Consider the following 110,369-nt stretch of genomic DNA (forward strand, 5'->3'; position numbering starts at 1 on the left):
TTAACAATGCCACATATTCTTTTTCACGTTTCATTGGACTCCTTTACGTGTGAAATTGCGAAGGTCTGCGCTAGCCTGAGCAAACGCGGCGCAGCAGAGGCAGGGGTCATACCGAAGCGCCAGATGTGGGAGGGAGAGCGAGATTAATTGCTACACATTGTTCAATGGGTGTGTACCCACCTTCAGTGAATTAACCGCGCTCAGGGTGTGACTGTTTGAATAACGGGAATTAGGTATGAGGCCTCTCACTCACAGCTGAAGCCAACTGCGGCCATTGCATCCAATTAGCTTATCTGGCCCCCCAAATTCACATGCTTAACTTGCCGTTTGTTAGTGCATGAAGAAAGAAAACAGATTTGTGAAAAAAAAACACACCGTATATAGTTGTTGTTCTCTGGTTTGCTGTGCTGTTCTTATGCAAGCAATAGACCTCTCTAAACTTTTTTTTCCAAATCTAATAGCAAATCTTTTTTCAATTTGATTCTGTAAATGAATCATTGAGGGCCAGCCACTTAGGTTGTAAGTGACATATTCAGATAGACAGTTTTAATGGTGATGACCTGAAAGGTATGCATTAGGTGAAAATGGCAAACCAATTAGAGAGGCCATCAGCGTGAGCCCAGCGTGAATCTAAATGTTGTCCGTCCTGTCTTGTAATACTATCAGATGAGCCTTCACAATGTGGCTGAGAGCAGAGGTAATGCACATTAATGACAGTCGGATGGCAGACATCAGGAGCATATGGTGCTATCTCCTACGGCCATTACCAAGTTCCTACCGTCCCTTCAACCAGATGGAAGGTGACAAAATGATTCAATTCATTTTAAGACAGATAAGGCAATCAATCCTATACTGGGGTAGGTATGATACTGTTTTTACAAATAATGATACTTTATAATGTTTTAACAATTGGTTTAAAGCTATATCGCATAACTTCTGTTGTGTAATTAAAACAACACTGTCGGAGTATCTACATGAGGTAAGCCCTCGGTAATCGCACATGGATCTCATTCCTTCTGCTGACCGTCCAACTTTTTTCTTGGCAGAAGAATCAAAAACAGAAACATTTCTTGGGGCACTTCTTGGAATATTTTTTCCGCCATTGCGCCAGTGTCGGGGGGGCTAACACCGGTTTGTGAACGCGGTCATACTGAGGAATACAGTGAGTGTTTTGTGGAGCTGATAGGCATAATCTACTTGGTGTCAACTCGTTTGGTCGATGGCTTGAAGGTAACCAACATTCATTTATATGAAAACGTTACGCACTATGCCTTTAAATGTAGCGGTATTGTACGACAGTAGTGTATGACAACTTGTTTTTCATTGTATTCCACTCTAGACCTACGGTATCAAGAGTGCCCATGAAGCATCATATTCCTCAGAGGTCTATGATTACTATATCTAAGCAGCTCACAATGACCCTAACCCACGGTGCCAGCATCTTCTGTATCAGAGGAAATAGTAGTGGCACTAGTTTGACATTGGTGCTACCCTAATCACTGGTAAAGTAGTCTCCTGTGTTGAGAAAGCTTCTCCCTGGCCCAGCCCAACTACAGAGCACCTCTTCCCCTCCACCTGCCCCCCTCTCTTGTCTCTCCATTTTTTTGTCCTGGGCAACGGAGGGATGGATGGAGGGATGGAAGGATTGAGGGGGGGTTGACTTGATGGAGAGATGGTGTATGTGTGTGTGTGGAGGGGGGGCACTCTGCTTCCCCTGGGGCTGCCTGCTGGAGCGAGGTGACCCAGCTTGTCGCTCGCTGACCTGTGAGAGGGACATTATGAAGTGTGAGTGGCTGTCATCGCTAACCGCTTGTGACAGCACGGCTCCCGGCGCAGCTGTGCCAGCCTGCCCCAGCCCAGAGAACCCAGGGCCCATGGAGAAAGAGAGAGAGAGAGGGAGGGAGGGAGGGGAGAGGAGGATAGAGAGAGGGCCCAGCTTTGGAGAAAGGCGCTATGGGGGCTGTAAGGGTGGGGTGTTTTCGGAAAAGTGTCTGTGGTGGGAGCAGGGAGGGCAGGGAGCATAGGGGAGAGAAGGGGTGAGGGTGTTTCAGGGCCTTCTATCTTATACCTAGGTGTATTGACTTCTCTATTGATTCCTTAAGGGACACTGGCCCACCGTGTCAAAGTCATCTGCGTTTGGCTCTGAGCTGCACAGTGGGGATGTGAAGGTAGAGGTAAGAGGACCAGCTGTTATCCTCTAAGCCAGCAAGGTTACATACGTATACTGTATGTACTGTATTTGGCACCTATAGGTTGCCAGAAATACCCTTCTAACTTTTTCCCCTCTCAGTCGGGGGTCAGTTTCCTCCTCTTCAAGCATGGGAAAGACACTGTTTCAGACCTTCCTCATGTCCTCACTGGAAGCATTTGACACAATAATACTTGTCAGTCTTTGGCCCTCTCCAACTGTCTCTGATTGAGGCTCTAGAGAAAGGGTCAGAGACCTTTGACAAGCCTTGGCTGGTGTTTTTCACCTTGTTAAACGAATAAGCTTGAACAATGACAAGAGGGAAAATCAAACTGTGTCCATTTTTTAATTTTTTTGTGGCATTTTTATGCTTTATTGATAGTGTAGGGACAGAGGTGAAATGGGGCAGAGAGGGGAGTGACATGCAGAGAACGACCGCGGGCTGGAATCGAACCCGGGTCCGCTGCTGGCCGAGGCCCATGGGGGGGACGCCCTACCAACTGAGCTAAGGGCGCCCCCCCTCTTCTTCCATTTTTAAATGTCTTTCTTTACTTGACCCTTGGAACATCCCTGTAGATCGCGTCTCTGTGGCTGTTGCTGAAGGAGGTAAGCAGCGGAACTGTATTAAAAATATTACCCAAGTAGTATAATTGAAAAGGTGGAGCGTCCATTCCAACATACAAAGGGTAACATTTAGTTTTTCACTTGTAAGTAAAGTCTATCCTAAAAAATAAAGGATTAATTAGAAACTAGTTTTATATCCAAAGATGCAAATAACGTTTATTTGCAACTTCAAAAGTACAATCAAACAAAGTTTGAAATGGTTTAGAATGTTGTGTCTGCTTTAGGCAGACATTGGCTGTGGGGAACCACACGTGATTGGATTCAGACAGACTACACTGATTTTAGAAGACAAGAGGTTATAAAATATTAATGTTCTGTATTGGCTGAGCTATCAGGGATTGAAACAACTGTAAAACAACACACAGCATCTGAACATAAAGGGTATGCCATCCTCACTTAAAGTTAGTTTGAATTACTATGTTCAAAGCAAAGAAAAAAATTAGGCCTTCGAGGTAATTTGTGAGGAAAAAGTTTCACAGCCACAGATGTCTTACATTGTAAATTGCAACAACTCTACTGTATTTCCTGGTGGAATAGCACACACTGTGGTTTCCTTAAACAGGTCTCTCATTCACCTTATCACTGTACAGTGCAATACGAATTTACACATGACCAAACAAAGGTTCGCAGAGCCTGACTCTTTCTTGAAGTGTTCCCAAGCCCCAAATGAGCTCATGTGTCTCGCTTTACTTCCTTTTTGTTTTAATTCTTTGAAACTGCCAGAATGGAAAGATTTGGAGGTCTCATTTATCCATACAATTGAAATCTTGGCATCCTTGGTAACCCCTTTAAGTCCTTTTTACAACTGGTAGTTCACATAAGCTGTTGCTAACCTCTCAATTGTTCCACCTATAGCTGCAGGCTGCAAAGAGGCGACACATATGCAAACAGCAGAGGTGACGTGAAATTGGCCTGGTCGAATAATAGAAGTGGAATAAACTTGTTAGAGGGAGCAAATTATTTTCCCACGACACAAGACATCTTTATCAGGGGGCCAAATTCAGCTCACGTAATAATTCTTATTCACCCAGCCCTGATAGTCTAACTACCAAACTGACAATCCATGTACAGAAGGGTTGGGCAGACGGGTGTGTCCACAACAACTTTTGATAACAAGTGTTGGCTTACTTTGAATAAACAAAGGTAACTTCAAACAATAAAACAAAATGCTGCTCTTTCAACATGAGTTAATATTCATGATTTTAAAATGTCAGGGGTGAAGCTGCAGTGGCCAATCAACTCATTCACACTTTCTTCCTATATTAAAAGTGTGCAAGGGTGTGTGCAACACATCAGGGCAATGCTTCTAAGTACCTGTGACAAAATTGAATTGAATTCACTTATACCCAGGGGGCAAAACCTACTTCTTTTGGAAAACAGACATCAGCTGTTGTAAAAGGTTGTTCACCAGAAATGATATCTAGGACCTTCAAGGATCACAACCTGTGTGGACAACCTGGTCAACTGCCTGCCTTTTTAACGTAAAGGTATCATCATGAAACTTGAAACATGAAACTCAAATTAAAACAATGATTTTTTTGTATTTAAGTTTTTTTCTCCAAAGTGTTTGAATATGCAAATTGAGCATATTTCACAAATTATGCACACATTTGCATATTTTCAAAAACCAAAAATCTACATATTGGATAAAGCCAGAGTTAAAATCTTTGTTATGCTTAAAAACATTGTGAAAAAAATGACCAGAGAAAATCTAGTGTTGCAGGTGCAGAAAAACTAACTTGTACCCCTCCATTTGTAAAAGATTTCTCTCTTTTTTCACTTTCACACCATCTTTGTGTCCTTTGCATTCAACCCCTCCTTTCCTCTCCCAGTATGTTTGTATCAAGGCTTAAATCCTATTGCCACTTTACTGTGCACCTCTCTCTCTCTATCTCTCTCCTGCTCTCTCTCTATCTCTCTCTCTCTCTGCTGTATATCCCTCTATCACGGCTGACCTGTGTCCTCTCTCTGCAGGGCCTCTCCTGGTAGCGCCCAGCTGGCGCACTGCGACTGGGCTGGGCAGAGGCAGGAGGCAGTGCCAGCTCTACTGGTGCAGAAAGGGGCACACCAGGCACACAGGCCCAGTGTCAGCGGCAGCAGCAGCAGCAGCATGCTATCCCCCCGGCTTCACGACACACACACACACACACACACACACACACACACACACACACACACACACACACACACACACACACACACACACACACACACACACACACACACACACACACATATGTCCTCGTATAACCATGCTGTAACCCCTACGCATGCACACACCAGCATCAGCGGACCAATGCCAAATAGGTTTGGTCCGACTGGGACCTAGTTAACTGGGACAAAACATTTGTATACACACCACTAGACTAGTGCAAACAGGTGAGTCACACACACATTTGCGTGGCGGGAGATGTAGAGACAGTACCATATTCACATAAGCATAACTTGTCTTTGGTGCTGTTTTGACTGCAGAAGTGATTAGTTTGACCATCCTGATCTGATTTGAGGCCTGTTATCCCCTGAAGGAGTCTGGACCAAGCATGTAATAGAGCACGTATTGAATGGCACGCATGTTATTGGCTCATATTTTGTCCTAGGGGTGGACCAGTGTTGGGAATAACGCCGTTTAAAATAACGGCGTTAGGTAACGCCGTTCTTTTTTCAGTAACGGGGTAATCTAACTAATTACTTTTTCCGTCGTTACAACGCCGTTATCGTTACTGAACGTTAAATGCGGTGCGTTACTATGAATTGATTGAATAAACTGTGTAATCCGAACGCACCCCTGGCTCCATACTACACAAACTGCTAGTGAGGAGACCGGTGTGTTTTATTCAGTGTGGATGACATTATAACTGTCAGTTAGCGCCGTCACGTCAGTCAGCCGGAGCGCCTGTTAAGTGAAGTTTCTTTTTCTTTCTCTCTCTGTTGTGTGAGCTTGCACGTTGCCGCACTAACCACCTATCAATCCACGGTTGAAACGTGCTCTCCCTGAGTTTGTTTGCATCGCCCTTGTGAGTAAGTGCATGGAGTTTCCCGATCTCTATAAATTGTAATTTATGCACGTTATTAAACGGCCGCGATTCGCCGGTTGCATCAGCTGTTTAGCGTGTCATCACGAGCCGAATATTGCTATTGTTCTTTTCCTGGGATCTGTATGCTGCTGTGCATGTTAAAGAAGGAAATAAACAGGATAAATCCTCTCCTCCTCTCATCGTCTCATGCTTCATAGTCTGACGTTTTTGGCTGTTTTAGCCGACACCCCTGAAGTGAATCCAGTGATATTAGCAGATCAGCACGGTACATACAGCAGTTTCCTCTACTACTTTTGTTGAGAACAAAATAGGCCTACTTGAAGTGCAGGATAGGCCTAAACCTCTTGCTGTCTGTTGATGTGCAATACATATTGAAGGTTATGTAGCCTACAAGTAGGCCTACCTGTCTGTTCTACTCATTTCAACTGACTTGTGAAAACTGCTCAGAAAAATCCAAATTGACAACTTTTTTTTTTTTTTTTTTTACACTAGGCTAACGCAAATAGTTACTTTCCCTGGTAACTAATTACTTCTATTGTAAAGTAATTCAGTTACTAACTCAGTTACTTTTTGGAACAAGTAGTGAGTAACTATAACTAATTACTTTTTCAAAGTAACGTTCCCAACACTGGGGTGGACACACTTGAAGGTCGTTGTAATTAAGAAGAGGGAGACAGGGCCTCTTAGATGCCTGTAGTTACCCCTTCATGTCTTCTGCCCTGGGTATTTCTGTGCGTTCTCTGCCTACTAACTTGCCCTTCCTTTAGCAGTGACTTTATTAATCCAAGTAAAACCCCTGATGCCCCAAGATCAGGCCTACCGTAATTAAGAACAGCAGGGCATGTTGCACTCTGACTTGCTTCATTTTGAAACTGGCCAACTCAGGTGGCCGGGATTGAAATGTCAAGAGAATATGTATGAACTAATGCAACGATATTGTGATACCTACGTGACATCAAGTTCAATTGCATTCATGGTGTAACTTATTCTAACTCAGACTTCTCACATGGGAATTGTTTTGTCCCTGAACAGAAAAAAGACACTGGCTGATTTGCATACTCTTTGATGATCAGAGTCTTGAGTATTCAGCCACACTTCCTTATACGTACGTGTTTGTGTCACTGTGTGTGTGTTTGTGTGCATGTGTGTGTTTTCTGACCTCTTTCACACAGAGAGGCCCCCAATTGTGCTCCAGTAGCCAGCCGAGCTCAGTGAAGCAGAGCCTATATGCTCACTGGCATTTCACACACCCAAACAAGTGCATGTAAACACACATGAATATCATTTATCCAGCTGGGGTCCCAATGCGACACACACACACACACACATATACACACACACACACACACACACACACACACACACACACACACACACACACACACACACACACACACACACACACACACACACACACACACACACACACACACACACTTATGCACACAGTCGTCAGCTTCGATATGGAAATAATGGCTAGGGTCTTATCCCCTAATGCACACCTCTGAGAACCCCTCAGCCATATCTCCCCTGTGTTACCAGTCCCATGCAACTCTTGCTCACCCTATTGCCATCGCCCGTGATTTGAGGCACACTTCCGCCCTTAAAAGTTGTACGCCACTATACCTTCGATAATCAAGATAGCAACTAATTGAGCTCACCCAAGCAGAAGATGCTCTCGCCTTTTCTTCGCACACACACACACACACACACACACACACACACGCACACACACACCCCCCCCCCACACACACACACACACACACACACACACACACACACACACACACGCACACACACACACACCCTTTTTTTTCAGGAGATGGGGACCTATACTGTTTCAGCTCATCCATCTGTGAGATTCTCCTCTCCCCTTCTCCAGTCCTGCCATCATCTCACTAATGGTGTTTCTATCTCTTCTCCATAGGAGGTAAATGAAGCTTTTAAGCAGGGCGGAGAGGAGAGAGAGAGGGGGGGGCACTGAAAAGATTAATTGACTTTCCGCAGAGATTCACTTATCCTCCCCACGGCACCTTTTGACTCATGAGTGTATTTGTGTTTGGATTACTTGATTATATCACCATTATTGAGGCAATTTGCGAGTTTGCTGTAAAACTGTGTCAGGGAAAAATCAAACTGTGTCCCATCAACCATTTCATTCACGGTGGCCTGCTTGGTACCTTTGTGCAATTAGAGCTAATCTGGGTGGCCTTATTTATAAATAAAAATAAAATAGAATTTGTGATTATACAATTATAAGTGTAACAAAGGTAATTCAGAACTCATATGTTTTTGTAGATGTATACGTTAGTTTTGTCAAAGTGAAACATACATACAGAATGCATTATGTAACTGGCATTCATCTTCTCTTTACCTTTTTTTTGTCCGTCCCATCTTTGATTTCATCTCATTCTAATGAACAAAAGAAAAAATGCACAAAAACATTGTATATGTATACGGTGACTTAGAGAGAGTTTGATGTAAAGCAGAAGAAAGACAAATCACAGAGTCTAGCACTGCAAATCCAGAAAGCACAAGCAGATACAGAAACATTGCATGTCATCTTTTTTTTCAGTTGCACAATTCTGATGTTACCAAAGATATTTGCCAAACTCCTAGCCACAGCCATTTACTAATGCCTTGTTTCTTCATCAGGTTTTAGTCAACCCCACCAAACTTCCATTGTGTGGTGGTGGACTTCACCTGAACATCTGTATCTTTATAAATTCCATGTTGATAACAATTAGCTGAAAGGGTTGCATAGTTGCCAAACAACAAGGTAACTTTGTGTTGCTAATGAGGTCCAGTGAAAAGCGTATTGTTTTCTCAACAACATGCTCTATATACTGTATACATTACTGGTTATATTGTAAGGTAGGCCTACAGTTTGGGGTACAACATTATACTTACAGGGTTAATGTATCAGCCTACGGTGGTACAGGTTTATGTGGATTAACAGTGGTGTCACACAGTGTGAAATACAGGAAGATGCTTTTTTAAACAACATTTCTTTCTACATTAGTGTGTGAATGCCTAAGACAGTTGTACGAGATGATTGATTGTATGTGCTGTCAGAGTGTCACCGTCATGAACAGTAAAATACATCAACACTTCACAGTCATATTAAAACTTCTCAATAAATTCAAATTGGTTCAAAGACTACTGCTAAGGGTCTGTTTTGTCAGACAGTGAATAAGAATAATCTTAGACCAAACTCCAATAAACGTTCAATCTAATGCAGGAAAATTAATTTGATCATGTCTCAAATGTCTTATGCCGATCTCACTACATCCTTTGGTTACATAAGTTCCTCACGGTTTATGCCCTATCAATGTCTCTTAACTTACACCACACCTCACAGTCTAGTTTTGTTTCATACACCTTTCCTTCTAGAGTAAAAATCACCCTTTGGCATGATCCACGGTGAAATACATGACATTATGTGAAGATGTTTGTCTCTCATTGCCCTCTCAGACACACACATACACACACACACATACACATGATGGACAGTCAGTATAGCCTACACACACAGTCCTATCTTGTAGGGAGACTGGGAGTAAGTTTGACTTTGCCTGTGAACGCGGGCATGGTGAGAGGGCAGAGCCAAATGTGTGAATGTACCGAGAGTGCTGCTGCCTGCCCCCCTCCCCCCTTCCCCCCTCCCCCGCTATAAACTCCACACCACCCACAGCTGCACACACTTCTCCTGTCACGGTGATAATCTCTTTGTCAGGAGCCGTCTGTTGGAGATTTGTCCGTCTGATTCGGTGAACGTCCGAGTGGCAGGTCTGGCTGGAGTGCCACAGGGTGTCCGGGCGGGTCTGAATGTGTGTGTGTGTGTGTGTGTGTGTGTGTGTGTGTGTGTGTGTGTGTGTGTGTGTGTGTGTGTGTGTGTGTGTGTGTGTGTGTGTGTGTGTGTGTGTGCGCCTGTGTGCCATAGGTGGTGGGATCTCCGGCCCTGTCACAGCATGTACAGTCGCTTGTCTTCCCCACTGTGTTTGGTGACGGACGGGGAATGTTGAGCAGAAGAGGAACAGATACAGATACATAAGGGAGTGTGTTAGCATTTAACTTTTTTTTTAAAGCCAATTCAGCACCACCTGCTCGTCACGGTTTATTTTGCGTTCATCTTTTTATGTCCTTGATTTCTTAACCAATATGAGTGAAGGTATCAGCACTCTGTCTGACTAAATATGATTTATAAAAATATTATTCCTTTAACAAAAAGCGTAAAATCATCTAATGACTTTTCAACACTGAAAATCATTTCATGTGTGTTTTCATCATTTAGTTAAGTGATATTTACTGCAATATTTGTTCAATGTGCAAATGCAAAATCAGCGCTTTGTAGTCTGTAGGTCTCAAAGGAAGTCTTTAAACCAAAATAGAACGTGATGAATGCAATCTTTGTATTAACCTCAAGGACATGTTTTCTTGTAAATACTCTAATACAGTATATGGTTACCCTTTCTCCTGTATGTTGCATGCATTATTTAGTAATCCATACTTTATACAGAATTTAAATAAATATTCTACATATCCTATTGTACAGTGAAGAGCGTACAATATCTCTAATGCAGTATTTGAATATTTGAAGGTGGAGTCAGCTATTCTGGAGAATGCTTATTGTCAAAATAACTTTTTGTCAAACTCAGTGAATAGACATGTGTGTGCACGTGAAAACAAGCTGGTGTTGATACACAACCCAGGCTCTGTAAACTGGTGTGTAAATAAAAGGTTTGTAAACAAAGGTGCCCAGCGTAGTTAGCAACATGCCTGTTCACAGAGCCTAGGCTGTGTATTAACACTGGATTTTTTTTCTCCAGAGTAAAGTGCAGGTTAGTGGATTTTAAGGAATAATTTAGTCAAAAATTTATTTTGGACAAACATTCTCAAGAATCACTGACTACCTTTCAATAAGTTGAAATGGTATGTTGAGGCTTGATAGTTATGGAGTGGGCACATTTACTCTGTGTAGAACCTCTCCTACTCACAGTCAGCAGACCTCTGGGTTAACTGCGTTCATTAAGTAGGCTACAGACTTTGGGCACACATTTATTCTCTTGATCTGATTATGTTTTGTCTTTTCTTCTTGAATAATTGAGCAGCACTGTCACCTTTTCTGCAGAAGAGTACCTTTCAAATGCTGTAAACCCCAGGACGTTCAGAGGTCAGGCCCTGCTACAAAACAGCTCTTCCAGAGTTGTTAGTTTTGTTCAGTAACTTGCTGAAGGACACTGCAGGCTTACAGTACAACGACCTGAACAATGGCCGTCTGCTTAAAGGACAGTCAGGTCCAAAAGTTCCTTCTCATGATTTCAATTCATTTCACTTTTATGTGCTCACTTGAATGTGCAAAATAAAACCTGACCCTACACAACTATACAACTGCATGTCAAAGTAAGATTGAAAGATTTGTTATCTATTTCCACGGCATGTAAATAATCATACAATGAGTTGTAATTTCAATTGAGATTTTTTAAAATTTCTCCCCTTTATGAGATATAAGATCATCTAAATTCTGACAAAGCTGTAATTGCTGGGTTAAGTTATTGTTTCTCAAAGCTCTTTTTTTATTTTCTTTCTTCTGCCTTTCATCTCTTCCCCTTCTCCCAACACCTTCTCCTCTCTCCTCTAGCTGTTGTTTGGTCTCCTCTTGTCACTCCACTGCAATCATCTTGGCAGGGGGCCTTGTCATCTGTATCTACTCATATCCTGCAATCCCCTTTTGCTCTGAGCACTACTGCACTTAAATGTCAGGCCTGATGAGCCCGCCACACCCACCTGACACATCAGCTCAGCGCCTGCTAAAAGCTTTTATGGAACAAGAGTGTGTGAGCCTGGCGGTTGATATAAATTAAAGTCTTCTTTTTTCCCATCTTCTTCTTTTCTTTTTTTTAGGGGTTTTGGATGTAAAGGGACAACTTCTGGAAAAAATGGAAAGAGAGAGAGAGAGAGACAGAGAGAGAGAGAGAAAGAGAGAGAAAGATAGAGAGAGCAAAGGCTATGATTGGTTGCCATCTAGTGGCACTGACGGGGCCTGCTGCCAACATTATCACAGAGAGAGCAAAAGATATACCGTGACTGTCTCCGCTCTCATTGACTAAAACTATAGGCCTATTGCATTTCATACTCTTTAGAATTTGAATTTGAATTTGAATTTTTTATTTTATTTCAGACATATCAAAAACAACACAAAACTAAATGAAAAGCATAAAAATACAATAAACAAAATGTATGTTTAAATGACTTCACAAAAAGAAAAGAAAAGAAAACAAATGATCTGTATGGATGTGATATGCCTGAAAAGGAGCAGGAAGAAGTATACATTTATTTAATCCTACCCCTTTTCCATAGTAAAAAAATAAAAATATGTATTATATTCGCTTCTTGTATTCCATATAATCTCTATACAATCTATCTATACAATTGGCGATACTATATTTGACATTTGCGATCTATACATACATACAACTTAATATACTATAAAATATGATTTTTTATATTTTATATATTTATACAATTCATATTCATATATCTATATTTATAAACAATCAATATATCCATATCTACATACATATCTATACAATCAGTATATATATATATCCATACATATCAATACAACCCATATATATATATATATATACACCCCCCTCTCAGTCAATAAAAAGTTTTTGAATGTTACCTGGTAGCAGTTTATTTCTAGCTTTGAACATGATTTCTGCAACTTGATATTCAACCAGGTCATTGAACTTTATGATCCGGGAATGTAAAAACAGGAGGTTGGTGTGATCATAATATCCAGCTTTATTGATTATTCTTTTGGCTTGTTTTTGTATTGTGACTAATGGTAGCAGTGAGCTTTTGTAAGTGGTCCCCCAGACCTCCACACAGTAATTTAAATAAGGTAAGATGATCATCATGGAGACGAGAAAAATAATGATTTGCTTATAATCCTCTTGTGTTGATGTAAATGCATGCTCAAAAAACTGTTAAAATAAATAAAAAAATTCCCTCGAATGAATATCTGAAAAATAAATAGTTTTATACCGTTCTATACATTTCCTCATATTCTGACGCTAAGGCAGTGGATTCTTTTAAACGTTTCACAGTTGTTTGATTAGCATGCAAGTTTCATTACACAGTATTTCATGTTTATATATAAAGTAGAGTTGATTGGTTAAGATGAAGTACAATGCATAGTTTGGTTTTACATAGTTAGACAAGTAATGTGTGCCTGGCTGGAGCTTTAGTTATGTTGCCTCATCATTTATCTTTCACCAGGCTCAAACTGCCTTGATTACATCGTAAAGCTCAGTTCTTACACTGTACTAGTACATTTTCTCCCCATTTTGACAGGTCAGAGTAGGAAAAGAATAGGCGTAAGTTAAAAAAAATCACGTATTAAGAAAAAGAAATGGCTCGTGTACATTAAATAGCATGTCAAATCATTTCTAAAATTAATTTTGTGATCATAATTTTTTCCATTTTTAAAAGAAAATCCACTTTCACTACAATCTAAGGTTAGATTAATATGTGAAATCCTATTTCTTTTTTTGTCATGTGTAGCCACATCTTGACATTTTCCACAGCACATTTTGTGATTCCATCTTTTAACAGAAGAAGACTTCTGCAGGGCTTTTCCTTAACAAACTATAACGTTAAATTATGATTCAATGCTTAAAATACATTAACACATGGCGGTATGTAAGTATGATTAAAAAAACACTCACTCATTTCACAGCTGCTTCCATTCTTTTTCTTTATTTGTAAAACTTTGGCATTACAGCCAATGACTTCAGTTATTGGCAAGGTATAGACATAATGTACAGTCTGAGGCAATGGATGCACAACACAATATATACAATCTAATCATATCTGCAAACCCAATATATACAGTCTAAATGCCTGCTGACTGTTGCACACCATCATTAATATACACAATCTAACCCCTTTACTATTGGTTTTGCATGATTTACAATCTAAATTAGTCAACAATATTTACAGCTTTACCTCACACAAGGAAATATCTACAACCTCATTTGCATACTCACAGTTGCATTAGTCCCGGCTAAACCTCAAACAGTTGTTCAATGCATCACAACACATACAGTCCGTGTATGGGAAAATATTATATGTACAGAAATCCTGGATGTTTGCTTCACTGCTTATTAGTAGCACATCACACTATTATTATTATTAGTTGTACCTCTGACCAGCAAGTATGTGCATATATTGTGAAGCATCAAAACCTACATCCCTACTATTAAATTATACAACACAAAGTGTGCTACTCACTGAAGCTCTTATATATGCAACTCGCCCTGTTGAGTCTTACCTCATATTTGTGATTGTACAAATTATTTTCGATACAACCTGGGCAGCAGCAATAGACAATATATACACTTCTCTAACACAGTGTTTCTTCAACAATTTGGCTTTCAGACAATGACAGCACACAGGAGTCTACTGGCGGCAACTTGACACACTTGAGCACACACACACAGAGCTATCACTCTGACTGTGGAGTTAAGAATACAAACTAGAATAAGCCGCACAAGTTTTGCTATAAGTGTGACATTTACCAAAGAGGCATACAGTACAATGCTCTCCAGGTTTCCCTGCCTCTATATGACTACTCTTTAGACAAATAACACCTTGAACCTGTTATGAAAGAACACAACAAAACTACAATCATCGACATACAGTAAGCACCCTCATTGCTAGTTGTTCCATAGGTTCTGGAAAAGTGCGGCGGTGATACATTTAACACTAAAGTTTAAAGAGTCAAAAGGCTTCATTTATGGAAGACAGCAATACATACAGTGAAAATATTGAGCATATTATGAATAATAAGACTTCAATGGCATTGCTAACTTAAGTTATAGTAACCTTTGGTAAACTATGTACATTTTTAACATGCATAACGCTAAATAATTAAGAAGATTGATTAGAGGAAACCTTATAATCTGAATGGCATTATCGCATTCAAATCAATGCATGTTATTCTAACATACATGTAATGTTAAATATACAGTATGTTAGTGTAATTATTGTTGAAGATGGCATTAATTGCTTGCTGTCCATGAACTCCCGGTGGCATAAATATACAGTATATGATGAAAATGAAAACCTAAGTTAACTGACTACTGGCATGTTGCTTGTGGCACTGAAGAGGGGTTTGTCTGACTTTGGTGAGGACACTAAATTGTTCCACTTTCAGCTGCTGGAGCTACAAGAGTCATAGATCAAGGCGGGTCACATTTTGTTGATCAATATTGCACTGCACCTTGAATTGTGTTATATGGCATATGTATGAAAATAATAAATATATAATAAATAAATGCCTTTGTGTCTGAACATCAGATCAGTCTGATTCATTGTGATAATAAAGCCATGATCGAATTATAAGACATAATGTCTAAAAAACAAGCGCACAATTAAAGTGAAAATGAAACTTTGAAAATACACTTTTTCATTTCAACCAATCAAAATCAAGAACAACTTTCAAACTGAGTTTGTAATGCCCACAGGTCAATTGAATGGCATCCATATGATTGTAAAACCCATTGTGTTCACTTAAGGATGGTTCATTCTAGAGTAGTTATGTTGACTTCTTCAACACATGGGGTTTCGACCACCAGTTTTTAGAGTCACATGCACATGATGAATTCAAACGTTAACAAGGTGTAAAATGGACTGCTTAAAATCAAGTGAACTGAACCTAATCCTGATATACCAGTGCCAGACTGGATTGCTTTATTGTTATAGGTTAGTTATAGTTAGGAAGATTTGGATCTGATCTGCTACATTCAGTTTAGAGGCATACAAGCACTTTGTATCATCCTTTGTGCTTTTCACAGAGACTACATAGTCCTCAGTTATTCCTTAGGGTCTATATTTAATTTATTCTGAGTGTTATTGAAGCTACTCCTTTTCTATGGGATCTGAATGAACTAAAGGACTTTCCAGGTTCTTCTTCCCTCGCCGCTGAGCCAGACTGGAGGACTGAACGGGCTCCAGCACAGGAGCAGGAGTACAGCGCCTCAGAGCACAGTAGGTGGCAGACAGGGCCCTCTGGTGGACAAAAAGGAGAACACGTTATTTCATATTAACACTGGCCTTATCTCCCACACAAATAAGTGAAAAAATAAAACAAGTGACATACAGCATCCCTTGGACAGACAGAGGAACAAGGAGAGTTTTTTTCTGCATTTATACTATATTGTATTAATGCTGAAATGAACTCTGTATTCAACGCAATATATATTAAGTCAAGGCAAAATAAATTATGACGTATACAACACTCACAGACTGTGACAGAACATTTAGATTTTTCTAGCTGTTGTTTTCATAACCTCTATTAATCACTTTAAGTATTTTTGTTTTACTATAAGAAGCATGTAACATGGACACACACAGAAACAGTGTACATCGGAGAATAACAAGTATATGTTCTGCTATCGTGATGATAAGTGCTTTATAATACACACATGCACACAGGTCTGACCTTGACAGTAAATGCATCTTGTCTGGTGAGAGCGCTGTCAGAAAGCTGGTCTCTGTCAACAATCCAAGGGTGACGAAGAACCTGAAGGACATCAAAGTGAAAACTATTAGCTCAAGTACCTTTCAAAAACGGCTAAGGAGAGCTAACATATCGTATATACTGCACATCCCTCTGACTACAACTCCAAGTTTATGGGAACATTTAGGAAAAGGTGCAAATGGTTTCATTACTCTTAATATACATACATCATATACCTAATATATTCAATAATGTTTTCCAGTAAACAGAGTTTAAATGGTGAATACAACAGTAAGAACTATTCACACACAAAAATGGAAGGTATGTCCCCCACCCATAGCCCAATAATGCATAATCTAGTCCTATTATGGACTAATAGTACCTGTGGAGCTGTCAGGCGCTGGTGAGGGTCCACATGGAGCATCTTGATCACAATGTCCTGTTAAACATATGCAAATAAACACACACACACACACACACACACACACACACACACACACACACACACACACACACACACACACACACACACACACACACACAAACACACGTGATGTTAATATATTCAGAGACATGACATGATGTCAGCAACATGAACATTTCCATTTGCATTTATCTCCCCGCAGAATCATTTTTGCTCTCACCTTGGCAGAGTCTGACACCAGATCCCAGTTCCCTCCCGTGATATTGAATTTCCCGCTGCCGATCCGAGCCAGGATTTCCTCTGCTGTGTCCTCGAAACTGCTGGCAAATGGGCTGAAACTGGCCAATAAAGATTGCAATATACAATAAGCAATTCAAAAGGTTGGGTGCATTTCAATAACATAGACATCAGTCAGACCATAGAAAAGCCTTTGAAATGTTTTACAACCATGGAAAGCATAACGCTTGAGCAATTGAAACCTCTGCTACTGTTACATCTAGGGACAATAAAACCTACTGTAGAGAAGGTAAAAAAAGCAATAACCTTTCATTTGACAAGGGTAACAAATACAATAGTCTCTTTTTTATTTTATTTATTTATCCTTTATTTAACCAGGTTAGTCTCATTGAGATTAAAATCTCTTTTACAAGAGAGACCTGGCCAAGATGGACAGCAGAACACAGTTACACATAAAACACAATATATCTTATTGTTATTTCACGGGGGAGTTTATTTAGATCGCATCCCGTTTACGGCCGCTGGGGAAGCGTTTGCAGAAAACAGCAACATTACATTATGTCAATGTTGTCAGTTTGATATGCCTTTAAACTTTAAACTGACCCAGCTATCATGGTGTAGAGCAGGATCCCCAGGCTCCAGATGTCACAGGCTGCATCGAAACCCTGCTTTTTCAGTACCTGCGCACACGCACACACAGACACACACACACACACACACAGTCATTTCAATAGAGTGCATTAGTTTTGCAATAGTTTCTATGATTTATATATTTTTAAAAGCTGTTCCATAATTTGTGTCTTCTCTATTTGATTATTAATGTTGTAGTGTACCTCAGGAGCCATGAACGTAGCTGTGTAACAGGGGGTCATCAGTAAGCCATTTTCAGCCCGGAGCTGTTTGGCAGAACCAAAATCACATATCCTGATGCATTCTGGGAGTCCGCTGTCATCAGAATAGCGAATGTTACTCGGCTTCAGGTCTCGATGCACCACCTGAAAAAAAGGACAACCACACACTCGCACGATTAGAAGCCAGGTAACACAAAATAAATTCTAATGTTGCTCACACTGCTACTGAATCTTCTAAACCATAAAGTACATTGCATGATATTATGATAATTCAATAGGTCTACTTAAAGGTGGAGTCAGCGCCGGGAGAATGCTTGTTGTCAAAATCAGTGAATATCTTCTCACGATCCACTACCTGCCCGTGATGTGTATACGTTGAAAACAAATTCAGTGTTAATACACAGCCTAGGCTCTGTAAATGGGCATGTTGCTAGCCATGGAGGGCCCCCGTGACAAAAAGTGATTTAGAAAACAAGCGTTCTCCAGAATCGCTGATCCACCTTCAACAGGTAGGCTATATGTTTTGCCTAACGCCCCTCTGTCTTACCCCCTGTGAGTGTAAATATTCCACAGTCTTGGTCAGTGTGCAGATGATGTCTGATGCATCTCTCTCTGTAAAATTTGGCAACTTCAAAACTCTGTCCAGCAGGTGGTCTCCTCTCAGTAAATCCTGGACCAGGTACACACACTGGCCGTCGTCAAACACCTAACGGTTATAACACACACAAACAAACACACACACACACACACACACACACACACACACACACACACACACACACACACACACACACACACACACACACACACACACACACACACACACACACACACACACACACACACACACACACACACACACACACACACACACACACACACACACACACACACACACACACACACAAACACACACACACACACATTATTAAAAACTTTAAAAAAATCATGAAGAAGTTGGCCTTGATTTCCTTTTGCGTGTGTGCGTTATACTCACATCCTTCAGGTTTGAAATATTTGAATGCTGTCCGTATCTTAACAGGATCTCGATCTCTTCCGATGGATCTTTCCTCGCTCTTTCAATAATCTGCCACAAAAAACAGAAACAGAATGAATGTGCTTTGAAGAAAAACAGCACCCTAAAGCTATGAAATACATTGACAAAAAACTATGGACACTTCATAGGTATGTTTAAAAATACTTAGTACACATTGTGATGTTTGTATGAAAATATTGTTTAATGGCTGACAAACTTACCTTCACCGAATACTCCACAGCAGTAATTCTGTGCAGACATCTTCTGCAGACAGACGTGGCTGTCTGACCAACTTCCTCTTTAAGCTCATAAATATCAGTGAAGGCCACATCAGCACGGACATGCTGCATTGGAACACAGACATCAGACAGACACACTCTTGGGTTATATTTCATGTCTGGACACATCTGTCATAGTCAAATGTGTCAGGAGTCTTATATTAGGTAAGAGAGTTTTTGCTTTGTTCAACAGCCAGTTGCTGCAGTAATATAGTTGACCATGATTTATTAGGGCAATGTTTTCCAAAGGTCAGCATCATTAAATAGCCCATCTCTTAATTTTACCATCCGTTCATCCATCAGTTTACTCATAAAACGTTGATCGACTCAGAGCCATTTATGTATAATGAATTTGTGATGCGATCAGTGGGAGGGTGTGTGTCACTTTAAGGAGATGTGCAGTCAGGACGTGAGCTCGTATACAGTACCTCTGCTATGGGGTTGATGCTGATGGCCTCCTGGCGTGAAGTCGCTACCGTGGCAACAATAGGCTCCTGAATTGGATTAGTTGCAACAAAACTGAAACCACGAAACAGCTGGTGCGTATTTGCGCTGGGAGGGATTCCGGGAGAATCTGGATAGGCAAAGACATATAGACACAAACATGTGATCACAATACTTTTTACAGGGACTTGTAATGCAAATTTAAATGGTACTTGTATTTTTTATTGACTCTAAATGCATTTTTAGCTATAAAAACCTCTAGATACATTTGACCAGTCAAGCCATTCATCTTATTTCATGTAAGCACAAGTGAAAGTATCATGCATGTTGTGTTTACCAGTGGGTGTTCTGGAGGTGAACTCTGGGTCAAAATGGAAAGTGTCTTCAGGTCTTCCAGCTGTTGGTTTGAATGGAGGCCTCAATTCCCTCTTGTACAACCTCTACAAAAAACAACAACATCGATCATAATTCGGCACTTATCAGCCCATTATATCAGTAGTATGCTCATATTGTATTTTAATTATTTAAGTGTATTACTGAGAATGGCCTGCAGGTGTCACCATTGTAATTTCAATGGATGCCTGTTGTAGCAGTGTGGTGGGGTTGTTTTCAGCTATGATAAGACTTATAGCAGTAATACTCTGTATCTCTTGCAATTGACATTCTATGTGATGCAGGGTCGTTGTGAAGGTGGGGATGCAGATTGTGTGGGCTTTGTGAGGGAAACTCCTCAAAGACGGAGACTTTAATGAAATATCCTGATGATCACAGAGTAAAAAGTCAAACAAACGGACAAAGCTTTCTGACTGATACAAAACAGAGATTTAATTAGCCTAGCGTGGAGGCGAAACGTAAGCCGCTTATTGATTGCCTGTCAAGTCAAGCCAGCAACACCATCTGTAAATGGGAAAATGTGGTGTTTTTGGCAGGGGCGACTAGGTAGGGATGTTGTGAGGAGTAACAGTGACAGCTTTTGGTTACGGCAGGGATTAGTGGGCATGCAATGCAGATAAAAGTAGTGTTTTTTAAATGAGAGCATCACTACTCACAACAGCAGATAAACAATGTCACAAGCCTTCCAAACATCTCTGACAAGAAAGGAATGGGTGCAACAGTGTGACCACGAGCTCTTCAAGATTTGGTTGTTTGGATCAATAACATGTACTTTAAGACCAATTGTACAAGGTTACAGTCTGCCTTCAAGGACAAGAAGCTAGTTACTAAAGATGGCATCATCCACCACTGCCTCAGGTGAAAATGTATTTAGTGATTTATTCAGTGTATCTTCTTCTTCTTGCAACATGGTGGCTGTCCTTGCGCCTATGTAGATTTATTCTGAGGTAATACAAAAAAAAGTTTTATTTTCAAGTGATTATACACAAATTAAAACCTATGCATATTATATTCAATTTCTAACAAGCATGTTCTGAAAAATGCCAATACATTGTACACACTGTACCGTTAAGGCGAAACAACATACGTTGTAAATAATTAGGATAAGGGAAAATTTCGCCAAACTCTTTATTGTAGAATAAAATAAAAGTTAGATTGTCTAGTTCAAAAGTTAAAATAGAAATATATATATAGGCCTATAAATTTTTTTTAAATATTTTAAACAAACTAATATTTAAATCCTTATGTGCCACTCAAATCATCCGGAGGCCCCGATGTCTCAATGTGAGCAATTTGGATCGTGTCATGCCTTTAATTTTTTTATTTTACATTGCCAATAATAATGAGATTTTAAATTGCAACCTCAGAAGAACAAATCCTTTGTTGAGGTCAGTGGTAAAGGACTTGTGCAGTGTGACTGTTACGTATTATGTCACCCAGAGGCTTCAACAATTGCTTTCAAGATATGCCAGAAGAGCTTCAGAGTTTCAGAGCATGATCCAGTGATGTTCAATGCTACATAAGCTTATAGAAGCCAAGAGTGCTTCCAGTTAAAATAATGATCCATGTCAAGCAGCGCACGTCCAAGCATTGAATTTCAAGGTTAGGTTATGATAGTACAGGTAATGTGTGAAGCCAGAACATTTGCACATGAGCAAACGTTCTCTGAAAAGGCATACAATGATTTATTTCAATAAGGCCACGCAAGACAGGCAGGCAGAAAGGGAAGTTAAGGATTTTGCCTCTAAGCAAAGTCTCATACCAAGGATGCTTAGTGAATCATGATTGTGGCCAACCAATTGAGGAAGTGGATGGATTGTATGATATGAGAAGTTGCACGGTTTCGATGACATGATACAGCAACTATATACCTCACATGTTTTATTTAATCCAGCCAGGCCTCTATATATACTATGCGTCTTTGTGTGTTTTTCAGTATACTAAATGCAGTATGTGTATAATGCAAGTGAGTATATGAATGTATAATACATTTTCATATTACTTTTCTAAATAGTGTCGTTCCTGGTAGAAAACAACAAATTGCCAACAAATACAAATTGTACTTACATTCCAATCTATCGATGCAAAGAAGCGATGTCTTTGTATTTCTTCCACTCCATCTGGTCCTGCACCTATCAGACAAATAGATTGAGACAAATTGAGAGAATGGTCCTCTGTGATAGTTTGGCTGCTTGGACACTTGTGACATACTGTAAATGGTATAGCTTAACATTATTGTCAAAGGAACCACATATAAGACATTTAACCATGAATGGCCTTTTTACCATCTCAAGAACATTGCCTAATCACAACCATGCATTTAAAGCTGGTACAGAGTACAGAGTCCAATGCATGATTTTACCACCTGCAGAATTGACTACTGTAATGCTCTACTTTCTGGTCTCCCTAAAAAGAATAGCCCCGTACTACAATTAGTGCTGAATTCAGCTGCACGGGTAAGAATGAGGACCAGCAAGAGAGCACACATCACACCAACGTCTCTGCTCTGCCTCCCTGTCTGCTTCGCAACAGATTTAAAAATACTTGTATTGGTCTTTAAAGCTGTTAATGGCTGTTGATCCTAGCTATTTATTGGATTTGCTTTTAGCCTATAAGCCCTGTAGAACGCCTCAGGTCCACTGGTAGTGTCCGTATAACTATCAAAGCTTTTAACTAACTATCTAACCCACAGAGAAGTATTTTTCATATTTACAGCACTCTAATGTGGAACAGTCTCACAGAGGAACCGAGGGTGAAAGAGAGTGTTCATAATTTCAGAGGCAAACTCATGACTTACCTTTTAAGGTTGGCTTTTAAATGAATTCAATTCAATTCATTCAACTTGATATTTGATTTGATTTTCTTCAGTTTTTGATTGGACTTTTTCATTTTTTTCTCAAGGTAAAAAACTGACCCCATCAATTGACAATCCTAAACTGCAAAACAATTTTCATGTACAACCATTATTCTGAACATATATTTGCCTCTCAATGTTTAAGATGGATATGTAAACAGTACCTAGTCGATTGGTAGGGTTCCTCTTGAAGAGTGCTCTTAATAAACTCTGCACTTCAGGACTGAGGAACTGTGGCATTCCCAGCTTAGCCCTGTACAAGCAAGAAAAGCACCAGGTTTATGCACAGGCAGATGTTTGTTAATGCTGTGATTTACAGTATTAACATTGTTTTAAGTATCGGATGTATATATATATACAGGTCCTTCTCATATAATTAGCATATTAGCATATGTATACTATATACGGTATATATGTATGTATAGTAGTGGAATATTCTGAGAATGCTAATTGAAGGTTTCTATGAACAGCTTATCTTGAATAAACCACATCTGAATTTATTATTGAGTTTTATGGGCAGAGAAGGAGTTGGTCACAGAGTTAAGGAAAATCAACAAAAAATTAAAAATAAATAAATTGGTCTTACTTCAAAATAAGCGCCATTGTTTCCTTCCGATCTTTTCCTTGGAATGGTAATGATCCTGTTAGCATCTCAAACTGGAAAACAGATCATTACAGTTGTCAGGACACATAGCAGTTGAACCAATGCATGGCAATGTAGAGGTGAGTTTTTGGAACTTTTTATGCTTGATGCACATTTAATCAGTAATTTGTTTTCTCCTGCATGTGGACCAGACCTTCTATGAATTGGTAATGCTGATATTGGAAACCTGAACAAATGTAAAGCTGTGCTTTAATAAGTGCACCTAGAAATGAGCCTGATCACACCCTCAGCCTCTAGAAATAATAGTAGATCAAGTAGTAGCTCATAATACATGGACAAACAAATAACCTAATAATATTATTTTTTTCAAACTGTGTATAGGGGATAGTGGCCTAAGTTGTGCAGGTGGGGAAGTTGTGCCACCCCTTGTTTCTAGAAAACCGTGGAAGAAATTGAAAATGTGACCACATATTTAAAAAGAGCCATCCATTTGACTCATCCTGTTAAGAAGGGAGACACAAGGAATAAGATTAAAGCACATTTAAGCTAAAAAAAACGTTTTTTGCCTTTCAAAGTAAAATTTCCATGATCAAGGTTTTTTGATTATTGTGTCCGAACAAGTATAGACAAGTTTGAAAACATTTGACACATGTTTTAGTGCTTTAGTATGCTACACTTTGAGTCTATACAGTTAGCACGATGTCAGCCCTAAACTGCTGCATCATGCCTATTATCCAACATTCTGGGGTTGGAGTGATTTGTGCCAAAGGGCCTAGGTGAGTTATAAGTAAGTAAGTAAAATGTATTTATAAAAGCACATTTATGACAGTTTGCACTGTCCAAAGTGCTGTACATAGTGCATTCAGTAGGTAAACAATGAAGGTAAAATAACAATAACAAAAATAAAAGACATAAAGCCCATACATCCACAAATATAAACAAAGATAGTAGTGCAGAGGTAAGATAGTTAATGGGGAGGAAAAACCAGGGTGTACAGAAGGGTTTTGAGCCTTGATTTAAAGGCAGAAATGGAGGGGGAATCACATTTGTCAGGTGGCAGTCACAAGCACGGAGCAACTAGTGCGAAGTACATTTCTGAGAGTTGTGCCAGTGGCATGGCTGTATACGCTGGTCACCAAAAAGAAAGTGATTGTCTACAGTAGCTCAGAAGAGACTGACATTTCCATTCCACTTAACGACACCACTGATGAGAGTTTAGATGGCCAGAAAGATGATAATGGTGACTTTGTCATTGTGAGCTTTGCAGGCAAAACCACCTAGATCTGCTAGGCCTTGTTTAAGAAAATTGACCTTCAATCTTTGTAAAATATTTACTTTAAATAAACCTTAAATAAGTACTTGTCTTATGGATTTGTCTTGCATCACAGTTTATGAGATATATATCAATGGCACAATTTACCCCATGGTATTCTCTCTTGTTGCACAACTTACACCACACCGGGGGCAAGTTGTGCAACAAGACAACTTTTTTTCCGAAAGCTATATTTCTTCAACAGTTTATTCCAGATCCAAAGTTTTTATTGCCAGGGATGCACAACACCCTGAAATATATATACATATTTGAGTTGGAGACTTTACTGTCAAGGCCTCACTTTAAAATCACCCTGAGTAAAAAGTGGCACAACTTAGGCCACTCTCCCCTACATGTGTGAAGTACTAGCAGACAACCAGTGTCCAACTATCCAAATGCAAAATAAAATGGAATGTACACTGATACCTGTTGTGATAACTTACATTTGTTAGATCGGATTCCTATATCATTTAAAAATGCATAATATTAGAATAGCAGAAAGTAGAAATTAAATCAAAATGCAGAAAAAGGGATAACTGGTCCTGGTAAAAATCAAAGGAGCGTGACCCTTTGGCAACACATCTGCCACTGCTGTTGACATGAGCCTGCTCTCCCGCACCATGATTGCATTCATCCATCTCAAAGATTAAATTACAATGTTTTAAATAAAATATTATCACAATCATGGATTTCTCTACAAATATGTTTTTAATATGTAAAATAAGCTATAAGTCTTTACTTTTTTAAATGATGTGTAGTGCAGAAAGAGGTTTTTGAAACGCCTGTTTTTATTTATTTGTTGGCTTGTTTAATTTAATGCTTTTATATTCGGAAATAGCAGCCAAGGGTAAACAAGGGTGACACCTTTCCCTGTTGCTCTGTCTGGCTTCCAGCTGACAGCATTGACATGGAGTGTTAACCTTCTTTACCGTATTAAGCCACCAGTCTGACAAAACAGGAAGGACCAACAGATGCACGATTACTGAAAGTGACAGACCCTAATCTGCCCGGATATGGTAGTGAAGCTGCTTTATTGCTAGCCTGGTCCAACCAGACCATCCTACTTCATTTCATTTGTACAGAAGGTCTGGAAGTGCTGTAATTGGCAAACGTTCACTCACTTGGAGGCGGGTGTCTGTTGAAGTTTAAAACTATTGGATCTGCCCAGTGCCACTCTGGATTAGCCAACCAATCGCATCACGTTTGGTCGTCACGTGTGTCATGAGCCGGCTTTTGACGGTGCGTTCCAGTTAGACAGGGAACTCGGAAATTTCCGACTTCACTACATATTGTAGTCTATGAATCTACCGGTACCTGGCAACAGTAACTTGTTTGAGCCTAACGTTTAGTTATTTGGACGAGAAAGGTTTTAGGCGTCCATACTTTCGCGAGCAGATGCACTGGAACACAGACAGGTCGGAACTCGGAACTACCAAGTCGGAAATCTCCTTCTTCCGAGTATAAAGGAACGCAGCATTCAACTGAAACTGGAGCGCGACTTCGACGTCATCGTTCTCAGCCACTCGCTCTGTTCGCTGATTGGACGGCTGTAGATTCTCCGGAGAATCTGGGAAATGCGCTGTACACCCAGACTGACTACTGAAGGGAAAATTAAATTTGGCCGGAAGTAGGCGGGCGGGCGGAGCCAGGCTACTTTATTGCCAAAAAGAAAGTCGAATTGAACAAAGGCCGTACGCTGTCACATTATCTAAGAATCTTTTCTGGTCGTAAGATACAGTACATCCATGCCCGCTGTTTCTGACAGCATGATATAACACAATTTGCAAGTCACTAGAGAGGGCAACTTTCTATTCATAGTAAAGATCGAGATGTCAAGGACAGTTTAAGATGAAACCATTCTTACCATCAGTACGCCAAATGACCACCAGTCAGCACTTTGTGTATGCCCTCTCCTGTTAACGACCTCTGGAGCCATGTACTCTATTGTTCCACAGAAGGAATATGCTCTTTTATCATGGTCGATGGCCTCCTTACTCAGTCCAAAGTCTGACACAGAGAGGCAAAGAGGAACAAGGTAAGCATAGGTCGATATTAAAATAAAAAATGGATAGAAAGACAGTGAAATTGAAAGGCAGTATAATGTATGCTCTGACCAGTTATCTTAATGTGTCCTTCTTCATCCAGAAGAATACTGTTGGGTAAAAGCAGAATTTCAATCTGTTTGACAAATAAGTTTGTGAATTATATGGATACAAAAAAGAGCCTTTGTGACATAGTGCAATACTTTTCAGGTTTGAGGTCCCTGTAGATGATCCCCAGACTGTGTAGATGGTCCAAAGCCAGTGCCAACTCTGCAAGGTAAAACTTCACATCCTCTTCTGTAAACATTACCTATAAAAATAAATAAAGACATGTGGATGTACTAAGCAATACATAGAAATACATTAGGATAGCACAATTTAAATTATAACTGGATGAAAATATAATATGGTACAAGAATGATCATAAAAACGCAATAATATTTAAAAAAAAAAAAAAAAAAAAAAAAAACTTTAAAAGCAGAAGCATGGCTCAATGTGTCAAGCCCCCTTGTGTCACAGTTACATTACATTGTGTTCCATCTCCAGCCACAGTGCCAGGTCTTCAGGCCCTTTCTCTGTGCCATTTCCCATCCAGCCACCAGATGCCCTGAGACTTTCAGACCTGCCTATCTCCCCCACAGATGAGGAGACTGAGTCTAAAAAATAATGGGTAACAAATGGGTGGTAGGATGGACTAGAGGAAAGGAGGGTGTTATTTGTAAAAACTGGTGGTGGCTGGTATTACATGTACGGTGCCCAAGGCACTTTACCCCAAAACTGCTCCAGGGGCGCTGTCCTATGGCTGACCCTGTGCTGTGACCCCCTCCTCCGGTGTATGGTAACTTGAGAGGGGATTTGCAAAAAAGACCAATTTCAATGTAACCATTGACTAACAAAGTAACTTAAACTGCACTCATCCTTAAAATCTTTTAATCTGGTCTTTGTTTACTGATGATGCAACAGCGAGAAAGTAACCGAGGCAAAGGTCACTTCGACACAGCGTTCACAAGGACAATGATGTGTGAGGCGTTATACAGCCCATAATAACCTCGAAAAGTAAATACCTTTAATTGTTTTTATTGCAGAATAAATTGGGTGCAAACCTACCTCCTTTGACAGACGAGTGAACAGGTCTCCACCTCGGAGGAAGTCTAGGATCAGATAGAGCTTTCCTTCTGTCTGGAAGGCTGCAAACACACACACACACACACCCACACACACCCCCCCCCCCCCCCCCCACACACACACACACACACACACACACACACACACACACATGCAAACACATATTGTGGCTATATTATTGTATTGTATTCTGTTCATTTCACGGTGTATTTTAGGTTAAAAACAAGGTGTGTATTGTGTATGTCACACCTAATTTAAAAAATTAGTAAATGTAGTATCTGGTTTTCTCCTGTCAAATAAAAAGGGGATATGCATTGTTATATATGGGAAAAAACTGTGTGTTTTCAGTTCAAATCAACTCCTACACATGGACCATCAGACAGTCAGACTTACCATAGTGCAGTTTAACTATAAATGGATGGTTCACTTCTGCCAGAATGTCTCTTTCCATCTTAGACCGCACGCGATCCCGAACTGAAAGGGAGATAGTGGGGCAATAAGAATGTGTTTAATAACTACATTTATTCAGTTATTTCTTAATATGTCAATTTAATAGAGCCACCCCGAGTGCTGCTGGTCTTTGGTGCACTGGAATCTACCATACCATTGTTATTGCAGCATCTGTCACCTTGAAAGGATGAGACCATTACTATTTAAATTCCAGCAGTGCAGGTTAGGAGGATTAAGGCCAGGACAAAAGACACTGCAACAGTACATGGCACCTCAACCTGCGTACAGTGCATCCTTGTTTACAATAATCCCATTTGATGCGAAACAGCTGACCTGTATTAAAAGTACAAACTGCTCTCTTTTACCCCAAATCCTCCTGAATGTACTCTGGGAACTGGAACAATCACATTTGTAGTATCTGTTCTTAAATAATATTAACCTTGACACTGCATGAAGAACAAAGCTGTTATTGCAGCAAAATGTGTCTGTCGAGGTTTAGAATATTATTAATTATGTTTCCCTTCTGTGATGAATTATGTAGGCTATCTATCTATCTATCTATCTATCTATCTATCTATCTATCTATCTATCTATCTATCTATCTATCTATAAACCATATAGTATTGGCAAGATGCACTTCAACCTGGATTTTTGACGAGAAAAAAACACCTTCTACAAACACAACATTTTGTTTTGTGATTGTTTTTAATGTTTAAACGTTGCCTTCTTACATTATATATACTGGATTTTTTAAAGCAAAGTTATCTTGATTTTTCTTAATTTTTCAGAATTACTTCTCAGGTGTCCAAAAATGACTGCATTAGAAAATTGGATAGATAGAATACAAGTTTAACTTACTTAACAGCTTTAATTTTTACCTTTCAGTGTGGCTTTCTTCAGGACCTTCATGGCATACAGGTGTCCTCTGTCCGCTCCTTTGATCTTTCTCACCAGAAGCACCTGGAATAATAATCATCAAGCTTTTTGGATAAACTATTTTGTAACAGTTTGTAACACACGTTTTAACATTTCAAAAGACCCCTTGTAGCAGTGTAAGTTGAAAATGAAAACATGGATAGGAAGTAAAATAGGCTATATATTAATATAGGCTACAACCATGCAGGTGTTGCTCATATAATAAATTGGCCTACTGCAGAACACAGCAGTGCAAGAATGAAGCCTAAATAATTAGGTTAAGTGCTCTATTTATGTACAAAGTATACCTGTACATGTAGCCTACCTAACTTGTTTTCTATCTCATGTTACTTTTGACTTCTACTCCAATAAGCCCTCACCTAAGCAGGAAATATATGAATAGCTAGCTAGCTTATTTTTAACTCTACAACATTAGTTAGGCCTGGGTACTTTTCAGTTAGCAATTATTTTTACCCTTTATGTCCAAATTTGGTGATTTAGAATTAAATGTATCTGATTAACAGATTTAGCCTAGGCTTCCACCAAACCGTATACATTAAATAATTTAAAATTAGCTAAACCTTAAACATTTAAAGCTGTAAAATGCAACAAACACTCATTGGTGCAGCAGCAATATTACAACAACATCAAAACTTTGGCCTACTCCTCCCGCCACTGCACTAAAAAGCCCCACGCACCTGTTTTTTTCTTTTCTTTAAAGGTCCATGGTTTTTAATAGCGCGCGCGCACCTGCCGTCTCTCCTTCCTGCCTCACGTTCTACACCCCATGGCTACGGGCTACACCCAGCAGCGTCACCTACAGTCAGTCGGCCTCTTGAAGTAAGTGCTAGCTACCATCAAGTTTCACCAACTACTCGAAGAAACATTGTTTCACGTTGAGACAACAGCTATGGCGTCTAAGATAACACTAGGAATTATCTCACTTCATTAGGCTACACTACAGCTGCTAATGTAGAACTAATTGAAAGTTGATGGCATTTCTGTCATTAGCAAACCACCACTTACCAAACGATGATAATAGGCTATACACACACACACACACACACACACACACACACGCGCGCGCACACACACACGCGCGCGCGCACACACACACACACACACACACACACACACACACACACACACACACACACACACACACACACACACACACACACACACACTCGCTCTATAAAGCCAAAAGTAAGTGGACACACCCCTTTTTACATAGACTACTAGGCTACCGTGTACCCTCGGTCCAAATATGTTGGTTAAACATTTAAAAAGGAATCAAAGCCGTTTTAATTCTGTAAAAATGTGGTACAGGCTATACCTACAGCTAAAGAAGAGCTGCCCCCACTATACTAGGCCTACAGCAGTTTGGCCCGCTGTGCACACTGCAGGTAGTAAGCACTGGGCTGCCTGGTTTCATGGGTAATCCTTTGGCTCCTAGAATCAGCCAAAGTCAACACTGATCTCATAGCTTTATCTCTAGTGTGTGTTTGAAGTCCAGGTATTGCAGTAGTGAAACGTCTTATTGAGAATCCAGGTGGTGTTAACACTGTAAAATGTGATAAAGATGACAAAGTGCTCCCTTGTCAGCAGCTGACCTTCTGTAAGTAAAATGACCTGCTGGGTCAGCCGTGGAAGCAGAGAAACCCTGCAGTTAGAAGTAAGCATTGAGCCTGCATGGTGCCATGGGTAATCCATTGGCTGCTAGTGTAAACACTGATCTACTTTCTGTCTCTAAAGAGCCCTAACCTAGTACCCTGAGTCTTATCCAATGGATTTGAGGGGAAGCCTGCTTTCTCTGAAAATGTTTTCCCATGCGCTGTAATTTGAGATATTCACATCTCTCAGTGTGGTTATGGTTTCAAATTGTATCCTTTGTATACCTTTCCATAGGAGCCCTGCCCGAGGACTTTAAGCAGCTGGAACTGAGAGGGGTCCGCCTTCTCACAACCCTCTTTAACATGGTGGCTGATGTCAATCTCCTTGAGAATGCTATCATCCTGAGGAAAGACACACACAAGTAGTGATTAGTATGATAATGACAGTCACAGGAAAAGCAGAGAAGCTCAGACAAACAGAGGTGATAGGGTAGAATCAGAGACATAAACAAGATGAGATGAATTGCAACAAGAAGGTTATGAATTACAAAACATCACAGCCAGCAATTATATGTTATATCCATTCTAAATTAAACAAAGCTGTGTCATTTAGAAGTTAGTAGCTTTAAACTCTACTTTCAATCAATATGAGGCGCTAACATGGGTTAGTAAATATAGAGAAGGTCATTGCTGTAGGCCTACTGCACATTTATGGCTGATAGCTTCCATGCTAAATCTTTCACATAATATATTGTGAGAGTTACCTTAATGCTGTAAAAGCATATTTCTCTTAATTGACAGTCTATTTTGGTTTGCAGAATTGACATAGATACAAGCCACTGCCGGAAAGTTTTGAGGTTATGTCATGGTTATATCAATAAAACATGTAAAGTTTTTGTAATCGCATGAGAACTATCTCGCAATTTGGAAGTAGAGTACATTTGAGGTGCAAAGTCCATTTAAAGCTAAAACTGCCTCGCATCCCTTCAATCTTTATCTGCCAAGACAGCAAATTCTTTGTTGCTATCTTTGCAGTGCCTGTTATTGAGTCTGTGGATAACACAGAACATTTGTTTTCGTGTTACAATTTACCCTAATCGAAAGCATGCAGCAACGCAATTAATACAGTCTAAAATTCAGCCTTTAAGATTTATTTTTATTACAACAAGAACAAAATGTGCCTGAGGGAGCGCTATCCAGAGCAGTTTTATAGACTATCTAGATTGATTGCACTTATATACATCGATCTCATAATTGATACAAGTGACATTATCTTCCCCCTCTTGGCAATTCCTTTTTCTACTCAATAATAGAGATCATTTCAAATGGAGAATTTCTTTTGCAGTTTAGATCCTAAAGGAAGTGTAGAACCAGGCCAAGCCGCCTGTTCATTCTCTGTGAAACAAGGGAGGGAACAAAGCTGACAGCATATCAACTGCTGACATGACAGCATAGCAACAGTGCAGATCCACGCCCCACACTCAGTGATGTCAAGGGATTTTCCATCACTCCTTTGACTAAATTTTCACAGTAGAATGTAAAAAAAAAAGAAAAAAAGTGAGGCTTAAATTTTAGTGTTTGAGACTGTAACAAATTGTAGCGAACACATAATGTAAATTAGGTGACACATCATAAATTACATTGGATACATGGCATTTGAACAGTTTGTTAATGTCAGATGGCTATATTCTAACCACTCAGAATGTGAGCTAGTTATTACACTTTGTGCCTGACACATTATTTGGGGTATGAGGTAATAAAAGGTGGAGTCAGCCATTATGGAGAACTCTTGTTCTCAAAATCACTTTTTGTCAAAATCAGTGAATTTTCCTCATGATCCATAACCTGTTTGTAGCCTACTGTGTGTGCGATGAAAACAAATCTGGTGTTAATAACACAGACTATAGGCTCTGTAAACTGGTATCTAAACAAAGGGTATGTAAACAAAGGGGGCCCACGGTAGCTAGCACCCTAGCTTTCTTTCAGTGCACACAACATACACTCAGGTAGCTTATCGTGACATATTTACTGATTTTGACAAAAAGTGATTTTGACAACACGCATTCTGCAGAATTGCTGACTCCACCTTTAATCTCTTGCTAAAAGCTAAGCTAAAAGCTAAGCTAACTTATATAGTTTTCAACAACAATCACCTGGTGTGATGGAACGTTTTAGCTCAGAACAAGTGCAGTAGCAGTTTGCCTTATGTGATTTTCTGTTTGTTTGTTTGTTTTTTAAAGAGTACTGCAGTAGTGACGTCCATCAACAGTACCAGCTTCTGGGATGCTGATGCTGAACTCTGACATTCCCATGAAGGGGAGGGAAGTGAAAAGAGAAGTCCCTCATCCCTACACCAAGCATCAAGGCATGACAATACAGATAAGGATAGTCAGCTGTAAGGACAAACAAAAACAAGCAGGCTGACATTTGCCAGCCAGAGACACTAACAGTCACACAGACAGGTAGATAGCCTGTCAGGTTGATTCACCAGCAGTCACGACCGCAACAACCAGAGGAGGGGAAGGGAGTTTTTTTTTTCTTTTTTCTATTTATATCTTAGACACACAGGTGAATGTGCTGCAAACAGCATAATACCTCCTTCTCATCCCCGCTGGTTTGTTTGGGCTATATATAACCTAGACCACCACTGCTGTGGCCACTGAATCAATCTGTCTCTATCCATTAATCTATCAACCTGCCTGCCGGCTTGTTTGCCTGTTAGCGTTTCTGTCTGTCAGACTATTTCCATGCAGCCTGCCTGTATGTATGTATCATTCTCTCTCTCTTAGTCAAAACACAACATCTCTCTGTCTGTCTTTTTTTATGGATTCTTGATTGACAGGCAGAGCAACAGCTGTAACAGTGCTGCAATGACTCCTGGAGCATTCCAAATAACACGCATAGTTCCCACACACATGCCCATCTATCACAGACTTCTCACACAGTACTGCTGTTTTATTTTTGTTTCTTTCTTTGGCCTTAATATTCACACTAACACACACATGGCGCAACTGTGATGCAATCCCTCTACCGGCGGATACAGATCCACCCACGCGTCAGGTACTAATCTCTAGTTGATAGAAGTTTGCACTGCCTCTGCATGGGTGTCCAAACAGCTCCACTCACCTCTAGTTGACAGAAGCCGGTGCTGTGCTTGTTTCTCGCCGCCTTGTTCTTCAGGTAGATAGAAAACCATCTCCGCACTGTGAATTTTCGGGTGCTGGTTTCCATGGCAATAGGCAAAACCTATCCCATAATGAGGAACATCTCCTTGCCAGGAGGTCCTACGATAGAGATGCAATAACAGAGCTCCCTGTCCTGTCCTTTCTTTTCTTTTTTTAGTTGTTAACTATTTCTCCCCCAGCTTATCCATTGGCCCATCGTCATTGCAGTCGCGGCGTTTTAGTTTCCCCATCGTTTCGCCTTCGCCTCTCGTATATGTCTGGTTGGGTTTTTAGAAGCCTGTTGTTTGCCCTCCCTCCTTGCGTCCCTCCCTCAGCTGCAGTGGACGTCGGTAAGCACGCAGTCTCTGAGTTGTAGGCGAGCCGTTAATCTACGTAGGCAGACAGACAGGCGGGATGACAGACGCGGCAGGTGCACCCGGCCGGGTTTGGGGATTGTCTTGTTTTGCAGCAAGGGAGAAGGTGACGAATAAATCCCTTCCACTGAATCAGGAGGAGAGGTGTGTGGGTGTGGGAGCTCCCTCTTCACATCTCTGCCTGTGCATGTTTGTGTGTGTTCATCCCCTGCTGCCTCTCTCTCTCACTATATCTCTCTCTCTTTCTCACACACACACACACACACACACACACACACACACACACACACACACACACACACTCTCTGCAGAACAAGGGATTGTCACCAGTCACATTGTTTTTTTTTATGTGTGTGTGAGTGTGTGTGTGTGTGTGTGTGTGAGTGTGTGTGTGTGTGCCCGCGAGCTCCCAACCCCTCCCGCCGTCCCTCTCTCTCTCTCTCTCCTTTTCTCCCCTGTTCCTGCCCTACACCTCCCTATCTGTTTCTCCCACCAGCATACAGCAACAGCTGGCGAGGTCACATGGTTGAAACACAGCTACCTCCCCGTCCTCTGTGCCTTTCTCTTTTGCTCCTGCACGACATTCAATAACACACACATGGCAATGCAGACAGAATAGAAAATGATGCCAATATATAGTGAGTGTATAAGCAACTTAACAGCGGAGTCATTTGTAAAATACCAGGGGGCTCGGACTCAGTGACATTGCATCAGAATTCCATTAAATCTGAGGACAGCAATCAATGTTGCAGTCAATACTGATGAAAGAAGCAAGGGCAGCAATCACAGAGAGTACAGCATGGTCCAGTGGATCACCGGGCACGGCTGTGTGAGTGTGTTCGGATCTGTCATATCAGCAGCTTTGCAGACCTGCAGTGTTACATAACCAGAGAGAGAGAAAGAGGGGAAGAGAGATGGATAGACGGTGGGTGGCTCTATTAGATGGAAGCAGGGGCTAATTTAGGACTACTTCTCTGACCTAGGCTTATTCTTTTTCTAACATGAGGTTTCAAATTCCTTAGTCAGGGTAATTCAACTCAATTGCTTAAACTGTGATCCCTAAACTCGGAACATCACTGAAAAGCAGAGTTTTTAAATAGCATTGTTGCCATGGGGTTGACAGGATTTAAACCACATTTAGAAAAAATCTGACATAGTTAACTTTCAGAGCACTTTAGCATTATGGAAAATGTAATCACATATCTTCAGTCAATCTGCAGCGCTGTATTGTGGGAGGAGATTTGGGATTATGGACTGGTGTGTTTGTCCCGGTGGGATTATGTCTCTGTAAGGAGATCACGACATTAATATTCATACACACCAAGTGGATTTGGACAGACAGGAGAGACCACTCAGAAACAGAGTGCCATTACTATATTATACTACAGAAAACAGTTAACATAAACCTTAAAAATATCCTGAAGTCACCGTTTTAAGACAGATGGTCCTATGCTTATTCACTCAACTCCATTTATAGGTTAAATTGTTTCAATTTCATTCATTAAAAATACAAAAAGATAGATGTTAAATACACAGTACACTGATGACTAATAGGTAGATTAATTTGATATTTTATTCAATTAAACATTTAAGAACAGCATTACAAATATTCATTTCACACCATATGATTAGACCACTGTAGCTGCTGTTATTACAATTATCATTTACTTTTCATTTTACACTGAGTTGAAATAGTGATGCACAAAAACAGCCAAAGCCAGAGGTCACCAATAAAACAAGTCATTGTACAAATCAGTAGGGAATACAAAGTGTCTCTCATCCGTCTGTAAACACTTAGGGCCACAACAATAGTGCATGATAAACTTGTGAGACAGCTCGTACAATTGTGTTTTGAGTCGGTCATTGTTTTGGACTCAGATCAACTAAAAATGATGTAATGTAATTTTGAAAAAACTGAGGCATTTTCTGTAAACAAAACAATAATATATTTACTGTCTAAGCTATACATAATGTATAGCTACTAGTTTTAAGCTCATAAATATGACTTGGTCACATTGTCTGCAACAACAAAAGACAAAGACCACCTAACCAGGCCAACAGCAAAACATTGAATAATGGCTAATGTACTTGGCAATCATCAGAAGGTAGCTAATAACTACCACTAGTTTAATGTGCATTTTAGCCATTATCACCCAATATAATTCACTTAGTGATTTAACAATAGAGACCACTGGTAATTCTGATGTATTGATGTCATTTGAATTAGCATTATGTTGAAAAAGTATTCATTTAATAAGTATACATCCAATCACCCCCTCACAAATAAAGAGATTGCACTTAACTGGTGATACATAATGTTACATAAGCACACACATGGCCAGCAGAGTTACAGAGATATGCACTAGGGTTTGTCATCCACACAACAAGTAACATAAAGTAAGATTAGGCACAGAGAGAATTTGACAACAAGCTCCACATACGTGCTGAAAAAACAAACTAAAGAAATACACAGTAAACAGCCCTTGTGTCCACCTGTCTGACCTGAAGTCAACATGAGCTTACCCTGTTGAGCCATGGAAGAAAACATCTACTAGTAAGGGTCAAGAGGGGACATGATTTTATTAAAGTAATGGATAGTAGTAAAGGAAGTGGTTGTCCTTGTTCGTATAGGATTTAAAAAAATAACAATGCTCTTAAAATGTGATATTTGGTTTCCAAGTACCTGTCAAAGCTATCAATGTTATGCAACTCAAAAATGTTTGACTGCACTGGCTGTATGAGGCTATTTATCACCTACTCATTAAAGCTATGATGATCATTTTGAAGCCTGATAATAAAATGATAGTCAGTAGGAGAATGCTAAATCAAAGCACAGGCAACTAGTGGGTGTTTGCATGTTTTTGTGTCTGTTGTGTGTGAGTGTCTGTGTTGCATTTCAGTTTGTGTATGGAGGTGGATAGTAAACTGGCGTATCTTGGTCACACACATTGAACCCAGTAACCTTGTTAACGGCCATCGGCTTGTCCCTGTGTCCAGTATATTGTTTCTCACAGTCCAGAAGGGTGAAGTCAGTGTTGAAACAGATCTCAATCTGCCCCAAAGTCTGTACATCAGCATTCTGTTAAAACACAACACCAAACAAGTTAACAAATGCACAAAATGCCAGCCCACATTTGAAAAAGGTTACATACAGCCACACCTGAGCTGAATAATGCACCTTATCATTCCTGAAAATTAGGACCATGCAAAAGACAAAGAACAAATTATTTATATATTTTTAATGAAATGAGGTGTTTATACCTTTGACGGGTGAGCACATTGGATCTTAGGTGTGACGCCGTAGAAGTTCTCTATGACTCCTTCAATTTGTGACAACTGCACACAGACATTAGGAGAGAGTAAAGGTGAAAGGCAATAGTTGTCATGCGACAAGTTATTCATTTCATAATTCTAACGTTTCAAATTTAAATACACCACAAGTTGACGTTCAAATATAAATGTGCTTACTTTGTAGTATGTTTCAGAAGGGATGATGTCAAACTTCGTCAGAATGCTACATTAACAGAAACACACATTTATTTTAGAGGCTTGAGACATTGTGACTTGGTATACAACAGTAGTCTGTCTTTGTGACAACACCAACAACTAAACAAAATAATATTCTTTTTCTGGGGAAATGTGTGTATATGTGCATGTGTGAGAGTGTGAATGTGAACATGAGCTGTCGTACCTGTTCAAATCCACTTTATGGTACAGTTCCAGGGCTTTGCTGAAGTATTTGTGTTGACTATTCAGAGACTCCGCTTTGGCTGCACATGTGCCATGTTTGTGCCACTCATACTTCCTGTTGAAATGGACAAACAAGTAGCAATAGGTTTTACTATTATCCTGTACAAATGGAACCCAGAAATGCACCACATGATAATGATAACTTCAATTTGCCAAATGATTGACTGACCTCATGACCGTGTGTATGTGTATGTGTGTGTGTATAAAGTTAATTGGCATTTCGAAAGTGTATAAAGCATAGTATTGTAGAAAATAATATTAATGTCCACTACTACCAACAGCATTATTATACAGAAACAATCATTATTATCACTTGCAAATGTGATTACAATTGAGGATGCCTTTGCAAAGACAACCACAATTTGTTTAGGATAATACTGATGTTAGGAAACTAGAACTAACCCCACTAAAAATAGACAAATTGACAGACAGGATTGATTGATACCGTACCAGAATCCAGAAGATGTGGGGTTAAGCAAGTCAGGCCAACTCTTCTTCATTTCTGGAAGCAGGTCCTGAAAACAGATTTATTGTATCTTTCAGTATAAAAAACTGGAGAAAAGTAGGAGAAATTCATTCATACATCACTCCCAAATTTAATATGTTGGCCAATGTCTGTCTCAGTTTTGTGTGTAGCTATTCTAAAGATTGAAGTATTCTCCTGTTTCTTCTTTGAACTGCCAATTGTCTTTGTTATCAGGTGTGTGATGTTGTGTATGTTCCTTTTCCATAAAGCAAAATGGCTTTGTATCTACAGTACAGATTTAACACATTGCTGGAAGAAGATGACTGAAATACCTCTATTTCGGAAGCGTTGAAATGCCATGATGAATTGCAGTCAATCCCTTTATCTGGCCTGGGAAACAGAAAGATTCACAGTATAAGATATCTCACTTCCCCCTTCTTACTCACTCACAGACAGAGAAAAAAAGAGGTCGAAAAACAGGTATCTTTTCCCAAGCAATGGACAACTAGATACTATAACACAATGTATTCTGATTAAAAAACAAACACACACACCAGAGTCCATGTAGTGTCCAGTAGGTAAGGTTGGGATGACAGTGTTCCATCTGAAAGGCATAAAAAAAATTGTATTATTATTCCATCTGAACACATAAGCCTAAAACTTAATTCTGTTATAAGTAAATAAAACCACTAATGCTCAGCTGGCAGTGTTTCAAAGAGCTTAATACAAACATCTATTACAACCTCAATGATGGTGCAAGAATAAAAGAGGTTGAAAAAATGTAGCTACTAGCACTGCAACTGATATTTTTTATATTTTTTTTTATTATTGGTTAATTTTGATTTTTCTTGGATTAACATTTAAGTCTATAAAACATAAACAATATGACCGTTTTCAGCTGGCCCAAAAAGAGGTCTTAAGGACAGCCGTGTACTTGATAAAAGACTACTTAGCAATAAAAAAAGGATGTGTGTCTTTTGTTGGGATCTACATAATGGTTAAAACGGCATCCTCATGGGTTTTAAACGGTGCTGTTTGATCAATTCTGTGTGTTGACTCACAGTCAGTCTCATGACTCAGAAATCACATGATTAAATGAATTAATGTTGACTCAGTACTACAGTATAGTTATCATTAAATGACAATTCAGGAGGGCAACATTGTCTTAAGATGGGAAAACCTTTCCCATGGCCCATAACACAATTTATCATAATGGTATGGTTGTATAAACACATCTTTACATACTATAAATACTGTATACACACACTTGCTGACTCTGCTGCTGACATCACATCATGTCATTGTTACTTTTGCTTTATAATTTCATTTTCAATTACTCTTGTATGGTTACTATCTTAATTTTCTACAACATATACCAAAAACAATACGTGATTCCATTTTTCAAATGTTAGACAGAACCCATTTTAATCCATGGCCAGCTTTATTTTGTGCAGGCCGGGTTATATTCATCCTTGCTGGGGCAGGAATGGATCTTACCAGACACTGACATACTATTTTGACTAGGCCCACAGATAAATTCACAATGAACTGAAATGAAATCTCAAATTGTGTTCTGTGAAAATGTTCTAAACCATCTTTAAATGGGTTCAAATGTTAGTGAAAAAATAAATTCAATAAAATGCAAGAAGAAACTTACACTACAGAAGGTGCGTGGCCAGTGGTGGGTCAGGATCAGTTTGGTCCACATGTGTCTGAAATAGACACATTCCTTAGTATCCTGTATGCTCATTGCTTATGACGATAACAGTAGCATGTTATTGAATTAACTATGTTAATCATATACAAATGGAGAAGCAGTAAATAGCATGGTTAATTTGATCATATACGTTTATACATGAATCTATATGCCCAGTAGGCCTATATCATTTTGCTTTATACTTACGGAGGTGAAATGACAAAGGCAGAGGACAGGGCTGCTACTGCCAGGCAGAGCAGTAGAGCAGAAAAGGTCTTCATGTCTGACCTAAAAGAATAGAACATATTTGTCAATTTAACAGCTGCCCTTATCTCAAGCTAGTTTTGAACATTAAAATAACCCCAGGTTCGTAAAAAAAAACACACATTACAACAACGTTAGTGTAAGTGCAGTGTAGAATATGTTGGCTGTTAAATCCATGCATTTCCATCAACGTTCAGTTCTATAATAATGGCTTTTTGATTAAATCATGCATTGAAGAAATTGTGCATGTCAGTCAGTCAGAACCGGCACATGCGCACTGCGGTTGACCAAAGACGAAAAACAGGTAGTGGCTTTGACTGGGGGAAGTGGCTAGCAATGAACACATATGACTATTTAATTGGGCAATCACCAAAACCTTTAAGCCAGAAATCTCTCTCAAATACATAAAAAATACCATCAACAGTAGGCTGTATACAGAAATAGCTCAAACTGAGTTAAAATGTGAATCTCTTTATGGCTATCATAACTCGGACTTTATTTCCCACTCATGATAGAATGGTCCAGTTTGTAGCAACCCTCCTACAAACAACAAAGTCAGCAACAATTCCACTTCCTGGGAATACTGCTCTCTATCTATGATAGGCTAACATAGCAGTGCAGCGAAGACTAAATGGTATGTAGGCTATAAACAGAACAAGTTAGTGTCTCTTTGTAAACATTTACTCAATGACAGTCTACAGTAGGCTAAATTAGGCTACCTTCATATGTGAAAACGGTAAACTAGCCTACTAATTATTCTGTGAGAGCAAACTGCTTTATCACAAAGAAAGACAGCTTGAAAAGTAAACTTCAGTTAGGCTATAACCGCTGGTTTAAACAATGTAATGTTTTAATGGGTCTCACGTTGTTCCGGATGTGTTGCAAAGATGTGTGGAGGTTATCCGAGCGCCGAGCAGTATTTCATTAATACAACTTAATATGTAAGCGCAATAGACAGGACTCCTTACTAGGGAACAGTCTGTTGTTTATGTCCCACGGCAGCATCAGTACTAGTCTGTCTGTTTAGCCAATCACGAGCCCAGTAGACCTCATGCGTCGTCACGTGGTAGGATGGGTGGTTCGATTTTTTGCCCCGATCCGACCGGCTGCGTTCGCTTTTATTAAGCAATGTAGCCTACTGTATTCCCTTTCTAGTAGCCTAAGCGTGCAATGCTACAATGTACTATGCAATCTCAATAAGTGTGAATGAAGGATAGATATTGTCACATTTCATGCTACATAATTATTGTATACAAATGTTTCAACTTCATGACCTTGGGATTGGGAAGCAGCCTAGTAGGCCTACTACTGACATATTGAACTCAATTAAATAAAGAACACTCAGACAATTATGGGTGAGAATGTTTTTGTTGTTGTAATAAAAACAAACATTTGACTCAAATGTCAGTTCCCTTTCAACAAATCTGCATTCAGCTGTAGTGCTTACACAGGCATTTATAAAGATGTTTGATGTTGTTGGCCTATGTCTTAACTAAGAATGTTTGATGTGTCCACCAAAAATTATTTGTGGCCAGTTATAGTACAATGTGTTTTTAACAAGCAAACAAAACAAAAAAAGTTATTTAAAGTTTTGAATGAATATATGTTTGCAGGGTGTTTAAAAAATAAATGTAAAGCTCAGATAGAAGGGATCTGAACAGTTGGACTATGCACTTAATGAAATAGGACAGTTGATATACATATTCTGTCAACATGCTTCAGATCCTGGTCAATGTAAAGCTTATAGTTTAAAATAATGCTCATGTGTAGTTAATGAGTAACGTTTATAATGCATTTTTTCTTTTTCATAAATCTGTGTATACTAAATTGTCTAAACAGAGAAACAGTTCAAATGTATTGCATGCCTACTTCATAATTAAAGTTAATCTATTATTGTACAATGCTATTTCTACCTCCATCATCACACTGGAAATTGAATCACCACCTCATTACCCTGGAGCCCTGGTTTACCAATGTGTCAGTGCCAGCCGGAAACATTATGCACCTAAATTATCCCTGGGCTGGGTGACTGACTGTACCACAATATAACCAACAGAGGGCTCTTTTCAACCTGTTTTTAACACGCGCGCACACACACACACACACACACACACACACCTACACTCACCCACACACACACACACACAATGTGGAAAAGAGAAAACAAATATTACAATTACACACAGAAATGCAATGGATGTCTTGTATTACATTCAAGATCTATTACATAAGGTAAAATTAACCAATAATGTCATATGTCTCTAGTCAGTATAGTTTTCAATGCTGGGTCCTATTGACTTCTGGTGACTTACCTCTCACAGTTTAACCTCCAAACAAAATGCTTACCTCATTCTTTTCATATCCTAATATAGCCTATTACATTATATGGAAATTCATATAATATATAATCATACCTTTTTTAATTTTCCACAATTATTATTGCAGAGGTGATGGGAATGGCAGGACCCAGGTTGTGTCAACCTCATATATATCTAGATTTCTATTCTGTTAAAGTATTACTGATCTTGAATGTGACAACATAAATACCAATACCTACATTTCACCTTTAGCAAAACAGTGCCACTCTTTGTTGCCCAAATAGCCTTCTCCCCTTGCTATTGTTGATCCCCCATTCACGTCCTACCCAGACTTAATGGGGTTCTTATTCAATGGTGCTCTTACTGGAGAAAGCCACATGTTGCTGACAATGTTCAGCTAGTTACACATTTTTAGCTTTAAATAATGACCTCCTTCTTTTGTCTTATCGGTTGCTTTCACACTTTTCTATCTATCTACATCACTCACACATCACACACTCCTCCCTGTTCCCCACCCTACCACACCCTCTCTCTTTCTATCTCTCAAAGCTAACGCCATGTTGTCCCATCCCATGATTTTGCCTGCATGTGAAATGAGTTTCCCAGCCCATCCACCGTGTCAAGAATAGTTTAGCTGTAACTGTAGCTACTTTTATAAATAGGCCTTGGCCAGAGTTCAGCATGCGACAGTATCTCAAGACGTTTTCAGAGTGTATATGGAGAAAGACCTCAGAGAGGCGCTTCACTAAGTTTCTAAAGTGCACAGAGATTCTTTTTAATGTACCTTATATGTGAAACAGACGGAGAGTCATAAATACTGCTTGTAAGTGTGTGGCCCTGCTCCCCACTAAAATCACCATGGTCAGATTCTCTGCATTGTCTAGATCAGCTGGTGTTCTTGAATAACCAGTTGTAAAGCACCAGTTGTTGAGCTCACATACCATAATCCAGAAATTGGGCTACCATGGCCTCTACTAAAGAAAGTGCAATGGGAAAACTCTGTTAATCAATAGTATATCAATAGTAGACTGGTTCTAGTGGCCCTGAGTCTTGAAGGATCCTGGTTATATATAGGCAGCCCCTCTCTCCTTATAAGGCCTCAGGGAGAGGCAGGTGGGGGTCGGTTGGAGACGGCTGGTGGTTTCGTTGGCCTGGTACTTGGTTTAGGCTGACTCCTTGCGGATTCAGGCTGACCGGAGTTGCAGCAAGGGAAATCTCAAAAGGGTAAGAAAACATAGACCTTTAATCTCTTGCTATTCCCTCTGTATAAACAGAATTTCCAATCTACCTTTGTTTCAACCTCAAGTGGAAGCAGAAGGATGATGAATTGAGGGCTGATTAGGGCTCGACCAAGAGATGTTGCATGGCCCCTAACCTAGAGGAACTAATACTTAAAGTGATGGGATATTGGAATTATGACAGGTGTGCGGCAATACAGTTGGAATGTAACAGGTTACCCACTGTTTTGCGGATAGTTGCCTTAAATGCCTTGTTTGAGACAGGGCCGATAGACAGCAGGTGCCTCTGTGTTTATCATTGTAAGACTCTAATTGGGTAGAATGGGCTCCCACTGCACAGTCAAATTTGGTAGGGACACTCGGGACTGTTGCGTCAATGGAACACATTGCTGGTTTGCAGTTCTGGGACTCATATTGGGTTATGACTCCATTTAGTCTTAACATTTTAAATGAAGACATTAACAATACAAATCACAAATAATTATTTAAATTTTTTCTTTTGTAAATAGTAGTACTAATAGAAATTATAATTATTGATAATATTATTAATAATAATACCATTGATATTTTAAACATTTAGTAGCATCTTAATAGCAAGTGTTTGTTAACCAAAGAAGAACTGTTCTTGATCAAGCTGCATAATTTCAGATGTTTGTGCGGTTATGGTTGAGAGTCTTAGTGGTTTAGCGTTTCAGAAGGAGAGGCTCAGGTGTCATTTGGCAGGCATTTAGGCTGCTACAGTATCGGTCCGACTGACAGAGGCAGAGGACAGCCACTGGGGTGTACGGAAGATGGGACATTAATATGACATGCCTACAGTGACTGCTTGCCTCATATTCATTTTCTCAGCAGGCACAATGTATTCCTATTGTTTTGATTTTGTGACATCTGATGTAGACTGTACTATTGAAACTGTATTTACTCACATGAAAGAATTTTGGCTTTGAGAGGTAGCATGTGTGAAACCACTGAATGTTTTTTTATGGAAGATTACTTTTTTGGGAGGCTTTTTTAAAGCACAAACACAACCATGAATTTAACAGTTGACATCCCTCAGGGGGTTAGAGGTCAGGGGTTAGGGCATTATGGTGGCATCTATCTGATTGACTGGCAGTTTTGGGGCATTAGAAGGCAGTTAAACATGACTACACATCACCATAACTGTCACCAGAGATATGTGGAACAGACTGTCTTTGCCAGTGGGGCATGTCTCAGTAGCTTTTCAGAGTGAGGTTGGGGAGGAAGGGTGGCTTTATGTTTCATCTGACCTTATTTCTGGACTCTGAGGACTTGGGTGATGTAAGGCCATTATGTTCCTACACCGCTACGCATGCGTGATGTAAGACAAACACATGCTCTTGCTTTGTTGTGTGTACATAAAACAGACTGACTTTAATTGAGACACATATAGCTGGCGAGAAAAAGAGCAAAAATCATTTGGAAACTAAATGCTGTCATTACCTGGCAGTAAAAGAAGGTCAAGTTGTAGTTTTTTGTATATATATATATTGGACATTTTCATTACACTTACGGCAAACAGCAGTGAGCTTGCCAAATGTTTTCATCAACACAATTGAGGAAGCTTCACTGGCAGTGTTCCCTTGCTTTCTCTCATTTGTTGGACCTGTGTTTCATCATCATTGTTGGATTCAACTCTTTGTTATGTCTCCTGAGAATAATATAGACTTGTTATGATAAGAGCTGTCATTTTACAGAGCGCATATTAACTAGTCACAATCCATTCATGTTTAAATGAATTCCCTTGTCTTGACTGTAAAGAAGATAAATAATGGTATTCACAGCCCACCGCATGCTGCATTTGGAGCTGTAAGACTGATGGACAATCTTAGGTGCACCTGCGCCGTCAGTTGCTGTTCACACACATTGCTGGTCCAACAATAGTCGTCGTCCATGCCTTTTGTTTTTGTGTGTACATGTGTGTCTTGACATGTCACATGTGTTGCTTATGTCTTTAAATCCAAATAGTGTCACCTTGTCATTCCTCAGGCTGCTGTGTGTGTGTGTGTGTGTGTGTGTGTGTGTGTGTGTGTGTGTGTGTGTGTGTGTGTGTGTGTGTGTGTGTGTGTGTGTGTGTGTGTGTGTGTGTGTGTGTGTGTGTGTGTGTGTCTGTCTGTCTGTCTGTGACAGCCAGGGATGCAAACTCCATGTGTCTGAATTCCAGGAAGGCTTTTCATTTTGCAGGAGGTGATGCAGTACACACAAATATATCGTCCAGTATTCTTACTGCATTGTTGCAAGGCACCAGTTCAGTAATAGAAAGAAAGACAGGACTTTGTCTCTAGAAGCCCAAAGTGCTCCTCGGATTATTCCATTATCTTTTCTTCTATGCGTTTGTCTTCATTAAACTTCCTAAAGTTTTTCAACTCAGTTGGGTCGGTGGTCAAAGTGTTTTTGTATGTCAGTGTCACTGTATTGCTGGTTATAAGAGAGCATCTATTGTACTTTGTTACCATGTCAGTCTGTGTGTGTGTGTCTCTGTGTGTTTTGCTGGTCCAACAGGTCAGTATCAACAGTGTCAACATGTCGTCGTTGATCAAACGTGGGAGTTACAACCATGAGTACCACCACAAACAATGCAAATATGTGGTAAAAGAATACAGCAGGTATATGGTACACTCTAATGCTACAGTACTTACCACTAAGCTAACGGTAATGGTAGCAGTTGTAAGCTTTGGCTTTGCTAAACCTGCAACATCAGCCATAAAAGCTGAAAAAAAAAGTTTAACATTCCAGCCAAGGTTAACATAGAAATGCTAACTTAGTTAGATTAAGCTAACATCGAGACCAAACTAACCCTGAGCTCACACTTGAAATCCACATTAGTGTTGTTCAAAGCAGTTATTAAACTAATTGTTATTGGCTATATTGAACCTAATCTAACTTCAGTCCACAGTATCTTAGTAATTGCTTTCTAATTTTTGCACTGTTAAAAAACTGCAACCTATTTAAAATGCACAATATTGAGAGCATATTTCAGTGATACGGTTGGAAAAAAAACTGCTCTGAATTTGAACTTGGGTTTTTTAAGTATTTTTTCTAATGCTTAAGACAGGCTGTCCAATCTGTCAAGCAGCTAACATCTTGTGCTGATGCCGTTCGAGCGGCTGTAAAACACCAGAGAAGAGCTTTTATGCAAGCTGACAAGTATAGCTTGCCTAAAATGGATTAGCTAATTATAACATAGACCTCTCTGGGAAGATGTTATATGAAAGAAACAACAGCAACCCATACATTCCCAATTGTCACCGTAACAAACGGACTGCTGTCAAATCTAGATATTCCAATTTCGCTCACATAATCTATGTAACTATATGTAGTGTCTATGTGTTTGTTTGTGTGTGTGTGATCTAACAGGAATATTGTGTATCGTATATCATGTCTTTGCTAACCACTTTAAAAAATCTTCTTCTCTCTGCTGCTTCTTTTTGCTTCTTTTTTAATTTTGCTAATAAGCAGCTAACAAACACACAAGTCTTACCTTTGTTAAACGAGGACAACTTAATAAGTCTAACAAAGTGTGCAATGACAAGTGTTGAATCCTTTCCACTCATGTTGTGGTAACGATTCTGCTTGTTTTGAGTTCCTTAACAGATTCCCTTATTTTTTTATTTCAAACTCAAGTAAGTATGAAGTTTGTGTGTGTAAAGTGACCTTATTGATGTCTGATTGCTGATCAAATTGAAGTTAACTATTTGAATTCTATGTTTATCTGCTTAGACAAAATACCCTTTGCAGTGGTTTCCTGCAGCAAACTTAGAATGGTCATAATGGTACATTGATGCAGACAGATCTTTTCTTTCTACTTCACTGCTTATCACTTCAAGGCTGGAACAGGTTGTTCATGCCAACAATGGAAACCAAGCTTCCAAATGATACTCCTTATAAGTGGAGTATCATTTATATGTAGATGCTCAAACTATTCTTTCCATTAAATATAAAAAGACACATTCATATTCGAACCACTTTATTGACTCCCACCCCAACCTGGCAACCGCTTGCATCACAACAACTAAGAAATGACTTTGTGGTGGTGTGACTTGAGGCCTGAAGGCTTTATGAACAGCAGTGATGAGATAAACAGAGTCAGATATTCCCACTGATGGCTGTATGTCTCTCTTGCTGATAGTCAGCCCTCGGACAACAGCACAGTTTGAGCCTCCAGGGGCAAAATATGCTGAATATGGGACTTGGCTATGCGGAAAAAAAGATTGCATATAGCAGCATAAAAACAAAACAAAACAGGGTGGTGTTGTGATTCATCACTGTCCTCGTATACATTGTCTCCTTCCTTGAAACAGCTGTGTCAGTCACAGCTGTTGATTATAAAAATGGCTCTCCAGAAGGACAACTGTTTTGTTTGTCTAGGATATCTACAACCTACAAGTTTAATATTTATTCTTAGAGATACGGCCAGCCTGATGACTATGCCCAATGGTTCGCATGCAGACAATAATAATCACATCTAAAGCGTATGACTCTGCTGCACAAAAGAGTCGGGCTAAATCTCAGACTACCATGTCTTGAGTACAGATGTTGGACAGTTAGGTCAAATGATGATATGCATCTTCTTGAAAAAGGCTTGTTGTTGTGGTGCTCAAGTCAAGACTGTAATCTGTCCACCCTGTGAATCCACATATGAAATGGTGTCCTCCCACCTTTAAAGAGGGGACATAGGTGATTAGTGTGTGTAGATTAGCAGGCTTTACTTTCCGGTTACCCACAATGGAAAGGTCTTGGCTAGTGTCCTGCATTCTGTGCAGGTCCAAAACGTTCTAGTGTTATGTTGGTGTGTCACTGAGGGGATTACAATCATGGGGCTTTGGAAGTCTAATAAAGTTACCACAGGCACGACCTCACAGTACCACTCCTTCATAAATGATTGGTTGGGGTATTATAGCGGACTGTTTCAGCATGTTCCATTATGTGGGATCAGTGGATCAGTACTGATTGACTTTACAGATCATTCTAAATTTCAGTGCACTGCTCGGCAGAGAAGTGAGTTGGCCTGAACTGTTTTCTAGAGGCCCCCAGACTTTGCTCATAGAACTGGGGTTGTAATGGATTACCTTCATCTGTTTTACTACTTGTAAAAGTATTTTCATAGTTTTAAAAATGGCAAGGAACTATGTGGAATAACATGACAAGCCCCGATGCAAATCAACTTTGGCGGCTTGTTTTGGGGCCACCCACCTGAATAGTCTGAACAGTCAATTAAATAAGTAACTTATTAATATTTTTAACAGTTGTAACATTGCGTTACATTTACATATTAAGAAGGTACATGTTCCAATTTTTTTTCTTTAAGAATTTACTCAATTCCCAGCTGTGCACAAGGAAAACTAATTATTGTCCTGAATCTTTGAGCAAAAACCGACTGACTGTTTGTCTTTAGCTCTCAGGCGATGGAGGAAAGATACGAGCACAAAACACAAGCTCGCATCCAGGAAGTGGTAAGAAGACTATACGCATTCCGTCTCCAGACATGCTTATAAACACTGGATATAATGTGTGTGTGATTATCTGTACCTAAGCTCATATTGATACAAAGGCAGGTTAACCAATACAGAGACAATAAAGGAGACATGTTAAAAAAGTGTATATTATTTGCTGTTCAAATATTTATGGTATTCTTGTTTGCCTGTCTAGGTGAGGACAAAGATGGGAGACAAATATGTGCGGGAGGAGCCCATGATCAGGGGACCTCAGTTCATGACAAGACTCAGATCCCACACCGTGTATGAACACACTTCAGTCAAACTCTTCTGTAGCGTCGAGGGCTTCCCCATGCCTGATGTTAAATGGTAAGTAACATCTAAAGCTGACAAATAGACTTTACTCAACCACGTTATTTTGCATGAAGTTATGTTTGCCTATAATTTCTCTTTATTTTCTTATAATCGATCTTAGAAGTGATGTTAAGAAGGTTACTACTATTTTTTTTAAATGTTCCTCTATTGTAGGTATAAAGATGATGTGATCCTGAGCATGTCCACTGGAAATTACCTGGTAGGAGCCAAAGGTGGAGTCCATACTCTTGAGATCCCAAAGTAAGTTTTAAAAAAAAACCCCACAATGATATATAGGTGACATGAGGAATTTCATATTAAAGGGGCACTCCACTAATTCACATCATAAAGTTCAGTTTACTTATCATGGTTTTAGTACTAGTCAGCCTTTAAAAAAACACACGTATGACATCTTCTGTGGCTCTTGATGGGTGCTTTTTAAAGTCACATTTCAAATATTTTACAGCATAAATGTATTATCTGGAAACTGAGTTTGAAAGATGAGAGATGCTGTTGACTTGCATTATGTAAAATTGCAGGATCTATAGTTTTTGAAACCTCAGCACATCTTAGCATTTGCTGCACCGCTATTGTCTTCATCTCCAACTTTGCTTGCATGCTGTACCAATTCATGGAATGACACATTGCACACAAAACAAAGGCTACAGACAAATGTGTAGACAATGTGTTCATAATAAATTAAATATGTTTATTTGGCTTTAATACAGTGGATTTGTGTGACCTTGGACCTTTTGGCAGACTTGAATTAGCCTTGTCCATATTGCACTTGAATCACTGATATGGATATGCCAATATGCCATTCATGACACCTGCCCACTTGGTCCACTGACTTGCAAATCATAAACCTCAAGTCTATACGTCTTATTTTTCTTGTCAGTTTCATCGGGATCGTCACACACATTCAGACTACAGTAGTGACGTCAGAGTCAGCTGACTGACTGACTGACTGACTGACAGTGTGGTTACAGATATGGGGGAGAAAGCATAGCCCAGCTCTCCCCTCCAGTCTTAGGAAGCTCAGCTGTTCCAGTGCTGACCTCAGTGCTACGTGACACTCCAGGATTCTTTAAGTCATCACTCTCTCTCCTTGGAACCAGTCACCTTTTAGCTCCTTCTCTCTGTTACTTTTACACACAGATCAGCCCACACAGCTCTTACCACTTGTAGAAATGGTCTCCTTAACCCTTAGCACCCTTCTAAGAGGTGCATAACTTGCAAGGCTGTGCCATTTTCACTGAGTGCTGTGTGGTTGAACTGAAAAGAAATGGCAGAATGCTCTAAAAAAATTAGTGATGCCTACCATTAATGGCTGGGGATAAAATCCAACATTTAAAAATAGACTGGAAGGCTCTGGATGAAAAAAAAAATTAAAATGACAAAATACCAGTGGCTCTTGTAATTTGAAGTGAAGTTCATGACGGGGAAGAGAAAATGCAAAACAAGCCCCCTCACCCCCACCTACATTTGAGTCTTTGATCCTTACACCATGGCATTCCTCTTCACTACCCCCCCCACACACACACACACCACCACACACACACACACACACACACACACACACTAATAACACACACAGTTGCACCATTGCGAACATCTCCTGGCATTTGAAGGACTTACTGAATGCTATTATGATTCAAATTATGAATATATTTGCTGACATCCCTTTAAGCTCTTTTTGCTGCAAACTGGCTGTAATCACTTCTGCCATAAGTCATCTCTTTATGACTACACATCATTCCATACATTCTGCACGGGCTCAAATTCACATGTCAGATGAAACTGGTGTAATATGAGGTTTTGGAAAAGTCGGAAGAGAAGAGCCTAAGGGTGAAAGAGAGAGAGAGAGAGAGAGAGAGAGACATGGAGAGACATGGAGAGGGACAGAAAGTGAAAACAGTGATTCCAGAATCAAGGGAGAATTAAGTAAGAAGCTCAAGAGGCTGAAGTTGGTCTTTAAATCATGAATGACAGTGAGCCCTCTATTTTGCCTCTCAGCCTTTCCCTCTACATTGGCACTGTCTGAGAAGAGAGAGAGAGAGAGAGAGAGAGAGAGAGAGAGAGAGAGAGAGAGAGAGAGAGAGAAAGAGAGTAAATATAAATCAGAACCTTCTGTTATGCGTTTGCTTGGGGCATAGATTGTCAAACATATGTGGCCATATGACACTAGAGGGAACAAATGCAGCCACATCATGTACATCAGTGATAGAAAAATAACGTGATGTATAACATCCTGCAACTTGATCACATCATTCTTTTGCAGCAGCATATATGATCTATCTATCTATCTATCTATCTATCTATCTATCTATCTATCTATCTATCTATCTATCTATCTATCTATCTATCTATCTATCTATCTATCTATCTATCTATCTATCTATCTATCTATCTATCTATCTATCTATCTATCTATCTATCTATCTATCTATCTATCTATCTATCTATCTATCTATCTATCTATCTATCTATCTATCTATCTATCTATCTATCTATCTATCTATCGGGTATATGTACATAATGTCAACTTGAATCGGACAGTGCATTTAAAGCATTGCCTCAACTGAACCCAGCACTGTTGCAGGTTTCACTGTATTAGCCAGGCTTAACTCTTGTCTTACTGTGCCCGCTCAGCTGCTGATTATCACTGGCAGCAGAATGCATTCACGTGGCAAATGATTGCTCATTCGGTGCATTGGTTTCCTTGTTAAAGTAAACCCCCACTGGCATTACTTGAGTGGTTTACAATTAGTCCTGTTGCAGCAGACTCTTGTGGGTGCACAGTGAACCTGATGTGTAGTCATTTTCCCATTTTTTTTTGTTGTTGTTGTTGTTGTTGTTGTTGCAAATGACTGCAAACATTACCAAAGACTACAGTAACATAAACACTGAGGCCTAGATAGGAGGTGTCTAAAAAGCATTGCATTTGATTAAACCCTACCACATGGTTAAGTCCATTCTTAACTTGTGTTTTATTTCTAGACTCTCCACCGATGATACCGCCCAGTACGCTGTTGTGGCTACTAACCTCCACGGACAGGCCTCTAGTCAGGCCTCCATCATTGTCAAGAGTAAGTCCTTCTATCTGATTTTGTTTTCTATTTGATGTTGAATTGTTTATCGGCAGGACAGAATCCATTCAAGTTATCTGTGGGTTCCGTATGTGCCTTAAATGATCTAAAGATGGTGTCTAAAGAACTATGGTAATGCCTCATATCCAGTCATTGGTAGACACGTGTTTTCAGTGTACAATGGCAGTTCCTAACCCTTAACTCAAGACGATGATTTACAAATATCCAAACTACAACCTAACAGGACCAATTCTGACAGTTGCTTAAGCTGTGTGTTGTCACTGTATTAAAGGTCCACTATGTCACATGTACGGAACAATTTACATTGTACAATGGATATGGCTGAGTGGGTCGCAATGTAACTGAAATGAAAAATGAGACTTTCCTTGACTTTCTCCGTTCTCTTAGGCTGTCACAGTTACAATACTGCTATCCCTTAAAGGTCCCATATTATGCTAAATGCACTTTTTAAATGTGTTCCAACATATCCATGCGTCCACGGTGTGCCTAGAGACTGCCAAAATATCAAAAAAAATAACAATCTCTCCTTTTCTCACTCTCCCCTTTTCTGAAACCCCCACCCCTCCCCCCAAAAACACTCCAGTCAGAATTATCCCCTTTTCTGACCTCACAAACCGTAAAGCCAGAAGCTTCCACTGTGCAGCCCACACCCCTATTTCTTATTGGTCCACGGCCCTGACAGACAGAGGGCGAGGCGTATCTGGCTTCGCTTCCGGACAGGGGGCGGGGGGAGCTCAAAGATTGTATATTTACGAGGGGACCTGCAACTCTTTTTTTAAAAATAGGCCATTGTGAGATTAGCTGAACATCAGCATAGTACAATAAATTATCTGAAAGTTTTTTTCAGCAAACAATTAAAGAAAAACGTATTAGGGACCACTAAGACCATATAATATGGTGTATAATAGAACCGAAAAGTGTATAATATGGGAGCTTTAACATCTGCCAGCAAATAATGGTGAATATGTTTGTTTTTGTAACCACCTAGGGTACAAGCAGGAGGCGGAGAGCTGTTCATATGCATGGTTGCCTTACACAGGTAAGCATCGAAAGCATTACTCTCAACTCTGTTTAAATACATTCATAAATAACAAGATCAGTGCCACAGCTACACTATGAAAACGTGTCTTTCTTTTCTCCTTACAAACCAGTGTGTGATGTTGTTACCACTAGCCTCATTCCCTCCTCTCTCTCTCATTATCTGTTTGTGTCTTCCCTTCCCCAATCTCTCAGCTGCCATGCTCCCCCAGATCCAATACACTAAGATCACCATTGAGTTCGTAGAGAAGTTTGGCCCAGTCTTTGCTACTGAGGGAGATTCTGCAACTCTGACTGCTACCATGACCCTGACCCCCAACCTGGCCAACCTGCAGCCTGAGGCACAGTGGTATAGAGATGGTAATTGTTATAAAGTAGCATTTTATGACTAAGTCATTATGCCATAATTGCCAGTCATATATAATGCCTGCCAAGGCTACTACCAAGACCCAATGTAGTCGACATGTAGCCAGAGGCACTGTGGTTTAAAAAATGGGAAAATGTTACTGACAGTATTTTTATTACTAATTAATTATAGAAGTTAAATAGACTCTAGCGATACACCGTGCAATTCATTAGGAGCAAAATACTGTGTGTGTGTGTGTGTGTGTGTGTGTGTGTGTGTGTGTGTGTGTGTGTGTATGTGTGTGTGTATGTGATTGTAGTCTGTAGACATGACATAAAGGTACCATGTGTCTTTTATATTCAAGATTACCACATGCACATCATGTATAATGTATAGATATATATTGCCACGTCAATTTAGAAATGAAGGCTTTTAAGAATTATGCAGGAAGGTAAACTTATTCAGGATCCTGTCTCTTTTTCCAGAGAAGCGTCTGTCTGATTCTAAGTGGGTGAAGATTGAAACTGGCCGAGGAGTCTCCACCTTGACTATTCCCAACCTGTTTAAAGACGATGAAGGCCTCTACACACTACGCATGGTCACCAAGGGAGGCACTGCAGAACACAGTGCATTTGTCTCTGTCGCAGGTGAGGTGTGCAAACATCAAGGTCATGCCTATGTTGACCAATGACTCTAATCACACATACTTCTTATTGCATTGGCATTGATATGAGGGTCCACTTAATGATTGTTGTGTGATGCTTGTTGTAACGCTTGTATTGCTATATAGGCTACTTACTTGAATATGGATTGCTTACCTAAAAAATGCCACTGTGTCACATCCCCGTGTAGATGGTCCTCCCCCAGTCACTCTCGCACCAGGCGCTCCTATGGACATCAAGATCCACGACGCCAACAGAGATTACGTCATTGTGTCATGGAAGCCCCCAAACACCACCACAGAGGGACCAATCCTGGGATACTTTGTGGACAAGTAGGAGTCACTGATATAAACACCATTATGTATAAACACTGACCAACATAAAGACAAGGTGATTACTGCAAGTTATCACATAGACTTCGTTTGATAAAGGGAAAATAGAGGATGGGTTTTAATCTTAAACTAAAGGAAATCCTTCCTTGTTTTATCTAGCCTTAACTATTATTCTGCACTGCTTCATTCACTGTAAGCTCTGCTCTAAAGATTTTACAGTAAGCCGTAATATTCATTTAGCCTTTCTGTTCCTCATATACCTAAATATGCTTGGTTAAGTAAAGTATCGTTTGATCACTCTTTCATGCTTTCTTTTAGGCAAATACATTTCACATTTTTCACATATTGTTACTGTGTTACTTTGATTTAAAATCCTCTATTCTAATGCACTAGCCAATATTGATCACTCTAATCATTTGATTAACGACATCCTTATTGCAAAAAATTCCTCAAGTATGCATGTGCTGTCAGATAGATTCATTGTTGTAATCTTTATCTTTTTTTCCACAATACCGTAAAAAATGTCCTCTGTAAATGAACCCTCCACTTCAATTCTGCTGTAAAAACCTGTTGTAACGTAATAATGGTGCAGTCTTATATGCTGTATCTCTGTTGAGGGTGTAACAACATGATCCCAGAGAAAATTGAAACAGCAAAAATGAATAATTTTGTCAATCTATTCTCCTTTTCCTGACTCTTCTGATCTTGCCTTTGCAGATGTGAGGTCGGAACCGATAACTGGACCCAATGCAATGACCACCCCATAAAGATCTGTAAATACCCAGTGTCCGGCCTGTTCGAGGGACACTCCTACTACTTCAGAGTCAGAGCGGTCAACTCGCACGGAGTCAGCAAGGCATCCCGCATGTCTGATCCCATCGCTGCACTGGACCCCACTGAGTTTGAGAGGCTCCACAGTAGGTTTAACACTATCAGTACAGAGCCACGTCATCCAATGTCTTCTGTATGACATCATTTTAAGAGTTGAATAAATGTAGTCCCTTTTTCTTTCTTCATCAAAATGACAACATGTTGTTTTGTATTTCCCTGTAGCCAAAAACCTTGGTGGAAGACTAAACATTGTGTCTTACCATGATGAAGTTGAAGGTGAGTGTTTTACTTCTCTAAAATGAACACCACCTATCTACATACATTATTATGTATAATATCTATAAACTCCTTCTAGAATATGACTGTACAGAGTTGGAGGAACAGTGTGTATATGTACTTAATTAACTGTGTTTGTGTTTGTTTGTGTGTGTGTGTGTGTGTGTGTGTGTGTGTGTGTGTGTGTGTGTGTGTGTGTGTTTGTGTGTGTGTTTATGTGTAGCTGAGGGAAAGCCCCCAGGCGTTCCATCAGGGATCTATGCCTCAGAGACAGACAGGACATATGTGGTGCTGAGCTGGAAGGCACCTGCATATTCCTGCAAGGCTCCCATGTGGTACTTCATAGAAAAGGTGAAAGAAAACATCATTCTGTAGCCAATTTTAAATGACCAATTTCTTTCACCTCAGTTAAGAGTGTCAAGGAAACAAGGCCAAAACAGACAAAATTGATTTGTACATACACATCACACACTGATATCATGGAAACTAATCATATTATGCCCACACACCTACTGCTGCACATGACAGTATACTCTACAATTATTTACTTCTGCACTAGATCACACTTTTGCCACATGACGAGATTTGATTTAACATTACTTAAGCTCCTCAATTAGTTCAGGTTGAAAGTAGCAACGAGGAACTTTTAAATATTCTTGAAACAGTCATTTTTTCCTCCGATGATCATAAATTATGTATGCAAACAAGTCTAATTCCTAATAGTTTTTTGAATGCCTCTGTACGCTCACCCAGGAACAACAGCCGGCTTCGTAAAAAAACACTAGGCCTACCGTTTTTCTCCAAAGGGGTTGCTAGAATTAAAACAAACTGAAAGTCCCTCAGCCACTTAAATGTAGCACACAACAGTATATCCTTATGTATCTGTGGATGTATAGTAACAGCAGGCATGCTCTCTCTCACTCTCTACAGAGCTTGGCAGGCAGTGGTGCGTGGCAGCGTGTTAACACTCAGGTCCCTATTCGCTCTCCCCGTTATGCCGTCTTCGACCTGGCAGAGGGCAAACAGTACCAGTTCAGAGTTGTGTCTGCAAATATCTACGGCTGCAGTGAGCCATCAGAGCCAACTGGTCTTATCCAGACTGAGGAACTCAAAGGTCTGTTTCTGTCCCTTTCTTTGGCTTGTAACACATATAGTGCTTATGCTTATGCATTGTTGTTATTTTAATGATTTATTGTAACTTTTTTTCTTTCAATGTTCCATGTGTTGCTATCTACAGGTGTGCCATCTGCTCCCGGTCAGGTGATCAGCACCACGGAAACAGACACCTCTGTGCTCATCCAATGGGCTCCTCCGAAGGAACCCAACAATCTCATTGGCTACTACATCGACCAATGTGTGAAGGGCTCCAAGGACTGGACCTCAGCCAATCACAAACCTCGCAAGAACACCAAGTATGTTTTCCACACATAAGCAAAAACAAAAACATTGTATTGCTTTGAAAATGTGTATTTCTTTGATTGTTGTTTTTGGTGTTGTTTTTCATGAGATTCTGTTTCTGCAGGTTTGTGGTCAGCGGTCTGACCACAGGGCAAACCTACGTGTTCCGTGTGCAGGCTATCAATGAGCTGGGTCTGAGTGAAGAATCCCAGGAGTCAGCACCCCTCACTGTGAAGGCTGCCCTGAGTCAGTATTGGCACATTTCGTTTGTCACTATTACTGAAGATAATGTTGATAATGAGTATTACAATGCAGTCCTGCCTTTTTTTCAGCCCACTCCTCTGCTCCGTACGGCATTTCCCTGCTGAACTGTGACGGCCACTCAATGGTTCTGAGCTGGAGGAAGCCTCTTGTCTCTGGAGGAGCACCAGTCAAGGAGTACTATGTGGACAAAAGGCGCAGCGGAACAAGCACGTGGAGGGAGATTCACATCCCAGCACTCACTGAAAGACTTTATAGGGTACAATAAGCTACTTTGTGTTTTACTATGGTTTATTTTGGCTTTACACAGTCTTGGAATACTATCTAGGAGAGGTTTGATTGCTGAATAAGCATTTTTTTCAACATGCACTTGTTTGGGGTTTTCAAGTGGCTCACCCAGTTTAAGATAATGGTGATTGGTATGTTAGTAACCATGGTACCATTTGATTGACAGGCGGAGGGCTTGACCGAGGGAGCAGTCTATCAGTTCCACGTGTATGCGGCCAACCTGGCTGGCGTGGGACCAGCTTCCAAACATTCGGACGACTTCAGCTGTGAGGCCTGGACTATGCCAACGCCTGGTTAGTCTATGTCCTTTTCCCACTGACTTGGTCACCATCACTGACAAACTTGAAGCCCGATGAAATGGTCTTGAGAATTAGGAGGGAGTTATGCCATTGAAGTGTCCACACAATCAAATGTAAATGTGGGTTCGTGTCTCTCTTCCTTTAGGTCCTGCCTATGACCTGACTACCTGTGAATTGAGAGATGATTCGTGTGTGGTTGAGTGGAAGAAGCCTGTCTATCTTGGTTCTGGACCAATCACAGGCTACCATGTTGAGTACGCTAAGAAAGGCACTTCTGAATGGACCACAGCCAATGAGACAGCTGTCAGTCATCGCTTCCTCAAGGTAAGAGCCTCTTTGACATGTTTTTTTTTATGATTCATTTATTGAAGGTTACCCAGTTTGATTGGTTTTCTTCTGAAATCTGTCTATGTAATATTATCTGAGCACAATGCAATCGGACATATCAGTTATGTAATACTGAAACAACTACAATTAACTGATTAGTTGATGATAATGTAATCAATCAGTGGTTTAATAATTATAATAATATTTTAATAAATGCATAATTGTTTGTATTTTGTATAACAATTTCCAGGTTCCAGTTTTTAATTGTTGAGTTTCCTTGTCTTCTTTTCCCTAAAGCAAGCAGTTTGAATACTGTAGGTCAGCTTGTGATCTTCAGGATGAAAAATCAACTGATTAATCGATAATGCAACTGATAGCCTTGAAGTTATACCAGTTTTTTTAGTTGGCGTGTCAATTTTTTTTCACAAAGTGTAAAAACTCTTCTGGGATGGCACACCATTATCTTTGTATAGAAAATTCCTGTTTAGAATATTACTGTTGATACAACTGGATGCTAATGTGTTAAATGTCAGCATATCTGAAACAAGCTACATCTATTGTTCGTTGAGCTCCCACTGCTACACTGTCTGTTGCTTGTGTTTACGAATGTGTTCAGCACTGTGCTCATGCATACTGTGCTTGTCTATGCAAAGCTTCAATTGACCCCTGTTCCGCTATAATATCATCTTTAAACTTCTTAAAATTCTGTACCAGTCATCCCACTGAACAGTGATGATTTACATTAAGCTGTGTGACACTGACATCTAGTGGAAAAAGTAAACAATTACTGGTGTACAAAATAGTACAGATGTATTATAAGTGAATTATTGTGTAATACTTATAATGGTTTGGTATATGATAATACACAATTAGCAGAAGTGGCAACTAATGCTGTCACGTTTTCCTCTCTCACACAGATTCCCTTTTTGGAAAAAAAACATTTCTGATTCAAAGTTAATGTCTCAGTTACTGCACCTGTTACATTTTCCCAAACAGAGCACATTAATAACAGTGTATAAAACAAAAATCATATCTCTCCTCCCTTCACTGACACTATTTTTTTTTGTCTTTTGGCATGTGCGTTTCCTAGGTAACAGGTCTGGAGGTGGGCAGTACTTATGTGATGAGAGTGCGTGCGGCCAACGCTGCAGGAGTGGGAATGGCCTCAATGGCCTCTGACTCTGTGGTTGCCAAGGCTGTGGAAGGTAACATTTAGTCACCGACAGTAGGAGATTGTCACAATTGTGTCATAGTCACCATTGTTATTTCTGAAAAAGTCATCTCCAAGGCTCTCTTTGGAAAGACACCACATAGTCAAAACATGGCTTTGCTGAGTTGGAATGACGCACTTTTTTTAAGGTGCTGGAGGGAAGATGAAAGGCCCTTTGTGTGTGTGTCCTACGTCTTCTTTTTCTAAAAATCCAAAAACTCCTTCTGTGTGTATTGAAGGTGCCCAGGAGATGTCCTGTGGTGTGGATGAGAAGACTGGTGACATTGTTATGAAATTCGAGTCCTGCCAAATGAGCGAGGGATCACATTTCATGTGGAAGAAAGACTACAAAGAAATCACAGATTTCTCCAAAGGACTGGTCATTAAGACCGAAGGCAGCCAGTAAGACCACACACACACACACACACACACACACACACACACACACACACACACACACACACACAGACACACACACACACACACACACACACACACACACACACACACACACACACACACACACACACACACACACACACACACACACACACACACACACACACACACACACACAATCTATATTGTAATATAAATAATAATATTGTAAAAATACGGAAAAGGAATATAGAAAAAGGAAATGCTCATCCTCTCTCTCTCTCTCTCTGCTGCCTTGCATCATAGTTCTAAGCTGGTCTTAACACACGCAGAGAAAGAGGACTTTGGGACGTACTCCGTTTCGGTCACCAATACACAGGGAGTGTCATCCAGCTATTCAATCTCTGCTGAAGGTAGGATCTATCCATCAGTGCAAGCATGCCTTGGTCAGGGCCAAGGGGGACATGAAGAGATGTAGTGCAACATCCAGTTCTGGAAATGACATAAAAAATAAAAAAGACTCAGGCAAAATTATAAAGGGAGCACTGCATTGATGAACTGAGGCACAGTGCAGGATGATGTATGAAAGCAGTGACACTGTGCTTAAGAATTGGTTCACTGGTATGTAAGCAACACGTTATCTCATTACACATCTGATGAATACTAGCGGAGTATTGTATCGTTTTTGTTTACAAAATGTCTCCAAGCTTTAGGCCCCGTGTTTGTGTTTAAAAATCACGTCTTATATGGGCTTTTTGTTAGACAGTTCCAAATGACTGTTCCAGCTATTGCAGCACCAAGTTATTAAGTTCTGACATGTTGTTTAGCGAGCCTCACACTGATTGCTTCTCATTTGACCTACGCTTTTGTTCAGCCTTACTCACAAAAATGACGAAAATCCTAGTAAACAAGGTTTCATTCATTTCACTTAAATGGCAGATACTTAGGGAAGGCTCCAGTGATTTAAATAATGCTGAGACATAACATAATGGGAAAATAACATCTATGTACAAAGAGTGTGTGTTTTATTTGGTTAATTTGCGCCCAAGGCTGCACACAATGAATATGTTGTCTCTTTACATTTTCAGAGATGGCGAAGATGCTGGCACTCAGCTACGATATCAGACATCCAGGTAGGTACTTCTGCCTGATTCCTCCGATCTCTCTATTTGTCTCCGTAAATCTCTCTTCCCTTATACAGTTTTTCTCTGCTGCATCATTAATCTGTCCTACCCACTCTCCCCATTTCTCTTCCTCTCTCTCCCTTTCCAGCTTTCATTTTGCTTTGTTCCGACTTGCTTTGAACCTTTCGGATGTATTTCTTCTCTCGTGAAATGCATTTCTCCTTTCGCTCTATCCCAAAAAAATAAAGTCTTACCTGCTTTTGCATCACCTGCCCTAACCACTATATTATTCTCCTCTCCTCTCCACTCATGTTTTAAACAGTATCCATTTCTTTTTCCTCTCCTCCTCCTCTCTCCTCTAGTCATCCCGCTGAAATCAGAGTTGGCCTACAAGATTCTGGAGAGAGGCAGAATGAGGTTCTGGCTGCAGGCAGAGGAGATTTCTTCCAATGTCACCTACAAATTCTTTGCCAACAACAAGGAACTGTCTGGAGCTAGTGTAAGATACACATTTAGTTTAAAGCCCCTGTTAACCCAAATACACAACATCTTTTTAACAATGTCATTTTGGGAGTTAATTGCATGATAGTAAGCATCTGAAAAAATCATGTTTATCAATCCATATGAAAGATATCGTCGTTCAAGTTTGATAAACTCTACAGAAATGTGGTTTAGATGAGGCGGGCTGTGTGTTGGTTCTTGTGACACAATAAGTATTTGGAACCAATCACGGCACTTCTGAACGCCTGAACGTTCTGTAAAAACAATGACTATTGTTGCCATGGATACTGTTTGAAAACCGAGACACCCCCCACACAGTCAAAAGGTCTAGACAGTACTTTACGAGGAACTTTTACATCCAATTAGATTTTTGTAAAAGTTTATTAAGACACCCAACTTTTTTTACTATTTTTCTAGACCTAGAGGCTTTAAGTTTTTTAGCTGAGATAATAGTCTGTCTGCCCTTGATGCACACAATGTTCCAACAGGAAACATAATTCACAGTGAAAAGAAAAGAAAAACCCATCTTGGAGTGTATTATGGCCTTTTTTTAACAACAACAAACTCTATTTTTCCTGCAGCCCAACAAGATGGGTCATGATGTGGCTACAGGCGTCATTGAGTTAATCATGGATCATTTCACTGAGGAGAACGAGGGGACATTTACCTGCATGATCACAGACGGAGGCGGCAAAGGACAGAGCTCGCTGGTTCTGATCGGAGATGGTAAGAGCTGCCCTCACTCCTTCTTTGTCTTTCTTAACAAGAGCTCCAACCCTGCCTACTGTAGGCTACAACCCCGCTAGAACTGAATGCAAATCTACATCGTTAGTCACGTCATTTTCATAGCAGCCCATTCTACATCCCTGTCTAAATGTTTAATGTCTTATCTCGAATCTTGATATATTTTCTTTCTCTTAACTATCTCTTTAATGTAATTTCTAATGTGTAATCTTGATGATTTTATGCCCCTGTGAAGCACTTTGAAAGGCCTTGTGTCTGAAATAAACTTGCCCTTCCACCTTACGAAAGTTGATCAGTGTACAACAAGATAAGATAAGACAGGTATTACAGTGGGATTAAAAAAATGCAAAGACAAGTGAGGCAAGAATGCCCATTAAGTGTATTGAGTTTACATGTGTAAAAAGGACTTTCCAATTTCAAAGCCTTACAGCCTTATTTTTCTAATTCCTTCTAATCAGTGGTTTTGCTGGCAAGCATCAGCCATAATCACATAACACAGCCCATTGAGACATATGTAATATAAAGTATATACGTGTGTGTGTGTGTGTGTGTGTGTGTGTGTGTGTGTGTGTGTGTGTGTGTGTGTGTGTGTGTGTGTGTGTGTGTGTGTGTGTTTGTGTGTGTGTCTTTAGCAAAAGAGACTACATTATGAAAAATGATAAATGTATAGGTGGGTCTGACGTGTTTTTTTCTCTCCATACATTATGATTCCACTCACATACAAGGGGAACCGCTAGCTAGCTAATCCACTGAAAGAATATATAGCAACACTTACTGGAAAACACTTAGATCTCTTAATTATTCTCTGTTTACGTGTCTCTTTATGTGCACACAGCTTTCAAGGCGGCGCTGGCTGAGGCCGACTACCAGAGGAGAGAGTACATCAGAGTCAAGGAGGGTAAGAAAACACAGAACATGATTCACTTTTAAGATGGTATGAGCTTCACTTAGCCAGAAAGCGGCACGGCTAATGTGTTGCCTAGGAGACAAAGTAATCTAATGAGCGGGTCAACAAGGAAAGAAAACAAGAGCGCCATTACTCAAAGTGGGAGTTGGAACCTTGAATGTCAAAAAATGGACCTATTTTATGGGAAATGGCCTCGCTACATCACAAAATGAGTCCCACATTTTGAAATTCATGGAACAGCTACTGCCGATGAAGGTCACATTTGCACAAAGAATTTGAGGGAGCATAACTTATGCACAAGGCAGTTAGTGGAGCTAATACAATCAAGGTTCCACAAGTAATTAGTTTTTAAGCTCATGTCCCTTCCCTGGGCCCCTCTCACTCTCTCTCTCTCTCTATATCTCTCTCTCTCTCTCTCCCCTGCCTTTTATCCACCACAGGTCCCCACTTCAGCGAGTTTCTGACACTTCAGGTTGGAGACGACTGCTCCGTCACTGTGGTTTGCAAGGTAAACACAGTCAGCCAAACTCAATAATTATGGAATATTTACACTCTAAACAAATGGGAGGCTGAGTCGTGGAAAGCTAATCAGCCATTCTACGCAGACTGAGTGCAGGATGAGAATAGTATGCTGTGTAATGATGAGGTTCGGATCGAAAATAACCAGAATCACACAGTCAAGGTTTTTGGTCCTTGGCTTTGTTAGCACAAAGTATACGATTAAAACTATTTCAAAGTCAAAGCATTGCTCATAAATCCCTTTGTTTAATGTGTCTGTTAGTTTATCACATTAAGTGCATTTTGAATGAAGTAGAAACGCAACAAACTTATGCAGTAAATTAAGTAAGTGAATGTTGATAGAGACTATACACATCAGGCATGAACCTCTCTCTGCAAGCATCAACCATTCTGAAGAAATAGGTGCCATTTGTTGTTGGTATGGGTGATTAGTTAGGGTCCCGCATATTCTGTATAAAGGACTGCAGGCCAAGTATTTCTGGAGGGAGAGAGTGAATGTTTGTATTCATGAGATGAGCTGAGAGTAACTGGCCCAAAGTACAGACGGTGAGGTATCTTTTGGTCTTAATGAACCACCACATAAACTGAACTTTACACACACATCACTGACTCATTGAATGACTTGTAAAATCTGAGCTATGCTGCTTTAATGGACACTGCAAACAGGTTTCTATACAGTGGAACTAAAGAGGATGTATTTATGTGATTTATGGAATATCTCTAATGTATCTGTTACAGCTCAAGTATTAAATAGCCCTGGTTGCCATGGAAAGATGATGGGGGCAACACGTCTGAACTCTGGACTGATATGTGACTTTTAGAGGCCCATTACTGTACTAGGGGTGGTGCAACAATGCAGTATGTGGGCAGGGTCTATTTGAGACTGTACGGTTGCTATTGGATTTGAAAGTCTGCCACATAGAAGCCATAAAGTCATCAAACACCTGTCTTCCTGGTTACTGATCATTATCTTGAATGTTTTCAAATATATGAAAATTATGTTTTTCATTGTAGGTTTCTAACTTGAAGAAGGAATCAGTGTTCCACTGGTACAAAGACGAAACCGAGGTCATCCCCGATGTGAAGCCTGACCTGGGATCAGGAATCTGCAAACTGCCAATTAAGCTGGTAATTGCATTTTGGTATTGTTAATCTGCTTAATGATTTGAGATTGTGTACAATATTTGTATTTGTTTAAATGGTTATACATGCACACACTGTTGCATAATGCTGTGGCTATACCATGGATGAAGATTTTGATCAATTCTTTGTTGCTGCAATTGTTACACAATTAAGTGTCTCTCTCAAGCATTGCATTTATTACATTACATTACATTTTCATTTGTTCGAACATGATAGACCTCACAATGTGTTCAGACCCCTGTGTGTGTTGTGTTGTGTCTCTTCTTCAGTTCTCAATGAAGACAGCAGGAGTTTATAAGGCCACCATCAGTGATGACAGAGGAAAAGATATGAGCCAACTTGACGTCTCCGGAAAAGGTAAACATATCTCTCCCTACATAATGTATCTCGCTTATTAATTACAGGAGCAATTCCACTGACTTGTCGACTTGTCTGCTTGTGTAACTGAGGCAGGAATAAATAATAACCTACAGTGCAACGGCCAATGAAAGGTAGAAAAATGAATAAGATGCCTGGTGCTCATTAAAAACGTAACAGGAAACAGGAAAATAAATACGTGATTCAAATTCATATGCTCTGTCTGTACGTGGTACACTAATGCATTTTTTACAGACCCTCTAACCCCCAACCTTGTTTTTTTTTCTGACAACTGCATACAAATGCTTCTTATTGCCATAGGACAACTTGACACACAAGACAGGCTTCTCCTCCCAACACTAAAATACAAAGTCATATCCTGCTATAATACTGTCACCACCCAAAAAAGTGAAAAATAGAACGATATTAATTTTAGGTTATATAACCCACCCCTACTCTGTAGTCCTTCAAGTCTATACTTTGGTTTGCGTTTTGATGACAGAACTTAGCCTTAGCGTCATAATTAATAGATCATCTTTCATCCACTTTGTATTCAAGGTTATTAATTATTTATTCAGACCTTAAGGGGAAGATTAGCTGACGGATACAGCTCTTAATACCTTTTTGCCTTTTTTAATTAAGTTGGGATGCCACCAAAGAACAGACATATCCAGTTAATTGGTTAGAAATGGCAACAGGGATACAGAGTCACAGTGTATGGAGACAGTTTTACCTCAGTATAGCTCTGTTAAGGGATATTAGCAAATACCCTCAATGCTTTTGATTTCAAACCTTTCTTTACTGAGCCTTGAATGCAGCCACCAGAGGGCAGCAGGGTGACTCTACCTCACCCTCTCTCTTTTCCCCTGACCCCCATGTTTCTCTGCCTCCCTTCTAGTCTTTGACGGAGCCATCAACAAGATCAACCAGCTGGCCGGTGGGTAATCAACCCTTTTCACACACACACACACACACACACACACACACACACACACACACACACACACACACACACACACACACACACACACACACACACACACACACACACACACACACACACACACACTCACTCACTCACTCACTCACTCACTCACTCACTCACTCACTCACTCACTCACTCACTCATTAATAATAGAATTACATATACCCACCGTATGGATCAAGTGCTAATTGACTTAATTTGACAAGGCACATTCACACCGCAGGAAGACATGTAGATTTGTCACCATGCTGATACATTACTGTTTCAACGTCCCACTGCTACACACACACACACACACACACACACACACACACACACACACACACACACACACACACACACACACACACACACACACACACACACACACACACACACACACACACACACACACACACACACACACACACACTACTTTCTAGCATGTGGCAGAAGTTGTCATGCTGGAAGCATTTGGCCATCATGCCATCATGCGGTGAATCACTTTAAAATTCCACTGCGCTGTCACAGTGACAGGGTAGAGGAGCATCTTACTCCTATTTTAAGAGACAGTCACTTGACAGCCCTGCAGCAAATGTTACAGCAGTGGATAGAGAGAAACGGAGGGTTCATTACTGTGATGATGGGAAGCCATGTTGATGGGACCAGGTGGATGACACACTTGTGCACTCATAATGTGCAATGAGCAAAGTCCCACAGCACACGGACAAATTGAGTATAAATCCCTCTTTTACTTGCACCAGCATTGCATCAAGTTTCTGTTTAGTTATGTTTGGAGCATTCTATTGAATACTTCATCCAAAAAGTATGTGCTTCATTAGTATATATCAACTCTCGAAGCTGGATGAAGGTAACATAGAAAGGGGGAATCGTAAAATGGATACTACATACAAAATCCAGACTGTATGTCGTGGATTCCAAATGGTGGAACGAGCTCCCCATTGACATCAGGACAGCTGAAAGCCTATACACATATTCCGCCCCAGGCTTAAAACGCATCTCTTCTGACTGCACCTTGTCTAGGAAGATGATGGTTATACAAAAAAGGAAAAAGAAAATTGCACCTACATGTAGCACTTAGATGTGGCTCTTCCGTAGTCTAGCTTATACGAAGCTATACTTATGTACCTGCATGATTCTTGCTGTTCTGAGTCTGCACCTTCATGGTTGAATGCAGTTCTTGGAAGTTGCTTTGGATAGAAGCGTTAGCTAAATTAAATGTAATTTCATGTAATGTAAAAATGGCAGCAGATGGGGGTTTGAATTGATTATTTCTGAGCAATAAATAAATAAAAAGTTGCATCCTGTTGCTCCAAGCAGAAAGAGAGAGAGAGAGAGAGAGACAGAGAGAGAGAGAGAGAGAGAGAGAGAGAGAGAGGCCATGTTATCTGACAGCAAAATATCTGATTGTTGATTCTGAAATGTGCCCTTCATAACCTTATGTCACCCCCTTCACCCCCCCTGTAGGAGCCAGTGCTGCAGAGCTGGTGATTAGCTGCACCGCAACAGGCATCCAGCTGCAGTGTCACATGAAGTATTACACCTCCGAGATGAACATCACCTGGCAGCATGGGTAAGACACTGTATTTAGAATACCAACACTTCTACTACCATGACAACTACTTCTGCTAAGGAGCATAAAAGAAGTAGAAAAATAATGGTGACAATAACTCCAGTATTGGCGTAGTCTTATAGCACTGACATTAGGAAGGAAGAAGGGTATTTCTTTTACGTCCGCCTATAAACATGCTGACCACAAAACAACATTATTTGGCTTTCCCTCTCAAGTTAAATCGCCGCGGGTGTCAAACAATAAGCCACATAATAAAACACGGGATGGCTTTTGGCAAGTGTTTTCATTAGCCCGGTTATTGCAGTAAAATTGCCCTGTTTTGTGGACAAAAAATATATTTTCTATAAAGGAGCAAGGTTTTTTCTGGACTTAAAAGCACTCTGTCATATACCCTAGAGATGATGAAATGCTGAGGGGAGGGGGAGTGAGAGAGAGAGAGAGAGAGATAGAGAGAGAGAAAGTGGACGGAAAGAAAGACATATATAAAGAGGACTAAAGTAAGAGAGGGTAAGTAGAAAGTAGGGAAGAAAGATAACAGGTTTTGGCAGAGAGTGCAAATAACCAAACATTGTGGAGATTAGATGTTTAACCTCTCCCCGTACCGTTTTGTGAGTGTGTCAGAGCGACATATGGCAAGAGAAGAGAGAATTGGTATCCCAATGTGTCAAATAAGGCTGGCACGTAAACACCTGATTGCCCATTACCTCTGGAGCAGGTTTTACCGACTCGCATACAAACACAACATGCACACTAACTTCTCCTCTCCCCACTCCTTTTCCTCAGTGAGAGTAAACTCGCCCACAGTGACAAGATTGTGATTGGAGGAACCCCTTCTATGGCAACAATGGAGGTATTGTCATCTCCCATATAATGCTGAACAGTATTTGGTTGATCACACATGGGTCATTCAATGAAAATAAAGACAGTTAGGAATTGGCACTGTTGCCTTTGTAGCAACTCAATTGATAATGGATTACCTTTAAAAGGGGTAGCGAATGAATAAAACTATACTTTTTAAAATACATTACACTTAAAGGTGGAGTCAGTGATTCTGGAGGATGCTTTTTTTCCAATTTTTTTTTGTCAAAATCAATAAAAAAAAAACTCTAGATCCACTACCGGTCAATACAGCGTGTTAATACACAGCCTAGGGTCTGTAAACAAAGAGTATGTAAACAATGGGGTCTCACCATACCTAGCAAAATAACTGTTATTACCTGATGCATAAAATAATAGTTTTCCTAAACCATAAATTAAAGACATACAAGTGAAAAATGATATAACTGGACACTGAATACTGGATCTGTTTGTTGGAGTCTTGAGTGACTGGTTCATTGATTGATTGACAGGTGATTGAGCCATCGGAGAAGAGCAAGGGATTGTATTCCATCGTGATCACAGGCCCTGAAGACTCAAATAAACGCACACTGGACCTCAGTGGTGACGGTCAGTACCTTCTCTCTCTCTCTTTTTCGCTCTCACTCTTTTTATTGACAATACAGTAAAAAGTGGTGCGTCATTTGTTTTTATGGAACACTTGACTTCAAGACTCTGCAGCGGTACTCCAATCTCTCTGAGTATCAAGCCCTCGTCCCCGTAGGCTTGCAAAACTGGCTGTAAAAAGTTTGCTCTCTTCTTTCGTTAAAATGTTTTTAAAAAAGAAACTCCTCCAACACCTGCTTACACATACTCAACCTATAGCCTATATCCTCTGTCCCCCTGTCATCACCACTATGTTATAAACAGTACAGCTACAATACAAATACAATAATTGGATGATAAGTGTCGCACATGGTGACATTCATTTTTCGTCTTTTTACAGTCTACGAGAAGGCCTATGCTGAGTTCCAGAAACTCAAGTAAGACTACACTCCCTTATGGATTTCCTTCACTTGTCTGTCTGTTGATATTTGAGTGGGACTAACTCTTCCGATGACTAATCACTGTTGAGCTTGTGTTGCTTCATCACTGCAACTTTGACATCTGGCAGCTCACAGTAATTGGCAGTAAACACTTGATTGGGTCACCTTCCAAATCCACTTCAAGCACACAGTACACTAAACACTGCTGAGCTTGTTGTTGTATTATGCCCTGCACCGGAGTAACTGAGCTTAATGTAGATGCCAATCATTCCCTTTGTGTTTGCACAGTGAACCGCCTCATATGGAAATGTTCTGTTGGAACACTGTCGGCCCCGCTATTAGATTTAGTTCTTTATGTACTTTTCTTGACTAAGATATAGCCTGCATGTTTGCATTTGATGTATTTGGGTAACACTGTAAACCTTTTAAGTAAATAGAGCTGTGTGTTGATTTATGAATGGTCAGAAGCGCTTCAATGAGAAAGGTTGCTCTCCTGCCTCTACAAGTTGAACATTTAAATAGCAGATAAGAAATCAATGTTAAAATTGGACAGGTAGCAGATATCCTTTTGGCTCCTTTAAGCTAATTGGGCCTGCAAAGCTAAAACCACCACACACTAAATTTTCTTTTTTTGTTAATCCATTTAGAAAAAAAATCAATTCCAAGCTCCAAACCCTTAAACGGTGCATGCAGAGAGTGGGAAAACGTCCAAATCCCTCCTCCAATTAACATTCAAAGAGAGACTTTTTAAGCACACGATTGCACACAAACACATTGAAACAAGTGGCACCCCTGTTGCCCTGTTTGATTGAGCATCAACATGCAAAGCGGAGAGCAATAGTTCCCCCAGCCATCTGGTCCAGTGGCTGACCTCTGGTGGTCCCACGCTGCTCCGACAGCCCTCGCCACACTCATTACAAAGTAAAGTCCTTTGTCCCATAGAGAAGATTCTGTTAAGTTCCCAGAGCAAACTACAGCATAGTGGTGGTTTGGCTCTACATCCACACTGCATTGTAGCGAACCATCTGACCAATGCTACTGATCCAAAACATGGAAATGACATTATGTGTGTGAGAGCCAGGTTGTCAAAATAGACCATTAACTAAGCTTGGCTATACTACATTTGCAACACAGGCTTAGATTGAATTCCCCCTTTCTCTTTTTCTCTTTTTAATTTCAAAAGATGAAATCCTAGTGACAGGTTCATTTTAGGTCAGAATGTGGTGCTGTACTGTCCATTATTAAATGTGCTGCTGGTTTGCTGTGTGAACAGATGAGAGAAAGATCTCTAACATTTTTTTCCCTGTGTTACAGGGCTGAGGCCTATGCTGAGAAGAGTGAGTTCATCTTTTTCTTCTCCTTGTTTCTTTGTAGTTACTTTTTCTGTACATTCTATAGTTACCTCTGTTTAAATCCCTGTTTGACAAAAAAAATGCTACTGGTTGTTCAGTTTTCTTTGAGGAAAAAAAGGGCATTAATCAATAGGAATGATTTGTAATACTGACAATTACTTTTTTTTTCAGACCGTGGACAGGTGGTGGGAGGACTGCCTGATGTGGTCACCATTATGGAAAAGAAGGTAAGTGTTGAAGTGTATCTGTGACTTTAGCCTATATTAATCTAGAATCTTGTTTTATCTAAGAAAGGTTCTTGGTTCCTTCTGTAGACCCTGAGTTTGACATGTACAGTGTGCGGGGACCCCAAGCCTCAGGTCTCATGGCTGAAGAATGGAGCTGATGTGGAACCTGACGATCAGGTAAACGCTTTGTTTCGACCACACGTCACACGACAGATAAAAAACTTCAAACTAAACAGTGCCGCACACACTACTGCTGACTCTTTAAACCTCTACCTACTCTCTGCCCAGAACATATACCTTACTTCCTCTTTGTCATTATCAGATACAATTGAACCTGTGTTGTACGTATTTTTTTATTTGTTTATTTAACAGGGACAATGCACAGCACATAAGCAGTACTAGAGTTGGCTATAAGCTAATTTTCATCTGTAGTCCCTAGATTGAAAAGTCATATCTGAATTGCACTACTGGAAGTCTCTAAATGGCTTCCATAGAGTATGTACTACTGGGGTGATAGTGATGTAGGGTATATCTAAGACATCAACAGGGACTTCAGCATCGGTTACAATCACCATCATACTGTAAGTGGGGTCAGTATTATCCATATCTACCTCTCCTCTCTCATTGACCTACTTGCCAACCCAGTATAGTAAATCTACAGTCTATCCCCAGTGTCAGTGGAGGCTCTTTCAACAGCATCAGCATCCTGCGGGCTCCTATACATCAGCCTTTGAAGATTTAAGTTTGAAAAAAAAAAAAACTCCGGTCCAGGTGGAATATGTGTTTCAGTTTGCCCTCTTCTTTGTTCATTCCCTCACCTGCTAATAATCTGTTTGAAAAACAAAGGAACTGATGTCCTTGGTGATGTGTTTTTCTCCAAACCTCAGGAGTGCAGCATCTCCCCTTACTGGGTTACTCCAGAGACTACTGAAGATATAAACAAAGAAAAAAAACAACAGTAACAATCATATACAGAATACAGATGCAGAGAATATTGCAGTGAAAGACCAGGGAATATTACTGTAAAATCCATACACGTTTGACAAAAGAGAAAAACTAGCAACCCACAGTTTAGCCTACATCGCTCTAATAAATGAATGCAATTATCCGAAACCATAAAACATGCTAATTAGAAAAGGGCCATCAATTTTAAAAGATGACATCTTTTTTTTCTGTGGAGGGGGCTATTGTATTTAACGGTAGAGCAGTCAAGATTATAATTTCTCAAGATTTAAGGCAAGTGTTTCTCGTAACATGAATGTAATTAGCCTCCTACTGGTGCCATGCCATAAAAATGTACTAATGTCAAGACCTTTTAATATGAGTGGGCTGAAAATGAGGAGGAGGAGATTTAAAAAAAAAATCTGTTGTGTCCAAGTTGTGTGAAGAACATTGACATAAGGGGTTCTTCAACTCTGAAGAGCTTTGAACATCAATAGTTTGATTTTCCTGCAGTCTCAAGAATGGATGGATTGTTTTCATTGCCTTTTAATGTTGTCATTTTTTTTTGCCTGAGCTTAACTGGGGCTCAGCAGAATAGAATGGGGGCAGTAGACCGGAAAGGAACATCAGTCTCTGTGTCCATTACAACCCATCTAGCAGTGCACAGTTTCTGCTAAAGGGGAAGCCGGTAAACAAAGCTCAGGCTGCTCCTGCTGCTGCGAGTTAAAAGATTTTCAAATTAAACTTTAAGTGACAGGCCTTTTTAAATGTTGCATTTTTTAAATAGTCAAAACAATTCTCTGTGCTGCCTCTCTCACTTTCTTTGGTTTCATATTTCAGTACGTGGTCTCCTTGGACCAGGGCAGGTTTGCTTGCCTGACAATCAAAGGTGTCTCCATGGAGGATTCCGGCAGATATACCATGATTGTCCAGAACAAATACGGAGGGGAGTCTGTGGATATAGTGGTGAGTGTCCGTGCACCCGTGTGTATAGCCACAAATTACTAGATTTACTCAAGAGCCGTGAAACGTTTTATCACACATCGCATCTCACATTTTTCTTTTCACTTTAAGTTGTGTGCAACACCGAGTCCCATATTTGAACTTGTGGCTTTTTTTCCCCCAACCCTTTACTTTGACAGCTTTAATATAAAATCCTGACCTATTCAATCTTTACATTAGGGCTCTGGTGGTGTATACACAACAGAGTAAATAAGGGGAATATTTACATAACATTAACGCTATTCTGTGTCTGTGTCTCTCTCTCTCTCTCTCTCTCTACAGGTCAGTGTGTACCGTCACGGCGAGAAAATCCCCGACGCCAAACCAACCCTGACCCCTAAAACACTCATCCCTCCCAAACTGCCCATTGAAATACCCCAGCCCAAAGCCCAGGCTGCTCCTAGCCCAGCCCCTAGCCCCAGCCCTGCCCCTCCCAAGGCAGTAGGAGGAAGAGGAATGAAGAGTCCCACCCCTACCAGGAGGAAGTAGAAAAGCTTCTGATGGTTATTAATGAGGGGAGAATTGTATCCCCCCCCCCCCCCCCCCCCACACACACGTTTGGTGCACATGTAAAACCACACAAGATTGTATTGGTATTCTCTATCTGGGCAAGTTTCGAAAGCATCAATTAAAATGGCAATTTTAATGGCAAAACACACTTGCCGTTAAAATGAGAGAGAGAGACAAGGAAAACTCCCTGAGAGCTTAAATGATAACTGTAATAGTCATTTCTGGAAGTATTTCACTGTAGCACTGTATGAAAACAACAACAAATGGTTCATATCTGAACATGACTAAGTTTCAAATAAGGTTAATTGAATTGAAATGAAGTGAATTGAGATTTGAATAAAGCTGAAATTTGATTGCAACTGTTGCTGGATAAACAAGAATGACATGTGTTTTAAACTGACTCTGGAGTGTGTGTGTGTGTGTGTGTGTGTGTGTGTGTGTGTGTGTGTGTGTGTGTGAAACAGAAAAATTGATCGTGTAGTATTCAAGGACAGCCCTGTGTACAGATGTTTAGAAAAAAAATCTAATTTATATCTGGTAAAATAAAAATAAAAACAGACATGATTAGATATGCTCACTGTCTCAACAGAAGATCTTGACACTTTAGGAATAGTAGCTTTGACATGCCTTCATCAGTATGTGAAAAGACACGTCTTATATTATTTGACCGTGTCTGCTTGGAGAACTTCTTAATTCCCCCTCACACACCCTCTCCGGCCCCCTTGGAAGACAAGGGCCAAGCCAATGTGTGGCCCTGTGGAGAGAGATGGGCCCACTCTGCATGTGATCAATGCTTTGTTTGGTCTCACGGCCATGAGACGTGTTCTATACATGAATGATTTCATTTAGCCTTCCCATAAAAAATCTTTCTGTCTGCACAAAACAACACATTTAGATATATTGTGTTGTTATCATATCATGTGTGTGTGTGTGTGTGTGTGTGTGTGTGTGTGTGTGTGTGTGTACCTTTCTTAGGAAATGATGGCAATTTTCAGAAAGACCACATTCACAGAGGTACAGCAGGGAGAAATAGGTCAGGATGTACAAAGCAGTCCTTACGCTCCCACCTCGTTTTCTGTCGATGGCTTGAAATATATACAACAGCGCTATAGTCTCCTCGACATCACCATGGTGAGAGATATTGAACATGCTGAAGATCAGCCGGCAGTGAATCACCACTTAGCAAAGCAGAGCTGTGGAGCAGACCTGTCACATCAACACTGCTGCCACACAAAAAAAGCTGTCATAACGGTAATCTGCCTATAACATGGACTCTGCCCGTTGGCACAGAACATATTTTTGGGAAAATATATATGCATTCTATACCCCTACAGCTCAATATCAATTATGTAAAGTCCTCCTGGCCGTGAGCCGAGAGTAGGAAATGACATGTGGGCCTACATGCGAGAGGAGTCAGTCAAGTTTAAAGTGAAGGAAGCAGTGAAGGCATGGCAGAGCTGATGAAAAGATGGCTGCTGATGAGATTTGTGGTTCATTAAAGCTGATGAGAGGGGAAGAGCAGACGGAGAGAGAGACAGAGGGAGGGGAGGGGAGGAGAGGGGAGGAGGAGGAGGAGGAGGCTAAAATCTTTGTTTCTGTGTTTGCTGTTGCTAATAAAAGAAAGAGATTACACTTTGTGGAGCCTGTTTATTCATTCCTTCAGCGAGGAAAAGAAACTGAGAGAAACACGATTGTGAAAGTCATAGAACTGGGGGATAATAGTGAGGCTGAGAAAGAGAGAAGAGAGTTGAATTTGCTATTGTTGTTGTGTGCTTTTTTCTGGGTCTGCTCTGGCGGTATGACAGGAGCCTTGTCATGCTTGCTAACGAGCTGAAAATGAGTTGAGTAATTGAAAGAAAAGGGGGCGGCGGTACAGTTAACAGGGGTGCCTATTGTGTCTTAAGTTGTGTGCGAGTTATTATGCGCCTTTTGCTGCTGTTGTCATGTTTTTTTTCCAACACAAAAGACAAATCCAATCCTGTCATAAGTCGTTGGTATCAGTGATAAAGGAAGGAGACAACAGCGTGCGTGAGAGAGAGAGAATGCAAATAGATCAGTGTTGCGTGGCAATAAGGGACTTCTGAAGACAGGAGACAGAGGAAGACAGGAAGAGAAGGGAGGGAGGGAGGGAGGGAGGGAAAGAGAGATCTGAATCATATTGATGTGTCGCTGATCATCTGCTGTGAGATCATTTTCCTGACTTTTTAATTAATTTTCACATTTTTAATCAACATAATTACTGAAAAATCCAAATGTCACCATGACAACCAACTTTGAATTTCAATAAAGTTGGAAAAAGGACTCCTCTGTGAAATGCACAGACAGCCTGTGCGCGCGCACGCACGCACACACGCACGCACACACACACACACACACACACACACACACACACACACACACACACACACACACACGCACACAGACACAAACACCACTGTGCACATGAGCATGAACTCACATGCACGCACAAGCACACACACACACACACACACACACACACACACACACATACATGCACCCACACACACAGAAAGCACCGTGCACACAAGCATTAGCTCACTTGCACACACACAAATATAGACACACCCATGCACACACATATAGATGGCTGCTATCTAAATGAAATAGCTAGCCAGTACTGATAGCATGAAATTGTGTTTCCAAATATAACACCGTGTCATTGGAGTATGTGTGTGTGTGTGTGTGTGTGTCTGTGTGTCTGTGTGTGTGTGTTTGTGCACACCCGCATGTGTGTTGAGAAACTAGACTACATAATATACTCTTCTGTTTTCTTCCACATGGGGGCACTATGGTAACATGCACACACACACACACACACACACACACACACACACACACACACACACACACACACACACACACACACACACACACACACACACACATTCACTGTTAGTCACTTTTAGGTCCAAGTACACACACACACACACATACACACATGCACACACACACACACGGATAGAGGCCTGTCCTAATTAAAGCTGCACTGTTCAAACAATAAGATAAACTGGGAGCAGAGGCATTTTGACTGTGCACTGACACAGCCAAACTTTAAAACTACTGCTATTACGCACTCATACACATGCAATTACACATGCGCAAAACATTTTTTACTTCCAATTGGCACCCTGAGGGTAAAGGCTGACAAATATTCTGATGATGATATGTATTACTGCCGATGTCTTGCTTAAAAAAAAGGAAGAGGAGAGAGGCGCACAGAGGGATATGAGAGGAGGAGAGGTTTGTGAGCAACAAGGGAGGGAGGAAAGAGAGGAGCGAAGGAAGTAATAAAGGACAGTGGCAGCAGCATGTTACTCTGAGAGATTGTCAGGCTTTTTAAGCACAGATGATCATTGTGTCTGTTTTAGAGTGGGGGAGAGGTGAGAGTGACGCAGACAGACAGAGTGCACAGAGGGAGCAATAAGTGACAGGAATAGGTGTGTGTGGGGGTGGGGCAAAATAAGGGATGGAGGAGGTGGAGAGGAAAGAGGTCTAGAAGCTGAGAAAGAGAGAGCGAAGCAGTAAGCGAACAAGCTGGGTTGATTAAACCTTTGCAACTTTGTAATCGGAGCTGATTTTTAGAGTGTGTTGCATCAGGTTGGCTTTCACCTTTATTCATGCTCGTGCTCATGACACCCTCCCACCACAATCAGACGAAAGGCAGGGTGTCACACACTGCGCTACAGCTGAAATTAACCTGCGCCATTTCCGATTCATCAACCGTGTCAGCACCTCCAATCTCACAGCTCTCACGCGGCGGAGCCAAAAGAAACTCCAATGTTTGACCAAACTGGAGGGCGTATATAAGTGTGAAGTGTGACACAGCCGAGACAAGCTGGAACGTGTCCGCTCATTGATCACAGTACTGAGGATTGCATTTGTAAACCTTTCACAATAGCAGATAATCCATAGGCTGACCAGCGGACCCGTCTAACCTCTGGCTGATTTCCCCTCAGATTGGTGTGTCATCACATCGAGAGCAAATCGGCCCCATAATCCTTTCAATGTGTCACCAGCTTTACTGCCGCAACGGCTTTGTTTGTGGGCAAAACACACACTATATAGACAATAAGGTTTTACTGATCACAAATAGAGGAAAGGACGTGGATGTGAGATGGATGAGACATAGCGATGAGGAGTGAAGGAGAGACAATGTGAACAACGCAGGAAATAATCCAGTACTCAACCCAATTGCTTAAGTCTAGAAGTGTAGATACTCCTGGTCGAATATTACTCAATACGTGAAAGTTGCCCAGTCAGATATTAACTCAAGTTAAAATACCGGAGAAGTTGCGCCATAAAATATACCAAAAGGGATAGTTCAGTATATTTGAAGTGGGTTTGTATGGGTTACTTATAGAGCTGTCAAATTAATGTGTTAATTTCGATTAATTAATCACAGAAGAATTTACGCGATTAAAAAAATTAACGCAGATTAATCGCACTTCTATATTGCCCTTTGACCCGGTGCAAAAGAGGTGAGACGATAGCCGAGCTGCACCTGTAGCTTGTGTACACGGCCCGCACGGGATTAAAGAGTAAAGAAAGAAGCAGGGGAAAGGGGCCGAGGGCTTTATGGATGTTTTATGGGCTGCTCCGGGCAAATAAGCATGGAGGTAGGAATACGTCTTATGTTATTCTCCACAGTGTCTGTGCATTATTGATTTAGTGGGTGCCTAATTAACAATGTAGGTTCAAAACAGTAGGCCCATCTCTCAATCTTCTTCTGTGTATCACATTTGTTTGCTAGCTGCGATCGTCTCCTGTAAACGGACACCCGCCCCCCCTCACTCTTCCTAGCATATGCCTGTCTTTTTTCCTCCTTTGTGTGTGTTTGTGTGTGCGTCATTTAGCCTGCTTGTTTTTTTGTGTTTTTTTTTCGGCGCTAGTAGTTCCTAAATGTATTTCATGTAGAAATCTGGCTGAGGGGAGGAGACAGAAGTTACGGGAGAGAGAGAGAGAGAGGTAGAGAGAGAGAGAGAGAGAGAGACGAACGGTAGCTTATAGGCCTGCAGTTGTTTATAAACAGGCATAAAAGTGTCATATAAGTATGCGATTAATTTAGATTAATTGATCACAGAGCCTGTAATTAATTAGAATATTTTTTTTAATCGCTTGACAGCCCTAGTTACTTACTTATATTAAAAACTATAATATCTCGTGTTCTTTTGTTCGGATGTATGGAAGGTAACAAATAAAAGATGACTGGAAAAAGTTTCAAAGTTCTCAGTTGTTGTTTAATGAAGTGAGATCACAGGACAGCGTATGCAGGTTTTCAGAGACAGGCAAAAGTCAAAAAGTCAAAAAGTAATGAGCCTTCTCGACAGCAAGGCTTTTTAACATCTCTAAACAAAGTCTAATGATTGGTCTATCGTGTTGTCTTCTATCTTCTCGTCCAATCCTCTTCTTCCTCGCTTTCGACCTGCACTATGCTGGAAAAAGAATTATGCTCCTGGCCTTGAATGTAACTTGTATCTATGGCTTGGTCAGCTGAGTAAGGTGTTTAACACTAGGCCTTTGTGTAAAATAGATACATCTGTCCCTTCTCTAGCCTCGTTTTCTGGGAAAACATCTATAAAACTTACAAGCTATTTCCCCCCCTTCCACTGTCTCTGATTCAGGGCCTGAAATGAGAACATTATAGATCACATGTTATGAATGTATCGATTGTTCAGTTGATTATATAAGAGCAAATGCAAATTAATGATGGGGGCTATAACATCATTAAAAATGTAAATCCTTACACTTAAGCATAATTAGTATTCTACCTTACGGAAATGGGGGTAAGTGCAGTACTTTTAAGGAGTTTGAAGGAGGTGTCACTGGAGCAGCAGTCAGCCTTGTACTGTTGCAGAGGGGGCCAGAAGAAAAACGTTTGTGGTCCACATATATAAATTCTAACCTAAATATATACGTTCAATCGTCCGCTAATCTGAGACTTTTTCCACAGCTTTAGTTTGCCGTCAGACAGCCGTTTAATTTTGATTTCTTGTGTCTCTTGAATCCTCTCCGGGAACCATCACCTTATCGTGGTGGAGAGGTTTGTGCCCCTGTGAACCTGAGAGCTGTGTTGTCCGGAGCATAGTGCTCCTGGTAGGGTCTCCCAAGGCAAAGTGGTCTCAGGTGAGGGGCCCGACGAAGAATGGTTCACAAAGACCTCATGGAAGAGCAAGCTAGAGGAAAAGTGACCCTGCCCGGAGGAAGCCCGGGGCCCGGCCGGGGCACAGCCCGAAGAAGCTACGTGCAACCCCCTCTACAACTTATGGGCCCACCACTCATCAGAGGAACCGCTGGGGTCGGGTGTGCTGCCTTATGGGTGGCAGTGAAGGGCGGGGACCACGACTGACCAGACCCAGGCGGCAGAGGCTGGCTTTGGGGACGTGGAACGTCACCTCGCTGTGGGGGAAGGAGCCGGAACTGGTGAGGGAGGTGGAGCGCTACGAATTAGTTCTGGTGGGGCTTACCTCCACGCACAGTCTTGGCTCTGGAACCGCACTTCTGGAGTCCTTACCCCAAGTGAAGAAGTTCAAGTACCTCGGGGTCTTGTTTGCGAGTGAGGGAACAATGGAACGTGGCCGGAGAATCGGAGCAGCAGGGGCGGTTTTGCACTCGCTTTGCCGCACTGTTGTGACGAAAAGAGAGCTGAGTCGTAAGGCAAAGCTTTCGATCTACCGGTCGATCTTCGTTCCTACCCTCACCTATGGTCATGAAGGCTGGGTAATGACCGAAAGAATGAGATTGCGGGTACAAGCGGACAAAATGGGTCTCAGGAGGGTGGCTGGCGTCTCCCTTAGAGATAGGGTGAGAAGCTCAGTCATTCGAGAGGAACTCGGGGCAGAGCCGCTACTCCTTTGCGTTGAAAGGAGCCAGTTGAGGTGGTTCGGGCATCCGGTAAGGATGCCCCCGGGCAGGGAGGTGTTTCAGGAGCGTCCAGCTGGAAGGAGGCCTCGGGGAAGACCCAGGACTTCTCTCCACACTGGCCTGGGAATGCCTCGAGATCCCCCAGTCAGAGCTGGTTGAGGTGGCCCGGGAAAGAGAAGTTTGGGGTTCCCTGCTCAAGCTGCTGGCCCCGCGACCCAATTTTGGATAAACGGTTGAAGATGATGATGATGTGTCTCGTGAATAAGCCGCATTAGCTCTAAGTCCAGAGGCTGATTGAGACAAAAATGTACGGCGTTTTATGGCAAACTAAAGCTGTGGAAAAAATCTCAGTTTAGCATTCAATCGAATGGATATTTATTTGATGTGGAGAAACATGTTTCTTCTTTGCCGCCTCTGCAACAGTACAATGCAGACTTCTGCTACAGCTACATCTACCCATAGATAGTAAATAAAATGGATGTAGCATCCGGGCTGACCTCAGTTATTAACACGGCATTCAATAATCCTGGTTTATGCGCGTCACCATCTTGTGAGATTTTTACTCCGCCTCACGTCGGGGGAAGGGAGATACGCCCATCTAGCTGACGTATACCTCCGAGGCAAAGTGAGGGACAACGGGCGGAGAGCTGTCACTCAAGAGATCGCGCCAATACCTTTTAACCTCCAAAAGAATAAAAACTAGCCTGCTAGAAAAAAATTCACCCCCCTCAGTGATGTCATGGAGATATGACCTAAACATACAGACTAAAATGGTTTTGTGGACCAGGCTGTAAATAGGTTTAATAAGACTTTGAAAACGGCCTGTCTAACAAGTGAGTCAAAGAAAAATTGCTCAGTCTTGGTTCCACCCCCACCTACAGTTTTGGTCACTTCCTTATTGGATGCTGGTAAAAATCGCTGAGGTTGGGGCTTGCATCTACCCCAAACTCCTATAGTGACTGCACTGACTGCCATTATAAGGCAACGCAATAACTATGCTTGAGTACCCCATACATCCCCACTTCAAAAATATTAAACTATCCCTTTAAGTATCCAAAAGCACAAAGTGTATATTTTTCCTCGATATATATAAAGGCAAAGGACAATTTGGTCTGAATGAAGGAGCGCGCCTGGGTGACGTATTTCAGTATTCACTTGAAAACCAACTGAGAGCGGGTAATGTGATTGATTTTTTTTAAGTGAGAAACATAGCAAGTGGCCAATTGTATTTTAGAAAATCAAAAATCACCTGCTGACTTTAAAGCCTAGCCTGGAAGTAAAGAGTAGTGACAAGCTTCCTAAAAAACGAAGTGGAGTCAAAAGTACAATCTCTGTCTACAAGGTGTAATGGAGGGAAAGTCATATACCGTAGGTCTCCAAAAAAGCAGATATTCAAGTAAAGTACAAATACTCACAACATATACTTAAAGGTGCTCTGAGGAAGTTTCAGTTTGTGTTAATTCTTGCACCCCCTTTGGACAAAAGCGGTAGATGTTTTCACTACCCCAGCTGTAGTTCCTGGGTGAGCGTACCCATGACAAAGGCATTGAGAAAAATGATATAAAAATAGCATTCTTTGCGCTGATGGTCTCGTTTGCTGTTACAAGTCATTTATGATCATCAGAGGAAAAATGACACTGTTTCAGAAGTACTTAAAAGTTCCTCGTACTAGAACTTTAGTAAATGTACTTAGTTGCTGTACACACACTGAACGAGGAGAGAGGAAAACAAACAAGTCGCGCTGCTCTTACATGTACTTCAGCTCTACTGCTGTACTATCTTTTGGCTAGCTGGGCTTTTCAAAAATGTTGTCAGATTAATCCATGCTGCGATTATTAGTTTAAGTATTTGGACATATCTTATCCAGGGAATGTTATTTGTCAGACACTTCTCATGTGTGTGTGTCTTCTATCCCCTGTCAAGTACTCAGTGGAAAATGACTCATCTTTAACAAGGAGGATGCAAGCTTAACGTTCACACCTGGCATGTATCCAGTGCTATCCAGTTATGCTTGGCAGGGAAACATGCAGGAGGAAAGTCAGGTAGCTTAGCTTAGCTGTGTCTGGCTGTTCGGTGGGCTTTCAGCTGGGTCGGACGCTTGACATCACAGGGACTTAAACCCTGGATCTCTGGCCCAAGGACAGCGGGGTCTACTTGCCATTCCACTCTGTAGCCCTAATACCACTCTAGCAGGATGCTTTACACACATTAAATCCAGGGGCACAGTTTGTGTCAACACCGTGCAATAAATCATGGTACCGTGACGACCCTTTCCTTCTCTATCTACTCTGCCTGGGCCTTCCCTGTGTTTCTGTCCTCCCCATTGCAGGTAGTGGTGGGCTGTGCAGAGGGAAGGTCATTAGAGAGCTGGCTCACCTGGGCTGATGAGCTGACAAGCCCGTAAAGCTGAACAGCCCAGTCTGTCTGTCTGTCTTTCTGTCTGTCTGTCTCTCTGTCTCAGCTCCCTGTGGGCTCTTGGTATGCTTTTGATTTGTCTTTTCTTTCAGCATGCAGTATTCTTTATATAGACCTACTATTTTCCACTCAGCCCCGGCACTCACGCACAATACGGATTTTTCAACTTGTGTTTTTCTTCGTAATAACTTAATTTAAAACCCATGTAAACCGAAATCCTTCTAACTATGTAATTTGGGGAGCTAGGCATGTTAATCAATCCAAATGAGATATATTGTCATTTAAATGTGATAAACCTTGCAGAAATTCAGTTTAGATGAGGCGGGCTATGCTCTGGTTCTCATTACACAACACATATTTTGAACTAATCATGACAGTTCCCTGCCCGAACGTTCTATAAAAAGACAATGACTGTTGCCATGGAGACCATTTGATACGGCAACAGCCACACCCACACAGTCCTGTCAAATGGTATAGACAGTAAAAAAGCTGTATTTTTGACTATGTTTTGTAATATTTATTCATGAACATTTTGTATTTAATCATATTTTTGTAAAAGCTAATTGAGACACCCAATTTTGATATCATATATTGATGTTGACTGTTTCAGACCAGGTTTCCAGATGCTTAAATACATTAAAAAATATATATAAATATGAAAACCTTACTCCATTGTCTAAACCATGAGCCGGTGATATAACAGTGAGTCACTTTATCATTGTTTTCCAAAAGGACAGAATATAAAAATAGGGAAAATACTTTGCACACCTGTTTCTTAAGACAGGTGCATAGGTGGAGAGGGAAGAGCAGATCCAAAGAAGAATGTAGACTCCAGCACACTGTCTAACTTGCAAGAATAATTTATTTGAAACTTTTCTCATCAAGATTTCAAAGGTTTGCCTGGTGAAGGTCTAGAATCAATATCAACATTGCAAATAAACGATTCTCGCACGTTAGACAATGTGCAGGAAAAAAAATAAAAAGAACTCAAAAGCTTTCGTCTCCATTAACGATGTTACGGGTTGCAGGTCAGTTTTTCTCTCAGTTTACAGATATGAAAGTTACCTCAATTGGAGTCTCTAAATTGCTCACATTTATAAATGTGACTCATCCACTGTCTGAACCTGTTTCAACCTGCTCTCAATGAAATGAGAGAGAGAGAGAGAGAGAGAGAGAGAGACAGAGAGAGACAGAGAGAGACAGAGAGAGACAGAGAATAAAAAAACTAAAAATGGTTTGTGAATGACTTGAATGAAGTCTGTGAGAATGGGAGACAATGAAAATGATGTTTCATTCCTGAAAAGCATTTTTTAAAGACGGACGGCTCATCTGCCAGGACTGTTCTTCTACTCCTCCATAGCCGATTTACTAACAAATATGAGAGCCTGTCTAAAACCCCTCATCCGTCCGTCTCACTCTCTCTCTCTGGCTCCAGCTCCCTTTAACTGCTATCTCTCTCTACTACTCACCTATCTTCCTCTATTTCTTCTCTCTTTCGGTCCCCCCTCCCTCACTCCTTCTCCAATCACTGTGAAATTGCAAGGCGGTTGGTTGGGGACTTCTCTGACAGAGAAATTTGGCTCCGATCGGAATCACCAGCGAGCATTCCTGCACTCCCTTTCCCAATTTAAATGATTCTGCAGCTTCACAGGCACACCTGACCAGACCGCCAGACACCCTCACTTTGAAACACACGCATTCACACACACACACACACACACACACACACACACACACACACACCCCCACACACACACACACACACACACACAAACATACATACATACTAAACACAACTGTGCACTTAAAGTGCTTGTAGCGGTGAGCTGGGGTTCTAACCAGTGGGAACATATAGTGTTGCTTCACTGACTTGAGTTAGCAGAGAAAAGAGATGAGCGATGAAAGAAGAGAGGGCCACAGCTGGAAGAGGAGACAGCGATAGGGGGAAGAGAGAGTGACAGTTTACCAAAGTGTGTCATTAAACCATGAATAATATATTTAATAACAATAATATCTTTCCCGGTGCATTATCTATGTGGCAATCTCATATTAATGTGCCTTATATTTCCTTTTAAACCGCATGCTAGAAGACCTTTGAGCTCCTTGGAAACAGGACAGTCTGCTGATGCATGTCAACACGTCACATGTCACACAGACAAATGAGAACTGTCAAGTCTCTGCTGGCAATTTCCCTCTTTCTCTTGATGCGTAGTGGCCAGCTGTCTCACTGAGATGATTATGTGAAGGCAGCACACACCAGGTTTGCCTCAGCAGTCTGTGCTCTTCTTGACTCTTTGCATTGCAGTGCAGAGGCACCAGGCGAACAGGTGTCTGCACCTCCTCAAGCTTAATGGGCAGGTTCAGACCAAGACAAAGCTACATCGTAATCAGCCACTTCAAATGAAACATTCCACCACCCTGCCTTTAGAAGCCAGCCAGCTAGCAGCTGCAAGCAGCACACACAAGTGTCATCAGCATTCATTGATTTGATTGATGTGTACTCAATTACTGTACTTATGTAAACTTATGTGTAACCCGATCTGATTTACTCTATACTTCTACATTTAAGAGGGAATATTAGACATTTTTACTCCACTAAATGTATCAGATAGCTATGAGTACTTTTGATAATCTAAGGACATGTTTCTGCTAATACTATTGTTCTTTCACTTAAGTACAATTATGAATGCAGCTCTTTTACTTTTACTAGAGTTTTATTTATTTTATTTTTTTAAGGTATTTCTGATCTGCCACCTCGTTGATTGTACATGACTTAAAGTACTTGGTTAATGTTAGACAAAAAAAGCAGGCTGCAAACTGTGACTGTAGCCAGCCCATTCACATTCAAATATCACGAGCAGTAGTGCTAATTCTAATTGTTGTAGAATGAATCATATTATATTGCTTATTATATTGCTTTATTATCATATATTAACATACACACAGTAAGCTTAGTACTGTTTTGACTCACTCTTCCCTTTGCCAAGTTCTTTTTGAACTGTACTGAGGCCTACTTTTTTAGTAAGGAAAACGGCCAAGGTCCCACGGTTACTACTTTGTTGAAGTGTTTTAATATGCATGCATGGACATGAGAGTACAATGGATGCAGTTGTGACCTTACAATCCAATTAGTCCAATTAGAGGACTCTTGCCTACAAGTTCTGGGGAACAAATTAATATAGGTGTGTCTGTGCGTGTGTGTGTGTGTGTGTGTGTGTGTGTGTGTGTGTGTGTGTGTGTGTGTGTGTGTGTGTGTGCGTGTGTGTGTGTGTGTGTTTGTAGTAGCAAACACATACACTGTAGTAGCAGGACGCTCTCGCTCCTGGCAGCAGGCCAACAACACTTCCCCTGTCATGGCCAATCATTGTCAGTAAGGACGCGCAAAAACATCACACAGACACTATTTTGCTCTCAATAAGAGGGTCAGCTATGCAGTCACCCTTAAGTGTTATTCTCTGTCATATATATATACACTCAGAGTGGAAGATTCAAGAAGAAGCAAGTCTTTCACCATGTTGTTCCATGTTCTGACATTTCTACCTCAGGAATAACCTACATATGCTCAGTGGGCTTGAACATACTAGAGTGCCTTCCTTTGTCTGTGCTCCAGCCCTGAGAAACTGAAAGAGAGATGAAACAGCCATGATCTTGTGGGGGATCCACAATGTTGCTCTGTGCTCAGAAATGAGAACCAAATATCATATCATCCTACACACACTTCAGTTGTACAACAGCAGCAAAAAAAAAATGTTTTGGATGTGAGGTTAGTCCTCAGATTTAAATGCAAAATCCATGTATTCAACAGAGAGTACAGTGGCTGCATCTTGGAAGCTGTGGATTTTTGAGTACAGGGTCAATAATTCAATTTTACTATATTTTCGTACAATCATATAACGATGACAAGTTAAAACAATTACAATAGTTATAGTGTTAATTTTACACTCCCGAAAAGTTTGATATGATGCAGTAACAATAAACATAGTGGCCACTTCATTGGGTACACCTGTAAAAAATCAATGCAATATAACAGCACAGCAATGCACTTTACCTTTCCCAAAATAATAATTAGAGGTAATATTTTGAACTATATTTGTATTATTGAGGGGTTTTATTTTGCAGTCATCATGGTCAGTCAGGACTGTGTTAAATTTGTTATATCGCAAAGGTTGGACGCCATCATCTTTGTAAAGGAGGAAATAGTGGTAGGGTTGCTATAGTGGATTGCATTAGATTGTATAGTAGAAGTACTTTATAAAGTTGCCAGGGAATGTAAATTCAGTGAGACGATGTAAATTAAAGTCAATGCTCAGAGATTTTCTATCCCAATAATGCGGTCGTAGCTATCCCTTTACTAAGCAGGTCTGCTTTACAGCGATAGTGGATTAACATGACTGCTGTATCAATGTGATGAAGTACTGAATCAATTTGATTGTCAATTTGATTAATTATTCCTTTGTATACATTTGAATATTAGGATATACTGTACAGTCGCAACACAGTCTCACTCCTAGAACGTCAAAGTGCGACTGTGGGCCAGGGCCTCTTACAGTCCGTCACTGATGTGAAATCAGACTTTGCCGCCGTCTGAAGACGGATTGGGGGTTCAATTCACTACAATGTAATGCCACCCCGGGCGCTGTTCATTTCTATTGGACAGCGTACATGTCACGTGACTTTCAAGTTTCTCCCGGCGAAAATAAAATCCAAGCTGTGGCAGCCATTGTCACAGTTTTTATTCGGATTTTTAAAAGATTTATAAGTTATTAAATGGGTTTTTGATAACATTGTTGGCGAGAAATGTGTGTCATACTTTCACAATATTCACTCAGTGAATGTGTACGATTTAGTTTGATGGTTATCACGAATATTATTCTGGACATCGCAAGGTTTGTTTATCTTTGATCAGCTGCTTGAACAACGTGCATTTGTTGATAGCAGAGATTGCACTCAAAGATGTTATACACACACACAGCTGAGAAGAGCGCTCACTCCAACCGTTTTTCCAAAAAACAACTCGCCAGTAAACTTGAGAAAAGGACGAACGGAGTAATATGAAACAATATGAATAGGTTATAGAACCAACAGCGTTTCACAGTTAAAACATGGAAATGGCCTTGCTAACTCAATATTAAGATGGGTTAACCTTTGGACAATCAGTTTTTTTTCGATTCTGGGAGAGTTTTTTTTTCCCAGAGCAAATTTTAGTTGTCAAGGGTTGCAATGGTGACACAAAGACTTCACAAATTAGCTAGTAAGGGCATAAAAATATGTCTTGACAACTTTTCTAGCGAGAAATACATCAGAATATCATACTATTTGTTTATTGGAAGTATCAGATCTCTATTTTGTTAGTTATAAGGATGGTTTGCCGAAGTAAGCCTATTTAGCCCTGTTGCTACGTAATACTTCATTAGCCTACCCATCATCCTTTAGGGCTAGGTTGCCGCGTTCGACTCCTATCAGACCGACTGTCTGCCGTGAATTCTGGGCGCATTCCATTGCGAATCCAGGTCCTCCGCCGTAAAAACCAACAAGTCAGACACATTCACACGGCTGACACCGTTCTGACCCTTCATAATAAAAGCACGTAACAGGAAATAGGTTATACCTCCCCTCCTCCAAAACAAAACGTCCCTGTTTCCACACAGAAACATCATGGGTACTTAAGAATAATGGAACCACTTACAGAAACATGCTGCATAACCAAAAAATAAATAAAATAACCTAAATTGCCCACAATCTTTACACCCTGGCCTAAACCATAAAGCATGGATCATTGCACCCACTATTCTAGGGCCACTACTAAAGGGTGTTTCATAGTCTCTGTGATTGTACATTTTAACATTCTAATCAAATATATGGCTGATTATATATGAAATCATAATTAATTGTAGCTTAAAATGTCACATATAAGCTTTTTAAACTACAATGTGTGTGTGTGTGTGTGTGTGTGTGTGTCACATCTTCTACCCTGACATACAGTAGCCTAGGATAGATTTGGTTGTTCTCTTTTAGTTAATGATATGAAATGTTGTTGAAGAAGTAGGCCAGTAATTCAAATGGGAGTAGTTTGAAGATTGCTTAATTCATGCACATTTTAAGAGATGAAGGGCTAATCAGCGTTTATTATTTTCTGCATATGTAGTTGACTCTTTATATTGTCCCCGTCTTAATATTTAAGTGGTTTTGACGGCGGTTTGTCCACCACACACTTGGCATGATAAGACATGAGATTTATTCTTGTTCTTTTCATACTGGGAGAGACATTACGCCTGTGTATCGCGCTGGACCTGTGGTGTGGCATTGGGAGAGGAAGCCTTGACAGCGCCCTGATTTAATCTGCATGATAAGGTTAAGATCTCTCTATAACAGTGGGTCCCATGATTCTAGCCTGTTTTGTTCAAAATGCCTTTGTATTTCACTTCCCTCAATTAACACCTGTCATTTTCACATGGGCCTATTTTAATAAAATATTCAGATGATCCAGCAGATGTAGGATGTTTCAGTTCTGTAGGCAGCTCAAGGGACAGTGTACAAGGACAGGGAACTGGTGGACAGTTGTGTTAGCTGAATTTCAGGAGGACTAAGCTGAATCTCCATTCTGGGAGACGAGGTCGAGTTGATGGAAGGCTACAATACAAACACCTGGACCTTCACCTGGACAACAGATTAAAGCAAATGTAACGTGCAGACTGTTTACATTATTACTGCTGCGGGGACACTTACATTTCCCTTTGAGGATGAATAAAGTATAGGCCTGTAGGCCATTTAGGCCTACAGTAAATCTATCCATCGTATAGCCTATTCAATTTGGATTTTAGATTGTCGATTGCATTATGTTTTATAATCTCTAAAGTTAGCTAATTTTGGTTCCTACTTCGACAAAAACAAAGAAAGAACGGAAGAGAAAAGCTTCATGGGGCCTTCATATAGTGGTATCTGAAAATAGGCTTGAGAAAATAGGCTACATATCCATGACAAAATTATAACTTTGTTGACCAAACGAATACATTGCTGGAAATCTCTTGACATTTAAAGATTCTCATGGTTCCGCCACATGCTTTGAAATAGGCTACTGAAGTAATGTAGAATTCTGCTTTGGAAATCTATAGGGTGAGGGCGCCGTAATGGGGTGAAAAGTTAGGACGATTCTAAGGGCCCGTGATTGGCAGGGGCCCAAAAATATTAGAACTTAAAGATTTTTTTTTAAATAAACCTGTCATCATTAATAAATAATCTCCATTAATAAAACATTGTATCTAACGTGAAATAAATAAAATGTATAGCTCATTTAAAAGTTTTCTGACAAAAAGTAACAATTTCAAAACTCTGCACACCCCCCTGTATTTAGAAGTAATGGTTTGTTCTGCTTTTCAAACAGCTCCGCATCCCGTGCGACTATCGAGAGTGATTAACATGATTGAATCATGTCTCAACGACAAAAGTCAGGATATCAAAAACGAAAAGAGAGGAAAGAAAAGAAAGATAGAGGAATTAAAGGGCGACAGTATGTCTGTAGAAAAGGCCCCAAAGTTCATAGTTTACAGTGTTGTTATTTCTTACAGTGTGTTAAGTTGTGTTTTGTTTAGTGTGGGTAGCTGTCAGTTAGGGCTGTGACGTCAGTCGGCGGGAGAGACTGTTTAGTAAGTTTATTTTCTCCTCTCGCTCGGTCAGATGTGTGAGCGTGCATGTTGCCGCAGTAAGCGATCATTCTACAGTTTGAACATGTTTATTTGAGTTATTGGAATCACCCGTGTGTGAGTAGCCTATATGCAGTCACTATCGCCGTTATAGTTTATGCAAGTTTTAACGGCCCGATTCGCAACAGCTGTTGTAACGGCTCATCACGAGCGGTGTCTGTAAAGAAGAAAATAAAGAGCGGAGAAACTATAGCCTACTTACTCCTCCTCTCCTAGTCTCATGCTTATAATCTGACACTTTTGGCCTTAAGTGGTGTTCTGGCCGACACCTCTGAAGTGAAACCAGTGATACAAGCAGATCAGCGCGGTATCGGTTGGCCTACATCCACCAGTTTCCTCCGCTACAATGTCACACACTTTTTCAGCCCAAAAGGTGAGTGTAGTTGATGAGTGCATGGTGGTGTTTTATTTTCCCACTAATGACTGCCAAGTAGGCTAATTCACCAAGCTAGCTAAAATTCAGAGGTTTTGTATTTTGCCCCTCTAGCTGACATTAAATCAATGCAGGTAAACTTTTAGCAAGCTATTCATAATAAGTTGTCCCTGGCCCCTGATGTCAGGATCAGATCCATCTTCAGGCTCAGCTGTTCTGCCCCCCCAAATTGAACCTGAACCAGCTTTACTCCCAGTCCTATCTGAAGGAGGAGGTGAGGTTATGCTTTAGATTTTTTTTTCAGAGTTGCTGATTCTATGACATCTTTTCAATATCCTGTACATTGTATATTTTTCGTGATATCTCAAAATTAAAGCTTTATTGGGGAAACAGAAAATGTCTTATGTTGCTAACAGTCTCTAGTTTAACATGGGAGTGAGTGAATGCCTACAGTTTAACAATAACATCTTTAATTATAAACAAGTTTTATAAAGATTTCTAATCTTCTAATCGTAGGAAGCACTTCAAACACCACTTTTTTTCAACATAGCCAATGATGATTAAATAGTATATTATCATATGTGTCATCACCATGTACACTCTGCAGAGCCAGGGCCCTCTTCAGTTTGGTCAGGGAGGAGTGTGGAAGTGGAGGAAGAGGAAGAGGTGAAAGATAGTAGAGATATAGTTTAATTTAAACATCTGCAGCCTATTTTTGTTTTTTTGATATTCATGTTGATGACGCAATTTATGTTAATTTAAAGAGTTATATTTATAGTTACATACATTGACACCACACTTGATGTTGAGATTTTTTTCATTTGAGAATTTCAAAAAATAAAATGTGATTTTCACCATAAGAGATGGCCTGTAGCAGATTTGTTTTCCAGAATATTAGCCTTGCATCATATAGAGAATTGTCTGCAGAATGTTGAACATTTGCACAGTGTTGTATTTTAACAGCTCAGTGTCAGTGTATTGTAGGCCTTTAATATTGGACTTCAACATAGGTGCACGCCTGTATGAATGAAGTTATAGGTAGTTTAGGTATCTTAAGCTTCAATGGGTCGGTTGGGTTCTGGACGTTCCGTTACAGAACATTGCATTTGCTTGGCGTGGCCTGGTTGGGGGCCCAGAGTGATATCTTTTCATGGGGCCCAAAATCTCTGGCGGCGCCCCTGCACCTAAGGTCCAGAACATTTATCTCTCATTTCTGACTGACAGGGGTTCCCTGTGATTGAAGTCATATTAATTCTCAGTTTTGATTATAAAGAGAATGGAGGGGAAATAGTCAAAAAGGAAGTGAACCATGTGAGGTCCAGAAAAAGGACAGTGAAATAGGTTTTAGAGGAAATCAATGCTAAGGCTTTACATTTTTTATCAAATTGTTATGATACAATTACGAATCAAATTAAGCAATACTATTTGGAAAATGTATTTAGGTTTTTTATCTAGCAGGAAGCAAGAACATATTGTTCAAATTTAAACCATCAAACATGAGTAATGCATCTTAGACCATGAGTGTTTATGACTTGCATTTATTAAGGGGATATTGTTTTTTTATGCACAATACAGACTGTCCCAGATTAGAGCAAACATATTTTCGTGAGCTATTTTGCACATGGACCACTAATATATGTGCCATTTCTTTTCTGAGTATGATAGGCCTATCTGAATCATTTATTGTAAAAATGTGAAACGTTGTTGATTCTATAACCTATTCATATGGTTTCATATTACTCCGTTCGTCTTTCTCTTAAACCTACTGGCGAGTTGGTTTTTATGAAAAACGATTGGAGTGAGCGCTCTTCTCAGCTGTGTGTGTAAAACATCTTTCAGTGCAGTTAGAATAGCTACCGAAAATTCCGTGACAACTATCAGGCTTCAGACAGATCATATGAATTTGCTGTATCAAGATTATGAAAGTAAAGGACAAAGTGCTAGCTAGAAATCATATAAAAACAACACCACACAAGGATTTATGCTCTTTTTAGCTCACAATTCGCACTGAAAAAGGCATTGGTGGCAGCCATTACAAGTCCACAAGGGCTACCGCTATAGGCTCGTCTACTGTCACGTGATACACGCTCAATCTCTGCTGTCAACAAATGCACGTTGTTGAGGCAGCGTCATAAGCGTCATAGCAAGCAGCTGATCAAAGATAAACAAACCTTGCGATGTCCAGAATAATATTCGTGATAACCATCAAACTAAATCGTACACATTCACTGAGTGAAGATTGTGAAAGTATGACACACATTTCTCACCAACAATGTTATCAAAAACCCAATTAATAACTTATAAATCTTTTAAAAATCTGAATAAAAACTGTAGCAATGGCGGCCACAGCTTGGATTTCATTTTTGCCGGGAGAAACTTGAAAGTCACGTGACATGTATCTGTCCAATAGAAAAAGTCTGATTTCACGTCAGTGACGGACGGTAAGAGGCCCTGGCCCACAGTCGCACTTTGATGTTCTAGGAGTGAGACTGTGTTGGTACAGTAGGCTATGTCAAATTTGTAGAAACAAAACTTTGATCATGTCTTATAATGACTTCACTACCAGCACAGAAATACTTAATATCACTTATTTGTGTGATACATGTTTTCGTTTGCAAGGACTGGCTCGGGAAATGAGACGACCAAAGCCTATACTGTACATGGAAAACCCTAGCTGTTATAGCTAGGGTTTTCCACACACCCACAATCCTATACAATAGAGAAGGATTAAAAATGAGGGTTGTGTAAGCATCCGATTTGTGTGTGTATTTGTGTGTACATTTTTGTCTGTGCTTCTTATGTCCTAGTTCCCAATCAAAGGCGAGAGCCAGCAAGTGGAGCACTTACATAATGCTGTGGAGGTAGCCGCAATACATGGAGACATGGTGTGTTTCTTAATGTGTGTGATGTGCTGAGGTTTGTGTCCTGTGCAGTGTGTGTGTGTGTGTGTGTGTGTGTGTGTGTGTGTGTGTGTGTCTGTTTCTCTGTCTGTCTGTGTACATGTGTGCAGATATCACCTGATTATGACAGCTGCTCTAGTTACGAGGACACCAAAGGCCAAACATGCTTCATCCCCGTCTGTGCCTATTCATGCAGCCTTTTTCTTTTCTTCTTTCACTTTTTTAATCTCTCTCTCCCTCTCTCCTCCTCTGCCTGTCTGTCAGCATATTTTCCTCGCTGTATTGGCACACTGAATTGATAATATTTGTTGAGCTTAAAGGGGGATTTTGGTAGCTGCTCATGCAGCAATGAGTCCCAGTGTCTGCTCTACTACACTGCAGCCTCCAGTGGAGCAGGTATAAAGTGGGTGTTATGGTTGCCACGGCATGCAACTTAAATATCTGTTATTGTTGAAAAGGGGATTCTGGTCAACTTTTTCTATTACCTTTGTGCTGAATATACAATTTTATTTCATGATGATTCTTTTCTTATATGCACAATAGTAATGTCTGTAAAAAAATAGCCCTGAATGAACAAGTGGAATATTTGTGAGATTGAATTGTTCAATAAAAACATATTTGAAAAAAAGAGAAAAGAAAAAGGTGTCAGTTGAATCTAGTGTTGCAGGTCTCAATTTTATCATGTAACTACTAGCACCCAGTGCTGCTGTGCCAAAATGACAGTAAACAGTACCATTTCCATTAACCTTCTCTTATTATTTATACAAACTATGTAGATTTTATAGAAACAAGTACCAGGCATAGATTGAAGTGCAATAATAAGTAATAATCGAGTTAAAAAAAATACATGTTTAGATGAGTCCTGTAAAGCAAGTCAGATGTACTTGTTGCTGTTTACGTTTGTTCTGTCGGACAGATGGTAGTGACCGTGGTGAGCAGATGGTTTGCAGTGTAGTTGTGTATTCTAGAGGCGTGTTATTATTATTATTGAACAGGAGAAACTGCATAATGGTGCCCAACTATCTCCACCAGCATTGGAACGTGTTTGGTAAGAAAACACAATTACTACCCATGCTGATCATTCACAGTTTTTTTTACATTAACATTTTGAGGCGGGGCACATTAGGTACAGCATAGCGTAGCCCTTTAATGCTTAAATATAAATCAGGCTCAAGGCGTCATCACTGGCTTTTGAGCTGAGCAAAAATACTGTTCCATATAGACTGTAGTTGCATAAGTGATGAGTGCTACCATTAGTGAACTAAATATGTAAAGGAGAAGAGTCCAGATTCTTAACCCTAAATGTAATGTCATACTTAGAGCTATATTGCATAACTTTTTCCATATAGATGAACGTCGGTTACTTTCAAGCCATTGCCATATGAGTGGAAACAAAGTTGAATCAGCTTATCAGCTCCAAAAAACTATTTCTTTACTTCTCAGTATGGCATCGTTACAAACAGCATAGTGTTGCGTACTGAAGGCTTACCTCATCTGGAAGCGCTGGCAGTGTTGTTGTAATTACTCAGAATTCCTCATGGGGCAACAGTAGTTACGCACTATAGCTTTAAGTTTAATAAAGAATGTGTCTCACAAATTATGATTTTCAACTCATTTGTAATGACTTATGGTGGTTTAGTGAAAGCATGGATGGTAAGTTCCCATGTAAAGTGTGACCAGACGCTTGGAAAACAATATGCTAGCATCCATTCCTTCCCATGTTTTGTTCAGTTGTGGCTGTTGAATTAAATTCAAAAGCAAAACAACAGGCTCATGTACTTCATATTTTGATCAATGCTTTTCCCACAACAAAGCTGCAGATCGGTTTGATTATACCTTACAGTGTGTCACATGGAACAATAATCCTCCTGTGATCACAACTGTGTGCCAGCCATAGCTGAAATGAAAGCCTTCAGCTTAGAAAAATCATTTTTACTGTCCACTATTTTCAGCTTGACTCCGGGACACCTCTTGCAAAGCCGAATTCAACTCAGTGAACTATATCAGATGATAAACCCTCTATTGCTAGCTACCTGCTGCTGTCAGGCTCAATAGTCATAACCATAAGTGGCAAAAACGTATTGACTGCTGTCAAACGGTGCAGAAAAGGAATGAAAAAAAAATCACTTCACAATATGCCTTCGTATCTCATCACTGTGGGGCATATACAGGATAGATTAAAGTAGCTATGGAATCTGTAAATCCATTTATTCATTTTCTCACCATGTCGCATTTCATCGAGGTTGGGAGTCTATGGTCTATACCCACATACACCACTGGACAAAAAGGCACGCAAACACCATGAAAGGCTGCCAGTCAATGGAAGGATACACAATTACACAACCATTCGCTATGATGGCAATTTAAAGCATGCTGTCTCACACAAGCTTGTGTTTGGTGGAGAAAGACACTAAGGAGGTGGAGGCAGGCAGCCCATAGGGTTCATGCAAAGTCTACACATTGACAGAGCATGGGAAGTAGAGGAACTAATCAGTTAAGTTCTGTTTTCACTTGAAATCATCATGAGGGTTGTCTGATGCTCAGGTGAGCAGCCATCCCAAAGCCATATTAGCAAAGTTCTCAAGGCCCTTTGAGGCCCCTTTGTTTGAATTATCATGTCTCCTGCTCTAACACATAATGTTACAAGTTTCTGATTACAGTCCCCCAACACCACACAATGTATGGCATTTTTTTCCAACAGTCAAAAATTCTTCCCTAATTGGAACATACAAGTCCACTCAGTTGTCACACCCAAATAATTCATATCTTTTTCAAGAGTCTTTATTTCCCTGCTTTTCCTGAATATATTATGTCTTTGACAACCACTTTTCACAACCAACCAAGTTTTTTTTTTTTATAATTGTACTTTCATATTCTCCAAGTAATACGGGTGGCTACTGGGAGGGCACACTGTGCTAAGGCTGCCACCATTGTACTAACAGGTGTTAGATTAGATGCAGCACTGAATACCTTATCATTTCTATTACAAACAGGCCCGGTTCTAGACAGTTAGATTACGGTGGGCTTGTAGAAATTTTAGGTGGGCACACTGGGCAGAGAGACCGAAGATGCTCGCGCGTGCAGAGCGTGCAAGCCGAATTTTTTTGCCCTTGTAATATCTCTGCGTCTGATTTTTTTTTATTTACTGTGAATTGTGTAGAACACAATATGCAAATAAACTTTGAGTGTTGCTGTGTGGGGGATTTGATTCTTGCATGTTTTTTTCCAAAATGTTTATGAATAACATATAATATACATTATATACAACATAATGTATCTCTTTTTTTAGTCACAGTATTAACTGTAGGCAGCCTGAGCTGATAGAAGAGAACGTTTTGGGACTGGGCAACCTGGATGGTGGTAGTCCAGAGCTATATACTATACACACTGTATACGTAGATATATAGTCTTTCCACTATTGGCTCCGATGTCCAGCTGGGTGAAAATAATAGCCAGCCGAGGTCACGACCCTGCTAGGGGGGTCTGGGGAGATTTTTTTTTTTACCTTTTTAAAGTGAAATGCATGAATCTGGTGCACTTTGAGAGGAAAATTAGGAGGCTAAATCTGAGGAATTTTGTGTGAACAAATAATTTGGAGACACTGGGTCGGATGAATTAGAAGCTATTGAAGAAAGACACATGGATTTTCCATAGAAATATACATTTGAAATAAAATATTATGCAGGGTCCTCTGGGATGGGCTTGGTGCTCTTTTTCTTTTACGCGACATATTTCTCTGTAATATAATGAATTCATTTAAATGCAGTGAGAGGAACGAAGCAGAAGAACTCTGTTGTCCAGTTATCTTTTTTTCCACAGACAAGGCTGAAATAGGCTATAGTCTATACACAGTGCATAGGCAACTGAGGGCAGCCCCATTTTCAAATATTTCTAAATAAACTCAATACACACTGTGCATGCCATGGACTTGAACGTGACGTGATCAGTTAACCTCGGATTACCTCCTAGATGAACTGATTCAATTATTAAGCTAATAACTATCTACCAACACATTGTATTCCTTTTATTGTATGATAATTTACATTTACATAATATGATGTTGATATCAAACACACAAACTAAAAAAAAATACATACAATAAAAAAAATTGGGGGGGCCCCCCTGGCAGTCGGGACCCTAAGCAACCGCTCATTTCGCTTATGCCGCGGGCCGGCTCTGCTGACCAGTGACCACTATAAGCGGGTGGGTAACTTGGAGGCAGGCTGTCCTGCCCATTGCCCACCCAATAATACAATTAGAAGCAATGCATGGTAATGGTATATTCTTTAGTATTAATTAATTGTCTGAATTTTATTTGACATTTTCTTGGACAACGAATGAACAGGTTCGTCAGATAGTGGGTCTGGACTTCCACCTAAAAAAGAAATGTTTTTATTTTTTATTTTTTGATTGGGTGGGCACAGCCCACATTTGGGTGGGCACGGCACACCCTGGCCCCTGGCTACCGCCGGCCCTGATTACAAATCAAAGAATGAGGGGAAAAAAGAGGAACAGACAATAGAGGAGATAGGTTTGGCCAAAATGTAATTCCAGGGATAGAGGAGTTTGATAAAGCACCAGAGAACGAAGCTGCTGGGGCGGCAAGGGGAAAAGACATACACCTATAAATGTATGTCTCTTCAAATTCTATTACGGTGGACTGCTACACTATCACAAAAACCATGATCTGACACCTGCATTTGTGTGTGTGTGTGTGTGTGTGTGTAGGTCATTATAACCTCTACAGATTCCTGGATTAACACCTGACACCCACATGGACGCACACCACCATCTCTGAAAGGTGGTGGAATTGATTTTACACAGAAAGCTCCAATCCAAAGTTACTTATTAGACCTGCCAACCACTTATGCCATGCCCACCTGGCTGAAGTGTTATTATTATTTTTCTTCCTTTGTCTCTGTACCTCTAACCCTGCCCCCTCTGCCTTCTAACATGTATTTTAGCTGTCTCTACTCTGCCTCTCTCATTTCTCATGCCTGGTTGTTGTAGCGACACGGCTCAGTGAATAGTAATCTTTATCATCTGACGATTGGTAAACTACTTTAGTCGAGGTTGAAATATAATTTCATTATTAATTGGATGGGAATCATTTTTTGTGGATATATACTTTGGTAATCCCCTGATTTTTCCTCTGTACCAACATTTTAGTTTTAATTAAAAATCTCTCGACATTTTAGATATTGCCATGACATCTTGGTGCAGGCATTTCCATTTGGATAAAGTGCAGTAACTTTGGTGATCTAGTGAGTGACTTTTCCTCTTGCTCCATAATCCAGTGGTTCTCAATTACTTTCTGTCATGCCCCACCATTTGAGAAGCACTGCCATAATCAGTCAAAAACAACCACTAATATCGATGACATTTCAAACAGCTCCAGCTGCAGCCTACTTTGCGTTACTGATGAAGAAAATGTTAGAATTTGAAAAGGTTACACTGACATGGTAAACATCATACATGCAAACAACACCATTTGGCATTATTATTCTTAGCATGTTATCATGCTATCAAATGTTAGTCTTTAAAGGGTCATCTATTGTGCAGAATGCACTTTTCCATGTTTTTCAAACATTGATATGGGTCCCCTGTTGTGTGACTAAAGACTCCTTAAAGATGTTCTGAGGAACTTTCAGCTTTTGTTAATTTTTGCACCCCCTTTGGACAAAATCGGTAGTGTTTCTACTATGCCAGCTATAGTTACAGGGGTGAGGGACCCATTACAAAAGCATTAAGAAAATAAGAAATTAATTAAGAAATATTTAAAAGTTTGTCGTAGCACCTGTAAGTATGAGACAAAACAACCTTCTATCGTTTTTTAGCCCTCCTTTTTGAAAAGCTTTGTTCAAAAACCCCAGTCAGATTTCTCTCCCCTTATGACATCATAGAGGGGACTGAGGCGTTTCACACAGAGGCTGAAAAGAGGAGATTTATCAATGGCACTGTGAATAAATAATAATAGCTTAGATTTATACAGCGCTTTTTCAGAAAATCACTTTCCCTTGGTAGACCCTTTGCCTTTACTTTGTCTTGGAGCCTTCCCCTTCCACCAGTTCCTGCCACCATCACTACAACTATAGACAAGACACTCACTTACACACACACACACACACACACACATGCAGTATTCACATCGTCTTAGCTTCCGATTGTACTCTAAAATTGTTTGGCTATTTTCTCCCTTGAACAAAGTATGTGCGTGCGTATGTTGTTGCAAAGTGTTTTACCCTCACTTGCTGCCATGTTGAATACCTAGCATCATACACCGCCCTCGTTCAGACAAGAGGAGAGGGACAGAACACCAGAGCATGAGAGAAAGCCGCGACACAGGCAGACACACAGTCACAGAGGCAGAACAGACCTAGCAGAGCAGGAGACTGCTATAGATGAGAGGGGAGAGACTCAGGAGGCATTTGCCCGACAGGAATCCTGTACTGTACTCCATTCCTTGTTTGCAGACGCATAAACATGCATTATACACAAAGAAAGAGGGTGAGAGTGAGAGAGAGAGAGAAAGAGAAAGAGAGCGTGAGAGTGAGGGGGGGTGAGGGGGAATGATTCACCCGCGCTGCCAAGTGTGGATGATGCCAAAATGATAATCATGCCCCAATCCCTGCAACAGAGCCAAAAATCCATTGCCATTTCCCATTTGAGGGGATTGGCCCAATACAATGAGTAACCTAATAGCATTTCAGTGTTTCCCCAAGATATGTTATTTTGGCAGTGTGAAAAGCCCCCCCCCCCCCAACACACCCTCCCCCCGAAACAGCGTTTAGATGTGATACTAAAAGTCTCCATTGAAAGCAATAATAATGAATTTCCTTGACAGCAAACCACATGGCGCTGAAGTTCCTCCTGTTTAAATCAACAAAAGGTTTCCGATGTCTGCCAAAGATTAAAGCCAGAGCAGCGAGGGCTCGATTTCTGTGATGATATCTAGAGACGGATGTTCGGTGCTCCTCTCTCCTCATAATGACTTACAGGCTGGCTCACTCTTGTTTACAGTCATTTAAAGCCTTCCCCAGACTACGTGATATTAACCCGATAACGGCCCGATTAGATTGACATGAGGGAATATGAGCTCCGTGGAGGATAAATAACGACTTTTCATTTTGTCCCATCCCATGCCATGTGATACATTGTAAAAACAAACAATGCAGCCTATGGGACATGTAAAACGGATGACAATATAAAGACTAGCATATCCATCTTTTAACCTTTTTTGTTGACAAATAGGGGCCCAGAGTTGACTGTGATTCAATGATATTGATGAATGACAGCACAGCGTGCTGACACCACACTAAACTTTGGCAGTGCTGCTTTAGTTTGGCCAGTCCAAGGAAAAGATTACCCTTCACCATCAGGCTTTCCTCGTTTATCATCATTTGTCAATGCCCATGGACTACACAATCACTTTTGCTATGTATGCTATGCTTCATTTCAATTGCTTTACAAGTTCTTATATTGTTTTTAAAGACGAATTTATATAAATACTTATATAAGATACACTTCTTTCCATTATTTGTACTACTGCTGTCCATTCTGTAATAAGAGTGAATATTGTTAGCTGCAATACGAAAGCAGTGTTGCTGGGAATGATGATAATTGTTGAAACATATTGGGCCCCACTCCCACAAGACAGATCACTTTTCCAGACACGGTTTAGTTCCTAACAAGGAGTTTGTTCTATCTTCTGACAGAGATTGATCTGTATTATGATGACAACTGAGCAGTGTAATTACAAGATATTTGCAATAAGAAATCCTAAGACGAAAAGCATTGCATACAGTCAAACAGTGTTGTCTACGAGAACTTAGGACACACACACACACGCACACACCACAAACACACACACACACTCTCTCTCTCTCTCTCGTGCTGTCACTGATAACAGTGTTTGTTTTGCTCAAGTGCGGGGAAGGACCGTGAAAATAAATGTACACGACACTACCCTGCACTGGTACTGGATATCAGGCTAAATCTCAGTATCACAGTATCCACAGCATCAGTGAACTACAAGAACATTGTACTATAGCGTCCATGCATTACTGATTACAGATATAATACATTAAGCAAAATGAATTCCTGTTTTCACATATTTGAAGATACTAGATCCCTTTGGTAGAAACAGCTTTCTTTGGTTGGTCCCTCCCTTTTATTATTTCACTTCTTTGTCTAAAATATTCTTTGACTTAGATAATACTAATTGTATACGGATACGGTGCATCGGTGTGTATATGTGTATGTGTGTGTGTGTGTGTGTGTTTGTGTGTGTGACACAGAGAGCATATGCGATCACATTTGGAAATGATTGGAAATGTTATCATGTTTCAAAGTGTTTCGACAGACAGTTCTGAGTTATCCCATCAATCTAACACTGCATTAACAACGACCAACCTTCTCCCAATTCCACACACACACTCAGAGACTACTCTAACAGTATTGAATAATCAATGACAAAGACAAATAGAAATGGAAGACCACCTTGCTAAGATACCTTAAATCTCAATTAAGCTACACACAGAAGCACATATATTGTTTAAACCCAGTACAGTATAGTAAGGGATCAAATATGGGCATGATTGCGAAGCTGTCTTTGTGACAGCGATTTGAAAAAAACTGCTAGAAATGTACTGATAGGGGCTTCTAAAGCTGCCACACTTCACAATGCACTGATAGGATATAGCCTCTTCTTACGAATGAATCAATCAAAACAGTTGTTGCTTCATAAGTGCATCACATACTTTACATCAAGTTGCAGTATTATTTCCTTTGAGCCTACAGCTGGTAATCATCAGAGATGGACCGTGAATTCCCACAGTGTTTCTCTGCTCGAGGTGGAGATATGAGATAGTCATTGTCACCGCTTTGTGTTTTGGCTGGTGGATACAATCTCTGTTATAATGAACTCCCCTGCGTTATGATGATGGAGTGTGACCTCCCTGTCGGTAACTTTCAGAGAATAACTGACCAACCTGGAACTTCAATAGTGGTGAATTGTTTCTGTCTCAAAATAATTTCCATTAAAGTGGAGCAAGGGGTCTGCGCCCACAGTTTCTAAAGGCCTCCTGATTACGTCTGGGGAGAAAGGACACAATTGTGAGGAATTTAAAGCACACTTCTGCATGTTAAAGTGAAGAGAACAAACTAACAGATTTATTTAAGTTGTTGCAAAATGAGCTCAAGATCCGAGCATAACATTTTCTGATGATGGTAATAAAACTAACTCAACTTAAGAAAAAACTGAAATAAAAAGGCTCCACATCTTCTTGTAAGGATTTAGGTCCTTGAGAAATGAACACAGTTGGGTGGGCTTGTGTCGTTGCCAGAACAAAGCTTACACAACAATTACAATATTTTATAATAGAAAGCAAAAGCTGGAGCTTGCCATGAACACATTATGCTATATAAGAGCAATTCAGCACCACGGACAGCGACCATTTACAGTTAACCAAAGAATGAAGACCGATGCAGATTGGTGCATGAGATCCCCCTATATGTATCAACAGAGGCAAATCAGCGGTTTTCAGTTTTGTTTTAAATCAAGTGTCAGAAAAATATATATGAAAGTTTTACTCACCATTTAAAACTGAAACGTCTTAGGACATTATTCAGTGAAAATGTGAACAGCTCAAGTGTGAAAATCAAATTTTGCCCAAAAAATCGGAGAATGTTGGAATCCAATGAAGACCACTGATTCCCAGGCACTGCTTAAATGATGACAGGGAAACTAAATCAAGCTTCTGCTATGGTATTATATTACAACCAGTGTATGTCCATAATGTAATAATGCACCATTTATTTTAATGTTATGATGGTTTAAAACAGACAAAGTAACCCAGACGTTTTGTGTATCAATCCCCAAATCATCGGTTGGAGAGATAAATGGCGGTTGGAAAATGAATGACAGGGTTAACTTAACAGGTGGGGGGCTTTCCTTGCTAACATTAGCCGCTGACACGTTAGCATTCCCACCTCTGATATTGAATTTCACACTTATTGGAACCGTCAGCAACAATGCAGCAAATATCCCATTTCTCAATTAACTTTGAGTTACAGTGAATAAGACAGACTGTCTTCATTTTTGTCGTTTACCAGTTAACCACATTAATTCACATTCATTATCCAGATTGGACAATATGCTGCCATTAGATGGTCTGCTCCAGCTCATTACCACACTCCCCTGCATATGAAAAGACATGATGTGTAAGTCGTTTTGTTTGACATAATAGTTTCATCACATAATAGTCCACAAAGAAACATCTTCAGTCCAATTCGGTTGAGAGTAGAACTTAAATCTAAAAACTTTTGAAATTTGAATATCCTTAGTCCTTATTAAAAGCTAGCTTGTCTCAAAACACTCTTTCAAGATGCATTAATCAAAACATGTTTGATGTGGTTCTCCGAGGCCCATCACTCATCAGAACACGGTTGGTGTCCAATACATGTCAAGCTTGCAGCAATAAACTGTATTTTAATATAAACATCATCTTGCTTATGAATAGGGTTGCTATGGTTCCTCCAGCTGAGAGCAAATTTCCCCCCCGACCTCCTGTTGTTCTTCAGAAAAGCTGTAAGCTTAATTAAATGTGATAATACACATTTTCCATATCAAATAGGCTACTGCATGTATATCAATTGAGGCTATACGACACTCAACTGACTGTAATCCTTAAACCCAAGATGCCGAATTTCGTGAGTTCTACACATTGCTGAAAATTCAGAACCATTATTATATAAACAGGGGGTATTTTAAAATCAACATGAACAGAATGTATCCTGACAACAGGCATTTATTATGATGGACCTACTGTTGTGGACTCACTCTGTACTGGCTTCTTATCAACGTCAGCTTTTATTTCACAGCACAAGTTTGAGTCCTTTTTTCTTTATTATTTATTTCATATTCCTCAAAATAATTTACCTTCATTACTTTTAGAATTTCTTGTCCTATTTTATTTCTCGCTGCATTCATCTTATCTCCCGATCTCATTAAGCATTATGAAATGTTTAAGCCCCAAAATCTCCCGTGAACCATGCAGGTACTGGTTAGGAACACAGTTTCAGCTGTTACATCTCCTCATTCTGTCCCCTGTTTTCAGCCAATCACACGCTGCGGACCGGCTGGTTGGGCTGCTTTCTCCCTTCACTGCTCCAGCTCTCTCCTTGACTCACTGATGGAATCTCTTTGCCTTGTGTGTGTATTCAATTTCTCAGTGATAGGATTTGCTGGTCCCAAAGTTTCGAAAACCAACCTGTGTAACCGTGGTAGCACACTGTTGGTAAAGTAGCAAAAAAGTCCAGAAAATACACAAACTTGGCAGCCATGGTGTGCATAGGGACGTAAATAACACGTGTATCTAGAATTAAAGGTGCTCCGAGGAACTTTCAGTTTGTGTCAATTCTTGCACCCCCTTTGGACAAAAGCGGTAGTGTTTTTACAATGCTAGCTGTTGTTCCTGGGTGAGAGTACCCACGACAAAGGCATAAAGAAAAGCCATATGAAAATAGCATTATTGGCTGTCGTTTGCCGTTACATGTCATTTATGATCATCAGAGGAAAAATTTGACTGTTTCAGAAATATTTAAAAGTTCCTGGTAGCACCTTTTAACTACTTACTCTGTTTAGTATAGTGGGGAGAATGATTGCACCAACACAAAGTTTCTATTTAAATAGTGTTCTAATGCAAGATATGAGTCACTGGTTGCAATGTGATAGGTGAGATAATCCACTCCAAATCCCTACAGTTGAGAAGTGGTCATTGACATTGTTTTCTATGAGTAACTGAAGTGTTGATTGTTCAGTACTTTACACATAGCCTGGTCCTATCAGATCATCGAACTTCATTTCATTACTAAGGGAAATTAAAATTGAGCGGAAGTATGTAGGCGGGCGCTGCCAGGCTACTTAACACACAGTGGAGGCAAACATAATACACTTTTCCTCTGACTATCCCTCAATACTAAACATAGGGTCATGTTTAATAAAGCTGTATTTTACTATGCGTGTCAATCCATCCATCTAGGACGTAGTTTACCAAACATGTTTTTAGTGAGCAGAAGGGTACATAGCTGGTTAGAGGGCGAATTATAACATTAACTCACATGACATGCCTTTCTGTCGACTGTGGAGGGAAACAGGAGAACCTGGAAGAAAACCCAATAAAACATACACACTAAAGAGGCTTCATCCAGGTCTGTTTCAAACCCAAGGCTAAGACACAATGTAACTGAACACACAGCTTTGAAAAAAATTAAGAGACCACTCCAAATGTTTAGTGTCTTTTCTTTTACCATATGTTTGAGTAGAATGAACATTTTGGTTTTATTCTACAAACTACTGACAACATTTCTACCAAATTCCAATACATGTTTTAAGAGCATTTTCAATAAGTTATGTAGAGATGAAGATTTAAGAAAAATCCTGACAGGTCTCTTAATTTTTTCCGGAGCTGTACTTAACCAAACAGAATCCTACTAAAAATTATAGTTCATAAGTCAAGGGTGCGGTTTACAAAAACATTGGTACAAAGGAGAAATGATTGTATCAAAAACTTTATTCTCAAATAATGTTTTCAAAATAGCTGATAGATAAACTTTTTCGTCTCTTAAACAGCAGCGTGTGAGGCTGCATTCACATACAGTATCTTGTTGTTTGACCCTTCGTAACACTCCCATGTTGGTCCACTCTCGGGGGGGGGGGAGGGGAAATCTCATGGGCGGACAGAGAAATGGCATTCTCTGACTGTCCTTAAATTCAAAAACATAGGGTGCCAGTCGTGTTTTACCATTCAAAATAGGAGCATATTAGTCTGACGCCAATTTGCTAATGCTGCTGCTAGAGGCTAAATTTACCACTATTTCATTTGCCACTCTTAAACCCCATGCTGTCGATGCAAGGAGAACCAGATTCCTCCTTGTTCAGAGAGACTTGAAGTAAGATTGTGGGCTGTAAAGGGGTCAAGTCATCCGAAATCTTTTGTGCTGGTTTGGAAGTCATTCCTCTCCTGGATAGAAAAACATAATGGATCTACTGCTACAGAGGAACAGAAGAGCATTGTTCAACCCATCCGTGAACATTCTGAAACTAAACATCTGGTGTTTTTTTTTGTAAAGTACGAGCGTATGTGAAATCAATTCAAAAAGTGGATGTAAACAAGATATGAAAGAGAAATCACCGAAAGTCTTATGCCACAGCTGCTGCATTAGAAGAGGCCCAGACTAGTTCAGTGTATTTTTAAGCTGTGTAGGCTACCGTACTTTTGCAATGACTGCCCACTTAAAAAAAAAAAATATTCACAAGTATGACACAAGAGAGAGTCGCGTCTCTCCAGCACTTAGTATATGAACTCTGGGTCCTGCAAAGTTTGTTCTGTTCCTGTGTAAAAGCATCCTTAAAGCACAAAAGAGATCGTATGACATTTTGATATTCAGTTGGAACTTTAGATTTCTTTACATGGTGTGTTAACGGTAAAAACATTGACTTTAATGAACAAGATTGTGTTGTACCTACATCATGGATTCATAAAAAGTACAGCATTTTAATAATTTGTTTTTGTTTTTTAGAAATTCTCCATAAAAAATAGATTTCTGTACAAAAAACTTTTTTTTTCTTTTGCACCTACTTCAAGTTCAGCAGCACATGATGACGGTGAGAGGTGACGGTGATGATACATGTTGATGATTAATGATGATTGCGGCTTCAAAGGACTTGCCATTTTCAAACATTTCTGTGCGTAAATTTAAACATAATTTCTAAGCAACACACTAACTTACTGCATGTGTTAATGAGAAGGCATCCTGTCACCGCAACGTGTGTGGAAAAATAGCACTAATACGTGTGGTGTCCCAATTAACAAGCTTCCGTGTGCCGAATTACAATTGTTCCTAGTTCGTACTAACGAGTGAAGCGGGGCTACACTCAACTCACGCTCAATTCAGATACACCAGGTTGAAGATTTTCCTCAAAGCTGAAATGCTGAACGTGCGACAGGAGGAGTTTGGTCCAAACCATTAAGAAGTGGAAGAGATAAAGCACTGTCAAGTGCAAATGAACTGCACCACTGAATGTTTGAATATGAAAGTAGCCCAGTTGTTGTGTATTGCATGAAGATAAGGAAAAATATACACTAATGGAGGAAGGGCAGATTTTCATCAGGCAATACAATTTGAGCAAAGATAAAAATATCTGTCTCCAGGTCCATATGGCTGCTGAGCCATACATGAACACATGTATGACACAGTTCCTCTCCAAAGCAGCTGGGTATATCTACAGTATTCCTACAGGAAAAGGTCAGAGACTCCTGCCTGGCTGTGTATATGCACCAATGTTTACATGACTCTAGGACCCCTTCTAGATGTAATATAGACTATACTTCTATACTACTATATCTTATTTGCATTGCATCCATTCTGTATTTTAATACTTTGTGGAGCTCATCTCCGCCATGTGACATTATCTGAAAAGGCAATGGGTGTAACATTTACAATTTCATAGCTGGTCTTTCCCTTTGTTTCATGAGGACGGCTAATAATACCACTTTACATGAGGGGAAAAAATGGGGAGAACACTTTCCCCAATTGTGAAGAAGCAGAACAACCTTGACATTTGAAAATGCAGTGGGTAGTTTTCTTCTTCTTCTCCTTTTTTTTAACTAGTAGACAGCTGTTGCTCTTTATAAGCATGAACACTGCTGACTTATGAAGGACAAATGTGGACACTTATTCTACATAATTAGAAAAAAATAATATTCTCCAAATGATCACGGCCTCTCACAGTGGGGATGTTCAGAAGGATAAAAACATTTTTTAAATCTAAACTGAGGCTACGAACCCTGCTCTAAATTTCAGAGGCCGGGAGTCACTTTATCAGCCGTATCAGCCTGTGTGCAGTCTCCTTGTTGTCTCCCCAAACCTGAAATAAACAGAAAAGCTATACCCAAACAAGATTATCTCATTACACCAGGAAGGGTCCTTTGAATACAAAATGAGATTCTAATAAGATTTAAAACTGGTTGCGGCACTTTTTCAATATAAATGGTGTCCCATTGTCCACAAAAAAATGACCTAAATCAATGCAACAACAATGGGCCTTCTTTTCCTGCTATTTATAGGTGAGAGAAAACGCAGGTAGGATCTCATAAAGGAGTGCCTTTTTTTCTTCTCATTTCAACTGTCCAAATCCCTTTCCTTTCAATTACACAATAAAGAATATGAATTATCTCCATCTATCTGCTTGGCATCTGGCTATCTTTAGATTATAAACTGGTTGCAATGGAAATCTATTTTTGTGATCCTGTTGAAGATTTTTTCGTTTTTTTTTAAACCGACTTTTAAATACCTTGAATAAAGAATTTCATTTTGGTTTGCTGTAATCTAACACCTCAGCAAAGCAAGGCTGGGCTCCCGTTCACTTTGTCTGCACCTCCACAGTGACTCATATGAATTCTAAATGTATCAGAGTGTGCCAGTATTAAATTCAAGGAGAAGAAATGTTACAAAAACATTGCAATAACTTTATGCTGCAAGCTTAAGAATGTGTTATGGC

At 40.2% G+C, this 110,369-nt stretch overlaps 3 protein-coding genes across 3 annotated transcripts; 1 reads left to right on the forward strand and 2 right to left on the reverse strand.

Moving 5' to 3' along the window:
• Nucleotides 1–15,777: 15,777 nt before the first annotated feature.
• rps6ka2 (ribosomal protein S6 kinase, polypeptide 2) lies at nucleotides 15,778–34,187 on the reverse strand (the record flags this gene model as incomplete). Its single annotated transcript, XM_080033426.1, has 22 exons — nucleotides 15,778–15,927; nucleotides 16,361–16,441; nucleotides 16,761–16,817; nucleotides 17,023–17,140; nucleotides 17,643–17,719; nucleotides 17,873–18,034; nucleotides 18,438–18,596; nucleotides 18,888–18,977; nucleotides 19,148–19,270; nucleotides 19,633–19,778; nucleotides 19,986–20,088; nucleotides 22,109–22,173; nucleotides 23,060–23,148; nucleotides 23,482–23,552; nucleotides 26,676–26,818; nucleotides 26,926–26,963; nucleotides 27,057–27,163; nucleotides 27,961–28,040; nucleotides 28,372–28,452; nucleotides 29,307–29,388; nucleotides 31,242–31,358; nucleotides 34,083–34,187. The coding sequence occupies 22 exons, from the start codon at nucleotides 34,185–34,187 to the stop codon at nucleotides 15,778–15,780; spliced, it is 2,244 nt and encodes a 747-aa protein (XP_079889552.1).
• A 1,872-nt stretch (nucleotides 34,188–36,059) lies between these two features.
• On the reverse strand, nucleotides 36,060–41,667 carry rnaset2 (ribonuclease T2). Its single transcript, XM_080031128.1, has 10 exons — nucleotides 41,535–41,667; nucleotides 40,614–40,694; nucleotides 40,368–40,422; nucleotides 39,265–39,314; nucleotides 39,043–39,100; nucleotides 38,695–38,759; nucleotides 38,186–38,299; nucleotides 37,963–38,008; nucleotides 37,756–37,830; nucleotides 36,060–37,573 (listed from the first exon to the last, which is right to left on the reverse strand). Exons 2-10 carry the CDS (start codon nucleotides 40,685–40,687, stop codon nucleotides 37,391–37,393), a joined length of 720 nt encoding a protein of 239 aa, XP_079887254.1. The 5' UTR covers nucleotides 40,688–40,694; nucleotides 41,535–41,667; the 3' UTR covers nucleotides 36,060–37,390.
• A 2,421-nt stretch (nucleotides 41,668–44,088) lies between these two features.
• On the forward strand, nucleotides 44,089–74,820 carry myom2b (myomesin 2b). Its single transcript, XM_080054021.1, has 39 exons — nucleotides 44,089–44,212; nucleotides 46,747–46,850; nucleotides 49,640–49,697; nucleotides 49,894–50,048; nucleotides 50,208–50,294; nucleotides 53,034–53,122; nucleotides 54,132–54,182; nucleotides 54,377–54,541; nucleotides 55,013–55,174; nucleotides 55,380–55,521; nucleotides 56,239–56,438; nucleotides 56,575–56,628; nucleotides 56,852–56,979; nucleotides 57,559–57,742; nucleotides 57,866–58,040; nucleotides 58,151–58,272; nucleotides 58,359–58,546; nucleotides 58,742–58,868; nucleotides 59,020–59,198; nucleotides 60,292–60,406; nucleotides 60,651–60,813; nucleotides 61,096–61,202; nucleotides 61,878–61,922; nucleotides 62,276–62,412; nucleotides 62,996–63,140; nucleotides 63,994–64,056; nucleotides 64,506–64,573; nucleotides 65,599–65,712; nucleotides 65,997–66,084; nucleotides 66,983–67,021; nucleotides 68,537–68,642; nucleotides 69,426–69,492; nucleotides 69,992–70,088; nucleotides 70,465–70,501; nucleotides 71,819–71,841; nucleotides 72,028–72,083; nucleotides 72,171–72,260; nucleotides 73,866–73,991; nucleotides 74,310–74,820. Exons 2-39 carry the CDS (start codon nucleotides 46,768–46,770, stop codon nucleotides 74,514–74,516), a joined length of 4,242 nt encoding a protein of 1,413 aa, XP_079910147.1. The 5' UTR covers nucleotides 44,089–44,212; nucleotides 46,747–46,767; the 3' UTR covers nucleotides 74,517–74,820.
• The last annotated feature ends 35,549 nt before the right edge of the window (nucleotides 74,821–110,369 follow it).

The sequence above is a fragment of the Ammodytes marinus genome (assembly GCF_949987685.1).
Source record: "Ammodytes marinus genome assembly, chromosome: 1".
NCBI lineage: Eukaryota > Metazoa > Chordata > Actinopteri > Uranoscopiformes > Ammodytidae > Ammodytes > Ammodytes marinus.

What these genes read in the sequence shown, in the direction of transcription:
- rnaset2 (XM_080031128.1), bottom strand. Translation starts at nt 40,687, where the DNA reads ATGAAGACCTTTTCTGCTCTACTGCTCTGCCTGGCAGTAGCAGCCCTG. An exon ending in CTTCTGAAACATACTACAAA is followed by an intron (nt 37,831 to 37,962) that starts GTAAGCACATTT and finishes GTCTGTGTGCAG; the next exon opens with TTGTCACAAATTGAAGGAGT. An exon ending in AATGTGCTCACCCGTCAAAG is followed by an intron (nt 37,574 to 37,755) that starts GTATAAACACCT and finishes GTGTTTTAACAG; the next exon opens with AATGCTGATGTACAGACTTT.
- myom2b (XM_080054021.1), top strand. Translation starts at nt 46,768, where the DNA reads ATGTCGTCGTTGATCAAACGTGGGAGTTACAACCATGAGTACCACCAC. An exon ending in GGCACAGTGGTATAGAGATG is followed by an intron (nt 54,542 to 55,012) that starts GTAATTGTTATA and finishes CTCTTTTTCCAG; the next exon opens with AGAAGCGTCTGTCTGATTCT. An exon ending in TGAGGCCTATGCTGAGAAGA is followed by an intron (nt 71,842 to 72,027) that starts GTGAGTTCATCT and finishes TTTTTTTTTCAG; the next exon opens with ACCGTGGACAGGTGGTGGGA.